At 54.3% G+C, this 128,525-nt stretch overlaps 4 protein-coding genes and 1 long non-coding RNA gene across 10 annotated transcripts; 2 read left to right on the plus strand and 3 right to left on the minus strand.

Annotated features, from left to right (window-relative positions):
• The first annotated feature begins 1,074 nt into the window (after positions 1 to 1,074).
• On the plus strand, positions 1,075 to 4,011 carry Hes3 (hes family bHLH transcription factor 3). Its single transcript, XM_040735004.1, has 4 exons — positions 1,075 to 2,011; positions 2,130 to 2,225; positions 2,305 to 2,386; positions 2,785 to 4,011. Exons 1-4 carry the CDS (start codon positions 1,952 to 1,954, stop codon positions 3,150 to 3,152), a joined length of 606 nt encoding a protein of 201 aa, XP_040590938.1. The 5' UTR covers positions 1,075 to 1,951; the 3' UTR covers positions 3,153 to 4,011.
• Positions 4,012 to 4,571: 560 nt separating this feature from the next.
• On the minus strand, positions 4,572 to 15,645 carry Gpr153 (G protein-coupled receptor 153). 3 transcript variants are annotated; one of them, XM_040735003.1, is made up of 6 exons: positions 15,492 to 15,645; positions 10,883 to 11,362; positions 10,389 to 10,569; positions 8,008 to 8,200; positions 7,430 to 7,614; positions 4,572 to 7,030 (listed from the first exon to the last, which is right to left on the minus strand). In XM_040735003.1, the coding sequence occupies exons 2-6, from the start codon at positions 11,236 to 11,238 to the stop codon at positions 6,299 to 6,301; spliced, it is 1,647 nt and encodes a 548-aa protein (XP_040590937.1). In that variant the 5' UTR covers positions 11,239 to 11,362; positions 15,492 to 15,645; the 3' UTR covers positions 4,572 to 6,298. The 3 variants fall into 3 exon arrangements, with proteins under 3 accessions (XP_040590937.1, XP_005079329.1, XP_012975535.1); XM_005079272.4 differs by having other exon boundaries at positions 4,572 to 6,961; positions 10,140 to 10,569; positions 15,492 to 15,644; XM_013120081.3 differs by having other exon boundaries at positions 10,140 to 10,569; positions 15,492 to 15,644.
• A 2,360-nt stretch (positions 15,646 to 18,005) lies between these two features.
• On the minus strand, positions 18,006 to 104,655 carry Acot7 (acyl-CoA thioesterase 7). 4 transcript variants are annotated; one of them, XM_040734899.1, is made up of 9 exons: positions 104,333 to 104,655; positions 77,766 to 77,883; positions 65,811 to 65,967; positions 61,764 to 61,855; positions 55,206 to 55,320; positions 47,271 to 47,357; positions 34,695 to 34,811; positions 28,235 to 28,419; positions 18,006 to 18,402 (listed from the first exon to the last, which is right to left on the minus strand). In XM_040734899.1, the coding sequence occupies exons 1-9, from the start codon at positions 104,491 to 104,493 to the stop codon at positions 18,304 to 18,306; spliced, it is 1,131 nt and encodes a 376-aa protein (XP_040590833.1). In that variant the 5' UTR covers positions 104,494 to 104,655; the 3' UTR covers positions 18,006 to 18,303. The 4 variants fall into 4 exon arrangements, with proteins under 4 accessions (XP_040590833.1, XP_040590834.1, XP_040590835.1 ...); XM_040734900.1 differs by lacking the exon at positions 104,333 to 104,655 and adding an exon at positions 103,785 to 103,893; XM_040734901.1 differs by lacking the exon at positions 104,333 to 104,655 and adding an exon at positions 103,173 to 103,311.
• Positions 104,656 to 109,394: 4,739 nt separating this feature from the next.
• LOC121135814 lies at positions 109,395 to 111,954 on the plus strand. The gene is made up of 4 exons (XR_005872935.1): positions 109,395 to 109,904; positions 110,037 to 110,167; positions 110,444 to 110,671; positions 110,775 to 111,954. It is a non-coding gene; the product is annotated as an uncharacterized LOC121135814 (long non-coding RNA).
• A 10,628-nt stretch (positions 111,955 to 122,582) lies between these two features.
• Positions 122,583 to 125,469, minus strand: Hes2 (hes family bHLH transcription factor 2). The gene is made up of 4 exons (XM_005079273.3): positions 124,698 to 125,469; positions 124,500 to 124,595; positions 124,167 to 124,266; positions 122,583 to 124,079 (listed from the first exon to the last, which is right to left on the minus strand). The coding sequence occupies exons 1-4, from the start codon at positions 124,740 to 124,742 to the stop codon at positions 123,847 to 123,849; spliced, it is 474 nt and encodes a 157-aa protein (XP_005079330.1). The 5' UTR covers positions 124,743 to 125,469; the 3' UTR covers positions 122,583 to 123,846.
• Between the last annotated feature and the right edge of the window lie 3,056 nt (positions 125,470 to 128,525).

The raw sequence follows: 128,525 nt of genomic DNA on the forward strand, positions 1-128,525 counted from the left end.
TGCGCCGCGGGGAGCCGGGAATTTGGCCCCCGAGAAGGCGGGCGCGGGCGCCGCTTTGTGCAACCGGCACAATGCCCTTAACACTCGGCTGCCCCCTTTGTGCCGAGCCTCCCGCCCGCCTGCCCCGCGGCGCCTTTGTACCGGGCCGCCACCTCCCCAAAGCCGTAGCTAGGCGCACGGAGGCAGTCCCGGCCGGGTTGGCCCTGGCGCTTTAAAGCTACCCGGCGCGTGGCAGCGCTGGCCACTGGACTTCAGCCCCGTCATCAACCCAGGGTACAAACCCACCCGGATCTGGGCCACCCGTCCTAAGCCGGGGGTGTGGGGGCAAGAGAACGTTCCAGAGTTCTGGTCGCCTTTGCCCAGGCCTGAAAGGGGGAGGGCGGGGCTCGATTCTCCACGCTGCTTGGCGCTTGGGAGCGCACCGACACGGCCGGTCAATGGCCAGAGCGGGGGTGGGGGGCGGTAGGAGAAGTGGGGAGGGAGAAGAGGGGCCAGAAAGATGCCCGGTTTGGGGGCATCTTGACCCAACAATATCCTCTTGAGGTCATTTCTGTAGGATTTGTGCGCCTTCCTACGGCCTCATAGGCATTGTCAGGAATGCCACTTTTCAGTATCCTGGCTCCCAAACTGAGACCAGGAGAGTGCAAGAAAAGGAGCTATAGAGGTCTGAAAACAAGAATTTCCCTGGAGTCAGCCTTGTCAATCACAGTCCATTGGGGGTGGAGTGAGTGCTTTACAGCCCTGTCCCATAGCAAGCAGGAGGTTCCAGAGCCTCCTGTGCCCTCACATTACGGAAAATGGAAGGTGTACAGGGACATTCAATGCAGTCTGGACTTTCCTCCAAGCTGCCAGTGGTCCTCATCCCAACGCCCTACTCTCTGAACTTAAGGCCCACAGGAACTGAACCCCAGTTGCTAGCGTGCTCTCTCTCTCTCTCTCTCTCTCTCTCTCTCTCTCTCTCTCTCTCTCTCTCTCTCTCTCCTTCCCTCCCTCCCTCCTTCCTCCTAGACGGGTTTCTCTGTGTAGCCCTGGCAGTCCTGGAACTCACTCGGTAGACCAGGCTGGCCTCGAACTCAGAGATCCGCCTGCCTCTGCCTCCTGAGTGCTGGGATTAAAGGCGTGCACTGCCACACCCGGCTCAGGTGATTTTCTCTTAAAGACTGGGCCTTCACCATACTTACAAGCCTGGGACCCCAGGGCTGGGGGTGGGGTGGCCTGCCTCCTAACTGCAAGTCTCCGCATTGGGTCCTATCAGTTAATACCCCAGTGACTGGGTCCTTGGAAGGAGGAGGCCCATCGTGGCCCTGCGGGCTGCATGCTTTAATGGGACACATGTTGCTGCACGGCCTCCGCAGGCCCTGCTTGGGACAGGCTTTGAGCAGCCACAGGCAGAAAATTGCTACATTGTCCTGACATTAGGGCGAGCAAATCAGCATCACAGCGTGGCAGGGCGTGAAAGGCGTCGCTGGCCAGCACTCCTCAGTGTCTTCATCAGACCTCATGACACCCGGGGCTCCATCCTCATCATCTAGGGTGGCATGCGGAGCACAAAGCTCCCTGTGACACTGGAGGGCCACCAGAAGAACATGAGGAGATAAGCTGCAGCCAGGACTTGACAAGTAGAGACAGTGGTGAGGTTCAGACCTACAGTAGCTGGCTCAACAACGTCTGGAGAGGATGGGCTTGGGAAAAGTCTTCAGTGGTGAGTCAAGGAATAGAAGAGAAAAAATACAGGAAAGGAGTGCTCAGGGAAACAGGAAGCATCTTGAAACCCAGAGGCAGCCTGGGTTATTGGCAAGGAACCCATAGAGGGACATAGGGACAGCTCCCCTGCATCCCTTTTCTGTCCCCTCCCCCTCTGGGTTTTGCCAGCTTCAAGAGCCTCATTGACATGTAAACGAGGTACCCCTATAAAGGCAATGCAGTCTACTGTTTCCGCAGACACCACAAGATGGGCACTGAGCCCACGCCGAGGGGCAGCCCCAGTGGTTCAGCCAGCGGCTTCCGAAAGGTCTGGTGTCCTGAAGGGTATGGGGTGAGAAACCCTGGGGTGGGAACCCCTGGGCCGGGGGGAGTGGAGGCCTGGAAAGCTAAAGCCTTTCCTCTAAAAGCTACGGGCTGGCCCACAGATCTCCAAGCCTCTGATGGAGAAGAAGCGCCGTGCACGCATCAACGTGTCCCTAGAACAGCTCAAGTCTCTTCTGGAGAGACACTACTCGCATCAGGTAAGACAGGAGAGGAAGGGAGCGATTGGCCCAGCCCTTCCCCAGTCTACCTGTTAAAAAGCATCTTATGGCTTGGCAGATACGGAAACGGAAGTTGGAAAAGGCTGACATCCTGGAGCTGAGTGTCAAGTACATGAAAAGCCTTCAGAATTCCTTGCAAGGTAGTTGAAGATCTACAGCGCGACACTGGCGGGGGGGCGCGTATGAGAGCTAGCCATGAAGTCTTGGGGCTAGGCGTGGCGTGGTTTTCCAGTAAACCCAGCACGTGGCAAGCGGAGGCAAGAGGATGGAGAGTTGGAGAGCAGTCTGAGCTATCCCGTGGTGGCCTGGGAGTGGGATGGGTATAGGCAGAGAGGAGAGCTGAGGTGAACAGCTAAGTGAGGAGGGCCCACCACCTAGCTGGAGTGGAGTGGGGAAGGGCGGCTAAGCCCTGTCTGCCTGGCTGTAGCGTTGCAGCCTGAGTGTGAACATAGCTGTACCCCGCCCAGGAGACCATCTTCTCCCTTTTATCCTCCACACCTCTTCTCATCTGTTCTCTTCCCCCCCCTCCTCTCACCAGGACTCTGGCCAGTACCCAGTGGGGTCGACTACCCGTCTGGCTTCCAAGGCTGCTTGCCCGGCGTGAGCCAGCGGCTTCGGCGCGGAGGGGACAGCAGTGGCCTGCGCTGCCCCCTGGTGCTCGAGCGCAGGGCAGGCAGCACCATGGACAGCGCCAGCCCGCAGGCGGTCTCCGTTCTTAGCCCCTGCCTCCCCGCGGTCTGGGCTCCAGCTTCCGCGGCCGGAGGCTCCCAGTCCCCGCTGTCCCCACTCCCTCTCCCTAGGGGTCTCCCCGAGTCCTCTACCGGCGTTCCAGCACCACAACCAGCGCCAAACTGCCAAACCGAGGAAAGCTCCAGACCCGGCCTTGGGGTGTGGCGGCCCTGGTGAGGCCTAGGCGAAGATTCAGACGCAAGACCCTTCCCCCACTCCCATCAACCACCGTCTCGTCTTGGGACACAGAAACTATTTTGGGTGCACCCATGGTGACTGCGGGGACTCTTTTAATAGGTGGCCCCCTGTGGATGCGGTCTGCACGTCTAGGTGAATTGACCCACTCCAGCCCACCCACCAGCCAAACCAGCTCCCCTCCTCCCACCTCTAGTGGAGCTGGGAGGGGACATGTGGGCTGTGCCCCTTTCCCAGGGACCCAGGGCTGGCAGTCCGCCCCTGCCCCCCCTCCACAGTTGCGTCACGGTGGGAAGGTCGCGGTCGCCAGCGGCGCAGAGCGGACCCCTCGCAGCGAGGAGAATTGCTGCCCCGCCCTGGTGCATTCAACCAGCCTGGGGAGCTCTGTTCCCACGGGCACAAAGCGCGCCGGGCTCCGCCCCTGGAGCGATGGGCTCCCATCCCATCCCGCCCCCACCCAAGACCCTCGCAACCCATCCCCTCTGCACCGGGCCCACCCTGCGGGCGCGTTCTCCGAGACCCTCCCTTCGCAGAAGCCCACGGCTGTGGGGCGCTGGCGCGGAGCGTGGGCTCCGCCTCTAAGGTTCTTTGCGTGCTCGGACGCCGGCCGCGTCTCGTCGCAATCTAGAGTACCAGGCCCCACCCATCGCTGCGCAGCACTGCCAGCGCGAACCTCGGCACTTCGGCAAAGACCGGTACCCGAGACCACACAGTGCCTTCTGAGCCCTCGTAGGCTCCCGTCGTGGGCCAGCCTGGGGTGCAGTCGGAAGTGCCAGCACCTCCTAGCGCCAACATGCAATTCTGAATAAAGACTGGGTGCGAGCGCACCACGGATACCAAACACCTGAGGGTAATATCAAGTTTGGGGAGGCTCTTGCCCTGCGGATAAACACGCTCTGGTCTACTCCGGATTCTCAGCAACTTGACTCTCCCACACTAACCCACCCCCACACAGCGGGCTTTCTAGAGCCGGGACCAGTACAGAGTCCAGCGCGGGCCATCTCAGGCGGCCTCTGGTCCGCTAGTCGGGTGGGAGAAAAGCCAAGACTTTCCCCTCCTCTACCGCTGGGTGGCGGCCTCTCAACGAGGACCCGGAGGAGTGGTCCGTGAATTCCACTGAGGTCTCAAAGGACACACCCAGTCCTAGCTGTACGGAGTCAAGTTCACAGTGATAATCAAATAAATCCTGGCCCCAGGTTGTCACCCGTGACAGAGGACATTTTTCTCTGACCAGCGGGCTTCGGGGCCCGTCCACGACTTCCTGCTGTTGTGAGCCCAGGTCTGTCTCCCTGGCTAGCTGGGACTGCTTAGGCTTCAGGCTCTACACACAGAGAGGTTTGGGGAGTGGATGGTTAGCCCTGGTGAAAACAGGTTTCTGCAAACCAGCCTCAGAAGGCTGTGTGCAAACCACGAGGAAGTTTTTATTGGGTCCTGTACAGAAGAGAAATGCTGTTTTTCAAAAGTCTACAAACAAATCCCTGACTCTGGGCTGGGTGGGTTCATATGGGTAGCACTCTTACCAGTAAAGTCCTAACAGGCGTCAGCAAACAGGGAGAAAGAGCCCTGGGCGCCTAGGGTCCTCTGCTTGGGGTTTGCCCTCAAAGTTCTGTAAAAAGTAGGAGTGACTTAGAGGACTATGTGCCCATACAAGTATTGCCATTGGATACAAAACAGAGTGAAAACCCAAGGTGATAAAGTGACGGTTTGAGGCCAGTGAGGGAGACAGTGGCCCCTGCCCCCACATGACATCAGTCCCGGAAGGCACAGCAGCAGATAGCCAGGGATGGACGGACTGCAGTCCCTGCCCCAGTCACCTGGGGCAGCTCATCTTTCACGTAGCCCACAAACCAGGCACTACAGGGACCTCTGAGACCTGCAGGATAGAGCAGACACCCACCCCACGCCCAACTGGACTCGGAACTCCCTCTGGAGAGGGAGAGGAGAGGGAGAGGAGACGGGCCTGGCCGTTGGGCAAGGAGAACGGGGCACAGGCTGCTCTGTGCTGGCCTCGGGGCCATCTCCAGGTCCCAGCACAGAGGCTCTGCTGTGCCCTGGCAGTGCTACCCCACCCCCAGCCCGGGTATCTCCTGGGAAGAGCTATGTCCCCGGCGCAGCCCAAGCCCGGAGAGAGGTCTACTAGGCGGGAGAGAGCAAAGCCCTTCTTTGCGGAGGAGGAGGGGTACAGGACACCTCTGTGGGGCCTCTGTCTGTGTGGGTGAGAGGCAAAGCTGGAGATGGGCACCGAGACAGCGAGCCCGCTTCCATTTGCTTTAGCTCCCTGCACCAGGTACCCACAAGCCTCCGCGGCAGGATCACGGAAGGGGCGGATACAGTGGGAGACGGGCGGTGTGGTGGAGTCTCGAGCATGGGGACGCTAGTGGGGGGTCAAGGTGACTGTTATACCCATGGTGGTGTTGTGCTTTAGCTGAGGGGAGTCTCCAAGAGGGTAAGGGTCATCGAGACCTCAGATCTGGGGGCCATGCGCTGAAGGCTGACCCTCACAAACGGCCCTAGGCTACCTCTCACGCCTGGGCCATTCAAGGACGGTGGGTGGGTGGGGTGTCCAAACAGCCCTGAGAGATGTGTCATGGTCATCCACTCATCAGAGACAGGGAAACCGAGGCAGGTCTCAGGGACGCCTGCTCAGTTGACCTTGTCCCGGCTCTGAAGACCCCCTGTGCTTGCAGATGTCTTCCATGCCACACCCTTGAGATGAAGCGGGTGCAGCGCGAGTAAAGATGGATGCTGTCTAGGAGCTTCTGGCTTAAGCTTTTCCGAGAAGGGACTTCGTCCTTTCTCATGGCGGTTGGGTCGCAGGGTCCCCTATACACCCCAGCCTAGCCTCAGAGGGCTGCGGGAGGTGTGCTAAACGTGCAGGCGCCACTCACTACAAAGTCACAGCCTGTCCCTTCCTGGGAGATGACCCCAGAGCAGCTCAGTGTCCTGTGCAGCCGTTGCCCCTCCCCGCGATATCAGAAGGAAGGAACCGTAAAAGGGGCGCAGAGTCCACCATCCATCCACCCCTAGGGTGGGTGGCACTTGTCCACGCGCCTAACACATGCGGTGGCATCTTTGGTGCTGTGCCAACGCCGTCTACATGGCGTCTCCGGGCAGGACCAGGGAGGGCCCTAGGACGCAGAGCCCAGCGAGTCCGAGTGTAGCGTGACATAGCCCGAGGACTCGGAAGGCGAGCTCAGAAAGCTGCTGGTGCTGCCGCCGCCCGCCGCGTGCAAGCCTCCGGGCTCGCCCCACGAGGCGCTCAGGCCGGTCTGCAGGGGCCCCGCGTGTGCGCGCGCGGCCCGGCGTCCGTGGCTGCGTTGCGCACGGCCGCTAGGGGGCGTCGGGACCTCGCCAGGCTCCGTGCCGTCGTGGGCGGCGGGGAAGGGCCGCGCTGGGGCGGGCAGACGACGCAGGGCCTGCGGCTCGCGCTCGAAGGCGGTCAGCGCGAAGGCGTCCGGCAGCAGCGAGACCGAGGCGGAGCGGGTGCCGGGCCCCGGGCGGCGACGCGGGCTGCCGGGAGGCGAGTCGTGGGTGCCACGCGGGCCGCCGTCCAGGGACGAAGGCTGTAGGGACAGCAGGCTCTCTGCCGAGCGACGGCGCGGGCGGAATGGGGGCGCATCCTCGGCGAAAGCCAGCAGGCTCCCGCGCCGCCGGTCGGGCCCCGCGGGCAGCATTAGGTGTGCCAGGGCTGCCAGGTCCTCGCCAGAGCTCCAGCGCGGCAGGAAGGTGGGCAGCGGGATGGCCGCCCAGACGTCGGCGTCATCGTGGGAGAACCGCCGTGTGGGCGGCACCTGCGAGCACCCGGCCGGGCTGAAACGGGGCTGCCCTCCTGGAAACCCGCACTGATGCCTCCCCGCGCCCTGCAGAGCAGTGTGTGGGTCAGGGACTAGGGCCCCCTTGGATCGGAGCTTTGAGATTTGGGGCAAGTGACAACCTCTCTGAACCTCGGTGTTGCCTGAAGCTTGGGGTCAGTTGGGGGAGAAGTCTCATGGGAAGGGAAGGTTCACAGACACAGACACCAATGGATCCATTGTCCAGAGCACCGGGCTGGGCCCACCCACATAGACTGTGACCTCGAGGCAAGCTCGGGGCTGACAGCCACCCACTGCCACTGATCTGCGCGTTCATGCTGCATGCAAGCAACAGAGGGAGAGAGGAGGAGGAGAGGGGGAAAGAAGAGAGAGGAGAGAGAGAGGAGAGAGAGGAGAGAGAGAGAGAGAGAGGGACTTCCGAGGCCCCTCTGCTGTGCCTCAACCTACCTGCAGATACTGCATCCGATCCTCCTGCAGTGACCGCAGAGGGTAGAGCTGGGGTAAGCCTCCCTCCAGGGCAGAAAGCTCATACTTGGCCACCCTCTCCAGGGCCACGAAGTCACCTCCGTAGCTGTAGTCAAGGGAGCGCTCCAGTACCAGGTCGGGGGAGATACTGCCATCTAGGCTGGTCTCTGCCGGATAGGACAGAAGCAGAGCACCGTGGAAATGGGGGGCATCGGGAAGGTTTTAGGGGATTCCCCATAAGGAAGGGAGCAGTTTGCGGGAAGGGCAGGCAAGGGTTCCGAGTTCAAATCCCAGCACATGTTAATTGTGAGTCCGAAGGCTGACAGCGCTCCTTTGCTCCTCTGAGGCTTGGGGCGGGAACTCCCTGGGACTAAATACCCAGGCAGGCTGACAGCTCCTGGCACATAGCCGATGGCCATGGGACTACCTGGTGGCGGTGAGGGGGCCCACCTAAGTGCCATGTGGTGGGGGGGTTATACCAAATGACTATTTTGGTGACACCCGGTGATCTCACCCAGGCACTGCCTTCTCCCCAGAGGCCACGCGGAGGCCATCCTTACCGTTGTCAGAGTCCTCATCATTGGCCATAAGGGCCACGCACTTCTCCCAGACTGCCTTGAGGTCTGCCCGGTAGCGGTCACAGGTCCAGAGGAACACGGGCAGCAGCAGGGCCTGGCCCACAGAACACCACAGGACACAGAGGACCATCCAGGGTGCTGAGGCGTCAGCCCGCAGGCTACTGAAACTCACCACCTGTGGGCACACGGCTGGGCCTGACCTACAGAACCCCCCCCACACGACATCCCTCCAAGCCACACTACAGAACCGCCCCCCCACACACACAACACCCCTCCTAGCCACAGCTGCCCCACCTGTATGGCAGAGCCCATAACCCACCGTCCAGAGGAAGGCCTCAAAGGTGGCTGCAGAACGTTCCAGGTGAGGAAAAGAGAGTCCCACGGAGCGAATGAAGACAGTGGCCCATGTCCACCCTGAGCACAGCCCAGCTGTGTGAGTCGCCCGCCCCTCAGTGTGTTGGGCGTCAGTCTCACGGATGCCCGTGGGGTAACGTGACATGAGTTACTGCTGCCTGCTTCCAAAGGAAGAGGCCAGGAGAGTCAGGACCCGCGTCTACACTTTTCTTTCTGTCGCTGCCTTACCCCCCCAGGCCAATGGCCTCCTTAGCTCTGCTCCCACCCACAAGATCAGACTCGAGGGGACCCAGAAGTCAAAAGGGTCCCCTGGTCAGCTTGGAAAGGGTTTAGAAACATGCCACAACAGAGCAAAATTGGGCGCGCCTTGTCTGCTCTGTGATCTGTGTGATCCTTGGAAAGCGACTGAATTTCTCTGGGGCTCCGCTGCCTCGTCTGTGAAATGCGCTAAAAACACCCGCACTACAGAAGGCAAGGTAAGGATACTTTTTTTTAAAAAAAAGTTTTTTATAGTTTCACTTTTAAAAAAAGCACTTATTTTTTATGTGTTTTGACTGTATGTATGTATGTATGTATGTATGTGCACGGTGTGTGTGCCCACGCATGGTTGTGAGCCACCATGTGGATACCAGGAACCAAACTCAGGTCTAACCACTGAGCAATCCCTCCAGCCCTGAGGTAAGAACTGCCGATAATATTTATGGCAAGCAGCGGGCTCCATCAATGGCACCACTTCCCAGCTCTGAGAAAATGCCGGGGCGGGCCCCTACCCCGAAGGCCCTACTCTGTCTTTACAGGGTTTTTCGATGCTCAGGGTGGTGTCCTAACTCTTACCATTGGCATGAAGGACCAAGGGGTATCAGGCCCCACTGTAGATGAGCATCCCAGAGTGGGAGGGCTAGGGTGGCAGGGTGAGCCAGAGATACAGCACAACAGCCCTGACTGAAGCGGCCACTGATCTGGGCCTGTGTCCTGCAGAGACTCAAGGGACGTAACCCTTCTGGCTGTGTGGGCAGGCTGCCTCTGGTCTCTCCAGGAGCCCCAGTGAGACTCCTGGAGCTGTTTACCGAGTGTAGACTTCAGTCTTTTTAAAAAAAATATTTTATGTTTATATGTATGGACATTCTGCCTGAATGTGTATCAGTTTGTCATCTGTGTGCCTGGTGCCTGTGGAGGTCAGAAGAGGACACCAGAGCCCCTGGAACTGGAGTTAGACTCAGTTGTGAGACACCGTGTAGGTGCTGGGAACTGAATCTTGGTCGTCTGCAGTGGGCAGTGGGCCGCCTCTCCAGCCCCAGACTTCAGTCCTGAGCCAGCCTAGTCCAAGCTGCTCAGAGGACTTCAGACAGTCCCACGGGGTGAGAGGGGGCAAGGCCTTCGTCCAATGAGCCTTTAATTCGACCTCCTTCAGAAGACGGGCAACTTCAGAGGAGGCATGGGGAGCCTGTCCTATGCCTATCAGTGTCCCCTACCTACCTGCCACATCCTGGGACCTGGGCAGGGAGAGGCAGTGGCATTGCTTCTCAATGGAAAGGGCCAGGGGTGAGGGGAGGCAGTGCCTCCGCAGTGTGACAAAAAGATACCAGTCATCCGACAGGGGTTCGAGTCTCGTCACACCTACCCTGACTTTGGGCAAGTCATGTACCTCTCTGAACCCCGCTGAAGTCAGCTTTGAAGCTTCAGCCACCCGACGGTCAGTCCCTAGGCTGTCCCAGAAGCCACATCCATGACAGGCTCCCTAACCCAGCGACCTCACCCACCAGCACAGGGAAGCCCATGAGGCAGTCATAGATGACCACGATGGTGGCCACCAGGCCCGTGATCTGCAGCGAGGTTTTGGCAGGCTCGGAGCCGTCAATGGAGGAGCGACGCTTGCCCTGTGTGTCCTCAACCACGATGGTGGGCACAGTGAAGGCGGGGCGGTCAGCCCGGTGCCCTGCCTGCGTGGCCAGTGTCTGGAAGAGGGCAATGGCTGTGCAGACCACGCCCATGGCCACGCTGCCACCCACCAGCAGCAAGAAGCAGACGCCGAAGCCAAGGCCGATCTCAGCCACGATGAAGCGGCAGCCGTGGGCGTAGAAGCGCGCGCTGGTGTCGTGCCAGCCAACGGCAGGAAGGGCGGACAGGATGAAGGACACCATCCAGATGCCCATGACTGTGTGCACCGCCTGCTTCTTGGCATTGCTCAGCCTGGCACGAAGTAGGGCAGGACAGAGAACCCTGGCGTTACTCACCGGCCTCTAAGGGACCGCGGGGGGTCCTGACCACCCGTCCCCACTGACTGTCACCTCCCCACAGCCGGCACAGCGGGGTCCTCGCTCCCCTTCGCGCACCTGTCCCCCACGCCCGGCGCTTCCGTACCGTGACACCAGTGTTCAGCCATAGGCACCTCTCCATGCAGGCCCCAGCAGCCCTGGACTATCCCAGCCCCCTCGTCTTCACACCCATCCTGGGCAGGGCCCAACCACACACACAGACACCCCCAGGCCTGTCTTGTGCTCACCGGTAGTTGACGGGCCAGCGGACCATCCACATGCGGTGGTAGGAGATGGAGGTGACAGAGAAACAGGTGGCCAGGGTGAGGGTGTAGAAGGTGGACACGAAGACCTTGCAGAGACCCTCGTTCCACTCGTAGTCGGGGCGCTGCCTCCGCAGCTGCACCACAGCGTACGTGGCAATGGGCACCGCCACGTTGAGCATGTGCGTGGCCGCCAGCGTGCAAAGCAAGAACTCCAGAGGCTTCCACTTCCTCTGCTTGGCACCCACGCTGAGGATGCCCCAGGCGTTGGCCAGCAGCGACAGGCCTCCACATGCCAGCCAGCCTACCGCACTGCCAGGCAGCCGCCGCTCATCACTCATGGTGCAGACCGGAGCTGGTGAGTGGCTGTGGCATCCTCCCTCCTCCTCCTCCTCCTCCTCTTCCTCCTCGCAATGCAGCAGCCCTCACATGTGGGGGCTCGGTGGTGCCAGGGACCACAAGCAGCTGGGGAGGGGGCAATGGGCACCCAGTGAGACATCAGAGTCCCCCTGCGCCGCCGTTACCTGTGGGGCTCTGACTTACAACAGGCTGCTGTCTCAGAAGAGATCTCATTACTTCCTGGGCAGGAGGCCCAAGGGGCAGTATACAGGGGTGCCAAATGAGTGCATATTCCCTCATTTCCACTCACTCATCTGAGTTTCCTTTTCAAAGAGTTCTTTTTAAGATTTATGTACTCAGGCCGGGCGTTGGTGGCACACACCTTTAATCCCAGCACTCGGGAGGCAGAGGCAGGCGGATCTCTGTGAGTTCGAGGCCAGCCTGGTCTACAGAGCAAGTTCCAGGACAGCCTCCAAAACAATACAGAGAAACCCTGTCTCGAAAAACCAAAAAAAAAAAAAAAATAATTACCTACTTGTTTGTGCCTGAATGTTATGTGCACTATACGCATGCAGTACCTTCAGAGCCCAGGGGAGGGTATCAGATCCCCTGGAACTGGACTTTCAGGCAGTTGTAAGCTACTTGATGAGGGTGCTGGGAACTGAACCCAGGTCCTCTGGAAGAGCAGTAAGTGTTCTTAACCGCTGAGCCATCTCTCCAGCCCAGAATCTGAGTTTTCTTTTCTTTTCTTTTCTTTTTTTTTTTTTGGTTTTTCCGAGACAGGGTTTCTCTGTGGCTTTGGAGGCTGTCCTGGAACTCCCCTTGGTAGTCCAGGCTGGTCTCAAACTCACAGAGATCAGCCTGCCTCTGCCTCCCGAGTGCTGGGATTAAAGGCGTGCGCCACCAATGCCCGGCCCAGAATCTGAGTTTTCTTACAGGCCACCTGTTCACTTATAGCCTCAGGCCAGGCTGGGCCCAAAAGGACTACCATCTCTCTTTGGATTTATTTATTTTATAGCATACGTATGAGTGTTTTGCCTGTATACCATGTGTTCCTAGGCCAGGACAAGGTGTTGGGACCCCTGGAACTGGAGTGACAGATAGTTGTGAGCCACCATGTGGGTGCTGGGAATTGAACCTGGGTCCTCTGCAAGAGCAGATAGTGTTCTTAACCACCGAGTCGTGGTCTCTCTATTCTCAGTCTGGGTCTTTAAGGGACAGGGCCTCACTATGCAGCCCTGGCAAGCCTGGCACTTGCCCTGTAGACCAGGTATGGCCTAGGTTTGTCTCACAGCAAGCCCTCTTACCATGTGTACTGCAAATCCCCACACAGACAACCCAAGCACTCTGACTTTCTTTATCCTGCCCGCCCCGTACCTCCCTTTGCCTTCTCTGATCCCCCAGGTGACATGTGAGATAGAGAGAAGACAGCCACCACTCTCACGCCCACCCTGGGAGTGGGGAGACATTCTCTCCCCCTGGCCTCTACACAGGCCTTGGCACAATCAGACTGTGACCAAAACTGCGTCACTGCCTATGGGGCCACTGGCAGGGCCCCCACCCGAGGAGAGCTATGCTGCATCTGTGGGGAGGCTAATTGCACAGACAGCACACGTCTAAAGCCCAGGCGTCACACAGTGGGTGCTGTGAGGGGACAACAGCATCCTGGGCCTGGATCTCACCCAGAGGGTGCCATGGACTAGTGCTAGCTTGGAGTCACCCCAGAGCCTAGGCCTTAACTGCAAGGAACTGCCAGATGCCTTCAGATGGGGGAGTGTGTGTGTGTGTGTGTGTGTGTGTGTGTGTGCTAGCATGCGCGTGCACGGATTGACATAGGATCCTGGGCAGGAGGTTAAACATGTAGGGAGGGACCATACACTACTAGACGGCTGGCTGGCAAGTCCCTCCCACCCCTCCCTCTTCCAGCCTGCCGGCTTTCCCAGGCTCCCTGGGCGGAGCACTGCGTCTTGGAGCAGGCAGCCTGGGGACAGTCCCCATGCTAACTGAAGGCTACCTGAAGTCCCATCAGCTGCACTGCTCAGCCTACCACACATCCAGCCTCACCCGGCGACTCCCAGCTGGGGTGGACTGGCCAACGGCAGCCCTTAGCCAGGACTCACTCCTAGCTCTCAGGCAGGAAAAACCAAGCTGTCCTGGCCAACTGAGCAGACAGTCTCTGCTGGCTTGTCTACAATTTCTTTAAAAACTGTTTCTGAGACACGGTCACTCTGTGTAGCCTTGGCTGTACTGGATGGAGCTCACTGTAGACCAGGCTGGCCTTAAACGTCCAGAGATCCGCCTGCCTCTGCCTCCCCAGTGCTGGGATTAAAGGCGTGCACACCACACTCAGCCCTCGTCTCTATAGTTCTTTTCATTCATTTTGTGTGTCTGCCCCAGTCCTGCCCAGACACCGACTCAGGGGAGAGGTCTACTGTAACCGGCCGCAGGCAGGGTAATTTCTGCCCAAACATTAGGTCGATGCTTGCAGAAACTAGTGTGGGCGGCAGGGTGGCCCTATCCGGCTCTACCCTGCACCACAGTGCCTGGGTCTGGCTAAGCTTCTCAGCTGCATACTGGATGGCTACCTAGGTGGGGGAGAAAGAACCCCGGGGACTACTCAGGAAGCTAGAGTCCAGCCCCAGCTCCCCGTTCGCTACTGGATAGCTCTGCAGCCCAGCTTTCCAATCTAGAAATCAGACATGGCAGTGCCTTTCTTGAAAAGAGTTGGTGCACTCTGCCAGGAAAAGTGCTTGGGGCCAGAGGCACAGTGAGCAGCCAGGAAACACTTTGCCAAGCCAAAGCAGAGAGAACATCGAGGAGGCTAGCCAAGCCCAGGCTTCCACTCAGTGGTCTACAGGGCAGAGGGCTATCGGCGGGGGAGGGAGGGAGGCACACTTCTCTGGCATCTTTAATGGGTAGTGCTGCTGCCATCCCCATTACAGAGTCATCTTGATGGAGGCAGGGAGGGATGCGATCACCTGCCAACATCTTTATGAACCCGAGCCAGGATTCAAACTGCATTCATCAAACACGGAAGTCGTGGTCTCAAGCCCTTCTAAAAAGTCCCTAACAAGGCACTTCACCGCTCACAGAAGCAAGGTCTGTCTGAGATGCTCGTCCCTGCAGGATACATCCTAAATCTGGCAACTGAGGTAGTCTCCAAGCTGAGGGCAGCAGAGAGGAAGGGTCCAGGGCAGACCATATTTGACTCCGGGAATCCCAGAGGCTGTATTTTGGAAGGGAAGGTACGTCCTCGAGGGTTGAGGGGCGGATATCAGATCTCTTTAAGAGAAGAGGTGATGTGGTCATGCTGTTGATGCCCACAGGTCCTAGGGCAGCAGCCACTGGGGGACAGACCCCATTGGGCTCCATCGGGGTTTGGTTATTCTAGCCAGCAAGCTCATTCTGCCACGGATCCCAACCATCTCCAACATTTCCAGGCGGATGCTTCTTCCCACCACCGTATCAGGGACCTCACAGCTCGCCCTCCCTAAGGAAGGTGAGACAATCTAGAGACCCTCCCAGGCCTTGAAGCCTCCTCCCTCGGCAGGGTCTGCGGGTAGGGCCAGGTCGTGACGTCACGGTCCAGAGCCAATGAGGCCGCGCAGCCCCGGGGCTGTATTGCGCAACAAAGAGAACCTAGAACTTGAAAGGATTCCCCGGGTTCGGGCTGCGCCCACCCGTCTCCCAAAAGCCTAAGGCTTCGTGATTTCTCCTCCTAGCCCGCGTTGGTCTGCCAAAAGATCTCCAAAGGCCCAGCTGGACGGAGCGCAGCGTACGCCCCTTGACACCCCACTTATAGGTCTCGGTCTCTCGGGGCTCAGTTGGTTTCTTTACCCACCCCTAAAAGGCGCAGCCCTGCCGGCCTGAGCTCTTCCAGTTCCCAGTTTCGAGGGTGCGTCCAAGCGACGGCTGGGAAGCCAGCTTGCGGGGTGGGACTGTGCCTCAACCCGCACCCTCAGTTTACGCTGAGCATAGGGGCCTGGGACCCACAAAGCAGCCACGCCTGCCCGCTGCGAGCCGCCAAGGACTGCGCCGCCTGCCCTGGAGGCGGAGAGCCGAGGAGGAGGCTGGCTCGGAGAAGTTACCCTGAAGGTCCCCAAGTTGTTGTTGGTGGGGCGTTCTGGCCCTAAAGGCTGCCCACGGCCAGTCCGACGGACCCCGCCTCCCACCAGATGCTCGCTGCGCCTCCTGGTCCAGCCCTCCCGCCCAGATTTCCCCTTCGGTGCCCCTGGGCCGGGGCGGTGGCGCTCACCCAGCATTCGGGCGCCCGAGGCTCCAGCTCTCTGCTCCCGCCTCCGGCTCCGGCTGAGGTTCCCGCGCCTCTGCAGTGAGCGCCCGCCGCCAGGGGCTGCGGGGGTGGCTGGCGGCGGAGCGGCCCGCGGGCCGGGGCATCTTGGCGGCGGCTGCCGATAGCCTGATGGCAGCGCTGCGCTCGGCCCCGCCGCCCGCCCTCCCTGGGCGCCGCCTCCGCCACGGCCGCGCTCGGCTCCCGCCGCTCGGCTGGCTGCGCTCCGGCGGCCGGGGGCGGGGGGCGGTCCAGGGCGCATGCCTCTGCCGGGTCCTCCGCGCCGCCCCCTGGCCGCGCCCCGCCTTCCCGGCCGCGTCGCGCTGGCCCCCGACTCCCGGCAGCCACGTAGCCACGGCAGCCGCAGTGAAGCCCCTTAGAGCGCACGATGGGACCGGCCCACGCTGGGGCCTCTTGGGTCTGGGTCACTCGCGCAGCCGCCTCTAAGCCCGCCTGGCGTTGAGGGGCGGGGCTCGCTGGCCAGAGAAAGAGGAGCTTCGACGTGGAGGGGACCCAGGACAGGGTGTTTGGGGAGTCAGGGAGGAAGCCATGTCAGATGTTAGCTTTCCTGACGAGGGACAGGATTCGTGCGCCTGAGGACTAGCGGCTTCTAGGAATCAAGAGTAGCAGGAGGCATTGTTGGGCCAGCCAAAGGTTCCAATGTACTACTTGTGCCTTGGGCGCAGCCGGGAACAGGGCAGGGACCTCAGGGTTGCAGGGTTAACCTTGTCCCCTGAGGCTCTGACTGGTAGAACCTGGGACCTGATGCTTGACCCCTGGATCTTCCTCCTGTCCTGGAATCCACCTTCTGCTAACACTTCTAGTGGGCACAGGCTTGTCACCCTGCAGTCCCCGGCTCCTGCACAGAGGGAAACTTCCTGTTCTCCCTGGCTGCTCTTAAGACCTCTCCAAGTCAGAGTGGAGCTGATATCCTGGTCCTCAGTCCAGGAGACACAATGACACAAAGTCTTCTGGGCACGGTCTACTGGGCCAACTCAGGGTTGTGTGGGACAGGACCATCCTTTATCCTTCCTGGACCAGAGAGCTCTGTGCCCACGGGAAGATGGGTACCTAGGACCAGAGGATCAGACCCTCATTGACTGCAATTCAATAGCTGCCTGGTGTCCTGCAAGCTGTCCTTACTTGGTAACTTGTCTTCTGTACCCTGGGGTGCCAGGGTGCACCTTAAAGTCAGTTGTCTGAGACAGGTCAAGATTGTGTGTGTGTGTGTGTGTATGTATGTAGGAGTCATTAATATTCAGGGTGGGGATAGCTCCAGGTGTGTGCCCTCCAACACTTCCCAGGCTTTCTGGGAGTGGTCGGGGCTCTCAGCCCCTCTGTGGACCGACTGGCTCCTATGCAGGCAACCCCGGTTATAAATAGATTGCCAGCAGAGGGCACTTGTGGTCAAGTGTGACATTTTAATGCTGTGTCTATGAAGGACATGCCCCAGGGAGCCCAAGGCCCAGGTCCTGCTTAGGATGCCATGGCTGGTTCTGGGTTCAAGATCTTGGTGTCCGTGCTTCCTGCTGGCCTGAGTGTCCTCATTACTGAGTCAAGGGTATACTTGTGGCATCAGCTGGAGACCTCAGAGTTGTCTGGGACCCGAGGAACAGAGCTGATTGATGTGGCTACATGTGGGAGAGTTAGTCCCCTCCCCACTTCCAGGCGGGAAGTAACCCGTCTTCTGGGACCTAGGCTGAGACAGATTCTGAAGCTGAGGCTCTTGGTGGGTATTTCTGCATATCTGGAGCTGGGTTCTTCCTCCGGGGCCTCGGGAGCTGTGTGCTAGGCTGCAGCTGGCTTGGGCTGCAGGCACCACCTCTGGCTGTTTGGTGGGCAGGGGGTGGAGTCCTGGCCCCTGGAGAGGCCTTGGTGGCTATCTGTGCCCCCTTCCCCAAGGCAGCTAGGCCACAAGCACAGACATATATCCTAATGATGACACAGATAGCTCCTTAGCACACATCCACTGCTACATACAGCAACACAGATGCGTGTGCACAGACCCTCATGCCTCATGCATACAGCAAAACAGGCATGCACATGTACTCCACTACACACACACATACACCCTACCTGTAGCTACAGTCACCCCTGACCCCACTGACAAACTGCCTCCCAGACCCTCATTCCACACGAGCCTCTCCAAGTAGCCCCTGCCTGAGCAGCTGGGAGACTCCCAGCAGATGTGGTATCTGGACCAGGCAGTGCAGATTCTCTGCACCCGTCGCCTGCTTAGGCCTAAAGCAAGGAGAGGGACAAGGAGCCCTTGTTAAGGGAATGCGCACAAGGCTCAGGCAGTGGGGTCCCAGGAATCCACTCAGATGCAAGGCCCCAAGTGCACCTCTGAGTTTCCAGAGCTGGTGTTGGGAGGGGTGGGGCCTGGGAGGAAGGCCCTGAGCCTCCAGGAATGGAGGGCTGAGGCTGCACAAGGAGGCAGGAGCCCCCCACATACACCCCAGACAAATGACCACACAGGCGTTATGGATCCAGCCAGACAGCAGCTTTATTAGTGGTGCTGGTTTCTTCACAGACCATTCAGTGTGCTCTCTGTCCGTGGTGGCCTTTGGGACAACACTGGGGAGCAGTTTCTGGAGGGACATAAATAAGCTTTGGTGCACAGGTTTTGGGAACAGGGCAAAGGTAACACTGCCACACAAAACTTCATACAACACCAGCTCCCAATGGAAATTGGGGTTTTGGCCAAGGGGTTACTTCTAAGTGACTGCACATGGGGCTACCGCCACACCCGTGCCGACCCAGGGGCAGGAGGAGGCGCCTAGGGCTGAGGCTCTGTGTGGGCCTGTCGCTTCGCCTTCATCTGCAGGTAGCGGCCTTTGCCATCTTCAAAGCGCTTCTTCTCGTCCTCTGTCTCAGGCTGCGGCAATACACAAAAGAGAGCGTTAGAGCATCGGGCACCAGGACCCGCCCCACCTTCCACAGTGTGTGCGGACGCAGGCCCAGAGGCTCTGGCAGTGGACTGTGGTGTTAGAAAGTGTGAGTGGGCCAAGTGTCACGAGGAAAGGGACTGCCCCACTGTGAGGTCCTCAGGCAGTGGCACCTTGGGCTGGGGTCACAGCATCGGCAGGCAGGACCAACTGACCAGGGGGCTTAGCTGGGTTTTGCTGGGGGATGGTCCTGACATGTCTATCGTTCTGCTGCTAGGACTTCATTTTTAGGACTGGCCTGGCTTCACTATGAACCCCTGGGCAGATGTCATGGCAGCAGCAATTGGGTGGTCACTTTTGAGGTCCCATCTGGCACTGCCCTGGCCAAGGAGCTAGTTTTAACGAGCTGTGCTAATTCTGCCAGGATGCCATTTCATTGCGACATTATGAGGGTATCCGAAAGCCAAGGAAATGGAGCGGGTGCCCTTCATCCAGGATGACACCAAGTCCTGGCAGCTATTTTTAGGCCTACACAATTCATACACGTCGGTATATTGGCAAAGGAGAACCACCAGCCAGAGGACTTAATGTCAAGTCACACCAAACATTTCCTTCCTCCAGCCGCCCCCAAAATTGCTGTCTAAATGTCACCAGGTGTGCACTGCCTGGGCTGAGCCAGCCGGGAACCAATGTCACACTGTCCACAGGGACTCTGGTTCCTGTTTGCATTGTCTTCAGTGCACAAATAGTGTAGCCCTGCTGTCCTGGAACTCGCTCTGTAGACCAGGCTGGCCTCAAACTCACAGAGATCCACCCGCCTCTGCCTCCTGAGTGCTGGGATTAAAGATGTGAGCCACTGCCATACACAAGTAGAATTGGGGTCCCCCTCACGGAGAGTGCTCCTCCCAGAGGACAGAGTCCCAGATAAAGAGTGCAGACCACCTCTTGTGCTAAGTACTGCTTTTCTGACAGCTAGGGTCATGGGCACAGTGCCTAGACAGGAGCAGTCGTTCAACAGAAAACGCTGCACACTAAGATCTGAAGCCGTCTGCTTCAGCTGGTTAACCGAGCCCTTCCCAGTGCTAAGGGAAACCACTGTCCCAGCCTTACTCAGGGGCTGCTGGCACCGAGCTTTCTGCTCACCCACCTGCTCATGTGCTCTCTGTGGCCTCCACAGGCCAGGGCACACTGTGTTGTCATGAGCCGCCTGGCCTATGGTTTTGGCTATGGCTATGGGTGTTGTCACCTCTCCCCCTGGGGTCCAGCAGGCCAGGATCTCTCCTGACCCCGGCTCAAGGCAGCAGAGGAAGAGGTGGCCCCAGGGCCAAGAACTCTACAGCGGGAGGGGCACTGGTTCCCAGTGTGCACCTGACAGAGTGGGTCACAGCACATGGCCTAGGGCTTCTACACAGAAGCTGTGCGCTCCTCAGAAGACAAGTGGCTCTCAAGGCAGGACCTACCCTACCCTGCTCTCCTGGCAGGCTGATGCCCACAAAGAGAGAGAGGTGTCTTCAGTCAAGGGGCAGCTGGGAGGACAGAAGAGGCCCAGTTCAACCAGAGGCCTTGGGTTCCCTGTCTTACACACTCCTGCTGATAAACCCTGACCTAGCAGGAGCTACAGTGCGGGAGTCCGGGTGGACGCTGCGTCATCTGGGCCTCTCTCTTCCTACAGTGGTGCTGCCTCTGGCTTGTGAGGAGGCTGCTGCTCTTGCATTGGTTCCCAGCATGCACAGGGGCTCCAGGCAGCCTCCCCTCACTCATCTCTACTCCCAGTTACCAACACACGACCCTTGGTCCTCACAGGGTAAAAGCCGGTCAGGGTTTCATTCCGCGGGTGTCCAGGGGCCGAAAGGCACTGAGAGCTGGTGGAGTTACACTCGTGTTCCACGAGGCACTACAGTTGTCCCCAGCTCGAGACGTCAGGGGTGGTGACACTGCCCTCACCTGTGCGGGCCAGGCCACGTGCACATCTGCGACCTGGACCAGACGCTCAAGTACTGTCCTGAGTGCTTGCAGAGCATCTAATGGGAGAGGGCGTGTGGGGTCACTCCTGAGCTGTGGCCTGCCTGTGTCTGCCATCTGTGCCCTGCTGACCCACAGACAGAGCCCTCTTCAGGGCCCTCTGGTCATCTGCCTGTGGGACAGGAGCTGCTCTCCTAGATCTTAGGCTCCTCCCCTTGTAACTATGGTGGGGGTCACGACGGGACACACAACACGGGGCGGGCGGGCGGGGGAGGACGGCAGGACTCTAGTGCACAAAGCAGAGGTACCTAGGGCTGGCCAGCTGGGGCAGGAATGCTCTCCCTTTCCCTGTTGCCGTCCCTTCCTGCACTGGGAGCCTGTCTCTCACAGCTGAGAAACCTCTAGAGAGTGGTCTAGAACCCTTACAGAGTTCCTGGCCCCAGATCTAACTCTTCCTCACTTAGGCAGTCAGCATCCTCCTTGAGCCAGTCATGAGGGGCCCCAGGCTCCTTGAGCCAGAGATAGACGGAACGCCCATAGCCATCATACCCAATACAAGGGGCAACAGTGACCAGTAAGTAGGCCATGCATGGGAGCAGAACCAAGTTTACCTCAGGACTGAATACCAGGCCTTCCAGATCCCCAGAGTCAGCAACACGACATTACAACAGACCAGGAAAAGTGAGAACCTTACACTCTCTGAGTATGTGAGGAAACTTCCTTCCAGGCAATGAAGTTTGGGGGGGGGCAGCTTCATGTGGGAATCATTGCCTATGAAACAGTAAGCAGACACCACACTGGGTATCATGAACGTAGGGACAGGGAACCAACAAGTGCCCATGTCCAGCTGTGACAGACTGCCCAAGCCATGCTCTGCCACACCCTCACGCCTCAAAGGCGAGGATGTCTGTTTCCCTGGGACACTGACGGTAGGGCCTAAGGAGGGCATGGGCCAAAGTGTAGCGGCTGCAGCGGTCAGCTCAGGGCGAATGGCAAATCTGGGCCCTTGAGGCTACTCTGATGACTCTCCAATGCTTCACATTGGCAGTGACCTCATCACCAGGCTCTACCCTCAGCCAAAATGAATGCTGCCTGGTGATGGGTGTGCGGGAGGGTGGCCAGGGCTTTGCAGGAGCCTGAGGAAGGTGCCAACTGTCAGCCTCATTGCTCTGAGCTCTAGGGACTGTGGCTTGCACTCAGTATCCTGTGCTAAGAGATGGGAACTCAAGCAGGCCAAGGAGTCAAATTCTGCCTCACTACCATCCCGAGATGACAAAGACCTTCCATTTGCCAGCGAGAGGAGATGGCAGAGGCAGAGGCAGGCAGGCAGAGCTGGTCCCATGTGGAAACAAGGCCCCAGGCTCGGAGGGGCTGGTGGGCTTTCCTCCCCAGTGACTAACAGATCCGCCATGTCCCTGTTGGGTCTGGAGCTAACAGGAGACAGATGGCTCCCTGTGCACGTCCCTCACCACGACACAGCTGACACTTCCTGCAGCCCGACCCCTCCATGGGCAAAGCAAACAAGCACTCGGTGCTGGCTGTGCTGCTTCTCATAAGCTAGGGAGGTCGGGGAGAAGGTGAACGCTCTTCCACGAGGACCTAAGGCCGTCAGCGCGAAGAATGGGGCTGGTGACCACAGGGCCACGGGCAGCTCTTGGCTGCTAGAGTGCCCACCCGCAGCCCAGCAGGTCCCCAGTGCCACAGCAAAGGCAAAGTGAGACAAAGGGACCTGTGGGAGTGGCAGGCACCTGCTCAGCGGAAGGGTGGAGTCTGGGTCCATAGGCCTGGGTGGGAGGTCTCCCATGCATTGTTGCTAGGCTCCCTCACCATAAAGAACTCTGGGGGACACGCCAAGTATTCCCCATGGGGCCGAGCACAAGTGTCCCTCACATGTGTTCACATGTGTGAGCATCTGTGGAGTCACCTGCCTCCTGAAGCTACACACACTCCTGGGGCTTACGGAGGCAACCTCTGCTAGCTCGAGGCAGTGGCAGGGGAGCAGAGCCAGAAGGCTGGGGGTCATCCAAGGCAGCCGGGCCTGGAGGGCAGCTTGCAAGGCCAAGGGTGACAGATGTCCCACTTTGCCTTCTGGATGCTCAGGGCTCTGCCTGGCACCGAGCGTCAAGCCCTTCCCCCTGCCCGGCAGCGCCAGGCCACAGTCGGCATCTCTCCCTCCCTCCCTCCTCTGCACGTCTCCTGGGCTCGCTTCCACCCAAGGGAAGCCTGTGGCCTCCAGAGCCTCACGCTGCAAAACGAGTGCTCTCCATCCTGCATTCCCTCTGCCTCAGGGACACACCCACAACATAGCGGACGGTGAGCGGCTGATTCCTACCCTAACATCAATAGCTCGTCCTTTTTGTAATTAGTCAGTGTCTGGTCCAAAGGAGGCTTCCGGTGGTGACAAAACACCTTCCTGCTATCCTGCGGGCTACAAACCTTAATTAGGAAGCCACAGTCAGTGCACTCTCTCCCATGATCCACTGGGAGACCAGAGGGGTCTCGGGACCACAGCACGTGGAAGCCATCAGGCCAGACAGTGACACTCAGCACAGGGCTCACACTTCAGCTCTGCCCGAGACAGAACCTGACCACAGCAGGGCCGCGCCAGGCACCCGGAAGGTGGAATGTCAATTCTGGTCTCCTGCAGAAATCTCGTCAATACCCTCCTCGCCAGGACTTCCTCTTATCTTCAGGGATGGGCTGTCACCTAGCATACGCTGTTCCCATATGGCTGAGAAATGCTCTGTATAAAGGCCACCTGGAGGCTGCTGGCCGGGGATCAGCTGTGCAGAGGGGCGGAGTCAGCCCGTGTGGGCCTCTCGCATGGGCACAGGCTGGTGAGGCTCTGCAGTCATGTTCACAGCTCCCATATTAGATGTCTCCACAACAACAAAGATAATAAGGGTCTTTCTCGTCTTGGTGGAGGCAAGAGCTGCACCTGGACCCAGCAGGATGAATAACTGACCAAAGCGAGGGCTCTACCCCCGCCCTCCCCCAGCCCAGGCCGGCCTCGAACTCAGATCCACACCTGCCTCTGCCTCCGAGTGCTAGCATTAAAGGCGTGTGCCACCACTGCCCAGCTAGGAAGTCTTAATCTATACAGGTGTGTATGGCTTTCGTGTCCAGATTCAAAATGGACGGTTTGTAATAAACACTGGTATGACCTGTCAATCAACTCCAGCAGGCTTGGCAGAGCCAGCGATGACGCGGCTGGACTGGGTGTAGTCAGACTGCTGAAGAACTCAGCTGTCCTGCTGGCTGTGGTGTGTGTTACTGATTCCACATTGTGTACACACGCACACGAGTGGGGAGGGCCTCCCCGTGCCCTTCCCACTAGAGGCTCCCAGAACTTCTCTCTGAACCTTGCACAGAGCTCAGGAGTGTGTCTGGTTTGGGGGCCTTGGCCACAGTGCTCTAAGATGGAGTATTAACTGCTGCAGGCTCAAGACTGGGGTGAGGGTATCCTGCCCCAGAATACCTGAGGGGCCTGAGGCGGCCACCACAAAGCACATCTTAGTGGCCCAGGCCCCACCCCTTGCCTCCTGCCCTTAACACTTCATTTCTGTGGCAGTAGAGTGAGTGGGCCGTGACACACTGTCCTTCCCCGGCCTTCTGGAAACCTGAATGTTGGGCCTTCTCATATGGGTGCCCTCCTGGCCAGTGACAGTCCCCTGTTCCAATTTACTCCATTGGACTGGCCTGAGTGGACGCCCAAGGTGGGCAGCTGAGCCTCAGAGGTAACTCAGCAGAGTGTGTGTGGTAGCCTGGACCTGAGGGTCCTCAAGAGACACCTGCAGCCATGAGGGCAAGGAGCCAGCCTCCTGGCTCTGGGGACTACAGGTTCACAAGGCTCTATGTTCCCACAGTCAGCTTTGGGGTTCTGGCATTTTTTGATCATTAGAGTCATCTTGCATACCCAGAGGCAGAGAGATACTGAACAGAGAACACCCTGGATGTCCTCAACTGTGACTCACTCCCGAGAGCTGGCACGACGGGGGCTGCCTTGCTCCTGAGGCTGGGCAGTACCCACGCTTCTTACAACAGATGCACCAGGCTGCTGTGCTGCTGCTTCAGCCAAAGGCTCCTGAGAGACGCGCACTGGCTAAACAAGATGGAGGCAGATGCGTGGCCTTTGATAGCTCGGGACGGTATGGGAGTCTCAACCACAAAAGTGCTCAATGGTCCTGTGTGTGGCCCTACAATCCCCTCAGAGCCTGCAGAAGCCCATGGACTGAGGTGTTCATGACAGGGCAATAAGAGCATTCCCTGAGGACCTTCCTTCCTGTCTCCTGGAAGCAGGATATCTGTCCCTTCTGCAGTGCTGGCCAGGAACTGCAGCACGCCCCCCCCCCGGCCCCCCCTGCCCTGTGTGACTGGGATCAAACTTGGGGACCACGGAGACGGAGACAGGAGCTGACTGCCATGAAAACTCCTGGCCTGTCTCCTCCTTAGCACAAAGGCTTTCAAGTGAGTTGTTACTGAACGACACAGAGCGACCTCAGCGAGCAACCACATGGCTGGTAACAGCTCCAGTCAGGTACTAAGGTCCTAAGACAGAAGGGGCAGCCTCAGCCAAGGCTCCTTCCACCCACATCACCAACAGCAGCTTTGACACCACACTACAGATCCAGAGGCAGCTCTGCAGCTGTCAAAGGCTGGGACAGAAGGCTGACAGACCCTTGGTCACATGTCATACCTCCTGGCTAGCTGGGGTAGACTGTGTACCCACTGTGCAGATGTGTCCACTGAGGTTGGCAAGTAAGGCAGCAGAATGACCTGGGGCTGCATTCTGGAGTATTCTGTGTGTCTATGCTGAGCCCAGGAGACACAGACCAGAGAACCTGGGATTTAACCTCTGTGGAAAAATCAGAGGCCATGGGATTCAACATCTCCTCAGCTCAGTACCAGGTGACAGTGCGGCCACCTGGGAAAGGCGACGTACTACACGCCATGGTGGTTCTCAAGTCATCTGGAGTTGACACAAAGTTCCCTGCATGGAGCAGGCACAGCAGGTGTGAGCACCACGTTCTCGGCACACTGTAGGCTCCGGGGGCAGGCACCGTCCCCCGGCTGCAGACAGACACTGTCCCCCGGCTGCAGGCACCGTCCCAGAACTTGAGCTGAGGCCAACAGTCCCACGGTCAAATCAGCTGGTCTGATTCAAAGGAAGTACAGTGAGGTCTAGAAGCAGAGAGCCGCCCTGTCCTGACCTGACAGCTATGAAGTCTGGGAAGTCACTGTCCTGCCCCGCCTCAGGCCTTCCTGTTGGGATGAGGGTGACACCCAGACACACCACACGTGAGGAGTGCGGTCCTTGCGAGACTCCATGTTTCCGTGACCAGCACCAAGGACCCCGACCACCGTCCCCTCCCACCCCTCAGACCCCTCCAGGTTCACTTTCCCAGAGGTGGGCCACCCTCTTTCTATGCAGCACCCCTGCTGAGGACAACCCTGAAGACAGCACACAGTGAGCCCATGGCTTACTCAGAGGTCACGGGTCATGGGGTCACGGGGTACGCCCTTAGAAGGTCCCTTGCACTCTCTAGCTGCTGTGAGAGGAACAACAGGTCTGCTGTACCATGCTTTCCCTGTGCACGGTGCTCTGCCCTCCTGAGGCCACACTGACAGAGTCAAGGCACCATGGAAGGAACCATCTGAAGTCATAAGCCCCTGCCCAAAACAAAACAAAAATGAAAGGAGCTCTCTTTCCCCGGGTGCCCTGTCACAGCACTGGGAAGTTAACACCAGGGCTCATTGCCCCAGGGTCTGAGCTGCGCACAGGGTGAGGTGCTCTACAGCTGAGAAGACAGGAAAACCACACTTTTCTCTGACCTCCGGTTGAGCTCCCCTGGCTACGAGCAAGCCTCACTTTGACAGGAGACGAGAGCTGGCCACGGCCCCATTTCTTCACTGCCCCCATTTTAACCTGGAACTCGCGCCTTCATCACCTCAGGGCGGCTAAGGAGGGTGTGGCCCTGCCTGCCAGTGTGCATTCGTCAGGTAGGCACTGCCGGGCACGAGAGGCACCAGCACTGGCTGGGACATCCTGTGACGGAGGAGCCAGCTCTGGAGTCGGATCCAGATCTTCTGAGAACACGGGATTCAAAGCCGCTTTGTGCACCCCGCCTCCTCAGACCCCGGCTGGGCGTCACCTGGTTTACACAGTGTATCCTGTTAGGGGTCTGGGGGTGGCACTCTAACTGGGGCAAGTGCTGCCCCAACAAGGGGCCAGATGTCCTTGCCCACACCAACTCTGTGTTCTTACCTTCCCCAAATCACTTCCCTTACCTCGGCTAAAAGGAAAAAGAAATCACACAGTAGAGGCACCGGGTGCCCAGGGAGCGACAGGCCCTCAACCATCAGAGGCAGCTCCTCTACAATCCCTTCCCAATGGCCTCTATCCACAGTTCCAGTTGGAAGCCTGTGGCTCACCCCACCCCAAGGTCAGAGGGCACTGCCAAAGGGAGGGCGGGAGCGGAAGGTGTGGGCCACGCTTCCGGCACAGTCTTCTGAACATGAGAGCAGCTGCAGGCCCCTGGCGCACAAGCCCCCCCCACACACATCAGGAAACACCTCCACAGACGCAAAGGAGGCTGCACTCCATGTCAGCAGGGCCCTGGGGAGGGAGCTAAAAATAGACAAGAGCTTGAAGATGGCTGACAAGGGGGAGTGGGGGGGCAGACAGGAGGGGCAGTGTACACACTCGCGTAGTTGTGTGCAGTACACATGTGTACCCAGGCCTAGGACTGGTGCGGCTGGTTCCCAAGCACACCCAAGCCCGGAGAATCCGTCTCTAGAAGTCTTGGGTGCTTGCCGACTGCTCTCACCTCACTGGTGGGTCCCAGCGTGGCGCAGTGAAGATTGGAGGAGCAGAGTTAGCAGGCACAAAGTGACTGGACCCACAGGAGCGTCGTGAGCAGAAGCTCAAACTTGGGGACAGTCCTGCCACCTTCCCCCACCGTCTGCAGCCCTCCATGCCCCGCCTCTTCTCTTCCTGTCAGTGCCGCTCCCACGCTGTCGGGGTGCAGCCTTCCACTGGCTCAGTGAGGACACGGGCCTGTACCCTGGGGCTGGATTCAACAGAAGCAGCGCACATGGGACATATGACCCGCCCCCTCCAGAGCCCACCCCGGCGTCAGTGCTGGGCTTTCCGTCCTGGGAGTCAGAATGAAGGCACCGTGGTGTGCACTTGGCCGTGTAGCTGGGAAGGAAGACTCATGTTCCGCGCAGGGGGCTGTGACCACGTCCAGAGGGCCTTGTCTTGCAGACTGAGCCCTGTCACCCACCAGCACGGGCGCTGCCTCATCTTGTGACCATTTGAGCAGTCCTGAGGCCCCAACCGCTCAAGGTACAGAAAGACCTTGGTCCTAGCCTGTCTTCTGTTTTTATTAGCTCCTCGCTCTGCTCCTGTGTCCCTGTCCCTGAACAGCCTCCTGAGAGGTCTCCCTGCTTCCCGCCCCAGGCCTCTGGTCAAAGCCTTTCTTGTGAAGGAACTTAACCCTGTAGCTGCGGTCGGCACTCTGCAGTGTCCTCACTTCATACCCTCAGCATCCCCAGTCACCCGAGGACCACTCCCTCCTCCGCCAGGAAGAGGGCTCCAGAAAGGTGTGCCCAGTGGCGGGCCATCGAGGACAGGCTCAGGATCTTCCCCATCTCGTATGACACACATAGTACTCGTCACCACACACAGATGAGGGGACAGACGCACAGAAGGTCAGTGCTGAGGTCACACAGTTGGTCAGGGGGCTATCCCTGTCCTCATCTGATTGAGTCCCCAGGAGCCTAGAACTGAAGCCTCCAGGGTGCCTCTTCTCAAGCCTTCATTAGACCTAAGCACTGCTCATGGCTCAGAACACTCACCACAAGCTGAGGCACAGGCAGTGGCTTGCCCTCCTGGTTCAGGGACACGTAGGTGAAGAAGGCACTGGCGGCCCGGTATCGCTTCTGCGAGTTGTCCACCACGGGGTCGGCGTCCACCAGGACCTCAATCTCCATGGATTTATTGCTCGTGAAGGTCATGCGCCCAGAGATGGTGATGACGCAGCCTGCAGAGTACACGCAACCCCTGCGTTAGTGGAGGCCAGCCTGGTCTCTACCCGCGGGGCGGGTCAGTGAGAAAGAAACCCATGTTACTGAGGACAGTTAAGACACCGGGTTAGGCAACATAGGCAGCAGCAACTACGAGGACACTATGACAACAACCTGTTAGCGTGTGCCACTGTTAGTCGATGAGACTCATCTGTCTCCTGCGCAGACACTCAGTGCTGCCCCAGCAGCTGTGGCAACCACTGGGTCCAGCCCCGCTGACATAGGGCAGGACGGCAGGTGGTCAGCCAGGCTGTGGGTGAAGATCAAATTTGCCACCCTCCCTGTCCTCCAGGGCAGGGCGGTGTCTACTGGCCACACAGCTGCCCCGCTGTGACGTTCCGAGCACCAGAGAAGACTATCCCAGAGACTCACAATCTTTACGTTGGGTTGACACAAGCCATGGCGTCAGGCTTTTGGTGGGGTCATGTGTCTGTTTGTCTGTCTGTCTGTCTGTCTGTCTGTCTGTCTGTCTGTCTGTCTGTCAGGTTTGCTCAATTTTCACCCTCTGAGGTGTTGGACGTCGTGTCGGGATTGTGCCCAGGTTCACCTCAGCACCAACATGGTGTCAGGTGGTCACGACCTCAGTGCAGTCAGTGTCTCTGTAAACGCCCCGAGTGACGTCTAAGCCAACCACGCTACCGCACCCTCCGGCACACGGGGCTGCGGCCTGCTACCACCCACCCCTCCACACAGACCCCTCCACGGCCGGGCCTTGCCCCTTTCAACCCTTGGCGGTTTCTGGTCTCAGGGTGCTCGGTTCTGCTCTTGTAAATGGACACAGACCAGCGCCTAGTCTAGTGCCTGCCAAGGCTCACCATCCCCATCCGTGATGGGTTTGGCCTGTGGGGGCTGTGGCTGCCGCCACGTCTGACTGACGTATGACCAGAACCCTCCTTCCATCTCCAGTGCGGTCTTCTCCCGGGCCAGGCCATGTGGGTCACAGGGCCTGCTCAGCAGGCACCAGTGCTGGCTGTGGGCCCTACAACACATATCTAGCATCCTAGCTTCAAGACAGGCCCTGCAGCACACACTGAGACAGCCAGAGAGAGACAGCAAAGGCAGCGGGGCTTTCTGCTAAGAAGTACCAGAAAGCTCCACCCCACATTCACCTTCATACTTACAGAGGGCATCGGTGCAGACATGGCCATTTCTGGGAGGGAAGGAAGGAAGGAGCCAGGTGGTCAGCAACAGGCGGCCTGAGAGGAGCTGTACTGCTCAGTCACACACAAGCGTCTGGCAGGTGAACACACCTGCATCACATCCTGGGACTGTCACCAGCTCAGCGTCTAGACGCTTAGACTAGTCACCCCTCTCCTAAATGCCCACTGACAACTGGGCTGCAGGACGAGACTCGGGAATAAAGAAGCCAGCAAGATTTCCCCGACGTCCAAGGATCATGAGGACCCACTGTGGGAAGGGCCAGCTACGGCACACTGCTATGAGAGACAGATCCTGATCCCAAAGGACAAAGGGAAATGTGTGCCTCTGTGGTCAACCATGAAACCCATTTCCCGCCATGGACCACAGCAAGGCCATGACTGCTCATGGTTTAACGTCAGAGCTGGAAGTCCAGTTTCCAACTCCAAGTTTAAGTCCAGAGGACCAGCAGATGGGAAGGTCTGGGGAGCCATGCGGCACAGTGAGCACCCCAAACCCAGGAGAGCTGCATCACATGTTACACACAAGTCACAGGGGATCCCCACCATGGCTGCCACCTGACCGGGCCACTCCGAGAACAGGATCACACTAAAACCCATGTAAAAAACGCTCAGCCCAGTGACAGTCACAGAGCGTCACCCAGAGGTCCTGCAGGGTCAAGGTCTGCCTGGGGAACCAGATCCAATTAGGCAGGGAGAGGCAGCTAACAGGTGGTCTAAACCTTTAGATGTTCCTGCTCTGACCTCGACCTTCCATACCCCATGATGGCCTCCCCCCTCCCCACACACTTCTTCCTACAAAGGCAGCCTAGTTCACCCCTGGTGTCTCTTCCCCAGGGACGCTGCCGAGAACAGTCCACCTCCTCCTCCATTGCACTCCTAACTAGCCTTCATGTTAGATCTTCATTGCAGATCTGGCCAAAGCCTACATGTCTCCCAGTCTGGAATGCAAAGCAGGGGTCCCCATTATGTGGCGAGTAAACATGTAGATCCACAGGGCCATGGGGGGCTCTAAACATGGGCAGTGGACTACAGAGACCTAGCGTCCTACTCAGGGGAGCCCGAGACCTGGTTTACTGCAGAGGAGAAGACGCTGGCCAGGCCTGACCTGAGGCTGCAGAAGTGTGGCACTGCCCTCCACCAAAGCACTGCTGGCCAATGCTTCCTCGTCCTTCCACCTCAAAGGCCACGCTTTGAATGGCTGCCCTAGAATCTCCCCACCTCTTCCCCTCCTGCCTCTCCCTAGGCAGAAGCAGGGCCCTGCCCGCTCCGCCATTCCACAGACACCCAGAACGTCCAGGCACACTGAGATGACATAAACAGAGTGTCTAGGTCCACAGTGACCCCGTGGTTACGGAGATGTGCGGGCACACTTGCTGGCAAGGAGACTATGGGAAGATGGCACCGCATGGAAGAGTCTGACCCACCAGTGGACATCTTAAGCCGGTGGATAGGCGGGTCAGCCCCAGTGCCAGCAGCTCCTGCAGCTCTGTCCCTCTGCCCAGGGCGGTGGCCTGGTGGGTTAGCAAGCACCACAGCTAATGCCAGCACATGGCAGCTGGGCCACCCATGCTCAGGGTTACAGGTATCTGGAACCGAGAAGACTGGATAGAACGTGCTAGATAACGAGACCCTCTGCATCTGCACTGCCCTGGACCACAGCTGCACAGGGCTCTGGCACGTCAACGGCTGCCGGCATAGCTGAGAGGCTACACTTTTCATTCCGTCCTCCCTCCTTTAGACCAGGGTTCATGGCGTAGCCCGGCTGCCTCACAGTGACCCCGGACATGCACTCTTTCTGCCTTCCTGGAATGGCCTCACTGTGTTGGCCAGGCTACACTGGGACTATAAGCACATCCCACTATGCCCAGCTTTAATGTTCATTTTAATTATAGTCTGAACAGTCATGTGTGGACTGGGACTATTTTGTGAGCAGCACAGCAGTTAACAACAAAACTAAGAGACTGGAGAGATGGTTTGGTGTTTCAGAACACTTGTTGCCCTTGCAGAGAACCTGGATTCAAGTCTCAGTACACGGTGGCTCACCACCACCCAAACTCCAGTTCTAGTTCTCAAGCACCAGGCACACACGATGCACATACATACATGCAGGCACCACATGGATACATATTTTAAAAACTATAAAAAAGGCTTTTTGCAGCTTTGTTTTTAAGCAAAGCCAATAGAATGGAACGTAGGGAGCTGCTGGAGGCAGGAGACTCAACTGTCCATGAGACACTCTCCAAATTCAGCAAGAAAAGGACCCTGGCAAAGGTTGATGAGGGCACAAGAGACCAGTGTCTTTCTCTGCATGCAGCCTCAGAAGACCGAAGCCCCTACTCAAATGCGAGAAGAGAAGTCAGACGACATTCAAGGTCAACATCAAAGGCAGATGACCTTCTGGGGACAGTCCTGTGGCCACATAAAGCTGTTGCTAAAACTTCTGATGGACATTCTATTGGGTGCCAGAAAAATCTTCTGACAGACAAACCCAAAAGACGGCCTGTGACCAAGGACACAGGGAGCCAGGAGGCAGTATGGGTCCTCAGAGGGTATGTGGCTCAGATGACATCTCGGACTCAGACGTTAGCCTCCGAAGTCAGGAGAGAATTGGTTTCTGTCGTTTAAGTATCCCCATTTGTGGGCACCAGATACCGCAGGGAGATAACACTTCACAGACAGAGCCCACGGGTGCCAGGCCCAGCTTGCAGGCCAGGCTCCCAGGGCTCTCTCTAGCTGCTGCTTCATCCTGTACGCACGGATGCATGTCACACCTCTTCGAGGAGGTGGCAAAACTGTCCCCGGTGGGTCCTCCATGCCAAAGCCGAGGAGTGAGGCAAAGGAGAGACACAGGGACAGCAGGTCAAGAGGCGCCATGGCCTGGGGTCTGAGGTGACCTCAGCAGCCCCTCCCTCCTCACAGCGACTGACACAAACCCAGAGGCAGGAGGGAGTTGCTGACCCCGTGCTTCCGGTGAAGATCAGAACGCACTGCTCTAAAGAAGCAGGGCCTCTCTGCTGAGGAAGCAAAGACGGAATGTCACAACCGTATTTGTGATGAAGACAGCCTGTGCCAGCTAGAGAGCGACCCTCCTCCCTGGAAGCACTCCAGGATGGGGACATCTCGTTAAAAACAACAAGCAAGGCGACAGTGTGTAAAAGCCATAGGACACTGGCACAGAGGTGGGCCAGACTCACTACGGCCTCAGTCCCTTCAGGCCCCAAACAAGACATAATCTGCTGCTCCCTGGAAGGAGCCAAACGTCTCTCTCACAAGTCTCTAGGCCGAGGCTGTGCCAGTACAAGGACAAGGACAAGGCTGAGACAGATTCTGAGGGAGGCGCTCTAGGGAAGGGGCTCACATCACAGATTTTTAAAAAATTAAAGACAGGATCTCACTATGTAACCCTGTATACCCAGGAACTCAGTATGTAGATGAGGCTGGCCTTGAACTCCTGAGTGCTGGGATTAGAGATAGATGTGCACCACCACAAGATACAAAGACCAGGACAGCCCAGGAGGTTCTGTGCAATGTCCCCCCACCCCCGCACTCCCAGACCCACTGAGGAAGCCACGGCAGAGCAATGAGACAGAAGAGAAATCAGGGACCTTGGGAAATGCAGACCCTTTCTGTGCTGCAGCCAATGCACCTTCACAAGCCAGGATCCATCCTCAAAACCCACATCCTCTGGTGGCAGAGATGACCCCAGACAAGCTGCCCGACTCTTAGCTGATCCTCCCATCCAGAGCCACTGCCTCTGGAACAGCCCGTTCCCAGTGGCTCCTGGCCATGCAGGGGGCAAAGGGGAAGAATCTGGGGCCTTCCCCGGTGTCTTCATTCTGAGAACAGGGGGGAGTTCCTTTAAGGGCTCGCTGACTCAAGGCATGACTGGTATAGCTATTGCTGGGTAGACATGGAGGAAAAGCTGCTTTCAAGGACGCTTTGCTTAGTGTTCAGGGTCACGGAGGGATGGCTGAGCGGGACACCAGTTCTGTGGTGCGACAGCCTGCTCTCCACATTTAACGACAGAGTGCTAAACAGCCATGTCACCAGACTGAAACTTTAGGAAAAGGAAAGCATGGAATCTGACACTCAGGACTGTCCCTTCCCAAAGGCTCACAGAATGCGTTCCAAGGAGCACAGCACTCAGGGCTTCCAACACACAAGGTCTTGAGAAGCAAGCTAAAGCAGACAAGACCCCCTCGTCCTGGGCAACTGTTAAAATGATAGTGTTGTCTGTGTTTGTGGTAAACACCTGCCAATCAAGGCAGATTCTTGGACGCAGAGGGAGCCATGTCACTAGGACAGCCTATGTCCCCTTCAGGACAGCCTACTTACATTCAGTATGGCAATGGTGGTAGCCTAGCACCTGCCCAATCTCAGAGTGCTTCCGCTCACCAGAGCAGCCCCCTGCTGGGTGCTGGAGAGCACTCAGGGCCGAGAGGCAGTGAGGTGGCTTACTCTGGCTCCCGGCTCCTAGTCTTTAATCAGTCACATGAGGGCCTAGTCTAATCCATTGTCCCTCCCATGGTGAGCATCCCAGGGGCCAAGGCCAGCTTTGGACTCACCCTCTGCCTGCAACTCACAAGGCTGAGACACTGATGAACTTGCCCCCTGAGCTGCAACCACACAATTAGATTTCCATCATGTAAAAACTCGCAAGCAGCCCTCAAGCAAGGTGAGCGCTAGCTGAGGAGGGAGGGAGGGCCTGAGGCGCCTCAGCACTGTCCACCCTGCCCTGGGTCACCTCTTAATCCACAAGAAGGAAGCCTACAAGGTTTAATGGCAGCTGTTCAAGCGAGGGCATCACAGGGCTCTGTCTGTCTTAAGAGAACAGGATACTGCTGGGCTTGGGGACAAAAGCCTCCATCATTCCAGAGTTTCCAGCTGAAGTCAGATAAAAAACCACCAGTCTCATGGATGTGTGTAAAACGCAAGCGCATGGCTTTGTCTTCCTGCTTCTCGAGGCACGCAGGCAGACAGCAGGGGTGACAGAGTGAAACAGCATCAGGGACCCAGGGACCCCAGAACCTCCCCGCCCCCCCGCCCAGTTCTCATGTTAGGAGATCTCTTACCTTTCCGGATTTTGTCGTGGAAGTTGATGGCATCCACAGAGGCAGTGACTATGTTGGTCTTGCAGTGGCGGGCAGCCACAATGCCAGCCACCTCATCCATGAGCTTCATGGTGACACCTGCACAGGAGAGGGCACATGGCGGGTAAGACCTGGAGGAAACGAGGCCTCCCACCCGCACCAGCAAAGGCTTCAGTCAGCAGTAGGCTGGGGCGTGGCATGCTGTGACTCTCATTTTAGAGCTGAAAACAGCCTCAGGTGACATTCTAGGCAACTGACAAAGTTCTCCACAAACCTCACTGCCAGGAAAAATTGATACTAATGTCCCCTGGGTCAAAGCATCAGCTGGTTAGATACGGTGACACACATCTGCGACCCATATACTCAGGAAACTGAGGCAGGAGGATCTTGAGTTTGAGACCATCCCAGGCTACATAACACAAGACCCTGCCCTGTCTCAAGACAATACGGACAAAGTCAGATAACAGAAGACAAGTGCAGCTCACAACCACCAGACCCTCCTATTTATTTTGAGACAGGGTTTCTCTGTGTAGCCCTGGCTGCCCTGGAACTCGCTCTGTAGACCAGGCCAGTCTTGAACTCAGAGATCCAACTGCCTCTGCCTCCCAAGAGCTGGATTAAAGGTGTGCGCCACCACTGCCCGGCATCATTAGTCCTTCCTAAAGGAAACTGAGATGGAGCAATTTCTGGAAAACATCTGGAATTTGTAGAAAGAAACAGTGTGCTTCAACTGTGCCATGCCCAGGGGCAGAGACGGGGCAGAGAAACAGCCCGCAAATGCAAATTCAGTGGCACTGTCACTCATCAGCTGTCGAGGGACAACACAAACGCCCACCCACACGAACACGGGTGAACCTACAACAGGCGCAGAGTGAAGCGAGCCAGACACCGAGACACACATTCAGTAAGGCCTCCTGTGCTGTGGGAGGGAGACTCAAGGGTTCTTAGAGACGGCAGACCAGAGGGTAATGGGAGTGACTGCCAGGCGGAATTAAATGTTTCCCAATCAAAGTCTGAAACCCGAAATGCCCCAGGAGCCAAACGCCTTGAGCACCGGTGTGATGTCATAAGCAGCAATGGCATGCTGTGAAACTGTTAACACACAGAATTATTAAAACACGTACAGGGAAACATAAAACTGGTAGACCCGCTATGGAAAATAGTAGAGAGGGTCCCCAAAACCCTGAAAATAAACCACCCCACAATCCAGCTTCCTCGGTGGAGAGCCAAAAGGAACAACAGCAGCACACTGTCGGCCCAGTTATTATTACGCTTTATTTAAGCGTGTGCGCGCGCGTGTGCACGTGTGTGCGCTGTATGTACCACAGCACACACGTGGCACTCAGAGGATGATCTTGTGGGGTTGCTTCTCTCCTTCCACCTTTATGTGGCTGTGCACTGGGCTTGCATGGCAAGGACTTTCCTCCCTAAGCCATTTTGTCGGTACCCCATCTGCTTGTTTTAAGGTCTTGCTGATGCAACCCAGACTGGTCTTGAACTCAAGATTCTCCTGTCTCGGTGTCTCAAGCACTGGGATTATAACCCACAAAAGCACTGACACACTACTGTGCCCCTGAACACCCAGCAGACACCAGGAGTGTCAGGAAGGGAGGCGGTCACTATTCTCAGACACGCTGGCTTCCAAAGATGCAGAGTGGGGAGCAGAACTGGGAAGCACCCCCCCCACGAGGCCCAGGCTCTAGTGCAGTCACTCGCCTGATGTGCTGGCAGGTGACGTCACTGGCTGCTCAGCTCCCGCCAACCACCCTTGAGGCTACAAAGGCCTTGGCTGGATTCTAACTGTACAATGGGTTAATTTAAGTTATAAGAGCTGGTTAATAATAAGCCTGAGCTAACAGGCCAAACAGTTTGTAATTCATATTAAGTCTCTGAATGGTGATTCCGGAACTGGCAGGCGGGAGCGAAACATCTGGATACAGAGGTAAGTGATTAACAGGAATGACCAGGCGCTGATGGTCACAGACACTAGGGGGTGGATGGCCTGGGTTCAACATATATTCTTTTCGTAGAGTTTAGTGCTCTTGGCTTCAGAAAAACAGTTCTATGATTATTTTTTTGGGAAGGGGACAGGTTCTGTCAATCATGGAGAGGAGGGTGGGAAGGAAACAGGGAGGGCTGCAGGCACCATCTCCCTGTACTCAGCCTATAGGGAGGTCAGGAGCCCTCTGCTCAAAACCACAGGGAGAGTCACAGAGCCCAGCTCTAAGCATAGGACAAATGAAACTCCACTGCACCAGCTCCCTCCCTCCTGTGTAGTCAGGGGAGGGGCTGCAGCTCTGCACTCCCGGTCTGGGGGTCTGGGAGGGGTCACACTGGGCTTGGTGTTTGCAAAAAGGAAGAGCCATTGCAGACACATTTACAGTCCTGCCTGAACCCACTGTGGGATCCTTAGTCCTTCTCTCCTGAGCCAGGGCCCTTGTGGAGGTGAGGCAAGGCTCAGCAGGGGAGGGGCCTGTAAGGCAACGTCCCTAGCTTGGGACTTCCAAGAATTGCAAGCACTGTAGGCACCATCTGAGTCCTCTGAGTCCATGCTCACAGCCTTGGAAAGGCTGGGTTCTAAGCTAGATGAGCGCAGGAGCCCACCACAGTGGCTCAGGGCACAGAGCCTGGAGTTGGGTGGCCTGGGGGTACAATCCCATGCCTGATCCCTGGACGGCTCCAGCCCCCACAATCACCTTCCAAACCTTGTGCATGCAGGCGGATGACAAGAGAGTGGTGACTGGAGGCCTCAGGTGACACCTGCAATCTGTGCTGAGGAGGAGGTGCCAGCAGATACAGGGTGACTGAGGAGGGGCAAACATGAGTTGAGGGGTCAGGAGGCGCTGCAGCTGCCAGCATGGGAAACACCATGGGCTGCTGAACTCAATAGCAGCGTCTTTGCCGGCTTAGGACTGGTCATGAACACCCAAGGAAAGAGAACTAGTCTCTGGAGATTTGGCAGCACACACACACTCCGCTCAGGTGGGCACAGGAATCAGACAGCCAACCTTTGCTGGCGAGGTGCCACTCACACAGAGGCTCCCTGGGGCCGTGCCACCCTTCTGATTTGGCTGTGGCTTCGTGGCAAGTCTCAGAGTGTTACTTGGCACTTCTCAAAGGACTTTAGAGGACGAAGAGACAGTGCTCACAGTCTGCATTCTTCTAGACAGATTCTCTCCCACAGATTGTCCTCGCGCTATGAGCAACGTCCTTGGTGGCCATAGACACTCCCCTGTCTCAGATTAACGTCAACGGCACTTGCCACAGAACAAAGGCAGTGCCTGCTAAGGAAAGATGTGCCCAGAACTAGAGTGTAGTTTGACCACACCTATCAGTCAAGCACAGAACGGCTCAGAGTCAGGAGTCTAGGGACGGTGCCTGCTGGCCTTTCTGGGACAACACACTTTAGATGCTGGGTTCATGGCGCTGTGCCTTCAGAACAGCTGTCCTTTTTAGGAGACAGTCCGTCTGACAAAGACAAGCTGGCTGCTTCCAGAAGAAAGTAAAAAAGGAGCAGACGTCCAAGTCTGGCATTGGAGGCCAGGAGAAAAGGCAGGCACACACCTAGAGAGTTCACAAAGCTGCCTGGGACCTGGATGCCCAGGACCTGCTGGGAGATCAGCTCCAGGAAGGCCTCTGTCTCTCCACAGGAGCTCGTCCCCTGCAGATGGCCTCAGGAAACACAGAGGAGTGACACTGAGCTTCCCTGGAAAGCAGCCCCGGGGGACAAGAGCACTGCTGTCTGTCTCACAGACCAGAGCACAGACACAACCCGTAACACCTAGGCATGCACTCACGTGTGTGTGTGTGTGTGTACACATGTACATCTAGGCATGCACTCACGTGTGTGTGTGTACACATGTACATCTAGGCATGCACTCACGTGTGTGTGTGTGTGTACACATGTACATCTAGGCATGTACTCTAGCCACTGAACAACATCCCCACCTCTCCTCATCTTTCTCTTCCTCCCTCCCTCGCTCCCTCCCTCTTTCCCTCCCCTCCCCTCCCCCAGTCAGGGTTTCTCTGTATTGTTTTGGAGGCTGGTCTGGAACTCACAGAGATCCTCCTGCCTCTGCCTCTCGAGTGCTGGAATTAAAGGTATGCATCTCATTTCTCTTTTTAATTTTTGTCTTTGTCTTTGTCGTCGTCCTCCTCCTCACTCTCTCTCACCACTATAGAAACAAACAAGTCCCAACTCAAACCCCAGACAGCCCAGACAGTGCGACTGCTCCTCATAGGGAAGGGCATGGACTGGAGGTCTTGTTTTATTTCTAAGTTCTATTTTTTTAGTGTGTGCGTGTCAGAGAGAGAGAGCGTGTGTGTGTGTGTGTGTGTGTGTGTGTGTGTGTGTGACACAGAGAGAGACAGTGTGAGAGTGTGTGTGAGACAGAGTGTGTGTGTGAGACAGAGAGAGAGACAGACAGACAGACAGACCATGGAAGCCCTGAATTTGATCCCCAGCACCGCAGAGACCTGCCAAAGTGTCACAAGCCTGCAATCCCATCACTCAGGAAGGCAGGGACATCAGAAATTCAAGGCCGTCCTCAGCCACACAGCGAGTCTGAAGTCAGCACAGCTATACCAGGGCCCGTGTGAGAAGGGCTGGGCCAAGCGTTACACAGCAACTACTGAAAACTCGGTATGCCCTGCCAGCACAGTCTTCGAGGGCTCCGTCACAAAATATCACTGCTTATGACACACAAGGACGCCTCAGTGGAAAGGCTGTCCGCTAACCTGTGTCAAAACAGAGGAGCCCTCAGCCCAATTCCTAAGTGGCCTGGCTGTCAGCGCAGCCCAGTGGACACTTCTTCCAGGAGCCGAATCCCTTCTTCCCCTCTGGAAGTCACAGTGCACATCCCATTTCTCACTCCTTCAGACAACCATCAAGGGCCAAATTTTCTATAAAGCGCCTCTCAGGTGTCCACGGACCGCCTCCTCACTTGCTTCCCATTCAGACAGCTGGTAGCAACATCAAAAAAATGACTTTGGCAAATTATACAGTCCATCATGGGCCATCCCTGCTTCTCAAGATTGGTAATTTTAAAAACTGACAACAAAATTGTAGGATCTGCTGTTGTTAGAGACTACACTCACTCCAGGAACTACAGGAAGGAAAAGACCCAGGCTTGTTGGCCACTAGCATGGAGATAAACACCGGGTGGTGGAGAGATTTTTGCATCTTAACATTTAACTGCTTACAGATTCTTGTTTTGATTTTTCTTTAAGTATCGACAACATGCTGACTGGATTAAAAATAGAGGCTTAATTTTCTTTTCCAAGGCCTGCTGGCTGGCTGGGCCAAGCCTGCCTACAAACCCACAGCAGCAGCCAGCAGTACAAAGCTCTGTGGGTGGGATCTGAGATGCCCCCATTTCTAAATTTAATCCCAGCTGACGGAGCGTGGGTAAGAGCCTCCTATATTAAGCAAATGATAGTAACTTCATCTTATTTTATGCATCCTACCCTTTGGTGATGACAAGAGGTTATTATGGGATGCAGGTGAGTGAGTGCTCCCACATGGCCCCCGGCTCCTCTGGGTCCTATCACCCTGCAGCACCAGGAGTCTTAATTATGGCAGTTAATGCAGGTTATTTTTGGCAATGAGCGCACAGACAACCACAAATTTCTAAAGACAGTAGCGAAATGTCAAAAGTGGGAACTTTAGGAAACAGAGACAGACACTGTTCAGCATGTATAGTTTTTGCCACCAAGGCAGACTGCTGATGACAGGAAATAACCATTCTAGGAGTTGTCCTGTACAGCCAGCCTGGTTCAAGCCACAGCACACAAGAGATGCAACGGTCTTAAAAAGCAGACACTGTTGCAAAGTGCCAGGTTAATGACAGTGGCTGGAGCATCACACATCCGGGCCACAAGGGAAGCCACTCTGCCTCAGGAGACCTGGAAATAAATCTGGTGACTGCTGCTCAAAGGTCAGTGTAGCAGAGGCAAAGAAGAGGGACACTTGCTACTCAATACCATGGGGACTCGGTGAAGAGACAACAGCAGCATAAATCCACATCCAGACCCACGAGACACAGCCCGGAGGCCAATCTTAGCCTCCAGCTAGAGGCCATGAAAGGGCAGGTTCCTTCAAGACTGGAGCAGAGGTAGGCTACTATTTTAGACAAATGCATTGGTCACTTTGGACAGGACAATGTAGTTAGAGGCCACCTGCCCTAGTCACCCCAATGAATCCACAGCCAGAGAGAGAGAAAAGGCTGTTTCACGTGCCAAGAGAAGGACGCACAGCTGGATCGACAGGGAGTGGGGAGTCAGCTCTAGGGACAGCAAGGGGCAGAGGCGTGCTAGCGGCAGCACCTGTACTCTCCTGGGCCTGACACACCAGGAGGCTGAGCTCTGGAGAGGTGGCAGGCAGGCAGGCCAGTTGGCCACAGGACGGATGAACTCAGAGAGACAGAAAGGGCCAAGAAAAGAAACTTTTGCCGTCTGCCTGTCAGGTCCCAGGAGAGTGGCATGTGGAGAGTCGGGCAGTCAACAGAGGCCAGTGTAGTCAGGGGTCAGGGTTCGACCAGGAGGAAATACGGCCCACATGCCCAGGTTCTGACAAGATGAGACAGTGGAGCGAGGACAGGCCAAGAGGGGAGATGGGGGCTTTCTGGGATGGAGCTGAGTCAGGGACACCTGCAGGAATGCTGGCCAGACAGAGGACAGAGACTGCTGGGAAGGGCCATAGCTCCATGGCAGAGACCAGGGGAGAGGAAGGGCCTGCAGTCATGGACTCAGGAGCCGTGGGCCTGAGGCGAATGGGGGGGAGGGAGACAGAAGGCAGCACAGGAGCAGGGCTGAGGTCTGAGGCAGGTGACAGACATGAAGGAATAGCCTGGGAGGTTTGCAGGGGAGCACCAAGCCCTGCAGAAGCCACCGAGCGCTGTCTGTGGCAGCTCCAGAGAGGAGCAGGCCCAGAGTGCAGCACAAGGCTGACAGGGAGAGGCCCCCAAATGGCCACAGGGCCCTTTGCTAGGGTGAAGGCTGGCTCCACCGCTGTCTGTGGGGCCACATCTATCTAGACAGTTCACAGGTGCAGCACCTGCCACCCCTCACAAAGGCCTCCTCAGTTTGGCCCATTGCCTTTCCACAGGTAAGCTGACAGCGGAGTCAAGGGGACTCCCCTCTGCTTCCACAGACCATCAGGGCCAGACTTGAGACAGCACAGGATGGAAGCTGACCACGCCCTGGCCACTCCCTCTCCTGACCCTGGCTGGTGTCTACTCTGTGATCTGCGGTTGTAGTGCAGGTCAGGACGATGGTCTGATGGTCAAAGAACAACCAACCAAGTACGGAGCCCGAGGGTGCATTTTACACATCAGAGTAGCTCTCAGCAGAGCAGCCGCCCAGGATACTGCAGAGAGTCAGTCAGGCTCCTGAAGGGGGTCAGCCCTACAGAAGGGGTGGGGTCAGCCCTACAGAAGGGGTGGGTCATGCACTAACTACAATGGCCGGGTGGGGGAGGGAGGCACAGTACAGGACCCTGGAGAAGGGATGAACTTAGGGTCAGGCTTCTGTTAAAGAATGGGGCTCTAAGGAACACAGGGACCCAGAACCCCTCCCAAGCACCCCCTCCTCTTTTTCTATGGGCAGATTCCGTTTCTCTCCTCCACACCAACACTGCGGTATTTTTAATTTCCCTTTTTAAGTCCCACAGGCTCAGAGCCACCCACTTTTCCTGTGAGAGCATCTTTGGCCCTCTCCCTCACTGGGCAGCAGCTCCTTCCCTTGCTTTAGCACACCTGCCGTCTGTCCAGGCTTCACTCACCCAGGCCCAGCACTGTGCAAGGGCAGCTCGGTTCTAGGCAGCAGTTTTCTTGTCGAGGAGCCTGCTTGGGGCATTTGTAGTTAAAATGCTCTTTACAGTGAAAAGCTCAAAGGACCACACTGCATGAACGCCCTCTGAACACACAAAAGCTTCACTGACGATGCACCCTCTCCCTCTGCCCAAAGCCCCCGTCAAGTTCACAGTAAGGACTGACAGCGCAGATGAGCCTGGTAGACCACACTTGTTCCAACACCTCTGGAGGCTCAAGTAGGAGGATCACTTGAGCCCGGGAGTTCAAGGCCAGCTGAGCAGGACAGCACGGCCCATCTCAAAAGTAAGCAGGGCCAGCAAGATGACTCAGCAGGTAAGTACACTTGCTACCAAGACCGATGACCTGAGTTTAGTCCTCAGAACCCACACGGTAGAAGGAGAGCACCAACCCCCACGGACCGTCTTCTGACCTCCACGGGCACAGGGTGTTTCCTGCGTGTGTGTCACTCCCTCCTACCCAAAAGTAAGCAAGCAAATGGTGAGCCACAGACAGGGCTTCAGGATGGCTCAGCAGGTAAAGGCACTGGCTGTACAAGTTTGGCCCCTGAGCTCAACCCCCAGAAGAGAACCAACTCCACAAACTCGTCCTCTGAATGCCCCATGCCCCCTTCCCATCGGGTATGTGCAGACACACACACAAATAACAAATACACTTAACTTGAAGAAACTGAGGGAAAGGGGTATGAAGACAGCATCCCTGAACTGCTGAGACAAAGATGAACTCCAACTGAATTTCTCACACTTCTAAGTCATCAGAGCCAGCCAGGCTCTCCTTATGAAAACTGCAGGCCCCAGGCACCAGCTTACCCTTCTGGGAGGGGCCAGGAATTAGTTTTCCTTAAGGTCTCACTGTGTGGCCCATCAACCACCCTGGGCATGTGGTCTGTGACTCTGTATTGTTTTGGAGGCTGTCCTGGAACTCGCTCTGTAGACGACTCTGGCCTCGAACTCACAGATCTGCCTGTGTCTGCCTCCCAAGTGCTGGGATTAAGGGCATGCGCTGCCACTACCTGGTGAAGGTAAAACAGGTACAGGAAGGACTCCCAAACAGAAAAGGGAGGTCACACAAGCTGACCACAGACAGGATGCAATTCTTCTCATGAGGGTGCCAGGCAAGTCACAGCTGTAGAAATCTTGAGCCCCACAGGGAAGCAGGGACTGTCACTGGAGAGGCAGTCTCTCCAGGAGCCCCAGAGCAGTGGTGGGGGCCCACTCCTCATGGAGTCGGCCCCAGCCTTGCAGATGGCTGGCGAGGCCTGACACAGCTCTAACTCTGTACAACATGACTATGTACCAGGCAGCTGAATAGTGCCTGGGCCGATGGGGGAGTTGCATGTGGGTCAGAAGCATGGGCAGCAGTGAGGACCACATCAGCAGACAGCAGGGGTGGGGCCACAGTGTACAGGTGTCAGGGAACCCAGCCCTTGTACCTGCCGGCTAAAACCATGGAAGCTGGAGACGAGGGCAAAGCCCACTGGGTAGAAGGACTCCCCAAAAGTGCCACCCTTAGCCGGGTACGCAAAACTCAGAAAAATCCCCTCCAACTCCCCTCAGTAGAGACAGAAAATGAGATTTTCCTTGCCCATGTTGTGACAGGCATCATACCACCCAGAGGGCCATGACCCTGTGGGACTGTCCCCACTAAACTCTTACCAAGTTGTCACTCATGGCCACAACGTTCCTTGTGTAAGCTACTGCTGTTGAGGACATCCTAGTGCACAGGCTGCCTGCTGTGGGATGGAACCCACCAGAACCAGGCAAGGAAACCCCAGGGCCCAGGAGTCACACATCCAACCCAGAAGAGAGGCACCCTGGATGGTGGAGTCTTCAGGGAACAGCGATGGTTGGACCACAGACAGCCAGGCAATCATGAGTTCTGTGTTTACCTAGAAGGTAACTGCGCCCCTGGTGCCGCCTGACCTCATGTTAGGATGGCAGGCTGCCTCTGATGTTAGAGGGACAGAAGCAGTATCTAAAGTAGCCACAAGAGGAGGAAGGAGGAGGGGACAAGAGGTTGTGACACTTGGTTTGAAATAATGAACTTCAAGAATAAAGCACCAACATAACGGCTGGACACTTGGAAGCTGAGAACTGGCAACTCCTCTAGGATCCCCCTGAATGGCTGGCCCCTCAGAATCTCCCTCACTTGTACTCTGACCCCAACACTTGTCAATTACCCCCAGGAAGCTACAATGCGGGAGGGGGGCAGTAAAGGGACAGAAAGGGAAGGGTCCTTACAAACTGGCACTTCCATGAATCCAAGGGGCTGTGAGGTTTCATTTGGGGTTCAGAGAAGGCAGAAGCCAAAGTTAGGTATATTTTTCCAATGTGTCCCAACTCAGAACTCCCTACTGGAGAGGAAAATGACCATCTCCCACAGCCATTCTGATGGCTACCCCTCAGGCAGCAAGAGGAGGCTCTCTGTCCATGTGCTGGATGGGGAGGATGCTGGGAAGCCGGCTCCGGGGTTCCACTGTGTTCTCAACACAAAGGTCCCCTTTCCAATGCACCTTCCACAACCCGCCACATCAGGGCCAAGCCCAGACAACAACTGAGTGGCTCCGCAGCACCTTTCCAAAATGCCACAGCCCAGAGCCAGGGACTGCGGTCCAGGTTCACCCGTCCCTCACGAGACTGCATTGAGGCTTGGTTAAGACTGATTCAAGTGAGTTTAGCTGCCATGTTGTCAGTACTCTACTGGAAACACACTGGATAGTAGTTAGTATTCACCCACTTCTGGAGAACTGACAGGCACACAGGCAATGTTGGGGCATATTTAAAATTAGGAGGCATATTTTATAAATATGGCACATGGAGCGCCTTAGAAAATAGGCATTAAGTATCATAAAGCTACTGTAAACGCCTCCTACACACACATTAAAAACAGTGCCTAGACCAGAGGGGCTGCCTGCACTCTGTAAACAAGCATGGCTTCTCAACTGTTTTCCAAGAATCCTTCACTCCTCTCTTGCCGACACAAGGACCCACTTAAGATGTGACTTTCGCCAAGGAGGCAGAAGATGGAGCTGCTTGCCAGTCTTGGTGGAAAACTCTAACGTGCAAACAAAATTAGCTCCACGGCAGCATGGAGTTTCACAGCCTCACAGAACAGGGTTATGAGAAGCCAGAAAACAATTCTTGGAGAAGCCTGTGCTGGAAGTGGCTGTGTTAGGAGGAGGGAGGGCTGCCGTCTGCCTGGAACGAGGCCAGTGAGGCAGGGATGTGGGACACTGGCAAGGACACAGCTGCCCTCTCTCCAGGTGGACAGACAGACTGTCATGGTGGACAGACAGACCGTCACGGGCCTGGAAAGTAGCCCTGGTATAAAGTAGAATTTACATGGGGGGGGGGGCTATGCCAATCAAAAGAGCGGTGCAGACAGCATTTTGTGAAAACAGGCAAACAATCATGAAATTGCAAATAGAACCACATGAAAGGGGATTGGTTAAAAATAGAACAAGATGTAAAAAGCTCGCAAATCAGAGGCCACCCTGATTCTGGCCAGCCCAGGGCCCATCATCCTTCAACTCAAAAGCAAACCGTGCCTCTCTGCATCTCTGTGTGGGGCACTACTTCCCAGGAAAAGATAGAACCTGACCCGGTTCTTGAGGAGTCCCTGGTAGAAAAATCTATGTAAACCTACAGTGAGGCCATCTGAGCTGGGGCTAAAAAATAAAATCGGTGTCTTCTACCCAGAGAATGACTGGGGTTCAGTGTCCCAGGCACTGAGAAACAGGGCAGGAGGGACAGTGAGGTACAAAGCACCTCTTGTGCCAGAGGACTGAGGGCCAGATGTGCCCAAACCTCGACACCACGTACCTCCCGACTCTTGCTGTCACCCGTACCTGCCTGGCATTCCTCTTTCCCTCAGATCCATTTATGGCCGTTTGGATCCAGGGTCTGGCTGCTGCCATCTCAGCCTCTTCACACACTGGCAATCCCAGCTTGTCTGCCTCATGCCTGCAGAGCGAGCGCTCTCCCCTCGAGTCTCCCTTCTCTCCAAGCCTCAGCTCACTCTTACAGTTTACTCTCACCCAGAAGGGCAACATCCACTTGTGCAATTGATGTGTTCCTTATACTTGTCTTATATCAAAGAAATCACCATACAGTATTAAAAGATACACTGTCCTCCATGAGCCAAGGGCCAGGTTCTCTGTGTCACAGTCAGAGGAGCCTGTCTAGGACCTTTAAGGCCTGTGCCATTACAGGTAAGATTCCCAGCACCTCAGAACAGTAAAGGTTACTATCTGGAAGAACATTTTTAAACAGCAACTAACGGGTACAGGGCATTCTCCTGGACTCTGCAAGGCCAACCCCGACACCACACAGCTCTGAGGCCCTGGGTTCCATGTGACCCTCTGCTGGGCTCTGAGGCCCCCGGGTTCCGTGTGACCCTCTGCTGGGCTCTGAGGCCCCGGGTTCCGTGTGACCCTCTGCTGGGCTCTGAGGCCCTGGGTTCCGTGTGACCCTCTGCTGGGCTGTCTTCATCCAACTTTCATTTCCAGTTTTAAAAACAGACACCAATGGTATTTCAGTAATTCTTATGCAACCTCTTAAAAGTTTAAATTTATACTTCTCCAGACATGAAAGTCTAAACTAGGTCAGTAAGCAGCACGGCCTCCTGGGGGATGCTCGGGGAAGGCAGGGGAGGTGGGCAGGGGAACAGCCTCCTGGGGACACTGCCCTGGCAGGGGGTAGAGCAGTGGTCAGAGCAATTTCAGCCCTACCTCCGTGCACGAAGCCATGAAGGGTGCAGTCCGAGGGCCCCACCAGGTGGATCAAGCTGGATTGGCTGTAGCTCACTGTGTTCGGCTCTAGAAAAGCACAGGAGAGAGATGAGTTGTTGCACAGATGGGTCCCCACAGCCCCAGAGTGGCAAGGCCACCACTGCCCAGCATTCTGTGTCACCAGAAGTGTTTGCCTGCAGTCGCTTAGGCAGGTTTCTCTGAAAAGAGAGGCAGTACCGAGAAGCCTCTCTCTAACAGTGAGTCACAGTGCAGTGCACTCTGGGTATGGTGGTACCCACTAGACCCTGCCCCTGGCAGTCACTAACCCCTTGGCTAGAAGATTCCAGACTTAATCTCTGATTCTCCATAGGATGTCATCATCCAGCTAACTTTCCTTTCCAATAACACAAAAAAGCAAAGTATTGTGGAATATTATTTTAACTACGCAGATACCTTACATTTGTTTATGTTGCAGAATGTTACTTTACTGTGTAAAGGTGTGTTGCATTTGTTTCTGCTGCCTTTGTAAACAATGTAAATATGTGTTACATTTGTTTCCCCTTGCTTGCCTAAGGCACCTGATTGGTCTAATAAAAAGCTAAACAGCCAATATCTAGACAGGAGAGGAATAGGCAGGGCTAGCAGGCAGAGAAATCTGGGTTCAAGAAAAATGAGAAGGCTGGGCAGTGGTGGCGCACGCCTTTAATCCCAGCACTTGGGAGGCAGAGGCAAGCGGATCTCTATGAGTTTAAGGCCAACCTGTCTACAGAGTTCTAAGACAGACTCCAAAGCTACACAGAGAAACCCTGCCCCCAAACAAACAAACAAATAAGAATGAGAGGAAGAAGAAGAGAATGAGGGAGAAGAAGAGGGAGACATCAGGGGGCCAGGAGTCAGTCAGCCGCCATTCAGATGTGGAGACAGCAGTAAAGTAAGATGATAGATAGATAGATGGATGGATGGATGGACGGACGGACGGACAGAAAGCCAAAAAGTCTCAAGGCAAAATATAAAGAGAAAGAGAATGCTAGGCTAAGACTGAGCATTCATAACTAATAACAAGTCTCCACATCATGACTTGGGAGCTGGACAGGGTGTTTGTACTTCCTGAATCAGCTCTGACAGGAGACTAGGCTGACCTCCCACTGAGTAACCCCCCCCCATGTATGCTTCTGTCAGTACAAAGCTTCCACTTCCTAGAACAGGGGACTGCAGGAGAGCTCCAGTCACTCAATGCTGCTGCCACCTGTCTAGGAAAGGCTTCACTTAAAACAGGGCAAATTCTGCCCCTGGGGGCAGATCCATTCCTCCAGGCTCTCCTCAACAGGTGTAGTCAGAGCTGCAGGAGTGATCCAGCTCTGTTTGCACACACACCCTGCCTGCCAAAAGCCTTCAGTCATGGGGAAGCCCTCATCCACGCTGGGGTCAGCGAGAGGTTCCCATTCCTGTCCTGGCTGTTGAAGGAATTGCTTCTGGGTCAGGGCCAAACAACAGGCACGTGTCACACCCCAGAGATTGTCCTCATCTGGCCTTAAAAAAGATTTCTCAGCAGCAAAACTGGTGACAAGAAGGATGCCCTGATCCAGAGACCTGGATCTCCTAAGTGACACTGGATGGCCCTTCCTGTCACCAGATGAACAATTCCTATGTTCTTACAACACGACACTATATAGAGTTGGACCTTTAAAGAGATAATTAAGTTAGAATGCAGTTATTACCGTGTAACTGATCAAACATCACCAGTATCCTTGTCAGGGAGTGTGAGAGGGGAGCTCAGAAGAGACAGGGAGACCAAAATCCACAAGCTGGACCACCACTGCTAACAGTGACTGGGGACCTCAGCCTGCTGTTTGCCCACTGTGGGGCTGGATGGGGTGCGTGTCACCTGCCCTTCACACTAAAGCCCAGTGCCTGGAGCTGCCAGTCAGCAAGAAAGCCAGAAAGCTGGGTCTCGGCTTAGACACTTACTCTACCTCAGAAGCTCAGAACGCCCAAGCTCTGACTCACACAGGGAGCACGGATCCTAGGGAGCACTGCAGGGGGAGCACTATGTCATTCGCAAGCAAGAGGTCCTTTTGGACACAAGACCCGCTCTGACTCTGGAAGGCAATCTTGGTTTTGGCATGTTATCTGATCATTTGACTCTCAAGACATCTGCAGTACTGGCCACTGTGTGGGACTGTCAGGTGACAAGCGAGGCCTCTTAACTCCTGCACTGGCTACCAACAAAGGCAAGGAGCCCCTGGATGTCCCCCGATGGCCAGTGGACTGCAGCCAGTGAGGTGACTGTGACTGTGCCCAACTGGAAGAGTCTCATCTCACGCCACCTCAGGAGTACCCAGATGGCTCTGGGCCTCGGGGCAGCTTCTTTACACCTCAAAAGGCATCTGGGACACTAACCAAGCTCGGTGAACACCAGGACCCTGTCTCTCCAGGGCTCCCCTGACCCCCATTTCTGCTTGGCTCTGTTGATTCTCCTCGGAAGTAGGAAGGTGAGCAGTGAAGCCCACACACCGGAGAGCCGGGCTAAGCAATGAGCACTCACACTGATTTTCTGTCCTGAGGACCCTGTCTACCAGGCCAGATGGAAAGCAAAGCCCGAAAGTCCCTCAGCACCTCAGAGGCCACCACAGCCCTGAAGGCTGCGTATCTCCTTAGCGTATCTGTCTCTTAGAGAGAGGCAGACCAAGACCAAGGGGCCAGGACACCAAGCGCTTTGCTCTGTTGACTTTGCTTGCCTTGTTTCCCTCAAAACGACATGAACGTGTGTACTCTGGAGCATGACTGGACACATCCACGGCCTCCAATCTGGCCCATCTCAGACCGGCTTTACCAGCTAAGAGACCTGCATGTGGTGAACACCAAAGAAATACTTTTAAACGTCAAAACCAATGCTGGGGTTGGGGTGTAGCCGGTGGTGATGTACGTGCCCAGCATGCACAAGTCTCAGATTGAATTCCCTAACACATACAAAAACAAATTCAATTGAAAATTGCATGCAAAAATCTTTTGCAACTGGGCAGTGGTGGCACACACCACCTTTAATTCCAGCACTTGGGAGGCAGAGGCAGGCAGATCTCTGAGTTTGAGGCCAGACTCTACCAAGCAAGTTCCAGAGCCCGTCAGAGAAACCCTGTCTTGAAAAACCAAAATCAAAACAAAACAAATCTTTCTCACATGACCAACTCAACAGGACAGCTCAGGGTGAAGGTCCTTGGACTCAGCTTCAACACTACCCAGTTCAATTCTTGGATCCACATGGTTGCAGGAAAAAACTGACTCCCACAAGTTGTACTCAAGATGGCATGCCTACCTACATGCACATGAGTGTATACACACACACACACACACACACACACACACACACACACACACACACACAAATATTCCTTTACAAAAATCCTTTTCACAATGATGCCCATGCCTCACTGCACACCCTGGCCAGGCTGGACCTCACCATGTGGACCCGCCACGCCCAGCTTGTTTTTATCCCTTTTGATGGAAGGGTCTTATGTGTTCCAGGCTGGTTTCCAACTCAGTGTGTATCTGTAATATGGGGCTCCTGCTTGTGTAACAGGTGGGAACCACCATGTCCCACCTATGTGGTACGGGGAGGGGGGGGGGAGACGACCTAGAACCTTATCTATGCTAAGCAGCCTCTCCACCCCTGAGCCGCTGCCTTGTCCCTTCTTTCTCACAGGGAGACTCTACTGTTGACAGAGCAATGGGAAGGGACTGCAGCTCCCAGGTCAGACTGACACCACACTGTGCTGTGTCCTGCTTGAGGACACTCGTTAGGCCGGTGCTCAGTGTTCTCAGGACTTGCACACAGGAGCTTCATGGGCAGAAACGCCAGCGCCTCTCTGGTGTCCTCCTCCGGCTGGCCATCAGCCAGGGCTCTGTGGGATGAGGTGACATCTCTTTTCCTTCTACTTGGTCCACGGCTCTTGGGGTGAGCGCTTCCTTCTCTGGGCAGTGAGTCCCATGTCCCCCACATTCTACATTTTAAGTGACACAGGAAGCACGTGAAAGGGGTTGTGACAAGCAGATCCATCCACAGAAACGGGACTGCCTTGAATACAGACGCCAGTGAGGTACTGCCCAAAGAGTCTCTGCAAGGTCCGGGGGCACCACCATCTTGCCAGCATGAAAGGCGAGGTCACACATGTCTAGACAGCATGCCCACTAAGTTAAGGCAGGACACACATGTCTAGATTGCATGCCCACTAAGATAAGGCAGGACACACATGTCTAGATTGCATGCCCACTAAGATAAGGCAGGACACACATGTCTAGACTGCATGCCCACTGAGTTATGGTGCTGAGGTAAATGGCTGACTAGAGCCGGGGTCACAGAGACCTTTGCTCTCAGGCAGGCAGACCAGGAAAGATACAACCTCCATAAAGAAGCAGCCTGTTGTAGGCAGAACCCAGAGTGAGGCGATTTCAGAGACTTGGGGCATCAAAGATCACATAAACCGGCCGGGTGGTGGTGGCGCACGCCTTTAATCCCAGCACTCGGGAGGCAGAGGCAGGTGGATCTCTGTGAGTTCGAGGCTAGGCTGGACTGACAGCCTCCAAAACAATACAGAGAAACCCTGTCTCGTAAAAGCCAAAAAAAAAAAAAAAAAAAAGATCACATAAACCTCCTTACTCCAGACCTGGGCTGAGGGGAACTTGAGAGCAAAGGCCCGTCGGGGCTAGCTCTCCATCAAGAGCCCTGTGACCGGTGTGGTTTTCGCACCCATATGTGCCCAGGGAGGAGTGTGGTGAGGAAGAAGAAAACGCATAGGGCCTGGGAAGAACTTTGGGTGTGGTCACTGTCCTAGGAACCGGTGAGAAGTGACCAGGTCCACAAGGGAGTAAAGAAGCTCTGACTGGTCACATCTTAGCCATTCTGAATCTCACGCTCAGACAAGAAGGTGGGTGGTGAGCCCATTTCCCTGTGTGCACTGGGAGTGCTGCCAGCGCCGGTAACGGACAAGGAAGAAACAGAATCCGGTTAAGGGCTGTCCCCATGGCCTCGGCCTGACACGGGAGGGTGTACCGGTGTGGCTCAGGTGTCTGCCGTTTGTCTTTTTGCTGTTCCCAGGCGTCTGCTCCCCAGTGCATCGGAGGCAGGATGGTGAGGTGTTGCGTGCAAACACCACGGAAAGGACTACACCCAAGGCTGGACAGGAGCTCATGGCTGCCCTTGAGACAAGGTTTCTTCATGTGCAGAGACACTGAGATGGAGATCACGGGACAAGCAGAGACAATCGACTGTCAGGTCAGGCCTGCTCTCTCCCTGTCCCACACACAGCAGACCATGCTTGCCTAGTTCCACTGTGGGGAAAGGGGGCAGGCCACACTCCTGAGTCTCAAAAGAGCTGTAGGCTGCTTCTAGACCTGACCTATCCAACATCTGGAATGTGAGCTCCCTGCAATGACCCTTCTCAGGGGGGGGGGGCGTCTTCAAAACCACTTGTTAGTGATGGTGGATGGTAACAGTCAATCAGCTTCCACAGTAGGGAGCCGGCCTTCTGTGTCTACGGAGCCAACCAACTTCCAATCAAAAATACTTGCAGCAGCTGGGTGGTGCACTCAGGAGGAAGAGGCAGGTGGATCTCCGGGTTTGAGGTCAGCCAATTTTCTGCACATGTTGTGATACACACCTGTGATCCCGGCACTCGGGAGGCTGAGACCAGGATTTCCTGAAAAGAACTGGGAGGAGGGGCGTGTGTGTGATGTACATTTAGAGAGGGTTCATTGTCGTTATTTCTTAAATAATACAGTCCAGTACCATTATTTAATATCATTTATATTATGTTAGGTATCACAAGTAATTAAGAGAATTAACATACGTGGGAGGCTTGTGTGTGTAGTCTCCGTGTGTTAGATACAGTGTGTGAGGTTACATGCAAACCCCACTGCGCTTCACACATGAGACTTGTGTGCCCTTGGATTCTGGACCGCATCCCCCACGGATGCCGAGGGAAGGCATCACCACACTCACAGTATTACATTGTATGTGATACACACACTCAGTTTATCAGACCGATGACAAAGGGGTCTGAGACGTGCACCCCACCTCCCCGTCTCCACCATTTGGAGGAACCACCCTCAGGGAAACCAAGTTTCAGGCCTAGGCAGGAGCTGCACCCCTAGCTATGCACTAACATGCTGCAGCAGTTACTATGACCCTGACCTTTAGACTTGAAGTTTCCACACCATGTGGGGACCCCTAGTCAAGCGCCCAGGGGGGCAACAGGCGAGGTTCATAGGCTCTACACACATTCAGAGCCCACCCACCTGCCAGGAGCTACATTCATGCTCCAAGTACATCCAGCGCCCCTTCATGCTACAAGTCTATATAGCTCAGTGGTTGCCTTGCCTGTTTCCACCAAGGAAAGTGAGGATTAGATGCCCAGAGAACCAGGACTGCAAACAAGCAAACTCCAGAACCTTCTTTCCTGTCCTCACATACCAAAGTCCCCAAAACTAGTGCTGAAGGAACCAGGACCATGGCCAAGCTGGACAGTCACGGATATCAGAGAGGCACTTCAGATACAGGACCGGGTCCAAAAGCTTGGCTGGCCAGCCCTTGCCCTCCAGGGGGTGGCTCTAGGCAGGTCTGCCAGGGCACTGCTGGCCCTGGAAGGCAGATCTCAAGCCAGGACCAGGAGCCTGCCAAGGCTCCCCACTGCTCTGCCTGAGGTAGACTGGGAAGTAAACACTATTTCAAGGACAAGTGAAGACACTTAGTCATGTCTAAAGTAATGCTGACTGTATCATAAACCCAACAGACCTGGAAACAGGGCCCTGTGGTCTGAGTCCCTCAGTGTTACAGCTGGGCAGCCAATGGCCATGAACCTGGCAGCTCAAAAGTAACTTTTCTCTTGTCAAACAGAGAAAACAACACAGAACACAGGCTTCTAAAGAATTACCAGACTCCCCAAGGACACCCACCTGACAGACAGGTGACCCAGAGGTTGCTAGGTAACATTGTCTGAGTCCAGGTTCTAGTTCACAGGTGGGCAGATAAATGCAGAGGGGGAGGGGAAGCTTGAATGCTACATTATGGAGCTCTGTCCCTAAGAATGACACGGCCGCTGCCATCTTACAGTAAAGCAGCCACCATCAGTCACATGAGACCCTCGCCCACAAAATTTCCTAGTGAAGGGAGACAGAATCCACAGGACATCTCAAGAGAGGAGGTGTGTTTGGTCCCTTCCCGCCAGGGTACTCAGCTGCTAGGAAAGAGGGTACAGCTGTTAACACTCCTGTCAGCCCCCAAACCATCACCTACACTCCTGGAAGTGGTTCCCGGGACAGAGCTGTGTCTCCAGTCAGCCAGCTGAGGGAGATGCACTTTTACAAGACAGAAAAACAAACCATTAAAACTCCATCAGACAGCCTTGAGTTCACACTGCCAGTCACTATCAGCGAGCCATGGACTGTGACGATAGCTAAGACTCAGACCCGTAGTCAGGGTTAGGCCATGGACAACTGTCTCAGGAATGGCAGCCCAGAGTGATTTCAGATGCCTCGATGGTCAGACAGTGTCAACACCCAGGAACTGGGGTCTTTCTGTGTAGTCCTGGCTAGCTGAACTCACTGCAATTCTGCCTCAGCCCTCCAAACACTGGGCTTACAGGCATATACCACCATGCCCAGTCTGTCTCTGTCTCTGCTTTCGAGACAGGGTTTCTCTGTGCACCTTTGGAGGCTGTCCTGGAACTCACGCTGTAGACCAGGCTGGCCTGGAACTCACAGAGATCACCCTGCCTCTGCCTCCCGAGTGCTGGGCAGGACAAAGGGCGAACCCTGGCTCCAGGAGGGAATTGAACACCTCGGAACCCAGAGGGCAGTGAAAACACACTGGTGAGCTTCTGTGGCCTGCGAGGCACCGGAGGAATGGTATCCACCCCTGGGTGTCCCTGCCCCGACTCCCACCTGGGCTCAGGACAGGCTGCACGATGTCCCCGTTCCTCCACTTGGTCTCCATGCGCTCCAGCTTCTGGGCTTCATAGCGCTTCCGGCCCTCTTCCTCCAGCTCCTGCCGCGTATACTGCGGAAAGGAAGCCAGACAGAGGGTCAAGTGTGGCAGCGACACAGCGTTCCTTCCTCCGCGCCCCGGATCCAGGCAACAGCCCCTCCCTTGTGGCATTTCGTGACAGGAATGGCCTTTCTTCTGATGGCACGACCACTACATGACAAGAATACAGGCCGATGGGAGTTCCACAGTGTACCTCACCAGAGACATCGAGGTTAGATCTCTGTACCTGTAGAGCTATAAAAAGTCCTATCACAGACATGAGGGCCGAAACAAGCCCGCTCCGTTATGTCACTGCCACACAGCTTACGTGGCTGCTGGTCATGTAGCAATGACACCATTCGGATGGTTCTTGGCCACATCCTCTCTCTTGGCACTCAACTCTGTCCTGAACACCTTATAAGCTGCGGAACCCCAGATCACAAGTTCAACTACCCCTCCTGTCATCTTTGCTGACCAGCAGGCAGTCAGCAGGCAGGAACCCTGAAAGAGCCCCCAAAGCACTCCTGATGAACCAGAGTTCTAGTCCAGGAAGTGTGACTATGAAGTCTATTATGTCGCATGCCTTTAATCCCAGCACTCGGGAGGCAGAGGCAGTCTGATCTGTGAATTTGAGGCCAGCCTGGTCTACAGAGTGAGTTCCAGGACAGGGACAGCTGTCTCAGGAGGAAAGAAAAAAAAGGCAAAATAAATAAATACAAATAAAATCTATTATACAAGCTGAGACCTCAGGGGCATAATAGGGATATGGGCTTTTAACTGCAACAGCAATGGGTCATTCAACACTTCCTGGCCCATGAAGGGGGGACACCCCACACCGCCTCACTTCTTCCCTGGGATCCTAGGAGTCCCGGGTGTTAGCCTTAGGTAAGTACTAGTCTCCTGTCTGCCCCTCAGAGGCCCCTGTCCTGAGCCACCGGAGACAGCCCATGCCCCCACCCCGCCCTGCATGCTGACCACACCCAGCCATTCTCCGCAGTCAGTCTCTCCGCTTCCTCACTCAGCCTGCATTTCTGGCCAAGGCCCCCGGCTCCACTCTACCTGTCACAGCCTCTCTGACCACAAATTCACAGTGAATGGCAGCTGCAGACCTTTCTAAAGACATACTCTTGTTCCAGGCTGAGCAACCAAGCCCCCTTCTGCGGATTAACTCTCCATCCCATTCAACTGGAGTGTGCTTCTTCAAAGTAGGCCAAGGAGGGAGCAGAGAGGTTTGCACAAAAGAAAAAAGCCAAGCCCCGCTGCAGGAGCATCTGACACTGCGGGAGCATCTGACATTGCGGGACATACCCAACCTTCCCCCTCTCTGCGAGCTGACTAGTTCCTGATGCTCGTGCCCAACGTGCAGAAGCAAGAGCAGCGTCTGCCTGTGTTTGGTTCATCACACAGAACTCATGTTCGGACTCCAGCATCCCAAGAAAGGCCCTCCAGAGGCCTTTGAGAGGATGTGCTGGAGCTCAGTGCACAGCTGCTGGGTTCCTCCACAACAAAGCCAAGCGCTGGCTGGAGCCGTGGCTCAGTGCTGAGGAGCACTGCTGCTCTTTAGAGGACCCAGATCCATCTGGAACTCCAGTCCCAGGGGATCCCCCTCCCTCTTCTGACCTCTACAGGGCCCTGCACATGGGGCACACAGAAATACAATCAGGGAAACACTCATACACACAAAATAAAAACAAAATATCAAAAAATAATGCTTTTAAGCCAAGCACAGATGTGTCACACCTGTAATCTAGGCTCACTAGACACGAGGACTGCTCCAAAGCCAGCCAGGGCTACAGAACATGATTTTACCCTAAAAAGCAAGAGAGTAGAGAATGGCTCGGCAGGTAAAGGCACCAGCTGCTAACCTTGATATAAAGACAGGGCTGGCTCCTGCAGCTTGTCCTCTGACCCCGCGTACATGTGATGGCATGCATACTTATGCCCACATACATACAAATGCACATAATTTAAAAAGTAAAAGAAACAAAAGCAAAAATAAGGAGGAAAAAAATTGCTGCTTAACAAGGAGCCACGTCCACCCCCACGCACACACACACACATACACTCACATGCACGCGTGCACATGCTCACACACACCTGCATCTCAAACCCTCATGGTGTCCAGCAGGCGTGTCTGAGCTCTGCAGCAATGCATGGAGCCTGAGGACCTAGTCCTGGACCCAAGCCGCACAGACACGTGGCAAACTGCTGGCATAGTCTAAAGCAAGGCTGGCCCCTCACCTCACCCCACAGGCCTGTCAAGCCCAGCTGACTGGAAGCAGCAGACAGTTCAAACCCTCAGAACTGGGCCTCCTGAAACAAACACTCCAGAAAAGCCAGTATGCTCAAGACCAGGGGCTTCCGGGCACAACAACCACAGTAAAAACGGCACTCTGTCAACAATCGCAGTGAAAACGTCACTCTGTCAGGCTGAGGGAGAGGTGGAACAAGGAGACAATCACACTCTAAAGTGACACAGTGAGCAAAGCTGGTAACCTCTGTGTGTGCGTGTGCGTGCGTGTGCATGCGTGTGTGTGTGTGTGTGTCTGTGTGCGCGTGTGTGCATGCGTGTGTACACTACACACAGCTACAGAGAGCCACACGCTTTTCTCGAACGACTGTTACTATCTGAGAAAGGTTGGAAGGAGGCTGATCACGACATCTGAAGTCTGAGATCAAGTTCCAAGTACATGTACTCCCTCCAACAAGGAAGGAAGCCATGACTTCCAGGATCAGGACTGTGCCTGCATTCCCAGGGAACTGATGGATTCCACTTTGCACACCCGGCATCTGTGGGAAGAATCTGGATTACTCCAGCAGCCGCCACAACTGGGGCTGGTGCTCTCCCTTCTCGGCCCCCTGTCCTCAGCTTGGTGACCCAGTTTCAGCACACTCCTCCATGAAGCCCAGCTAGTGTCTGTGTCATCAAGCCCAGCACACCAAGCAAACACCAGGCTGCATGCTCCGTCACCACATGGTGGCCCTCGCGAGTGCATACGGAACATGGGTTAAGAGTGGGCAGAGAGTTGGTCCCTGTGGTGAGGACTTTCCAGATCACACACGCAACTGGCTGTGTGATCACTGCCGCCACGTAAGCTCCAGCCTTTAGGACCCTGACGTGTGAAAAAGCAGCCATGTGCTGTCTAAGAAACTCTGGGAGCTGCAGCACAGAGTTCCACAGCAGCCACACGCGTGAGGGTGCTCCTGTGGGACCTGGCTGGGGCACCGCCTTCGATTCCAGGGACAAGGGGAGAGCGCACATGTGCTCGTGGCTGTCACCACGCATGCAACTGCCACTAGTGTGAACCCCATCAGCAGTCAAGCAGAGCCAGGCAGAGCACAAGGCCCCGGGGGGGGGTAAGTCAAGGGGAGGGGGTGCTGGACCCAGGGTTGAATAGGGTTTATCAAGAGAGAACTTTGGAACCTCAGAATGGGGACATTTCTGGAAATGGATTTCGCAAATGCAGCTGGAGTGGGGTTGCCCTAAGTCCTATAGCTGTTGTCTCTCTAGGACCATACAAAGGTACAGCCAATAAGGGAAGTGAGTAAGACAGGCAGAGAGACTGGGTGATGACACCCTAGGCCTGCATCCCAAGGACCTAGAACAGGACATGGGGACTTCCCCCTGAGCTCCATGGGGCATGCGATCCTCGCCATATACGAATTTGGGGCTTGAGATTCAGAACTGTGAAAAAATAGTCTTCTATAGTTTTAAATTTTTATCTTATTTTTCAGACAGGGCTTCTCTATGTAGCCCCAGTTATCCTAGAACTCTCTGTGTAGGGCAAACTGGCCTTGAACTCATAGAGATCCACTTGCCTCTGCCTCCCAAGAGCTGGGATTAAAAGTGTTTGCCACCATACCTGACCTTCTTTAGTTTCTGTTTTTATCCTTTGGGGGGGGCAGTTAGAGACAGGGTTTCTCTGTATAGCCCTAGCTGTCCTGGAACTTACTCTGTAGACCAAGCTGGCCTTGGACTCATAAATTTTGCCTGCTCTGCCTCCTGAGTGCTGGAATAAACGGCGTGCGCCACCAACGCCTGGCTCTCTAGTTTTTAAACTACCCAAAACTACATGACTTTGTCACAGCAGTATCGGGACAGCAACACAGCAGGACTGTGGACCCTGCTTCTGGTTTGCTCGCAGGGAGAGACTGGCTTAGCACAGCTGGCGACCAGCACCAGCACAGCCAGGCCAAGGCTGAGCTGCACTTTCTCAGAAGCAGAGAAGATTGCTCTTAAAAGTATCTAGACTCGGGGCTAGAGAGAGGGCTCAGAGGTTAAGAGCATTGGCCACTCCTCCAGAGGACCTGGATTCAATCCCCAGCACCTACATGGCAGTTTACAACTGTCTGTAACTCTGGTTCCAGGGGATCAAACACCCGCACACAGACATATGAAAGCACAACATCAATGCACATAAAAAATAAATAAATTATTCTTAAAAATACCTAGACTATTCAAATTGTGGTAGAACATGCCTGGGATCCTCATACTCAAGAAGCTGAGGCAGGAGGATGGCAAGCCTAGATTGCATGGAAAGTTATAGGCAATCATTTGCTACAGAGTGAGGCCCTGTCTCAAAAAACACCAACTAAAGCTGCACATGGCAGCACCCACCCTGGGCCACATAGCAGTTTCTATAGGTTCTCAAGCCTTCCAGTTCAAAGCACCCAACTAAATAAATGACAATACACAAACACATAATTGAGTATCTAAGGGTAGTGTGCATACCAGTATGCTAGCACATTGCGGGGTGGAGAGAGGCGCTGAGACAGGAGGATGGTGAGTTCAAAGCCAGCCTAGGCTACAGAACAGGGGAAAGGGTATGTCAAACCACAGATGTATCCAACCACACCTTGGCCTGCTACCCAAGCCCCGCTGAGCAATGATGGGAGAGAGGACAAAAAGCTTTGGGGGCAGCCCTAAGTGATGAGGAGGAGGAAGTCTCCATTGGCCCAAGTGACCCAGAGCCAGTGGAAAGATAACAGATGAGAGAACTGTCTCACCCACAGGAAGTCCCGTCACCCATGGGTCCTGGCTGTCTGGCCATCCCTCCGGCCGGCTGGCGGTCGCCCCCCCTTCCCCCAGCCCCTGTTAAGGCCAGTGAGGAAGAGAAGACACTGGAAAGGAACAAGGGCTCTGGGGGTCAGCCCCGCCCATCTCTGGTCAGTCTGCAAGCAGAGGGCAGGCTCATCCTAACCCTAACCCAGCTCCCAGCTCACCCTTCTTAAAGCCACATGGTACATAAATGCTCACCACAGCCCAAAGCCCCTAGATGTCAACACTCTTTCCTAGTACATGAAGGCAGCCAGCACGCTTGGGAAGAGCTGGTCACAGATACCTGAGTGGCTTGCCAGCTGTGAAACCATTTCCTGTGGCACTGAAACATGCCATCCTACAGGGAAGTCCTTTAAACAGGAAGTAAACAACCCCACATAGCTTCAGGAAGTCCCTGAAACTGACCAGATTCACTAGGCCCCTCCCTGCCAGAGAAGCAATAAACAATGAGCGTCCCCCTCAGAAGAGCAGAGCCAAGCTGCAAAGGCGACCCTGAGGGCAGGCCAGCTGCCCCAAAGAAGCAGAAAGCAGCAGAGCTGCTTGGAAGAGTTTACAGCAGCCCAGGCACTCGGGAGGACACACCCCACCCTGTTGAGAGTTATGAGCCTGCAGGCTGTGCCGTGCGCTCCAGGTCCCCAGCTTTGTGAGCTGCCACTCATGCTGAGGTGGGTTTTGGTGATACAGCCAGCTGTCTTTGAGTCGCTTCTGCCCCTGTAACCCAATAAAACCCATTGGTTTCCCATGCTGGTCTTTTGGAGTTATCCACACTTTGGTCTGTCGCGGGTCCCTATCTGGGGGGAGAAGACCTGTGTGTTGCACCTCCCCAAGCCAAAGTTTTGTTGCACAACACTGCCCTAGACTGCCTGCCTGCCTGTAGTGGTATCCCTCCCACAAACAGCGCAGGCTCTTCTCATCCTACCAAGTTACACGCTCATGCACTGAGAGACACTCAAAAGAGGCGGCAAGACGCCAGCAGAGGCAGCAGGAGGGAAAGCAAGACTCACGTAGGATCAAGGCCTCAGTGGGTGCCTCAGGCTAAGATGAGCTTCAGGGATGGCTTGCCCGGCCCAGTCAGCCTGCTCGCAGCAGGACCCAGCACCTCTCACAGACATTCCTATCATGGGCATTTTTTCTCACTGAGCAGGTGTGACACAGAGGGATGTCCTAGCATGGGATGAGGGCCTCTGAAAGACACATTGCAGGCGTTACGACACTGCAAGACCAGTACCTCCTCAGAGCATGAGCTCCATGTTTCTTCACCCATGCAGAGGGGTCCTGCCAGGCCCCCAAGGGGCCCTAGTGCTACAGTCTATCCCATGACCCTCTGGGCTGCTCCTATGGCTAAAAGGGCCTCCCACAACTCAGAGGGACCCAGCCTCTGCATTTGCCCCAAGAGACACGTGAAGAGTCACCTTACCACAATAGGAGGCACCTCGAGGACCTTGTCCACATTCTTCAGTGACAGGGGCACGTACCACAAGGTGGCCTTATTGGTCAGCTTTTTGGTACCTTAAGAGAAGAAAATCACATGAGTGATGCCTCAGTTTGGCTACACTGGGCGGGTGCTGCTACCAGCCCTCAGCGAGTCAGAGCTGCAACACTGTCACCTCTGACTCCCAGTCCCCAAGGTCCTGTCCAGCCTCTTGGCCTGAGGGCACCGCCATCGTGGATGCATGGGACCAGAGCTCCATGCAGTCCCAGGATCTGCATCTATGCTAGCTTTCCCCTCACAGAGGCTACTGGAAGGACTTCAGACTATAGGCTCTAAGGTAAGTCAGCGCCAGGGCTGGCTTCACAGAAAAGGGTGTGGCTATGGACCTGTCAAACGCAGAAGGCTGATGAACTTGGCCAAGCTGCTGGCTGGCCCATGCCCTCACCAGCAGACACTGCCATTGCCTGATGAGGACCTGACATCCCCCGTCCAGACTAGGACAGAACTTCCAGAAGACTCTATTCACCTGTCCAGGTGCTGCAAGAATTCTCACCAGCAGGAGGGGAGGGAAGAGAGAGGGGAGAGGAGGGAGAGGAGGCAGCCTGAAGGGTGCTTACAACTAACCCTGGCATATGGAGACTGCTCCAATCCAGAACTTCTGACGCAAGTGGGACAATTGGCTCAGACCCACTCGGGACACGAATCCAGTCATGGAACACAAGGAAGCTCCCAGAGCAGGAAAGCCCATCTAGGGTGAGAGCCACAGCTCATGGCCTTTTGGTGACCAAGGACTCTACAGTCCACGGCCCATAGCCCTGCTTACCGTAAGAAGCCAGAAGCCCAGAGAGGTCAAGAGCTTTAGCCAAGGTCAAATGGGAACTTTGTGACTTCCTAAGTACACACCCAGGGCTCTCCAGTCCCTCCAGAAAGTATGTCAGTGTGCCTTTGAAAAGTGGCTTTGACAGCACAAAAGACTCCTGGGTAGAGCAGGGGCAGCAAGAGTCGGGAGGCAAGGGAGGCAGGAGCAGCAGGGGTGGCCTCTGCCTCCTGGAGAAGACTGCTGCCTCCAGCTGCCTCGAAAGCACCTTCCCTAGGAGCCTGGGGTTTCCCTAAGGTCGCAGCACACTGCTCAGCCTCCCAGTCAAGCACCCCCATGAGGGGGGCGGGGTATTGGGACACAAGGCAGGTCTCACAGCCCATCACAGGCACCCCCAGAACAAGGCTGTGGGCTCCCATGTCTGGGAATCACAGACAGACACGAAGGGAAAATATTTTCCCCACGCTTTGACTGAATGAATCTGACAACCTGCTTCTGGGAATAAAGATCTCCTCTTGGACTCAGAGCCAGCATGAAGAGCTGGTTTCCATGGAAACACAAGTGGCCTGCTAAACCTAAACGAACAGCACTGAGCAAAATGAGGCAAACACGCTAATTGTGCAATCTCCACCCTTCAGGGGAGCCACGTTAGGACTGCTGCATTCCCAATGTCTCCAAACCTCACGGCCCTCTGCGACTCAGTAGAGAAGCCCGCAGCAATGCAGTGATGTCCTGATAGCCAGAGAGGAACGAAAGGTATTGCATGGGCTAAGATTGAAGACAGCGAGACAGGCTGTGCTCCGCAGAGGACTCTGGACTGCAGCTCAGCGTAACAAAAGGAAACATGGTGACTGGGTCCTTGCTTTAGCGGTGAGATCACGCTAATATCAGCAAGCTTGGCCTTCGCATGGGCTACAGCCCTGGGTGTGCACCCAGGCCCCCAGCCTCAGTGTTCAGCCGGAACATGTGGGCAGGGTGGTGTTGGATCAGATGTCGTTAAGCAGGCCACCACAGGCTCACCTGCCCGTGGATATATGGGCAGGGATCCCTGGAGGGCCAGAGTCCAGGCTACAACCATGGGCTCTGGGGAAGACACCTACGACATGGGAGGAAGACTGTTGCCATCCACAGTCCAGGAAGCAGGGACCAGGAGGACCTGAGGCGATGGCCAGACCCCACTGATGTCCCCCTGAGCACTAGGAGTAAACAGTGCCTGTCCATGTCCTTGTGTGGAAGGGGACTGACTCTACCGAAGGAAGGTCTGCATGGTAAGTGCAAAGGGTGGAGCTGGTGCTTTAGACTTTTCTAGAATTATTTTACTTGTGGTTTTAGAAGACACACATGTGTGAGCACTTTGTCTACATGCATGTCTGTACGCCACATGCATTGTGTGCTGGCCACTGGGCTCCTGAGGGCCGAGGCTTTGGTGGTTTCAGATAAGGCAGAAATTTGCTCTTCTTAAATTATTTCACGTGTGTGCTTTGCTGCGTGCATGTGTGTGCTCCATGTGTGTATCTGGTGCCTTTGGAGGTGACAACAGGGCATCAGAGTCCCTGAAACTGTTGTTACAGGCAGATTCGAGACAACATGTGGGCGCCGGGAATCAAACCTTCCTCCCCTCCCTGCACAAGACAGGGTTTCTCTGTGTAGCCCTGGCTGTCCTAGAAATTGCTCTGTAGACCAACCCGGCCTCGAACTCACAGAGATCTGCCTGACTCTGCCTCCCGAGTGCTGGGATTAAAGGTGTGCGCCACCACCGCCTGGTTTAGGAATCCATCAAGGCAGGCTCCACATAGTTTCTGAAGCTGAAGGTTCCTACAGCCAAAAGATCTACTGGCTGGTCACAAACAAGCACGAAGAACGAGGGGCTCCAAGAGCCTCTCTCCTACCGGGGGTGACCCTCACTGGGCAGGCAGAGGAAGCCACAGGGCCTGCCTTTCCCCAGTGGTGCACAGCTGTTCCTTCCTGGGCCACAGCCTGAGACCAGTATCCAAAGAACACTTAAAGCCAAGGAGCAAGAGCAGTCGCACAGACTCTCAGTGCACAGTGACTGAGGGGACACAGCTCACTCTGATCCATCCCTGCTGAGCTCGTCAGAATGTTCCAGATGGGCACCTGTGTTCTTAGCCCTTCCCTCCCAGGAAGGCCTGCGCTCCTTAATCAGCCCTCAGCCCTCACTCTGTGGGCTCACCACTGCCGGGGACCTGGGAAAGAGGAAAGGAATGAACCGGCCCGGCCTTGGAGGCGCACACGACCCAGGGTGGCGGGCAGCGGGCAGAGTGGGCCAAAGGCCTGTCTGGCCAGTCAGCAGCCAGGTTATAAAAGACACATGAGCACTTCATGAGCAGGAGCTCTGCTCTCCTGTGGTGCCAACGGGGAAGAGGAGAAGGGTTTCCATGGTTACCACAGCCAAGGAAAAGGTTCACATGAACCATACGCAAAGATTCACCAGATAGCTTCCACCTGAGCCTGCTTCCTAGATGGGCGGGGCAGATTTTCCCAGCAACCTCTGCATAGCCGTACAAGCCATGGTCTAGGAGAGCAGACAGATGCAGAGGCAGGGAGTGGTGGCCAAGGACTAGCTGGTCTCGAGAAGGAGGGGGAGCAGGCTGGGAACCCTGTTCTGACTAGAGAGGGGCTCAAGTGAACTTCGTAACCCACCAATGCTCCATCAGCAAACTGCAAAAACACGAGTAGAGAAAAACCTGTCTACAGCGTGGACAAAGGCTACAGAGGTCACACAGAGGCGTGGCCATCCCCGGGCATGGTCAACCCGAGGTCACACAGAGGTGTGGCCATCCCCGGGCATGGCCAACCCTCCACGTGGGCAAGCGGCATGTCAGTCAGCTTCAGCTGTCACCTTGACACAATCCTACAGTCACTTGGGAAGATGAAGCCTCAAGTAAAGGATTACCCAGATCAGACTGGCCTGTGACCATGTCTTGGAGCCATTTTTTAACTGCTAATTGATGTGGGCAGTGGGCCTGGGCACACCGTGAGAAAGGCGCTGAGCAAGCCAGAGACAGACAGGGAGCTGGTAAACAGCGCTGCTCCACCGTCTCTGCTCAGCCCTTACCCCAAGTGACCGCTCTGGCTCCGAAGCTGAACACAGGCTCTTCCCCAAGTTGGTTGAGGCTCATGAGTCGTCCCCATGACAAACAGAGCAGAGCAGCGGCGCTGAGTCAAGGTGGCCAGAGAGGCGCCTGGGGAGTTACCTGTGAGGATATTCTCCGACATCACGTGGACCTGGACTTCCACAGAGTGCTTGGAAGTGTAGGTGATCTCCGCACTGACGTGGGCCACCTCACCAATGCACATGGGAGACAGGAAATCAGTGCGCTCCACCCGGGCCAAGGCAGCCACGCAGCGCTCCTGCAAAACCAGACACAGCCGTCAGTCCAGGCCATAGCCCCTACCACAGAGGCTTCCTCAGAGCTGCCTGTTTGTTTCCTCACGGTGAAACAATGTGATTGAGTGACACTGCTGGTCTCAGTGTGGAGAAACGGCAGTGAATGCCTCAGAGCTGCCGCTGACTGAACTGCCGCCATACACTTCCCGAGGCATTCCTTCTTATTTTTCTACGACGACACATGCTGCTTCACAAGGAATATCACAAAGGCACAGAGGTGGACAGGGGCAGCATCGCTCCCTCCCCAAGAGAAGCAGCTACCATGTGGGACTTTCCCCTCCTTCCTCAGGACCGGGCTCAGCTGCCTCGTCTCTTCTGGTGCCTGCTTTAGGCTTCACCCCATGGCTGTGTACTTCTTGAACACACCTCCACATTCTGACCTTCCTCACTCAACAGGGAGCAATAACCTGTCTGTTGTCACTATGTTATCCATCTGCAGATGAGGGTACCAGAAGGACCAGCCCACAGGGTGCATGCGACAGGAAAGGTCACCTAGGAAAATGCTGTCCCCAGGGCACTAGACACTAATAGGCTGACACTGACACTCTCGCTCTCCCCTCCCCCTCTTCTCTCTCTCTCTCTCCCTCTCTCTCTCTCTCTCTCTCTCTCTCTCTCTCTCTCTCTCTCTCTCTCTCTCTCACACACACACACACACACACACACACACACACGTGCACGCGCATACATGCACACACAGACACATGCATGTACACGCACAGGCACACCTCATCCCCCACCGACCTCCACAATCCTTTACACAAAGAACCCAGTCTCATGATTCAGAATTTCTGAAGGAACATCTGGCACCAGGTGTGCTGCAGTCTCTTGTCCCTGAGTCACCTGGGAGCTCTGGATACACTCAGCTCAAGTCCGTGCGGAGGCCCAGATGCTGGATGCAAGCTTGCTGACTGACTGTCCTTCACCCCATAATACCATCCCTGGCAGTCTAATTTGGACAGTCCTACAGGCGGAGTCTTAGGTTGTTAGGGCTGCTGTACAGAAACAAGCTGGTGGGGTGGGCTATGAACAACAGAAAGTCATCTCTTCATTTCCCAGACTAAGTTCAAGATGAAGACACAAGTGTACTCGACCCTGATGAAGCCCTTCTCCCGGGCTCACGGAGAACGGAGAGGACACCGCTGTCTCCTAACGCGCGGCCACCGAGCGGGCTGCCGGTCACACCTCAGCACTGAGTGAGACCGGAGGGCTTGGCAGGAAGGGAAGGGTTGCAAGGCAAGTCTGGGCTACACAGTGAACTTGAGGTCTATTTAGGGTACAAAACAAGACCTGGTCTCAAAAAGGCTAACAAAGAGATGAGGCACTGGGCCTCCAGGAAAGCTGAAGACCCAGTGACCTGAAGGGCTCAGCCTTCTACAGCCTCGGCCTTCAGAACACCGAGACCACAGCAGTACTGGGAGGACTCTTCAGCCTGGCCCTAGGAGCCCACCGCACCCATCTTTTGTTGGACCTGGGCCAACTTCACCGTTGTGGACAACCTTCCGCATCCAGCCCTGTCTGCACTTCAGGGGTCAGTATCTTGATACACGCTCCCAAAGACCCTCCAGAAGGCTAGCAGTGGCCACATGGACACTGGCCCTCAGGAGGCCCCTACTCAACCAGTGTATCTTCCATCCTTGCTAATGCAATGGCAAGATGCTTTCGTCCCTCGCAGTGGCACCGTGGGCCATCACTTTCCATAGGAACACGTGGCACTTTGTGACCATCCACTGAACAAGCAGCTCTCTTGGCTGCCACTAGGCTGGCAAGGATATAAGCAGCTCTGTTGTCACTGACCAGGCAATCCTGACCATAGCCCTTGACAAGAGCCAAGATGGAGGAACAGCTGCCCACGGCTACACAGCAGAGAGGTGATGGGGACATCCTTCTGTGTGCTGTATGTGTTTGTCTTATTCGTCCATGAATAAATGCTGATTGGCCAGTAGTGAGGCAGGAAGTATAGGCAGGGCTACCAGACTAGGAGAATTCTGGGAAGAGTAACTGAGAGTGAGTCTCTAGAGAGACGCCATGTAGCCACCAAAGGAGTAACATGCCGGAGTGTTATGGGTCAACAACAGCCTCGTGGCAATACATAGTTTAACAGAAATAGGCTAATACTTAAGAGAGAGCTAGACAACAAGAAGCCTGAGCCATTGGCCAAACAACTTTACTTAATATAGCCTCTGTGTGTTTATTTGGGACTAAAGGGCTGCAGGACACAATCCTCCGTCTACAGGCAGGTGATAGTTCCAGCCCTTGTTGTATCCCTCCATGTGTGTATGATTTAATGCATGGGCTTACACATGTGCACACATGGGGAGGCCAGAGGAAGGCATCAGGAGTTCTCTGTCAGTCTCCATTGCAGGGAACACAGGAACCCCTGAACAACTAAAGCCCCGAGAGAGTATGTTATATTGTCATGAGTACAGCCACATCAAGGACTCCAATTCCTCAGCCCTACAGGAGTGGCAAAGCCAGCTGAGGCTCAGGAGGGACGGTAAAGCTTCCCTCCAGAGTTGAAGTGTGAGTGAGTGCAGTGTGTGCCAAGACTAACACCCACAGCTCCCTCCTCCTGAATGTTTATATTTGAGACCGCTCACCAACAGAGACCTCCTACTCACACTACCGAGCCCCTCCCCTTGTACCATACCTAATAAACACGCTGGGGGATGGGTAGGTGCTGGGGGTGGGTAGGCGCTGGGGGTGGGTAGGTGCTGGGAGGTAGGTAGGTGCTGGGGATGGGTAGGTGCTGGGGGTGGGTAGGTCCTGGGGGTGGGGGTGGGTAGATCCTGGGGGGTGGGTAGGTCCTGGGGGGTGGGTAGGCGCTGGGGGGTGGGTAGGCACTGGGGGTAGGGGTGGGTAGATCCTGGGGGGTGGGTAGGTCCTGGGGGGTGGGTAGGCGCTGGGGGGTGGGTAGGTGCCTTCTATCAGAGTAAGCGTGTCCCTACCTAACCGTAGCTTTCCTGTCCATGTGTCTGTGTGTCTGTCTTTCTTCATTCCCCTGGTGTCCCTAGTCAGGTTTCAGTAAGTCTGGGGTGCACCTCAAGACAGGATCTCACTGAACCGGGAACTCACTGGTTTTTAGTAGGCTGGTGGCCAGTCAGTCCCAGACCCCACTCTCTGTATCCCACAGCAGCACTAGGATGAGAGGCATATGAGGCCAGGCCCAGCTTTTATGTGGGAGCTGGGGATCCAACCTCTGTCCTCAATCCCACTGAGCCATTCCCCCAGCCCCTGAGCACAGACAGCTCTCCTACCTGCCCCAGAGCTCACCCCCTCCCTGGCAGAGGAGGAGAGGGTTAGGAGCATGTCTCACACTCCTAGAACCCCTCTCTTTGGAAACATGACCAAGAGCCTGCTCAGCGCTCTCCCAGGTAATTCTCATAAAAACAGGCTGGAGAGTGAGCTTCTGATCTTACAGACAATACAGATAATCTTAGCAAGGCGACTAAGATGGGCAGGAAATGGAAAGCAGTCTTAATGCTCCCACCCACTATACTGCAAAATGAAAAAGGATCAAGGGGAGGCTACGTTGCCCTCGAGTTCATTCCCATGACTATGGCGCCACCCAGCGGCGGAAGCTGGAAAGGCAAAGGCTAGGCAGAGCCAGGGCACAGGCGCCCCTCTTCTTGAGTGTGGCGATTCTACCTCGAGGAGCTCTCCACACACGGTCAGCAAACCAACAGATGAGCAGGGCTAGGCAACGCTATTGGAGAGTGAGGTTAAGTCAGATCCCGACACAGAAAGAACATGGGCACAAGGCCGCACACACGTCCATGTCTGGAAGGCAGGAGCCTCGCAACTGCCCCGCGGCTGACCTGGCAGGCCAGGGCCGCTCCTCACCTGGATCATGGAGGCCCGGCAGGCCCATCCTCAGGCACCTCCAGCGAGCGCCTGCCCGGGGCCCAGGGCCTAGCAGGGGAAGAGATAAGTGAGTGAAAGAGGCAGCACGTTCCCGTGGGGATGCAGCTCTCAGACGAGACCAGGTGAGGAGACACTGGATGGAAACCCAGACGACAAGCTGGGAGAAACACGGCCAGGAAGGACAGACCAGAGCATCAAGGAGGGCAGTCCTGAGGCAGACCTAAGGCCGAAGCAAAGTCAGGAGAGCCGGAGTCAAAGGCAGACCAAGGGAGGCGGGACACAAAGGCTGGGCCCTTTCATCTTCCCTCAAGAACTCCAAGCAAGGACAATCTCCTCTGTGGAGGAGATCCTAACTGACCTCCACCTGTGCTGTCCCCAGGATGGACCTCAGGAGTCCTCTGTTTCCTTCTGACCCAAAGAAAGCAGCGCCCAGCCTGCACCCCATGGTCCCTCTGATCCCAGCAGTCCTGTCCGCAGAGGAGGAACCCCGCAGTGTCTAGGGAAGGGAGCTCAGGCAGGGGGAACACAACAAAGGCACCACACAAGAAAGGGCCGCGGACACACGGGGCTGAGTGGGTGACACAGCAGGGACTGGGTGGGGACTCTAGAGCTGGAGCCTGCTGCCCTACTGTGTGGTGTGCCCAAGTCACATTTAGAGAGACCGACTTATTCTGGACACAGACACCATGGGAGCTGAGCAGTGACCAGAAACACTCAGTCAAGAGGTCACCCTCCCAGCATGCCAGGTGACACTGCCGACCAGCGCGCTCAGACCAGGCGACACTGCCGACCAGCGTGCTCAGACCAGGATTAACTTGTGACCATGTCTAAGGCGTGAGAAAAGAATACCCAAACAGAGCCCCCAGATTTGAGTCCAACGAAGCAGAAACCCAAGTTCTATGTGCCCACACCTCTACAGCTCATCCCCTCAGAGATAGCAGCAGTGATAACGTCTCATGAGCGAATAAAACACTCCCTAATGGATGGTGGTGCTTAGGTTACTCCTACAGTTTTTCTGGTTTTTGTTTTTGTTTGTTTTGTTTTTTGTATAGGGCATCAGCTGCCCTGGAACTCACAGAGATTCACCTGAGTGCTGGTAGTAAAGACATGTGCCACCATGCCCAGCCTGAGTGTCACAATTTCTGGGGGCATCACTTCCCACTCATCTTCCCAAGTCTCTTCCTTCATCCCCAAGCCCGGGAACTTCTCCTTCCCAAGTCCACTCTCTTGTCAAGCCATCCTGAGATGCACAATGCCTTTCTTGAAGCGTCTCTACAGAAAGGGTGATCCCTCCTACAGCCACCAGAGGGCAGCTTTGTACACCAAACTTTGAGGGCAGTGCCTTCCTACACAAGGAGGCCAGTTTCACAAGGAAGTCCACGTCACAGCCTCGCCAAGCACATCATGGCTGACATGGCTCATTCTGCGCACCCAAGTTCCTGCCTTTCCACGGTGAGACAGGCTGCTCCCTGGTCGGTCTGAATGTCAGTGAGCCCCAAGTTCGAGTGTGTAAACTCTACACAGCAGAGGACCTTTGGGCGGTGGTTGCGTCACGGGGCCTGAGAGCATGGCCCTCAGATGAGGTCAGTGCTCTTTAGACAGAGAGGTCTCACTTGGACTCAACCATGACACGGAACCAACTACGACCTAGAAAGCCCGCTGGTGTGGGAGCCATCCTGGGTTTATGTAGCCAATCAGAGACACAGCAGGTGCCAGGGCGACATAATAAAGCAAATACAGGCAAGTGACCCTCAGGGGTTCTGTGAGAAACTGCTCACACTGCAGTAGCCTCCCAAGAGCGTGACAGTACGCTGTCAGACACAGCTTTACTGCAGCGACACTTACACAGCAAGACCTGGTTCAAAAGTCTGGTACTGCCCTGAAATCTGTTAACCATTACCTAAGCCGTTAGCAAGTTCTAGCTTACCGGTGGCTCTTGCTTCTGTGTGGTGGTGGCTGGTCAGCCAGGATGGCAGGTACTGAAGACTGTCTCTCAGACTCTCTCTAAGCTTGCAGTAGACCTGCCCTTTTCTAATCAAATGGCACCCACAGTGCAGGTTTCAAGGCTGGGCCCCAACTCCCCAGAATTGTCACCGCACTGCCGAGTTTCTGTGACATCCCAAACCCACGGTGGTGCAGCCCTGTTCCCGGTGTCCGTGCCAGGAGAGTCCACTCATGGAGCCAGTCACTGGCTTAATGCATCCCCACAATCAACTCCTCAGCCTTAAAATGTGGCCCCTGAGGTGGCGGTGACAGTGGCATCCTCAGGCCTTACAAGTGGCTAAGATGGTAGGCCAGTGCTACTTCAAATCTGGGAGCAGCAGGTCTCAACAGAGAGCTTACAAGGTGTGTGCTCGCTCACCCAAGCTTCACCGCCTTCCCGGCACACAGGCAGTATGGACCTAGAATACTCACTCTTAGGGGCCCTGGGGTTCTGGAAAGGTCACCAGCTGCGCCAGCCCTCAAGGAGCGGCCACCCATGCTGTAACACTTTGAAGCCAAGCACTGGCTCCTCTCCAGCTGTCCAGGTCCCAAATGCCATCTTCCATTCAGTAAAGGCCATTTCATCTACACCAATGCCTGCTATCTGCCGGGCCACCTGCTATCAGAGGTCTCCAGACCGGCGGCTCTCAGCCTTCCTAACGTCATGGCCAGTGGCTCTCAGCATTCCTAATGCTGTGACCCTTTAATACAGTCCCTCATGGGTGGTGACCCTCAAACCCCAATTATTTTATTTTTTAAAATAAGCAAATTAGTCGGGCAGTAGTGGCACATGTCTTTGAACCCAGTACTCAGGAGGCAGAGGTAGATGGATCGGATCTCTGTGAGTTCAAGGCCAGCCTGGTCTACAGAGCAAGTTCCAGGACACTTAGAGTTACACAGAGAGAACGTGTCTTGAAAAACCAAAAAAACAAAACAAATTATTTTCATTGATACTTCATAATTGTAATTTTGCTACTGTTATCAATTATAGTGTAAATATCTGTGTTTTTTCCAACCCCTGTAAAAGGATAGTTCAAGCCCCAGAAGGGTGGGGACCTACAGGCTGAGAACCACTGCTCTACACTGTACATGGAGTTGCTTTCCTGCCTGGTCCCACAGCCATTTAGCCCCAAATAAACACACAGAGGTTTGTATTAACTATAAACTGTTTGGCCAATGGCTTAGGCTTCTTACTGGCTAGCTCTCTCTTAATTATTAACCCAAAACTATTAATTTATGTATTTCTGCATGGCCTTATGTTACCAGAGAATGCCCTGTGTCCCATCTTCCCGGTAACTAGATGGCATCTCTCTGGAGGCTCCTCTCTACCTTCCTCCTCCCAGAATTCTCCTCATCCTGTAGGCCTGCCTATACTTCCTACCTGGCTACTGGCCAATCAGCATTTATTCATCAACCATAAGAGAAACACATATTCAGAGAACACGGGGCGTGCCCATCACTAGACTCTCTGGGTGACTCCAGGAGGGCTCCACGGCGGCTCCGGTTGCTTCGCCTGCACGCCTACGTCACGGCAGCTTGTCCTTTCTAAACCCTCACAGCAGCCTCTGCCAGCTTCCAACTGCCCTTCTGCAGGTGCCTCAGCCTCAATGGAACTCAAGTCAGGGTCAGGCCTGGCTCTGGACGGCGCTGTGGCTGAAGGGAAGGCGGGCTGGTTTGATCTTATCTCCAGACCAGGGAACATCCTGGACATCACTCCTGTGTTCACTGAACATCGCTTCTGAAGCCTGCCAAGGCTTCTCCTTCCAGCTCACAGCCTGTTTGGCTGTCTTCAGTCGGCCTCAGCTGCACACGCTCCTTCCTCACAGCTTCACCATTTCCAATGTCCAACTTCAAATGACGCTTGTTGGAAGCCCGGCAGTGGTGGGCGCAGCTTTAATCCCAGCACTCAGAAGGCAGAGGAAGGCGATCTCCGTGAGTTTGAGGCCAGCCTGGTCTATACAACGAGTTCCAGGGCAGCAGGGCTACACAGAGAAACCCTGTCTTGAGAAAAACAATCAAAACAAAACAAAAACAGTCATTGGAGCTGGGAATGTAGGGAACTGGTAGGGTGTGTGCTTAGCATGCATGAGGCCCTGGGGTCAGTGCTCAGCACCACACACACCAGACTTGGTGGTTCACACCTACACCCCACTAACACACACCAGGCTTGGTGGTTCACACCTACACCCCACTAACACACACCAGACTTGGTGGTTCACACCTACACCCCACTAACACACACCAGGCATGGTGGTTCACACCTACACCCCACTAACACACACCAGACTTGGTGGTTCACACCTACACCCCACTAACACACACCAGGCTTGGTGGTTCACACCTACACCCCACTAACACACACCAGGCATCGTGGTTCACACCTATACCCCACTAACACACACCAGGCATGGTGGTTCACACCTACACCCAACTAGTGCCCTGTTGGCCAGAGAGGAGGAGACCACCTCATTAAAGAGAGTGAGTAGCTACACAGGACCCCGTAGGCTGATGTGAACTAGACACCGGTCCTGTTCAGGACAGGGACCCAGACAGACACCGTGTGTTCTGATCTGAAGTTAGGACTCGCCTGACTCCAGACTCCAGACCAGGGCCTGTGGGAGCCACAGCTCCTGAAGGATCCAGAGTGAAGGTGGTGAGAGGCCCCTCAGCCATCCAGCAGCTTTGTCTCTGCTGATTCCCACCCTCCACACTGAGGTCAAAGCCAAACCTTATTCCCTGGGACTCCAAGCAGGGCTGACAACGCCAGAGCCTCCAGATGCACACCCACAATTCCAACACTTAGAAGGTAGAGACAGGACGATCAGAAGTTCAAATTCAGTCCAGCAAGATGCCTTAGCTGGTAGAGACACTGGTTAACAAACCCAATGACCTAAGTTCATTTTCTGGAAACTACAGGGTAAAAAGAGAGAACACACTTCTGTGAGTTGTCCACATGCCCACAGCACATACTTCCTCTCCCAGCAAATACATAGACAGACAGGCAGACATTAGAAAATATTGAAAGTCCAAGTTCATCACCGGCTACATGGGGGTTCAAGGCCAGCTGAAGTTCTACATAAGACCCTATCTCAGCCAGGCGTTGGTGGCACACACCTTTAATCCCAGCACTCAGAGGCAGAGGCAGGTGGATCTCTGTGAGTTCGAAGCCAGCCTGGTCTACAGAGCCAGTTCCAGGACAGCCTCCAAAGTCACAGAGAAACCCTGTCTCGGAAAAAAAAAAAAAAAGAGACAGAGAGAGATCCTATCTCAAAAACCAAAACATTAATAAAGTGAATTCAGCTGAGTTCCTTCAGCAGGATACTGAGAGGTGACTATAAAATTAGGTTGGGGGGGGGAGTGGAAGCTGGGAAGAAGAGAGGGGGAGAAGAGGAAGAGAGAGTAGGTCACGGGGGAACAGGAAGGTTGAGTGGGGGGGTAGAATAGGGGAAGGAGGTAATCATAGGTTAGAAGACAGATCAGGCACCAGAGTGATCTCTAGTGATCTAATGGGATGATACCAACTGGCAAGCTAAGCAATAGTGGAGAGACCACCTTGAATGCCCATTCCTGATAATGAACTTGATGTCTATAACCATCCGGGAGCCTTCATCCAGTGACTGATGGAAGCAGAGGCAAACACACACAGTAAACACTGAACTGAACCCATGGAACCCAGTGACAGAGAGAGAGAAGCGAAGAGCAAATTGGCAAAGAATGGACTGGCAAAACCAGCAGAGACAGCTGATCTGAACAGGGGAGAGCTCTTGGACCCCAGACCGACAGCTGGGAGGCCAGCTTGGGACTGATCCAGACCCCCTGAGTGTGAGAGTCAGTGAGGAGGCCTGGGCAACCTATGGAGGTCTGGGCAGTAGATCAGTATTTATCCCGGGCATACAAATAGACTTCCTGTGTCCATAACACAAAGAGGGTTGCTCTCTCAGCTTGGACTCTTAGGGGAGAACCTGGACCCTGCCCTGAGTGAAATGACAGACTCTAAATATCCCCTATGTGGAAGGAAGTGGCGATAGGGTGGGAGGCTGGGGGAGGGATGGTGGGGAGGGTGCGGGAGGAGGGGAGGGAGAGGGAACTGGGATTGACATGTGAAGCAAGCTATTTAAAATTAAAAAAAAAAAAAAAGAATTAGGTTCAGTCGTGTTGTGTCTCGAGGAATGAAGAGACCCAAGGAGAAAGAAAGAGAAGCCTAGAACACACACACTGACATGGATGAGACCCTAAACAGTTACAACAGCAGTAACTGATTGGAACTGGAGTGTCACAAGACTTAGGAACAGGGCTGGAGGGATGGTGACCAGGACTCTGTTCCCAGCGCTCACGTTGGGCAGCTCACAGCTGCCTATGATTGAGCTCCAGGGCACCTGGCAATCTCTTCCAGCCCCCAGGGTACCCACACTCATGTATACATACAAAAGACACAGGCACACATATATCCTGCATGGTACTCGCACTCATGTATACATACAAAAGACACAGGCACACACATATCCTGCATGGTACTCGCACTCATGTATACATACAAAAGACACAGGCACACATATATCCTGCATGGTACTCGCACTCATGTATACATACAAAAGACACAGGCACACACATATACATATTTTTTAAATTTAAAAATCTTAAAAACAGCGACAAAATACCAGGGTTTCATCAGTACTAAGGTGCTTCAGGGTGGGGTGAGGGGAAGGAATGACTGCTTATAAATCCTCATAGCAGATACGGTTAGCAAAGAATGTGAACAATTGAAGAATTGTCAAAATGTGCCACAGACCATAGCAGATATGGTTAGCAAAGAATGTGAACAATTGAAGAATGATGAAAATGTGCCACGGTCCCAAGCCAGGACATTCCTGCTTAAATATCAATAGATTTGTTCAATGCAAGTTTGTCACAGACCGTGATTTGAAGAGAGGACAACATACGTGACGTACAATAAACAATGAGCAGCAGGAGGCTCTGTCCTTGTTATGGCAGGCTGCGGAGCCAGGCCAGCATGTCCCTTGTCCAGCTGCCCAGCTTGACCACCTCAAAACACATGGTGCCTCTCTGGGTTCCGTGTCCTGAACAGAGCCGGTGTTCCCATCAGCCCACAGGGCTCCCGTGTACTGACCACTCTCGAGAGGTGAGTCTCCTCCTCTCTGGAGGACAGGGCACTAGCTGAGAGCCAGAGCCCACAGGTAATACACTGCAGACTCCCTGCAGGCCACCCCTGCACCACCGCAGCAAGCAGCTGTCAAGGCAGACTCTCTCTCCCGAAAAAATGCCAGGTCCGTCTGGCTGTCATCTCATGGCAGCCTACAGAGACCCTGAAGTTCTAAACCCCGACAGCCTGTCCGACAGGCCCCAAAATAGCTGCCGGTCACCTCCCGCTGCACAGCTCCTGTGCAGAAAAAACACTGGCCCCAGGGACATGCAGGGCCAGCGATACTCAGACCACAGCTGAAGCACAAAACGCCAAAGCACTTGCCTACAACGACCGGAGCTCAGTCAGGGACAGAAGTGAGACTCAGGCAGCCTGCCACCCACACTTCAGCTCTTAAACATGACAGCAGATCCGCACAGGCATGGAATATTTCTGACCACAACCAAGGAGCTACCAGGGCTCCAACCGGGGCCTATGGGAGCCACAGCTCCTGAAGGATCCAGAGTGAAGGTGGTGAGAGGCCCCTCAGCCGTCCAGCAGCTTTGTCTCTGCTGATTCCCACCCTCCACACTGAGGTCAAAGCCAAACCTTATTCCCTGGGACTCCAAGCAGGGATGACAACGCCAGAGCCTCCAGAGACCCAGACCCAGCAGGCAAGGCAAGTGAGCTACTGTCCAGACCCCATGCTGTTAGGGCTGTGGGGTCCAGACCCGTATGGGTAATCCCAGCGCTTATGAACAAGGGCCCAGGCCTTACCCCATTCTGGCTATTACAGTGCCGGGTGCTGATGATGACTCCAGCCTCCTCAATCATCTTCAGAATGGTCCCTCCATGAACATTGCCAGCCACGTTGGCATCATCTGGCCGCATGATCCTACAGTGGGTAGGAGAAATGAGATGAGCCTCTTCCAGAGGACACTACTATGACCCCTGGGGAGAGAAGCAAGTGTACCAGAGGGCTGGCTGCCTCCCACAGGCAGGACAAGAACTTTTCACACATCTGGGCTTTCCCTCAATATAGTGAGCCCATCAAGGCTAATCTGACAGGCACAGAAGGGTTTCACAGTCCTCCTCACAGACGACAGGAGGCGAGCAGAGGACCTTCCCTTCCTGAGGCCACAGGTGTCTGTAGGGAAAAGCCCACCTGGCCTGGAAGGAATGACAGCAATAGTTTTCCCGAGACCACCAGACAAGGAGGCGGCTCAGTGCTGAAGCCCCTAAGAGAGCACGGGCCAGGCTCGCTCACCACGGGCCAGATCTCTGATCCCAGGTGAGCTGAGTAAGCACAAGACTCAGACTGAGTCCCAGGAGCAAACCCCAGAGCAGAACTTATCAAGAGGCCCAGGGGACAGGGTAGTTACAGCTGTTCTGAAAATTGGCACAGGCCACAGCTTCAAGACCTCTAAACGCTCGTGGGCCCACTGCCTCTTGCTTGACCACAGCGTGGGGAGATCTTCATGGGAGTTAAGGGAGTGCCAAGGACCCAAGGTTGGGAGCCGGGAGCTCTCAGGGTCAGGGAGAATAGAAACATCAGCTCGTTCTTCCAGACAAGAGACTGTCACTTCCTGAGGGCAGCTAGCCACTCAGAGGCTGCATGAAACCTCGGGCTGTCAACAGCCAGTGTGGTGCTATCACAAGCTGTCCTGGCAGCGCCGGCAATGCCCCAGACATCTGTGTCCCTAACAACATGCACCTTCTGGGGTGACGGTACTGGGTGCATGCCTATGTGTCTAACACTGTCTGCGGCTCAGTCCTGCTGAGTGAGGTCCCAGACCATATGCTCAGGCCTATTGCTGCCTTCTTACAGCAGCTGACAGACTGAACAAGCAGCTGTCAAGATTCTAGGAGAACAGGCTCGGTCCCAGCTCCGAGCATCTAGGTATCCAGGACAAGCTGCCAATCAATTACTATCTGAATTCCTCATTCCTTCACCTCTTCACCTGTAAAATGGACAGATGTCACAGCAGTGACGCCTCAGCTGACTAGAGCGAGACAAAGCCTGGAAGGATCCAGGGCGCTGCGGCTCAGCCAGGTGACTACACAGTGACACCAGCCCATGCTAAGCTCCCTTCACTGCACACTTAGCTGGTTTGGTCAGAGGCTTCACGAAAGATCCAAAAGCAGATGGCAAACTCGCTTGATGCCACCCACACTCGGAGCCACTCCTTCGTCAAGTAAAACGATATAGAGCAACCAAACCTGCCTGCTCCCAGGGTGAGAAGCCTCCAGAGTGGCTGCACGCACACCATAATGGTAACTTGAGGTTTAGTACTACACAAAAAATACACAAGGGAGTCCTAAGCCATGACGGTAGCTTCTAGAGCCTTCACTTAAGTATTTTAAGAATTTGAGTTTTTTCCAGAAGTTCCCAAATAACTGAAGTACAGAAAAATTAGTATCTGGAGTACTCAGCCAAAATTGGGACAGCTGTATCCCAGCCCCTCTCGCGAACACTTGAGGAGCATCACAGAAGAGTCGGGGGAAAGGCTGTAAGACCCAGAGGGTTAGGAGGGCTCGGCAACCCCGTCTTCTGGACATGATGGGGCTCACAACGGCTTCAGGTGCCTGCCAGCCCTGCAGCACGAGAGCAAGCCGGCCAACACGGCTGCCAAGGGGAGATGGGAGGGGGTGACGATCCCCACCCCTAGCCGAGGGAGGTAGTGGTGGCTGGTGGGTCCTAGTGGAGTCGTCAGACCTATATCAAGCTTCCCTGCAAGTGACTGCACACACATAGCTGATGTCAAGCTCTCTATGCATGGCTGAGTACACACGGCACACACAATGATTGAAGGATGCGCTTGTGCTTATGTGTCTGTATGAGTGTGCCGCGTGTCCAGGCTCCTCTGAAGGCCAGAAGTGGGGTCAGATTCCCCACAGCTGATATTAACAGACGGTTGTGAGCCACCCAGTGTGAGTGCTGAGAACTCAACTCAGATCCTCTGAAAGACCAGCAAGGGCTCTCAACAGCTACGTCGTCATCGCTCCAGCCCAACAACAATTTTAAAGAAGAATGATGGGTACAAAACCAGACATAGCGGCTCACACCTGTAATCCCAGCACTCAGGAAGCTGAGGCAGGAGGATTAACATCAGCTCAAGGCTAGCCTTGGCAACACAGCAAAACCTCGTCTCAGAAAGAATGGGTGACAACAATGGGGACAATCTGAGTTGGAAGCATTCTGGAGACTGACCACCCAGAACCTTCTGTTGCCCGTGAAGAAGGGAATGTCAGCTAGACTAGGACTCAGTTTCGGGTTTAAACCATATCAGTCTAATAGTCCACACAGAGCATCCCTGGGCAGCCTCAGCCACTTCCTCCTCACTCGTGGACCGGCCAGGGCCCAGCCATCCCTAGAGCACCCTGCAGACGTATTCTCAGGGTGCAGCCCACCTTCCCTTCAGACACCCATGCAGTCCAGGGGGCAGACGTGAGGCAGGAGAATGCTGTTCTAAAGCAAAAAGCAGACATCAGAATTCGTGAGAAGGACCGTGATCGGGGTCATTTTTTGTTTTTTCCCCCAGGGGAAGGGAAGCCCTTTTTTTTTCTTAACGATGTATTTATTCTTATTTTATGTGCATTGGTGTTTTGCCTGCATGTATGTCTGTGTGAGAGTGTCATAAGACCCCTGGAACTGGAGTTACAGACAGTTGTGAGCTGCCGTGTGGGTACTGGGAATTGAACCTGGATCCTCTTGAAGAGCAGCCAGTGCTCTTAACCACTGAGCCACCTCTCCAACCAAGGGAGAGCCTTTTTTGGGGGGGAGTTCTTTTTTGGTTTTCTGAGACAGGGTTTCTCTGTGGCTTTGTTACCTGTCCTGGAACTCACTTTGTAGACCAGCCTGGCCTCGAACTCACAGAGATCCGCCTGCCTCTGCCTCCCGAGTGCTGGGATTAAAGGCATGCGCCACCAACACCCGGCTGGGGGAGCCATTCTTATCCACAGACTCACAGAAGGCATTCTGGCCACACCTGTCCTGACCACAACTGGCACAAACTCCTTGGGATCTTTCCACTGTAGAGTCGTGCATAACCTGGGTTGAACCCAGTTTATTTCTCTGCCAAGCCCCACCCAATAACTAGGAAAGTGGTTGTATCTGGAATTAGACCTGTGCAGAGTATTAATTAACCCATACTGCTCGTGGCCAGACAGCCTGACAAATATCTAAACCAATTTAAAAACCGGGCAGATGTATTTTGGCCTGTGGTTCCCAGAGGTTTGAGTCCAGGGGCAGCAGAGTCAAGGCTTACAGCCTGAGTTGAGGAGGAGGGCCATGGGGGTGGAGCGGACAGAGGTAGCTCATCTGTTACTGTGGGGATGAAACTTCCTCATAGGCCCATGCTTTAGACACCTGGTCCCCAACTGGGAGCACTAGTTTGGGGGATTCTGAGAATGGGGTACACAGCCCTGGCAGAAGCAGGGGTAGGCCTGGTCCCTGGGCCACCATGATATGCACAGCCTCCTCTGCATGCCCCGCCACTAACAATGAGTTGCTTTGCCTTCCCCACCACCATGACTGAAGGAAACCAAGAGCCAGACCCACTCTTCCGCCCATGTGTCAGGGGCTGTGGTCTGGAAACCAGAGACAAGAGAGGAAGAGATGAGGGAAAGACATAGCCTGCAAAGTCACACAGCCAGGGACCTGCTGCCCCAGATGTTCACACACACACACACACACACGCACACGCACACGCACGCATACACAACACAAACACCACACACACACACACACATATACACTCTTGCACGCATGCACGCACCATGCACGCACCTTCCATTCCAGTTCTGAGTCTATCCATGAACTACTCACTGATGAGGACAGAGCCCTCAGGACCCTGGCACTTCCCAAAAGGCCACCTCTTCATCGGGGACCAGGCTGTCAATACATGGTCTTGTAGGACTTGTGCCCAAGATGAGCTTGAAAGCCCTTACAGGAGCATGGAAATCCTGAGGCACAGAAAAGCCACTGCTCACAGAGTAAGAGACTAGAGTCCCTCAGCCACAGCCAGGGAGCACCAGAGATCCCTGGAAGCCTCTAGAGACTAAGAAGCAGGAAAGACTCTCCCACAGCCACTGTGAGCCCTGGATTTGATACTTCTGTCGTTTCTGCCATTCTAAGTCACTCCTCACAGCAGTGCCACGCCCCATACCCATCCTACTCCACCCACTCCTGCCGCCTCCCCTTCACCCCCCCGGGCACACCGACAGCGCGGGCACTAGAGAGCCACTTAGATTGTAGTGGCCTCAGGCCCAGCTGGCCCCACCACCAGTTTTGGCTGCAGCTTGGGAAGGGGGGTGACCTCTGTCTCCTCCTCCAGCCCACTGAGACTTCGGCCAGTATCTCTAATCCGCCCTGAAAATGTCAGTGCTAAAATTAAAACACTGCTGTGTGGAAACCATGGCAACGATGGGAGAGGTGTGCCTGGCTCCCTCCACGTCAGGGCTGAAAGGAGTCAAGCAGAAAGTCCCACCAGGCACGGTCAGGTCTGGGTGGCACCCAAAGACAGATGGGGAACCTTGAGCCTATTGCTGCCCCCCCAGGGGTGGGGGTGGGGCAGGGTTGAGCCACATTAGCTCCAGCACAGACGGCCAGAAGCTCCCTGGGTGTCAGCAGGTACCCAGAGAACAAGTAGAGGGGCTGTGTGTTCCCACATGGCTACAGCCAGAGACAACACTACACTCCGTAAGAGGGCAGGAAGAGGAGAAATGTGTATACCAAGAAAAAGTTCGAGGGAGAGGAGTCAGCAATCCTCTCCAAACACATAACCTAACACACTCCTGAGACAGGAAACTGACCAAAGACTCCACGTGTGGCCCCCGGACCAGCACCCACGATGTCAGAAACAGAGTCTGATTCAGGCCGATGGGAAACACAGCAGCCTCCAGCAAGGAAAGCAGGAGCATAGGTTCCTCCTCCAGTGGGTGTGGGTAAGAGAGGGAGCAGGGGTGTGCCTGGGATAGAGACCCAGGCACATGTCCAGAGGCTCCAAATGGAGAACACTCCAGACCAGGTCACTGGGGCTGCCTTCCTGAAGGGCTCCAGCTGGCCAGGGCAAGGCAGAAGCAGGCCGGAGCACCGCAAACATGTCACCGGCAGGGTTTCCTTTTACCCTTCTCCCCCTTCCTAAAGCCAAGGTCCAGTCCCTTATTTGGCCACTTCCTCCCCCAGAGGCTGACTACGAGGTTCCAGCTATCAAAGTATTCAAGTCCAACCATCAAAGGCCCCCTTTGACTACCTTAGTTAACACACCCAATCAAAATTAGCCACCTCATCCTCACACAGGGTTTCCCTTTTTACCCTTACAAACTGACATTTGTCTCTGGGTCATGTCCATCTCCTCTCTATCCAGAGTCAGTCCTTTGTCCCTCTAGAGCAAATATCTCCAAATTATCCCTTGTTCCTTTCCCTTCTCCCTCGTCCTCTACCTCTGTCTCTGTCTCTTAGTCACTGCCTCTGTCTCTTTGTGCTGACAACCTGGGTCTTGTGCTGACTTCCTATCTAGCTTTGGGTACCACCTCATGTCCAGGGTGAGCAGACACAGGACCAGGGTACTCCTGATGACCTCCCTGGCTACATGCCGCCTGCCGGGCCCCCAGGCACAGGTGGCCCCAAATATTCAACCAGGCACTGGATAGAGTTTTGCTGAACAGTGCCTGCTGGGCCAGGAAGCCATGAAACTAGGACTCTCCAGACTGGGACTCAGAAGGGGTCAAGAAAGCCCTCAAGGTGGCGCACACCTGTAGTCCCAGAATTCAGCAGGCAGAAGCGGGCAGAGCTCTGTGAATTTGAGACTCGCCTGATCTACAGAGTGAGCTCCAAGCCTGCCAGAGCTATAAAGTGAGACCCTGTCTCAGAAGCAAAAACAGGATGTGAAGGCAATCTGGCTGTGACATCTGGTGATGTGGCTGGGAGGTGGCGTCCTCTCCTCCCTCACTGCTTCACAGGCATCGCTCCCAAAGCTGCGCACTCAGTGCCCTGATGGAAGAGGACAACCTTCCCTGGAGAGAGGAGGACCTGACTTCAGTCAGGGGTATGTGAGTAGCTGCGCTCCTGCTACAACCTCCAAACAAGCTCAGAGAAGAGAAACAGCCGGGCGTTAGTGGCGCACACCTCTAATCCGAGCACGCAGGAGGGAGAGGCAGGCGGATCTCTGTGAGTTGGGGGCCAGCCTGGTCTACAGAGAGTTCCAGGAAGGTTACACCAAAACAAAACAAAACAAACTGCTTCAAAAACCAAAACAAGAAGAAGAAAGTAAGAGGAGGCGGAGGAGGAGGCAAGGATAACAGGAGCCGGAATCACTCAGTTCCCAGCTGGTCAAGGCCCTGCCTGGCCCAGCATCATCTCAACAAACCACTGACCAGACCAGGCTCCAGGAACCACCAGCTGGCTTCCTGAACTGCCTAATCTAAACAGGAAGAGGCTGTAGCAACCAAAGCCAGTTGTCATGGAAACTGCTGGGCAGCAGGGATGTCACCACTGAGCAGTATTCAGGGTGACATGGAGGCTCTGCCCTTCCCCGGCTTACTCAGACAAGATGAGCCGCAGTCACCTGGACCTGAAAGGCGATGGGAGAGCAGCCTGCCCGATCAAAGCCCGCATCCCAGGGAAGCTAAACTATGTCTCTAGCACCAGAGCCTGAGGGCAGCCGGAAGGGGACAGATGTGCGCGCGCGCGCGCACACACACACACACACACACACACACACACACACACACACACACACACACACACGGCTAGTACTCCCGCCTTCCCTCCACTGGGTGGAGAAGTCAAAAGCCACAGTGGCCAGGGACAAATGCGATGGCTGGTCCCTGGGGAGGGGACCAGAACTCATGACTTCCCAAACCACCCTCAGCAACGCTGCTTTCCCACAGAGCTGCACCAGAACAGAAATGGAAACTCCAGCTTCACGGTCAACAGGCCCAAGCAAGCAAGGCCGTGCCGAGAACGACGGACACACCCACCTGCAAGCTACTCAGTCAAGAATGAACATCTTGACTTGGCTCTGTTTTCACAGGGACCGGGGCCAGGGAGCCCAGCAGGAAAAGCAGACAGCCCCCCATCAAAGGACTGCTTCCAGATTCCAGTCCTGACAGACCCAGCACTGGAGGGCTTCCTAATTTGGTAGCTCTCTGATAAAAGCAGCCAAGGTAAATTATCACAGGTGCCACTGTGAGCCAGCCTCCCCGAAGGAGGGCAGTAACTATTCCCATGATTACCACAAGAACTAGGCCCCAGGGAGAGGGTACATAGCCCTGGCCTCCCTGAACCTGGGGACAGAGGTTCTAAACAAATCCCCCAATTACACCAAACATCTCCCCAGAGGGGACGCAGCCCTTAGAGCTGTCTGCTAGGGACCAGCTCTACAGAGCCCTCGGTGCCTTCCCCACCCCCACACGGCCAGCCAGGGACCCTCCCTGGGATTCAGAACCCTGGTCTTTGATTGCCCAGGGGCACTTTATCCTGAGGAGAAATGTCCTTGTTTGCAGAGAGCACCATGGTCAGGTCTGTAATGCCCCAGACCTGACTGCAGCCTACCCAGACAAAGTGCCACGAACCTGTCAGATCTGAGTGAGTCACACCCCAAGACAGGGCCAAGCAAGTCTCCCCCACCTAGCCCCATGCCTTGTACACTAGTCAAGATGGGGTTCCCTTGGGTCAGTCAAACTCTTGTGGCACCTGGCCAGCATGCAAGGATGGGCACTGCCACACTCCCACTCCCCTCTCCTGGGCCTAGAGGGACAGGCACTGCCTCCAAAGGATGTGTGGCCAGGAACCACGCCCACAATCAGCAGACACCCCAGACCCTAGAGCCTCACTGCTTCCAGTCCATGTCTTACCTTCAAGTCAGAGGAAAGGACCCCAAGGACCCAGGGCTGCCACCACAGCCCTGGCCACCCAGGATAAGGCAGGTCCCAACATACTTCTGCCCCTTGGGGAACCCCCAGTTCCTCCCAGTTCCTAACTCACAGTTTGACCTTCCCCCTGAGGCACGCCTCAGTGACGCCCTTTCTGCAGACTTGGAGAGACAAGGCTCGCTGCAGTACAATCATGCTCTTCGCCTCTGCTCCCTCCAGAAGCCGCACCCAAGCTGTAGCCTTTGGACTTGCCCCTCCTGCCCGGTAGGCATTGTTCCCTCCCTAAGCAACCCCAGTTCCCTCCATGTCTGGCCCCAGCCCCAGCTACATACATCAGGCACACTACTTACCCCAAGAGGTGAGACACCCATGAGGCCGCCACAGTAACCATGACAGAGGATGACTAGGCCCAGGGTTCAGCCACAAGAGTGAATAATTCCAAAAATAAGCAGTCAGAACTGATGCCTCCACCACTATGTGAATCAGAAGTCACCTAGGTGACAAAACCACATGTCTGGGACACTCAGAGCGGCACTACTCATGCACCAAAAGGTGAAAACAGCCTCATGTGCGTCACTCCCGCTGAGTCCACAAATGCAGCATCATTGACCATGAAGAGGATAGGCGGGAGATGGGAGACGTCTTGGAGGACCTGAGTCAGCTCCCCCAGCATCACATAAAAAGCCAGGCTCAGGGTTGCTGTAATCCCAGAGCTGGGAGGTGCAGGTGGAGACCCCCAGGCATTTGCAGAGCAAGCCAGTCTGGCCAAATCAGGACGTTCCTTCTGGGTCAGTGGAAGACCCTGTCCAATAAAACAGCAAACCAGGGGAGAATGAGGGGAAACACCTAACAGGCACTCTGGGCTCCACATATACGCACGGGCACACACACATGCATGCACCACACACTCACACACACCAAAATTAGTAAACAAGCTTCTGAAAAGGACTGAAGAGACTGCAGCTGGGCGTGGTGGTCCAGCCTGTACTATCAGGAAGTTGAGGCAGGAAGACTGTGAGTCTGAGGCTAATGGCTACCCTGTGGAAGCTTCTCAGAGAGGCAAAGGGCTGCATAAGTCAGTACTGAGCCCTCATCCTCATCCATAAGGCCCTGGCTGTATCACAATCCCATAAAGAACAACAGAGTCAAAGAAGCCAGACAGCAGACTGCTGGCTGCCAGGGCCTGGGCAGGGAATGGGGGCAGCTTATGGAGCACAGGTACATTCCTGCAGGCGATCAAAGAGCCAGGGAATGCAGGTTGCACAATATTTGGGTTGACATCTAGGGACAACATGTATAGCCTAAAGGGTAAACTTTAAGGTTTGCAAGTTTTACCTCAAAGAAGTCATAAACAACAAAACAGATATGGGAAGCCACATGGACATAGGCAGGCCTCCCCATTCTAGACTGGCTGTGTGAGCAATGCTCTGAGGTAACTCCCAGAAAGGCACTCCCAAGACTTAGCAGAAGCACACAGGCATGGTAGCATATGACTTTTATTCCAGCAGAGGAGGCAGAGGCAGGCAAATCTCTGTAAGTTCAAGGTCAGCCTGATCTACATAACAAGTTCCAAGGCAGCCAGGGCTACATGGAGAGGCCTTTTCATGAGCAATGGGGAGGGGGGACCAGACAGACAGACCCACCCAGCTGGTGTTGCTGACCCTACACTAACAGGCAAAGGAGAACCAGCTGGGCCCTAGAAGCAGGCCCACACCTCACTTTGTGTTTGGTGTTTGTGGTGGTCTGAAAGAAAACAGCCCCCAAAGGGAGTGAGACACAGCCTTGTTGGAAGAAGTGAGTCACTGTGGGGACAGGCTTTGAGGTCTCTTTTGCTCAAGTTTCCTTCAACGTGGCAGTCAATGGACTTCCTGCTGCCTTCTGGTCAAGATGTAGCCAGCTGCATGTCTGCTGAACGCAGCCATGTTCCCGCAACGATGACAATGGACTGAACCTCTCCAATGGCAAGCCCCCACCTCAATGAAATGTCTTCTTTGGAGAGTTGCCCTGGTCACAGTGTCCCTTCACAGTGATGACAGCTCTAACTAAGACGGTGTTTTTCCAGGGAATACAGACCTCCACCTTCTGCAACTTTCAACAGCGCGGAAAGGCATTCCTCCCACAGAGTAGGAGACCTCACCAAGCACCGAGGTCTAGAGTCACTGAGAAGTGGGCACTGAGCCAGCCAGACACCTGAACCTCAAAAGAACAACAAGCCAGCTTACAGAGGGCCTCGGCTGACTTTCAGGACAGGACACACCCACATTCCCTAGACAGAGGCCATGTTCCTCCCTCTACAGCCCAACCCCTTATGCCAGAGGAAGCTGGACAGGGCAGCAACTTGAATCAGACTCCACAAAAATATCTCAAAAACTGTGTGTGTGAAGTGTGTGTGTGTGTGTACATGCGCTCACATGCACACACACACAAAAAGTGAAAACAGAAGAACTACTTGTGGGAAGGAAGCGGAGAGCAGCAAAAGGGTGGAGGGGACGGGGAGACGACAGATAAAAATGCAACGATGCATGTGTATTAGAACACCACGACGACGGGCTGCAGTTGGCTCAGTGATGAAGCGCCTGTTGCTCTTCTGGAGGACCCAAGTTCGATTCCAGCATCTACATGTGTCATGTCCCAGGAGATATGACTCCATCTTCTGAACTCCATGGGCACCAGTCATGAACATGGTGAACAGACATACACATAGACAAAGTATTCATACACAAAATAATAAAATAAACCAAAAAGGGAAAGGAAAATTAATCATGGGACCTATTATTCTATGTCCTAATTATAAATAGGTAAAATAGTCTCTTAGAGCCTCAGGCTCCCTGGCCATGGTGGCATAACTCTTCTGCTCCATGCTCCTGGCAACAATGTGCTGATACCTCTGAAATTGTGTCCTTGAGCCTCCAAAGACCCTGTCTTTGCAAGAAAGAAGTGGAAAGAACTCCCCCTATACACACACACACACACACACACACACACACACACACACTTAAAACAGCAAGGAAGCCACACTTACCTTTAACATAGTCACCAGCCCCCTTACAAGCATGAGCAGTTTCCCAATACTGTTTCCCACCCAGGGGACAGTGGGCTAAGTTCCGAATCTGAGTTCCAAAAGGAACGTTAGCTGATGAGAGATCACCATACGGACACTACAGCTAATTACCAGACTCTGAAAGCGGAGTCCAAGGTGGCAGGAGGCCACAGACTCATAAGAACTCGAGAAGCTAACCCAGAAAGAAAATTCCAGCTACTGCTTGAAGGGCTAAGGAAGCCAGGGAGGAAACTGAAGACTCGGAAAGCAGAACAATCCTCTCTCTGCACTTCTTACAGCCGTCCGTCCGTAAGGGGAACACCGACGCCTGGGTTGGGATCTCCAGTCATCGCTGGCTCATCCCTAGCTACTTCTGTGGGACTTGAGCAAACAAGTCAAAACCGGCAGCATGTTATTTTCCGGTGTGTAACTTTTGTTTATGCTGCATTTGTTTAACTCTGTGGCACTGGGATTCTCTGCTTGACTAAAACACCTGGTGGTCTAGAAAAAGCTGAATGGCCGATATCGAGGCAGGAGAAAAGACAGGCAGGGTTGGCAGGCAGAGAATAAATAGAAGGAGAAACAAGGAAGAAGAGAAGGAATGAGAGAACAAGGGGAGGAGACGGCAGGGGCCGGAAAGTAAGATATGTAAAAATAAGAAAGTTAAAAGCCCAGAGGGAAAAGGTAGAAGTTAATTTAAGAAAGGAAAAGCTGCCTAGAAACAAGCCAAGCTAAGGCCGGGCATCCATAACTAAGAATAAGCCCCCATGTGTGATTTATTTGGGAACTGGGAGTAAATAAAACATCACACAACACTCAGCAGTGTGACTTGGAGAGGGAGAGAAGACTTGAAGCTTACAGAAGGAGTAAGTCAATGTGGGAAACAGTGCTGAACCTGGTATCTAAGATACCAGGCACCGTGCATTTAATTCTCTTCCTTGCAAAGACAACTGAATGCTATCATCTGCTCTACGCTTAGGGCCAGCAAGACTGTGGGAGCTGAGGAGGCCCGGAGTGGCTGCATAAGGAGCAGATGCCGTCCAGAGAGCGTGTATTACTCAAGGGCTGATGGAAACGCAACAGTCTCCATCCACCTGCCTAGCGCCTGTCCCTGCAATTACCCGTGGGCACAGTGAGGCTTGTGGTCAAGTATTCACAACCATTTTCCATACAACAACCAAAACCCCGTAAGAAGGCACTCGTCTGTCACTTGATGGCATCCACAGTGCAGTGCTGCCCAGCCACAGAGGACAGACACAAAACCACACAGATGAAGCTCAGACCCTGCACATGCTAGGGAGGGGTGTGTGTGCGTGCGTGCGAGTGTGCGCGCGCGCGTGCGCGCCTCATGTGTGCAGGTAAAGAGGGTATTGGATCCCCAGAGCTGGGACTGCAGGTGGTTGCCAGGTGTCCCATGTGGAATCTGGGGACCAAACCTGGATCCTCTGTAAAAGCATTAAGGGTTCTTAACTGCTGAACCCCATACCCTTGGTTTTTTGAGACAGTTCTCACTGGGTAGTCTGGACTAGTTTTTAATTTATGACGCTGCTACCTATGTCTCAAGTTACAGATAAACATCACCAAACTCATCACTCAAACTCCATTTTTATAAAGTTCTAGGAAAATGAAAACCACAACACAGAAAGCCAGCCAGCAGATGCCTGAGGGTGGGAAGGCAGGAAGGTAGTGTCTTAGACAGTCTTCTGTTCTGTGGAGAGATGCCATGACCACAGCAACTTTTCTAAAAGAAAGCATTTAGCTGGAGCTTGCTTAACAATCTCAGAGGCAGCCGGGCGTTGGTGGCGCACGCCTTTAATCCCAGCACTTGGGAGGCAGAGGCAGGCGGATCTCTGTGAGTTCGAGACCAGCCTGGTCTACAGAGCGAGTTCCAGGACAGCCTCCAAGACAATACAGAGAAACCCTGTCTCGAAAAACCAAAAAAAAAAAAAAAAAAAAAAAAATCTCAGAGGCTCAGACACAGGGCTGAAGACGCTGAGAGAGAGTTCTACTTCCGGAACCAAGGGCAGCAGGAAGAAAGGGAGGAGCCATTGGGCCTGCCTTGGACTTCTGAAACCCCCCAAAGCCCACCCCCAGTGACACACTTCCTCCAACAAGGCCACACCTTCCAATCCCTCTCAAGGAGTGCCACTACCCAATGACCAGGAAGTCAAACATATGAGCCTATGGGAATTATTCGTATTCAAACCACCACAGGAGAGGAGGAATAAAACTTTACAGGAAGAAACTCCCAGGGGTGATGGCCTGTTCCTTATCGTAAGCATGGCCTGGCCTTTGCGGGCCTGTTAGTATGCAGGTCAAAGTTAGGCAAATACGTTAAATGGGCGCAACTATATAAATTATACCTCAATAAAGAAGTTTAAACAAATAGAGTTCCACCCCCACTGTCCCTTCACAGAACCCTGTGTCTTTGGCAGGTGCCTTTGGTTTCAGATTGACATACTGACCCTGGGTGTGCTCCCAGAATTCATCCCATTTCAGGAAGTGCAATTATGTCACGCGGACTGAGACTTAGTACTTGGGCCAGAAGCAGAGTGTTCCAAGCCCTCTGGGTCCCATGACATCCAGGAAGGACAGCACTGAGAACACTGTAGCATTGCACTAACAGACACCACATTGGCACGCGGCCCCAGAACAGCTGGCGTAGTGGTACATACCTATGATCCCAGTAGCTGGGAAGCAGAGGCAGAGTGGTCGAAGCCGGGCTGGTCTATAAAACCAGGCAAAGCAGGGCTACCTAGGGAGAGCCGTCCTAGGTGTCAGATGTTTATATCCACAGCCATGTGGACAGGCAGGGATGGCCATGGGCAAAGCAGCAAGCTGGAGCATTTGCCAGAGCAGTCCCAAGAATGAGGCCTCTCCAGTCTCTCTCTAGAGAGACACACAGAGAGGTGGTCTGTGGAGACACTGACACCACAAACAGGTCTGTTGCCAAGAGCAAAGGGGTCCAGCAGCCGAGACCAGTGCTCTAATGGTAATACTACCACACCCTAAGTCATCGCTAAGCCCCGAGGGCCAAAGTATCTTCACCTGTCAGAGGTGAACGGCAGAGCTGATGGTCCCTGAAGAAGAGACTCCCAACACTGTGCTGGTTCCTCCACCTCGGAAGCACCAGCATGAGTTCCAAAGTTACCATTTGCTGAGGACAAGATAGCCAAGTCAAGATTCAAAAGGAAAAACTGAGTCTGGCCTTGGAACACTTAGCTTAGGAGGAGACTGGAATCCGGGCTTGGGGAGGCTCCACTGGTAAAGTGTTTGCCACGGAAGCACAAGGATCTGAGTTCAGACCCTGAGACCCATGTAAAGCCACACATGTACAATCCAGCAGACAGCAGGATCCCCAGAGGCTTGTGGGCTGGCTGGCCTGGTTACACAGTAGGGAATAAGGAACCCGTCTCAAATGAGGTGGAAGGTGAGAACCAACCCTGAGACTGTCCTCTGACCTCATGGGCAACACGGCACGCACACACATTCACACCCACATACACACCAACCCACACGTGCGTACACGCGTGCGCATGCATGCGCGCGCGCGCACACACACACACACACATACACCCACACACCATCTACAACAAAGACAACAAAAGTACTGGAGAGGAAAAAAATAGCCTTAAGCAGTGATAGGCAAATATGCCAAAGAGTAAAACTGTTCCTTACCTACAGAACATACAAAAAGTAATTCAGAATAGACCTTAGGCCTGTATGTTAAGACTCTGGGGAGAAAATGTAAGAACACTTTCTGACACTGGGTTTGTGAATAAAAAGGTAGACTTACAAAATTCAAATATTATCAACAGAATCTAGAGCCAGAGTATGAAGAGGGGAAGCTATCTGCCAATCACGTGCCTCATGAGGAATCAGTATCCAAAACAGAAAGCAGCTTTTTTCGGTTTAGGCAGGGTTTCTCTGTGTTGCACTTGCTGTCCTGGAACTCACTATGTAGACCTGGCTGGTTTCAAACATAACCTGCCTCTGCCTCCCAAGTGCTGGGATTAACAGTTAGAATACATCATCTTTCCAACTGGCAAATATGTGGCCATGGTGGACCACACCAGTGATCCCAGTACTTGGGACGTAGAGACAGGGGGATCTGGAGTCCAAGATCACCCTTGGCTGCATACTGAGTTCAAGGCCAACACAGTCCAGTCTTTAAAAAAAAAAGTAGGGGGCTGGAGAGATATCTCAGAGGTTAAGAGCACTGACTGCTCTTCCAGGAGTCCTGAGTTCAATTCTCAGCAACCACATGGTGGCTCACAACCATCTACAATTCAATCTGGTGTCCTCTTCTGGCATGTAGACAGAACACTGTATATGTAATGAATAAATAAATCTTTTTAAAAAAAAGTAGACTCCTCCAAAGCTTACACACAGCTTCCTCACGGGTGACCAACGAGTGTGCTATGGAGGGGGACGTGTGCAGCGCAGCAGGAGAGTGTGTACCTGGTGTGCACAAGGCCCTGGTGTTACCAGTAAGCAGTTAACGTCACAATAATGAACAATGTTTCCCTTTTTAAGTACACCAGAACACACACTAGTGGAAAGACAAGTCAAAAGTACAAGAGCCCAGCAGGATGGCGCACACCTGTAACCCCAGCTCTCGAGACGCTGAGGCAGGAGAATAAAGAACTCCAAGCTACACAGTAAGCTGGAGGCCAGTGAGATTTAAAGAAAGAAAAGAGCAGAAAAAGCAGGAGACGCAGCACCCCCATTCGGGTGTGAAATAAGCCATCCCTGCATTCACAAGGGATTGCAGCTGCCCGTGCCCTGTCTCGTGCTGCAGGGGAGGGTAACCAAAGCCTTTTCCCGGGGTTGGAAGGTCCGCCCTGTACTCCCCAAACGCTGCTGCTCCCAACACATCTTCCTTCCCACAGCCTCTTGTCATCCGGCTGCTGACACCAGGCCCACGGAGTGCCCCCCACCAGCCTGGGCAGTGTCCTCAGAGGTTATGGACAGGAGGCAGAAGCAAGGCTCTGCTCTGCCTTGAGGGTTTTATTCTGGCCTAGGTTTTCAAGCATCCCGTGAGCCCCAGTCATGTCCTGTGGAACATCCTTCCATGGCTGCTGAGAAGAGAGATCCCAGAACCTGTGTGGTAGAAGGCTACCTGACCCCTCTTCCTTGCCTCCCAGGTGTCTATGGACACCAGAGGGCCAGAGAGTAGACAGAAGGACCCCACACCGAGTGAAACGGAAGCCACTGCCCACTCAGAGTGTTACCAACAAGCTTTTTCACTCTGGCTAGCAACGGGCTCAGGCATGGGTGACTCCATTATCTAAAATCTTGACAGCAATACCACAGAGGCTGTGCCCCATCCCGAGTGCCTGGAATGACTACAGTGACAAGAACTTTTCTATGAATTTGTCGTTAACTTTTCTATCTCCCCAAGAACTGTGCAACAAACCTTACGAATAAAGATTACACAAATAAAGAAGCAAGCCAGGCATGGAGTACTTTTAAAGCCAACATTCACAAAGCAGAGGCGGCCTGTGCCGTGTGTGGTCTGAACACACAATGAACACTGCTTCAGGAGGAAAGAGAGAAAACAGGAACCAGAGGATCAGGTCGGTGACACGGCAGGACCACAGATGACCCCCTGAAAACAGCATAAAATCACACATGTGCTGGTGTGGGGCTGTAAGGGAGGTCTCCTCTCAGAGCGGGGAAGAGTCAGGGAGTGTGGCAAAATGCTTGCTGCTCTTCCAGAGGACCCAAGCTCAGTTCCCAGCACCCACATGGCATCACACCCTCCTGTAACTCCAGTTCCAAGAGGCCCAACACCCTATTCTGGCCTCTGAGGGCACCTACACATGTGACCTACACACGTGATCTGTACACATAACATACATAAATTTAACTTTATTTCATGTGCATTGGTCTGAACGTGTCTATCCCCTGGGACTAGAGTTACAGACAGTTGTGAGCTGCTAGGTGGTTGCTGGGAACTGAACCCAGCTCCTTTGGAAGAGCAGCCAGTGCTCTTAATCGCTGAGCCATCTCTCCAGCCCCTAAAAAAAATAATAAATTTTGAAGAAGGGGGAGGAGGAGAGGGAGAAGGAGGAGGAGGAGGAGGAGGAGGAGGAGGAGGAGGAGGAGGAGGAGGAGGAGGAGGAGAAGAAGAAGAAGAAGAAGAAGAAGAAGAAGAAGAAGAAGAAGAAGAAGAAGAAGAAGAAGAAGAAGTCGCCGCTGCCACTAGGTGTGGTAGCACACCGCTTTAATCCCAGCAATCTGTGACTTCGAGGCCAGCAACAGAGTGATCTGCAGGCCAGAGCCGTTACACAGAGAACCCTGTGCCGGAAAAAGAAAGAAAGGGGCATCTGAGAAATCAAGGAGTGCAGTCGGGACTGCGATGGGACAAAACCACACACCCACTATCAAGCAAGTGCTGGCAGCTGCAGGGACACTGAGTCCTCTATCCAGCACGCTGGAGACCTGATGCAGGGACACTGAGTCCTCCAGCCAGCACGCTCGAGACCTGATGCAGCCAGGTCCTGTGTAGCCACCCTGCACGCTTCAAAGGGTGGCTGGGAATTACCAGGCGATTCCCATTCTCTCCCAAATGAGCTGCTTCCGTGCACACCACCTCTGTTGACAAACATCAGGAGACATTCCCACCCCTTCAACTCAGGTCCTACAACTCCCTGCCATTCTGCTGCCAACCCCACAGCCCCCACAGCCCCCCCACTTGAGACCCAAGACACAAGTCCCACTCGTCACAGTCACTCATCTAAGTCAGTGTTCCCACAAACCCCCAATCTGCTAACTGGGGAGCTTACTGCAGGCACAGGGCACTCTGCTGGGTCCTGGTGCTGGGGAGACAGGTGCAGAAGACAGTCTGGAGACACCCTGAATTACACAGTAAGGCTCTATCCCCGCAAGAAAAAAAAATGGCTTCCTTTTTTTAAATGAAGGAAACAACAGGGACCAGCCAAATTGATGTAGCGGCTGCCGATGGGAAGCTGGAAGGTAAATGCTGACCTCGGCATCAAGAGCTTTTAAGGGGATCTCATGACTGATCAAGTCATTGGTCATGATGATTAACTCAAGCCAAGAGCCTCCGGTATCCCAGTAGCAAGTTAATGGGTGGAGCCAAAAGTTCAAACGCTCCAGTCCTTCCCGCAGGTCTTCCTGGGCCAGCCCCCAGTCACCTCATTAGCACACCAAGGCATTCCTGTCACCCCTCCCTTCCAAGAGTTTGAAGAGCTAGGAGAACAAACACCCCTATCATTGCTTGCAAAACTGATGGTGACATCTCAGGGAAGGTGCTAAAGCCACCAGGTTGTGAACTTTAGTGGATAAAATGTACACATGTGAATTACATGCCAACAAGGTTTCCTCGAAGCTCGGGGAAATAAAAGCCCATTCATCCCGGACCAAACAGGGCGTTAGCAGAAGCTGCTGCGTCTCTCGGCCACCGCCACCTGGAGCAGTGGCTTGGAAGAGTGCCTAGGCCAGCACAGCTGCTGGTCCTAGGACGTAGCCACACCCTAAGGAATTCATGACTAGGAAGGGCCAGCTTCCTACAGCCTGGAGCCCAGGAGCCTCCACTGGTACCCAAACAGAGAGCAGCAAGACCGGTTTCAATGGATAACTACCTACTGACAAGAGGCAGCTCACCACCCCCATTCCTAAGGATTTACAGCACAGACTCAGTGCTCCTAAGCCTAAGGTCTGGGGCAGAGTCCCTGAGGGAATAGATTATCATCAGTCGTCCTACCTTCCAGTAGTGATGAAGCAATGTCCAAACTTTTGGCGATCTGCTCTGGTTCTGACAGCCCTCGTGGAAGCCCAGCATCTGCCTTCCCTAAGCCCCAGACACCCCTGGCCTGTCACCAGGCTCCAGGAGGCTACCTGCCTCCTCACCTCCCAGAGGCGCAGAGTCCTGGCAAACAGCTTCATGCTGTGGAGTGGGACAAACTCGTCTACCCTCCCTCTCGGCGAAAGGCTTAGCTGCTGTGTCCACCAGCCAGCGCCCGGCTTAGCGATCGATCGGAGGGGCCTCCTCGAGGGAATCCAGCTGGCTCCTCTTTCCACCACTAGTAAGGAGGCAAATGAGGGACGAGGCAGGCTGGAGGGTCTGTGCCTGGAGCCAGTGAGGCAAGCAGCTCGTGAGGAGATATGAAGTCACTGAGCCTTGCCTTACCTCTCTGGGGGAGGAAAGGGGGCGGAGGAGCAAAGGCACCGCCTATCTGCAGGATGGACAGAGCTCCCTCTAGGACCCCCACCTCCCTTATGCCAAGCTGAAGCACAGGTCCCACCTGGGCCAAAAGCTCCTCAGCAAGGCTCGGCTGCCAAGTAGGGCAGAGGTGCTGGCGAGCAGGAAGGCAGAGGAAGTTCCGGAGGACAACAGAGCGCTCCTGGGGCCGGGACCACAGGGAAAAACACAGGGCTGGACTCCGTCCTCACATGCTCAAGCTGGAGGCTCCAGAGCTGGGGTTTTCTATTTTCCACTCTCTAGTGTGGAAAAAAACCAAAGGCTTAGAAGAGTCCCCTGTCCCCACTCTGTGTCACGTCAACTGCCTCCAGGCCACCTCTGGTTTCCTCCCTGCTCCCAGCACTCTCCAATGCCAGGCTATCTTGCAGCAAATCCCAGACAACACAGTCTGGCATCCTCGCTAAAACAGGCTCCCTCTCAGATCCACCACAGGCTAGGTGGGGCACATCTGTCCTCCCGTTTACCAGGGGCTTAGGAAGCAGAGGAAGAGCTCACTTGAGCCCAGAATTTCAGGACGGCCTGGGCAGCACAGTGAAGTCTCTCACACAGTTTCGATTTGTTTTGTCTTTATTCTTAATTTTTGGGTTTTTTTTTTTTGACAGGGTTTCTCTGTGTAGCCCTGGCTGTCCTGGAACTCTATGTAGACCAGGCTGACCTCGAACTCACAGAGATCTGCCTGCCTCTGCCTCCTGAGTGCTGGGATTAAAGGAGTGCACCACCATGCCCCCACTCCCATTCTGACTGTTTTGTTTTGTTCGGAGTGGGGATTGGATGTGATCTTTTTTTCCCTCTTCCTTTTTTTTTTATTTAAGTTAGAAACAAGCTTGTTTTGCATGTCAACCCCAGCTCTCTCTCCCTCCCCTCCTCCCCCCATCTTCCCCCCAAGCCCCCCAGTCCCCAACCCAATCTCCACTCCGATCCCCATGGTGGATCTCCAGAGTCTGTCATTTCATCCAGGCAGGGCCTAGGCCCTCCCACAAGAGTTCAGGCTGAGAGCATTCCTCATTGTGGGATGGGCACTCAAAGTCTATTTGTATGCCAGGGATAAATACTGCCCAAGACCCCATAGATTGCCTAGGCCTCCTTACTGACATTCACATTCAGGGGGTCTGGGTCAGTCCCATGCTTTCCACACAGCCATCAATCTGGGGTCCAAGAGCTCCCCCTTGTTCAGGTCAACTGTTTCTGTGGGTTAAACCAGCCCAGTCTTAACTCCTCTGCTCTTCTGTTCTCTCTTTCTGTCACTAGATTCCAGGAGTTCAGCTCAGTGTTTAGCTGTGGGTGTCTGCCTCTGTTCCATCAATCACTGGATGAAGGTTCTGTTTCCTAGACTCTCTGGCAGTGGGATTGTATGCTGGCACTCCCTTGATTCATGTCTAAAATCCATATATGAGTAAGTACATACCATGTTTCTCTTTTTGTGACTGGGTTACTTCACTCAGGATGGTTTCTTCTAGTGCCATCCATTTACCTGCAGATTTCAAGATTCAGCTGAGGGGCATCTAGGTTGCTTCCAGGTTCTGGCTATTACAAATAATGCTGCTATGAACATAGTGGAACAGATGTCTTTGTTGTATGAATGTGCATCTTTTGGGTATATGCCTAAGAGTGGAATTGCTGGGTCTTGTGGTAGGCTGATTCCCATTTTCCTGAGGAATCTCCATACTGATTTCCAAAGTGGCTGAACTTTTGAGTTGGCACTCCCACCAGCAGGGAAGGAGTGTTCCCCTTTCTCTGCATCCTCTCCAGCATAAACTGTCATTGGAGTTTTTAATTTTAGCCAGACAGGGTTTTACTAAGTCACCCTAGCTCACCTGGAACTCAACTATGTAAGCCAGTCTGGCCTCAAAATCACAGAGATTCCCCTGCCTTCCAAAAGCAGAACCAAGCACTACCAGGCCTGGCTTCCCATTTTTAAATACATAAACATATAAATAAGTAGATAAACCTACAACATATACTAAAAATCCCTTAACCTCATCAAACATCAAATGACTGCTCCCATGCCCTAGATTACATCCCAAAGCCTGTGAAATCTGCCTGGCACCATGTGTGTTCCAAAGATCACACTCAGATCGCTCATCAAGTTTAGCAGACAAGCACGCTGGTCTCTACCTACCATTTGATAGCATTAATTATCATACTTTGAAAGAAAAGGGGGGGTACCATCACACAGGTCAGTTGGCCTCTGCCTCTGCCTGCCACCTACTGGAACCCAGGTGTGTATTACCTCACACTAAGGTTTTTTTCTAATTTACTTTGATTTTTTTATTATGTGTATATGAGGGGTACACGTGAGCGGCAGTGCCTGAGTTAGAGATGGTTGTGAGCTGACGGACATGGATGCTGAGAATTGAACCAGAGGACCTGTAGAGGACCAGCAAGCATTCTTAACCACTAAGCTATCTCTCCGGTCCCAAGAGATTTTTTTTCCTTTCCTTTCTAAGACTCTCTCTGGCCTAAGAGGGGTTTTGTTTGTTTGTTTGTTTGTTTGTTTGTTGAGACCATCTATGCTTCCATGAACCTAGAAATTACTGTGTACCCCAGCCTGGCCTTGAACTCAATCCTCCTGCCTCATCCTCAATTGAGGGAATGGCTATGCCTGTGGGATTAAAGGCTACACTGCCCAGATTTCAAGGAACTATGCATAAATACTTAACACCTCTATTCTGTTGACTCTACTGAAGTGTTATCTTCTGGCATTGACATCTACAATAGTGACCAGCCTCCCCAGCTATTTGGAAACAGGTAGTTGGTGGGATGGACCACATACTAACCCCCTTCCCAGGCAGCCTCCAAGAGTGAAAAACAGCACCAAGAGGGGGGGGTCAAGCAAGACACCTGTAGGGTCAGCCCTGAGGAAAACCCACTTGAACAGGACCAAACCTTCACGTGGGCACATAGGTCCTCTTCAGGAGAAGACATCTGGGCTGGAGATGCGGCTCACTGGTTAAGGACACTGGCTGCTCTTCCAGAGGCCCTGAGATTTATTTCCCAGCAACCACATGGAGCTCACAACTGTCTGTAACTCCAGTCCCAGCGGAGCTGATGCCCTCTTCTGGCACTGGGCACACATGGTATAGGGACATGTGTGCAGGCAAAGCATCCATAACATCAGCATAAGTGAATAGAAGTTAAATAAGTAAGAGCAGGCACCTCTGGCCTGAATGACACCAGGGAGCTGGCCAGCTGCAGGGCTAAGTTGGAGTGACACCAGGCTACCCTGAGCACCTAACAGGACATGGGAGACTCAGGCATCTGCCATCACAGGCTCCCTGGGCTATCCAGAGTGCCTCTCCATCAGGGTCCTCACATCCTCGCAGGAACCGAGTCAGCACTGTGCTTTACGGAAGGTGCGGGACAGATTCTATGCTTTCGTTAATTCCACCTTCAAGCCAAAGACCAGGCTGCACAGGGGGGAAATTCACATCCACTGAGCTAATCTTGGCTGGGGTCCTGCAGAATCCAGGCAGCACTGCGGGTATTCACCGTCCTCGTCATACAAAGCATCCCGGCTCCCAGGAAAATGCTTGGCAAATCAGTATCTGAGAGCAGGACAAGCAAAGGGAGACAGACCCTACAGATGTCACACCCCTAACCCCAAACAGATTGCGAAGCCATGAAATCCCAGCACTCCTGATGCTGGGGCAGAATGCCAAGGGCAGAGCTAGCATGGGCTACAAAGTGAAACCCCACCTCAAAATAAATAAATAAATAAATAAATGCAAAGCAGGGGAGCCGGGTGGTGATGGTGCACATTTTTAATCCCAGCACTCAGGAGGCATAGACAGGCAGATCACTGAATTTGAAGCCAAGCCAGCCTGGTCTACAGAGGGAGTTCCAGGACAGGCTACACAGAGAAACCCTGCTTCAAAAACAAACAAACTCCCAAAAACCACTAAAAGATAGATGTCATAAATAAACTGTAAGAAAGAACTAGGATAGAGGGAAATTCAGAAAGATCCCCAATATGGACAACTTGCTTCCACACACACAGGCAAACATGTACCCACATAATAAACATGTACAAAAGGTTCCAAGCCTATGGGCCTGTTAGGCCATCTCGTACCAAGGCCCCCTCCACAGCACATTGCTTGAAAGCTGGCCATCTATTTGCAACCAATCAAAGGATAGGGGATAACAGTGGCCCGCTGTGTCCTGAGTGAGCACCCAAAGGCCTGGTTCTCAAAGGGATGGATCCCTTTGTAAGATCATGTTTTTCCTAGCAGGAAGTGGGGCAAAGGTATTGGTCCTCACAGTGACCTGAATATAGGCACTGTACCAGCTCCAGTTTACAGATAAGAAAATCAAGGTCAAGTGAGATTAAGCTGTGAGACCAGGGAAGTGATCTAAACCACACAGGCAACCTTCACGAGTAGAGCCCAGGCCAGCAGCGTCCTGAGCTGTCCCACTTTCCATGTAAAGAAAGCCCGTTGACTTGGGACCCATGCTAGCCTTCCTACCAGGTCTGGGCACATTCTCTCTCTCTCTCTCTCTCTCTCTCTCTCTCTCTCTCTCTCTCTCTCTCTCTCTCTCTCTCTTTCATTTGCTTCAGTTTTTTGAGATAAGGTATTTCTGGCTACACAGGAACTCTGTAGACCAGGCTGACCCTGAACTCAGAGACCCGCCTGCCTCTGCCTCCTGAGTGCTGGGGTTGCAGGCGTGGGCCACCACACCTGGCCTGACTCTTATTCAATACTCAAGAGAGCAGGACACCAGAAAGCTAAGCAGTGGCTTCCAGGCCCCTCAGTTACCCAGGGCGGAGCCTTCCTACCAGGCTATCACCACGTGCACACTTTCTGTCTTTGCAGCAGGGGCTGTGTGTGCAGGTGTGCCTGTGTCACGGGGTGAGCGTGGAGTCAGAGAACCACCGCAGGCGTCCCCACGAGTCACCTGAATTGAGGCAGGGTCTCACTTCAGTATCAGGCTTACCGCAGCATCTTTCCGGCTGGCTGCCCCCACCCCACCCCACCCCACCGCACCCCCCCCCCCCGGCTTCCACTTTGCATCTCCCTGTGGAGGCGCTGGAGTTCCAGGCACACACGACCCTGTCTGGTTTCACACGGGTTCTCAACTCAGGTCCCATCCCCTCAGCCCCTACACCTGTCTCTAAAGCTTCAGTCCTTAACAGCTTTGCAGCTAGCTGAAAGCAGAGGATGATGGGTACCCATTTAGACCACACTGCGTCTCTCTCAGATCAGGACTAAACTTTCCACTGCTCAGTGTCCTCCCCGGTGAGTGCTCCTCGGAGGTGTCTGGTGAAGTCTTGTTAAATTCATGGCTTGGATGCACCCGGCCAGGAGTCTCCTCTTTCAATGTGTTGGCTCACATATCCTTAAGGGGCCCCCCACCAACTCTGCTCGGTCCACTCTCCAGGGTCCCCGGGTTTCTCTGGGCCAAACCCACATGGCCACAGTCAACTTCACAGCCCCACCTCCCTTGGCCGGCATGCTTTGCAGCCGGAACATCTCAGCCAGGCTTCCTGGCCACAAACCCCTTCTGCCACTTAGGGAGGGTTGGGGGCGGGGGATATGCCACTGTGACACTGACCGCTAGAGGTGGCCCTGTGGGGTACAATAAGAAAAGCCACACACAAGACATCTGTGAACGTAGGAAAGCGACACAAAACCCCATCAGCTGTGAGAAGCTGGTGGAAAAGACGAGTCTCACCACCAACCACCCCGACACCACCAACCACCCCGCCGGTGTAGAGCAGCAGGCCACTCTCAACCTCCTGCCCAGCTGGGTGGCTTTTCTGAGTTACTCAATTCCCTCCTCCACACAGCAGGGTGAAGGGCGCTGCCATCCAGCCTCCCAGGCCAAGGTAAAGATGGGACACGAACAGGTTCTTTCCCAGCAATGAGGCCCAAGACCCCCCAACAATCAGCATGCCCCCAGAGACCCCCTAGAGTCTCCAAACGCGAGCAATGCGCACTCTTGGTCCCCAGAGAGTTCAAGTGCGCGAGCAGCAGCCACAAAGCGGATAAGGGAAGCAGGGCTCCCCTAAACATACGCTCTCCGGGAGGTCAACACTGACCTTGAAGTCTGGAAACGAAACGGCCTCTGCCAGGCCAGAACGCGGGGTTCAGAGCTATGATCCAGCTATCCAGCAGCAACACCCACCAAGAAAGGAGACGGCGGCCGCCGCTGGGTATGGCTTGGGCACACGGTCAGGTGTGGTGCCCGACGTCCAAACTGAAGAACCCACCCCCAAAAACTCTCACTCTTGGCAGTGTGGCAGACAGGGCAGGTGCCCCTTGCAGGCACAGTGCTCCCCACTCCTGCCCCTTCCTGGGCTGGTGTGTCGGATGCCAGCTTGCCTAGGCTTCCACCTCTGTGAACCAAACCGCAGGGTAACCTTGAGGCTGCCCTCCCTGCCTTCTGGGGGGGGGAGGCGGAGGGAAGGAGTTTGCTCATCAGCTCCCGCTTCCTGTGGGGACCCACATCTAAGCAGCACCCCCGATGGAGCAACACTGGCGAGGACGCGTGGTTCACCCTATTGTGTGAGATGACCCACTCGCTCCCTTTCCGGGACAATAAACCCGTTTGAAGGGATGAGTTCTTCCTCCTAACACCTGCTCTCCTCACAGCTGAGGCGGGGCTCTGGAGGAAGGGTAGGTCTGGGCCTGCTCTCCCGGGAGGCACCCACCCATACGTGCTGCCACCGCCGAGCATCCTCCCGAGTTATCCTTTCCGGACCGCGCAGGAGGCTGGGCTCGGGCAATAGAAGGCGCCGAGCCCCGGGTGGGGCAAGCACTGTAGGACGGCGGACAGACCCTTTCCCAGTCACCCCGTCCCACTGTCCCCGCCCGGCTTCCCAGACCGAGCCTCCTCAGGATTGCGGCCGCCGCCCTTGGGATGCAGCCAGAGGCCGGTGGGAGGAGCCGGCGAGGCGGCCGGGTTGCTGCAGCATGGCGTGGAGCATCCTTGAGAAGGGGACGCGGGGGGTCCATGGTTGGGGACAGGAAAAGGGATCCAGGACGGGTCCCTGGAGACAGTCCTGGGCCCGTGTCCAAAAGACAGGGGTCCAGGGCGGTTCCCAGGGCCGGGGTCCTGGGAGCGTGGAGCCGGGCAGGGCCGCCCAGGATGAAGGCGAGCCTAAGTACTAGCATCGCTTCAGCCGGCTCCGGCGCGAGCGAGCGGGGGAAGGATCCGCTCGGGGTAGCTCGGGGGGCCGGGGGGCCCGCTCCGTCTTACCGGCAGATCTGGATGGCGGACGGCGTGTCGGTGACGGGGCCTGACATCTTCTCTGCGACGGCGGACGGCGGCGGGAGCTCAGAACAGGTGTCTAGCAGGCCCGGCGCCGAATGAATGAGCCTGGGAGGCGCCATGGAGGGGGTGGAAGGGGGTGGGGCCATGGCGCCGGCGAGGCGGGGCCTGCGCGCAGGCGGCGAATCACGCGCGGCCGCCCCCTGGAGGCCCCGCCCATGCCCCGGCCCCTCCCCCCTCCCCTGCCCAGAGGCCTCCACGGCCGTAGGCGCCGGCGGGGGCGGCGGGCTCCGGCGGCGGCGGCGGGGGCGTCTGTCGGGCTCCACTTCCAGAAGGTTCGGTGGCGGTTGGGTGGCTGGCGCGCGCCCGCCCGCCCTCCCTGCGCACCCGCACGTGCCCGGACGCCGGCGCGGAGCAGGCGAGCGGCCGGCACCCGGCAGGGAGCCGGGGAAGAGCCGGAGGAGAGCCGAGCGAGCCGCGGAGCGTCCCCGGAGCGCGTGCGTAGCCGAGCCGGCGGCGGCGGCCGGGTGTCTGCGGGGCGTTCCTGTGCGCCCGCGCGGCGATTCGCTGCCCAGCCGGGCCGGCCACCCGATGAGGTCACCCGGGGGGAGGGGAACGGTGCCCGCGAGCCGCCGCGCTCCGACCCCTGCGCCCGGACTAGGCCTCGGGATAGGCGTTGGCTGGGGTTGCCAACCCGGAACTCACACGGGACACTGACGGCTGCAGACGCCGAGGACCGTCGACCCCCCCCTCCCCGCCCCGCATCCCTATCGTCCGTGGACCCTCCACCCACACTGCCCAGCTTGGTCTCCAAAAAGACACCCCCGGGAACCCCACCCGCGAGCTGGGTGCACCTGCTGCCCCCAGAGCTGCCTGCGATGTCTACAAGTCGAGTTCCATCCACGTTGCAAGCCACAGAAGCCGAAGAAGGGGAAGTGTGGACACCCCTGCCTACCGTTGTTGCAGGGAGCTTTTGCTAATTTGTTAATTTTCTACCAGGAAAATTAACCCCGACCCATTAGCAGAACTTTTACACTAAAAGCCCCATAGCCCTGAAAGAGCTGTCACCCGCATTACCAGGTGCCAGCAGGAGACGGAACTCAGTGTTACACACCCCAGCCTTCCCGGCGATTTCACAATTATTGTTCAAAAAATTCGGTTCTTAGGGCTGGGAGTAGAGGGTTAGTGGTAGCGGCTCCCACACCCCCACGCTCTCCCAGCATTTCAATGTGAATTGAGCAAGCCCTCCAGGGTTTAGGTACTATTAAAATATCACTGGGCTGTGGTGGCACACGCCCTTAGTCCCAGCACTAGGGAGGCAGAGTCAGGAGGATCTCTGTGAGTTCAAGGTCAGCCTGGTCTACAGAGCAAGTTCCAGGACAGGCTCCAAATCCACAGAGAACCCTGTCTTCAAAACAAAACACCACTTCCTCTTACTGGGTCCCGATCTGAGAAGAAGCTGTAGCTAAGCAGAGGAAAAGTTCCTTACTTGCAAACTAGGTCTGACAACACCCCCCCCCATACCTGTGACCTTGTAAATACACAGCGTCTGGAAAGATAATACAATGAAATTTTCTAGGCTTGAGAGATGCTGCCTCAGAACTTAACTGCGGTTCTTGTAAAGGACCTCGATTCAGCTCCAGCGCCCACATTTGTAACACTAGATCCAGGGGACTCAATGCCTCCTTTTGAGCTTTTCTGGCTCACACACACACACACACACACACACACACACACACACACACACACACACACACACATTTTAGGAATAAAATGTGAATACATTAGGGCGTTGTTGCCCGCAGTTATACAGTAGTGCCATTTAAGGTTCTAAAGCAAAGTTCTAAGCTATGGGGGAAATGGAATAGGGATTGCCAATGGGGAAGAAAAGACTGGAAAGAGGTGTGAGGGAGGTCTCTGGGGTGACGATAATCGTCCATGACTTTCTAGAGTGTGTTGGTCAGGGTTCCATAGAGTAACAACTTACAGAGTGAATCTGTGTGCATATAGAAAGGGGATTTTCTAGGGTGTTATACAGGCTATTGTCCCAACTAACCCAACAATGGCTGCCCGTGAAATGAAGGTCCAAGAATCAGTGAGGATGTCAGGATATCACCGAATCCCACGGAAGTCGGCTCTAATGCAAATGAGGGAATGGACTTGAGGGCAAAGGGCAAAAGCTTCCCCTTCCCATGTCCCCATATAAACTTCCTGCAGAAGGCCCCGCCCGGGTCAGAGGTATATCAGGACTCAAAGATGCAGACTAGAAGTGCGTCTCCCCACTGCAAGTTAAGGAAAACCCCTCACAGGTGTGCCTTTGGGGTTTCAGTTAATTCCAGGTGTAGTCGACAACCAAGACAACACAGGGTTTCAGGTAAAGTTTTCAAAGCTCACGGAATATGGAGCCGAGGTATATACACCATTAGAGCTGTGTGTGAAGTTCTCCAAAGAAATTGTCACATGTGCCAACACATAAAAATACTGTGAGCAGGGGCGCTGGAGAGATAGTTCAGTAGGTAAGAGCATTGACTGCTCTTCCAGAGGACCCGGGTTCAACTCCCAGTACTCACATGGCTGCTCACACCTGTCTGTAACTCAGGTCCAGGGGATCTGACACCCTCAAACCAATGTACATAAAATAAAATAAAATTATTTAAAAAATACTGTTCCTGCCCCTTAAATTCACTTTGAATGCATTAAAGAAATAAGAAAGGATTCCGTTTTGGGTATGGACATGGCATGCTGGTTACATTTTGTCAACCTGACACCAACTAGAGTCATCCGGGAAGAGGGAAGCTCATTTGAGGAACCGTCTCCATCACGGTGGTCTGTGGGCATGTCTGTGGGCAAGGACAGCTGCAGGGGCTCCATCCTTGGGCTGAAACTCCCTCTGTCGCTTAGCTACCGTGTGGTGGGTGTGCTGGGGTCTTTGCAGCCTCTCACTTTCCTCTTAGAGATGGTTTTCTGTTTTCACACTACTAGACCCTTCCTGTGCCTCGGTGTCAGCGACACTTCATGGAGTGCTACTTCCAGACACCGCCCCCAGCCTCCGGCCCTCCCAGTCTCCACTAGCTTTTCTGTTTACCACAACACCTCAACCCCTTCCCGTTCCCCTGTGTGAGGATGTGTTGCTGTGATTGGTGTAACGAAAAGCCAAACGGCCAATAGCTGCGAGGAGAGCACAGGCAGGGACTCTGGGCAGAGAACTCTGGGAAGAAGACCGGCAGGGTCTCCAGCCAGACTCAGAGCATGCAGGATGAGTAATACACAGGTGAGGTCATATGCATCATGGAAGAATGCTGACTAAAAAAATGTGGGTTAGCTTAAGTTATAAGAACTAGTTAGAAGCCGGCCTTTAATCCCAGCACTCGGGAGGCAGAGGCAGGCGGATCTCTGTGAGTTCCAGACCAGCCTGGTCTACAGATACAGAGTGAGTTCCAGGACAGCCTCCAAGGGCACTGAGAAACCCTGCCTCAAAAAAAAAAAAAAAAAAAAAACTAGTTAGAAACAAACCTAAGCTAAGGCCCACCTTTTTTTTTTTTTTTTTTTTTTGGTTTTAAGACACAGGGTTTCTCTGTATTGTTTTAAGAGGCTGCCGGTCCAGCCTGGCCTCGAACTCACAGAGATCCACCTGCCTCTGTCTCCCGAGTGCTGGGATTAAAGGCGTGCGCCACCAACGCCCGGCTCCACATTTTTTTTAAGCATTGAAACAATGTCAATATGCAATCCAGGCCAGCATCAAACTCTCTATCCTCCTGTGTCAGCTTTCCAGAGCTAAGGCACAGACCCAAACACAGTGTTGGGGCTGAGACATAGCTCAGCCACAGCCAGCACTTAGTGCTCCTCTTCCAAAGTTCCCAGGCCCCTGCTGGGCGGCTCACTACCATGTGTAACTCCAGTTCCAGGGGATCCGGTGCCCCCTCCTGCATTCGCTTACTGGGCTTATGTGCCAGAAAGACACCCACACACTTCAAACAATAACTTGTAAAGGGATTTGTTCAGGTGGCTTCTCGTGATGGGGTTGCCTGGACGGCCCATCAATGGCTGTTTGCGTGTTAGAGAGACAGACAACCGGGTAGCTGCCCAGTCCATAACACTGGGTCCCCCAGCAGTGCCAACGCAAAGCTGCTAGTCTTCCGTCCACAATGGAAGACTGAGAAGGTGGACCCCGAGGTCACCGGAGGGTGGCAGCAACAGAAACAGATGCCCTCCTCCCTCAGGAAGAGGATAGTCAGGCAACATTGATTTCCTTTTCCTTGAACTTTCTGGGCTGCCCTGTTGGAGTGTCCACAAAGACACAACTCAGAGGTGTGAATCACTCTGAGGTCACTCCTGAATCCTATCAAGTTGACAATTTTTTTTTTTGTTTTTTCGAGACAGGGTTTCTCTGTATTGTTTCGGAGACTGTCCTGGAACTCACTCTGTAGACCAGGCTGGCCTCGAACTCACAGAGATCCGCCTGCCTCTGCCTCCCGAGTGCTGGGATTAAAGGCAGCCGCCAATGCCAAGCTTCATTTGGTTGTTTCTATGGCAGAAAAAATGTGAATTCAAACGTCCACAAGGACCAGATCTTTACCCTACAATGGTATTTATGACATGGTGAATTTGAGCCCTATCACTAAATGTATAAACCCATGCGCATGCGTGCACACACATACACACACACACACACACACACACACACACACTCCCTGCTTAATGTAGTTAAGTATGTGTCAACTTGAAGGCCGGGCGTTGGTGGCACACGCCTTTAATCCCAGCACTCGGGAGGCAGAGGCAGGCGGATCTCTGTGAGTTCGAGACCAGCTTGGGCTACAGAGCAAGTTCCAGGACAGCCTCCAAAACAATACAGAGAAACCATGTCTCAAAAAACAAAAAAACAAAAAAAAAAGAAAGAAAGAAAGAAAAGAAAAAGAAACAACCAAATGAGCATGTTTCCCTGTGAATGTTCAATGTGACCACGTGACCTGTCCATCTACGTGGCAGCTACGCTCCAGGGCCCAAGAAGGGGTTCCGGAGATGTGTACAGAGCCCTCCATCTCAGCTTGCTTCCGTCTTTGCATGGAGCGCAGGACCTTGAGAGCCCAGAGCAGCATCCAGCCAGCCTGTGTGTCTCATTAAGGACGCCTGGGGAGCTGAACTAGTGGAAGACCTTCTGGGGCCCAGACAGCACCAGGGTCAGGGTAACACGGTACAGGACTAAGAGCAAATGAGCCCCACACCACGGTGTGTAGCCATGGGCGAGCTCTCAGCCAGCTGCACCTCCGTTCCCTCAGTGTGTGGAGAACACGGGGGACCTGCCCACGGAGTTGCGCTAAGGAGCAACCAAATGGACATTTTTAGGCGCTTGCAAAGGGATGTGTGAGCCTGCTGGTAAACCTGGCTACACCAAAGTCTGGAGCCACAGGAATGTGTGGATAAAGGGAGTCAAGGAGCCTACACCAGAAGAAGACCCTCCCTGATGCCACCCGATTCCAGCTGAGATTGAGAGGGGGAGAGGGAGCTGTAGGTGCCCACGAGAGGGGCCCTGACCTCCCTACCCACACCTGTCTTCCCCAGGGTATGTGAGCTGTACTCTTCTTTTTTTTTTTTTGGTTTTTCGAGACAGGGTTTCTCTGTGGCTTTGGAGGCTGTCCTGGAAGAGCTGTACTCTCTTCTGAGAGAGGGTTTGTTTTCTCCTCTCTCACCTCAGAGCAGTCACGTGTTGGGATGAAGTTGAGAATGAGGAGGAAATGAAAACACACAGGAACAAACATTTATTGAAACGACGTTTCACACACCTGCTTGAAGCCCCTGGTCAAAGCGCTGGTGTTAGCATCTGAGGTAAGCGTTCCGGGCACAGGGGGAACCTGGAGAGCCCTCCGCCCCACTTGTGTTTCCTTAAAAGTTCAACTGTTTGTGCAAACACCATGAAGAGCTTCCCTCCCCTTCCCTCCCCTCCCCTTCCCTCCCCTCCCCTTCCCTTCCCTCCCCTTCCTTCCCTCCCTCCCCTTCCTTCCCTCCCCTTCCCTTCCCTCCCCTTCCTTCCCTCCCCTTCCCTTCCCTTCCCTCCCCTCCCCTTCCTTCCCTCCCCTTCCTTCCCTCCCCTTCCCTCCCCAGGCGTGCCTTGTTGGGATCTGTGTGGCTTCTCCGGACATGTCTATTGTTGTTCTCGGATCACTCACTTGCTGGAGAGCCCTCGGGGTGTCATGAGTTTGAGGCAACAAGTCGACCCACACTTCCACCTTCCTTGGCCCAAGGTCCTTAGCCTCGCTGTGGAGAGCTCCACAACTCACCCTCAGGGCAGAGGCCTGCCTGCTGAGCACAGCCACCTCGCTGGCTCACACGGTGAGTGGGAGACTTGGTGCAACGACCAGACAAGACTGAACTCTAAGAGTCCGAGTGACTCATAGGCCCCTGAACCCCAGAGATCCCGTTGTGCCCTTTCTAGCTGGAAGACATGACACTTGGAGATTGGGCCTCCTGTACACAGTACTCACTGGGCAAGATCCCGCCAGTGCGCTGCCTGCGGGGAAGCTGCGAGACCACTGAGGACTTCCCACACTCACTGATGCTGGGAGCCAGGAAGCCGGCTCCTAACTTAACCTCGAGTCAAGTCCTCTGCCCCGAGAACAAACCACTTGAGAAACTTAAGACTCATGAAGGGCTCTTCGAAATAGGACTTGTTGTCCAAGAGGGAAAGAGTTATTACACGAGGAAAAACAGCCAGGAGTTTGGAATGGGACTGTACTCATTTCCCAAAAGAAGTGTTTACACATCACTTCTTAGGCCTGGAGAGCACTGGCTGCCCTTCCAGAGGAGCTGAGTCCAGTTCCCGGAACCCACGTGGCAGCTCACGGCCATCTGTACCTCCAGATCTGACGCCACCTTCCGGCCTCCGTAGGTTTACATGCATGCCTTACAACTACATTTATGCAGACAAAACACCCAGATGCATAAAGTAAAATGAGATAGAGACCAAACTTTAAATCTGGAGTTATTGCCACGTGTGGTGCCTGAAAATTGACCAAGTCAGTTTCAAGGTCCCTTTCTCTTGCTGTCCTTGGTTTAGACGCTGAAAGAAACAGGCCTCTGGGTTTGTGGCCTTGTGGCGCCACCTAGAGGCAGAGCAAATTTCTACACCATCTGGCAGCTCTCTGAGGTCCAGGGGCCACCTGCAAGCCATGTAGCAAGCAGAAGAAACATTTCCTAGTTCAAGAGACTTCTGTAGACTGGGAAGGTGGCTCCCTGCAGCTTTCTGTAGGGCTGGGGAGATGGCTCTGCGCAGCTGTTGCTCCTGCAGAGGACCCAGGTTCTATTCTCAGCACCCCATCTCTAACTGCAGTTCCAGGGGTCTGATGCTCTCCTCTGGCCCCTGAGACACTGTGTGCAAGTGGAATGCATCCTTATGTGCAGGCAAGACACGCCTGTACGTTCTAAAAGAAGTGAACAGGGACCCACAAAAAGAGACAGAGGAAGGGAGGGGGAACCATGGAAAAACGAGAACAGAGAGGCCCAGCCTAGGAGTCTGTTCTGGCGGCGGTGGCCCACGCCTTTAATCCCAGCACTCGGGAGGCAGAGGCAGGCGGATCTCTGTGAGTTCGAGGCCAGCCTGGTCTACAAGAGCAAATTCCAGAACAGGCTCTAATATTCACAGAGAAACCCTGTCTCGAAAAACCAAAACAAAACAAAAAAAGCCTTATTGGAAAATAAAACTTTAACCCCCAGAAACAGCTGAATGACAAGGGTTAGCTCTTGAATCCCAGACTGATAGCTAGGATTCCAGTATGGGACTAATCAAGACCCCCTGAACGTGGGTGTCAGTGAGGAGGCCTAGGAAATCTATTGAGCCTTGGGTAGTAGATCAGTATTTATCCCAGGTATACAAATGGACTTTGGGCACCCATCCAACAATGAGATGCACTTTCACCCTGGACTTTTGGGAGAGGGTCTAGGCCCTGCCCTGGATGAAATAACAGACTATGGACACCCCCATGGAGGGCCTCACCCTTCCTGGGGAAATGAGGGGATATTGGAGGGGTTGGTGGGAGGGCGTGGGAGAAGGGGAGGGAAAGGTAAAGGGACCTGGAATTGACATGTGAAACAACCTTGTTTCTAATTTAAATTTAAATTTTAAAAAATTTAAGGAAGAGAAAAGCCAGGCATAGGAGTGTACACCTTTAGTCCCAGCACTGGGGAGGCAGAGGCAGATGGATTTCTGTGAAATCCAGGGAAGTCAGGGCTACATAATGAGACTCTGTCTCAAAATTAACTAATTAATTAATTAATTAATTAATTAATTAATTAATTAATTGAGGCTGGAGAGATGGCTCAGCAGTAAGAAGCACACAGTCCTTGCAGTTCCCAGAACTCACATTGTACGGCTCACAACTGCCTCTCACTCCAGCTTCAGGGGACCTGATTTTCCCTGCGGCATCTATAGTCACACGCGCACACACCCGCACCCAGACAGATCCACGCAAAGCATTAAAAACAAAATAAGCCGGGGGCTGGAGAGATGGCTCAGTGGTTAAGAGCACTGACTATACATCCAGAGGTCTTGAGTTCAATTCCCAGCAACCACATGGTGGTTCTCAACCACCTGGAATGAGATCTGGTGCCCTCTGATGGCATGCAAGCACAAAAGTGTATACAAAATAAATAAAGGAATAATATATTAAAAAAAAAACAAAATAAGCCAAAATGAGGCCAGCCTGCTCTACAGAGCGAGTTCCAGGACAGCCAGGACTGCTACACAGAGAAACCCCGTCTGGGAAAAAATAAATAAATAAACAAATGAATAAATAAAATAATCCTGGGGCTTTGGGGGTGGAATTTGTTTTTGAGACAGGTTCTCTCTGTATAACTGTGGCTGTCCTGAAACTCACAGTATAGACCAGGCTGGCCTTGAACTCACAGATATCTGTCCACCTGCCTCCTGCCTCCCAAGTGCTGGGATTAAAGGCATGTGCCACCCTACAACCTGCTAAAATAAATCTGTTTTTAAAAAAATGCTTGTGCCGCATAACTTTGTCCAGTTTGGGGCTAGCGTTGGTGTTTTTTCTTTATTTTTAACACATTTAACATGGGCTGGGCTAAGTTCAAATTTAATACATGTCTGACTTGCTGTTGTCTCAAACTATTATGGGTCTACCAGGTTGTAACCCTCCCCCGCCTCCCACTGCCACCAGGGTGAGTGACGTCTGAAGGGTCCCAGGCAGGGGTCAGATGCCTGCAGCTGGAAGATGGGGCGGGGCGCGACTAGAGTTGTGACTGAGCAGGCATCCGCTTCAGCCCTGATACCTTGGTACCTCTCCCTGCTGTAGGAGACTGGCTGGGATGCTCGCCCGGCTGGGGCTGAGCAGTCAGACTCCCCGGGTGTGAGGGTGGGGGTCAGCCAGCGAGGGAAGCTAAGATTTGTGCTGGAGCCTGGATGCGGTCATCCTGGGGTTCAGCAGAGGTGACATCGCTGCCACCAGGTACTGTTGACCAAACACAGATCTAAACCAGGAAATTCACCCCTGCATCTGAGTTCCCCACTGTCCTCCCTGCACACTGTCGTAATCCCTCTGCTCGCTCCTCTCGGGTCCCTCGGGGCTAAGATTGCATTGTTGTAAGCGCTAAGATGTTCATTCAGGTCCCCAGGGCCTGTGTACACGGGGCTAACTTAACTTATGGATACCTTGGAGTTTTGCTCACCTTAGCTTCTAGACTTCTCTTTTTTTTTAAAGCTGTTCCCGTGTAGCCCAGGCTGGATGACAATGGCCTTTTGACCCTCCTGCCTCCACTTCTGAAGACGGGGATTTGCATACCACCGCTGCCAGTTCATTTCTTGCTGGAGATCAAACCATGGCTTGTGCTTCTGGGCAAGTACTCCCAGCCGAGCTCCAACCCCAGGCCACCCGGATTTAATTTATAACTGACTGCGGCTGTACTGTGACGGAGAAGCCAACTAGCCAGGCTGCTTACCTCTTTTTTTTTTTTTGGTTTTTCGAGACAGGGTTTCTCTGTGGCTTTGGAGGCTGTCCTGGAACTCGCTCTGTAGACCAGGCTGGCCTCGAACTCACAGAGATCCGCCTGCCTCTGCCTCCCGAGTGCTGGGCGTGCGCCACCAACGCCCAGCGGCTGCTTACCTCTTAATGGTCCTTAAGAGGCTTCCTGTTGACTCTGGTGGGTTTCCTCCCTCCCTCCCTCCCTCCCTCCCTCCCTCCCTCCCTCCCTCCCCTCTCCCTTCCTCCTTCCCCCTCCCTCTCTTCCCTCCTCCCTCCCTAAATCAGGATCTTACTAGGCAACCCTGGCTGACCTGGCACTCAATATGTAGATCCAAGCCAATCCTAAACTCAGAGAGACCCCCCCTCTGCACCCCAAGTGCTGGGATCAAGGGCGCGCACCACCACACCCTGCCCTTCTGTTGGCTTTTCAGGTGGGTAGCTAGCTACAGACAGCTCCTGTCACTTCTGCATGCTCTCCGTAATCTCTGTTTCCTTGTTAACAGAGTGGAGTAAGCCGTACCTGCTCGCCACCAGCCTTTCCACCCCTGAGCAGACGGAGTGCCTGTGTCTCCGTGACAGTCTGTTCCCCCCGGAGAGCTCAGATGTGTAACTTTCCAAAGGACTGCAAAACGCCTTTCACCCCGATGTGCTGGATTATCGATCACCACCTGGTGGTTTTCCAACCTTTGGCTTTTATGACAAAGCTGTCATAACCACTCCCGACCAGGCTTGTGTAAACACATTTCCTTTCTCATGAGTGTATACCCTGGAGCAGAATTGTTAGGTCACAGCTGGTCTGGTGATGGATGCCTGTAATCCTCGAACTTGGGATGCTGAGGCAGGAATATTTTACTTTTTTTTTTTTTTTGTTTTTCCAGACAGGGTTTCTCTGTGGCTTTGGAGTCTGTCCTAGAACTCACTTTGTAGACCAGGCTGGCGTCGAACTCACAGAGATCCGCCTGCCTCTGCCTCCCGAGTGCTGGAATTAAAGGCGTGCGCCACCACCGCCCAGCTTAGCTTCAGATTTTTTAAAGATCGGTTTTCCTTTATGTGTATGAGTGATTTGCCTGTGTGCATGTACATGAAAAAATGTATGTGTGCCAGAGGTCAAAAGAGGACACTGGAACCCCCGGAACCCGGGTTACAGATGGTTGTGAGCCACGTGGTTTTCTCTCGACCATCTGGGAGCTGAGAACTGAACTTGGGCCTCTCTGGAAGAGCAGCCAGCGCTCTTAACCAGGTGGCCCGAGCCATCTCTCTGGCTTCCAGATCTACTCCTTTTGCCGACTTAACCTGCTTACATACAAGTCTGAGAGGGAACTGAACCCAGCCCTGAGACTTGCATCCCCTCAAGTACCTCACCCCTGCTTAGCCTCGGGTCTCAAAAGTCTCTATCCCTCAGCATCTCCCTCTACTGTTGATTTTTAATTGAATTCCGTTGTGGCTGAAGGACATTATAATTTCATTTCCTTTAGAGTAACAGAGCCTTGTCTTACATCCCAGCAGATGGTCTCCTTGACAACCGTTCTACGACCTCTTGAGATGGTGTTTATTTTGCTGATGGCTGCAAGGACCAATTAAGTGTGTTAATAACCTCCCAGTCTTCTTCATCCTTACTGATTTTCTGTGTGTGTTTATCAATCACTTAGAGAGGGAGGTTTACATCTTCGACTATGATCATGCCTTTGACTGTTTTGTTTTTCAGTGAAATGTTTTCTATACTGGGGTTGAACTTAGGACTCACACATGCTACGCACATGCTCTACTACACACCTCAGCCCCCAGGTGTGTTTTTGCACCTTGGATTTTGAAGCCCGGGAACTGAGTACTTACTAAGTACCTACACATTTATAATTTTTGTCTTCTTAGCAATGTTTTGGGGTTTTTTGTTTTATGTTTGGGTTTTGTTTTTTGGAGACAGGGTTTCTCTGTGTATCCCTGGTTGTCCTGGAACTCATTCTGTAGACCAGGCTGGCTTCAAACCCGCAGAGATCTGCCTGCCTCTGTCTCCTGAGTGCTGGGATGAAAGGCGTGCACCACCACTGCCCAGCTCTTAGAAATGTTTTTATCTCTCCTAGTGTCCTAATCACCACTAAGAATCTATAACATTCTATAATGTGATTTGTTTGTTTCATTGGCTGGTTTTTGTTTAATCTAATAAATGAATTCCCATCTAAGGGATGGGGACACGGCTCAGCAGTTAATGGCCCTTTTGGGGGACTTGTATTAGATCCCAGTCCACATGGGACAGTTCACAACTACCTGGAACTTCAGTTCCAGGGGACACCCTCTTCTGACTCTTTGGGGGCATCTGAACTCATACACACATTCACACACACACACACACACACACACACACACACTTAAAAATTAAAATCATGGGACTGGAGAGATATCTCAGAGGTTAAGAGCACTGGCTGCTCTTCTAGAGGTCCTGAGTTGAATTTCCAGCAACCACATGGTGGCTCATAACCGTCTGTAATGAGATCTGATGTCTGGTGCCCTCTTCTGGAATAAAGGCACACATGCAGACAGACCACTAATGCATAAATCTTAAATTAAATAAAATCACTTCTGGGTGGTGTAGCACAGGCCTTTAATCCAGCACTCAAGAGGCAGAGGCAAGGGGAATCTCTGTGACTTCCAGGCCAGCCTGGGCTACACAATGAGGTCCGGTCTCGAATAAATAACAAGGTATTATTTGTTTCTTTATTGCTGTTGGGAGTTTTGGGGTTTTTTTGAGGAGGGTATCAGAGTTTCCCTGTGTGGCCGCCCTGGAACTCACTCTGTACACCAGGCTGGCCCCAGGTTCATAGAGATCCACCTGCCTCTGCCTCCCAAATTCTGGAATTAAAGGCATGTGCCACCATGCTCAGCATATATATATATATATTTTTAGTGTGGCCACAAGGTCTCACTATGTAGCCCAGGCTTCCTCAAACTATGTATTCTCCTGTCTCAGCTTCCACGTGCTGGAATGACAGGCACAATGTCCCTGGCTGGCTTTTGCTTTCTTCTTCTGGTGAATACTCTCTGCTGTGTCTTCTTCCCTGGCTGTACTCCAGCCTGTTTCCACACTTAAAGTGAGTTCCTTGACTGAGCATAGTGACACATGCCCATAATCCCACACTCTGGAGATGAAGACAGAGAAATCACATTTCAAGGCCAGCCTGAGGCTGCATGGTGTGACCCTGTCTACAAATTAAAGAATAGCAGAGTGTTGATGGGGGATGTCCTTTTGTATATAAGTTTCTTTTATTGGTTGACTGTCTGGCCAATTAGGCAGGAAAATAGGCAGGACTAGGATGAGGAGAATTCTGGGAAAGGCAAGCAGAGAGGGCCCACCAGTCAGTCGCCATGTAGGCTACCAAAGGAGTAACAGGTCTGGACCCGTCTCCGGTAAGATAAGACCACATGGAAATATTTAGATTAGTAGAAATTGGTTAATAATTAAGACAGTGCTAGCCAATAGGAAGCCCTAGTCAGTGACCGACAATTTTATACCTAATATAGCATCCGTTCATTTGGGGCTAAAGGGCGGCAGGACCAGCTGGGACAAAGAAGCTCTCGTTACAGAGTGCAGTCTCAGTAAAGATAAATGAATAAACAAGAGGAGATACAGAGAGATGGCTCAGAGGTCAGTCAAGCACACACCATGCTCATCACGAGGACCAGAGCTCAGATCCCAGAACCCAGATCTGGCAGCTCTCAAATACCTATCACTCCGGCTCCTAGGTGTCTAACAAACTCTTCTGTCCTCTCCTGGCATCTGTACTGGAGCACACACTCATGCACACACACACTCACACACACACACTCATGCACACACATACTCACACACACATACGTGTGGGCACACACACACAAATAAAAATGTAACCTTTTTTTCTTTATTTTGTTTTGTTTTGAGACAGAGTTTCTCAGTGTAGCTTTGGAGCCTGTCCTGGAACTCTTGATCCATAGACCAGACTGGCCTTGGACTCACAGAGATCCTCCTGCCTCTGCCTCTAAAGGCGTGCACCACCACGGCCCGACTTTTTGTTTTGCTTTTGAGTCAGGGTCTGGACTTGTAGCGCAAGCTGGCCCAGAACTCAATATGTAGTCCTGGCTGGCCTTGAACTCACAGTGATCCTCCTGCCTCAGCCTCCCAACTGCTGGGATTACAGGGGTGAGTCACTGTGACCAGATTTAGATCGTGTATTTCTAAGTATTTATTTATTTTAGTTTTTCAGACAGAGTTTCTCTGTGTAACACTGACCCTAAACTCACAGAGATCCACCTGCCTCTCTGCCTCCCAAGTGCTGGGATTAAAGGCATGCGCCATCACCTGCTAACTATTTATAACTACTTTTTTTTTTTTTTTTTTTTTGGTTTTTATGAGACAGGGTTTCTCTGTATTGTTTTGGAGGCTGTCGGTCCAGCCCGGCCTCTAACTCACAGAGATCCGCCTGCCTCTGCCTCCTGAGTGCTGGAATTAAAGGCGTGCGCCACCACAGCCCAGCTTTTTTTTGAGGGGGGCAACACTACGTTTTATGCGCTCATCAAATTTTATGCGCTCGTGTTTTCTAGATACTGGATGAGGGATGCTACCTAAATTATGCATGGATAAAATATCCATTCAAGCCGGGCGTTGGTAGCGCACGCCTTTAATCCCAGCACTCGGGAGGCAGAGGCAGGTGGATCTCTGTGAGCTCGAGGCCAGCCTGGTCTACAGAGCGAGTTCCAGGACAGCCTCCAAAGCCATAGAGAAACCCTGTCTCGAAAAACCAAAAAAAAAAAAAAAATCCATTCAAAACACAAGAAGTAGGGCTGGAGGGATGGCTCAGTCGTTAAGAACAGTTTCCGGCATCCATGTTGGGCAGCTCATAACCCTTCCACCTGTAACTCCAGCATCCCCTGGACTCTGAGGACACGCGCGCGCGCGCGCGCGCACACACACACACACACACACACACACACACTTTAATGTAAAAAACTATCTCAAAGCCAGGTGATGGTGGCACACACCTTTAATCCCAGCACTCGGGAGGCAGAGGCAGGCGGATCTCTGTGAGTTGGAGGCCAGCCTGGTCTACAGAGCCAGTTCCAGGACAACCTCCAAAACAATACAGAGAAACCCTGTCTCGAAAAACCAAAAAACTATCTCAAGACCCCAAGAAGACAGGATTCTGAACAAACCCTCTACAGCAGAAGCATCAGCAGTCACATACTCGGCTTGAAGTCTTCTCCCTCCACCCCTCCACCATCCTTACCCCTGTGCCAGAAAACACCAGATTCCTGCAGCCAGATCCTGAGACAATCCGCGGGCCTCTGCCCCTTGCTGCCCCCTAGTGGATGCTCCCTAGCAAGCCGCCCTGCGTATAGGGTGTGTCCCCCCAGCGCCTATCTCACGCTCCCAGAATCATTATGCATGCGTTATTGGAGCTGCATTAAGTGCACGAGGCTTTGCCCAACCAAGCCTCTGAAAAACACAAGTGAAACCAGGTACTCGCTGGGAAGCCTGAATGGGTGGCTTCATTCTCCCGGGTATCGCATGCCCGGGCAGCTCTGAGGCGGGTACAGCCCAGAGATGCGCAGGCAGAGAGTGCCACACGTGTGGGCAGCCCACATAGGAATTAAGGTTTGGGGAAATAAGGCCACCAGCAGGCTTAGCTGTCCTCTGCAACAATTCAGACCATGTGGCATGCTCTGAAAAGAAAATATGCAAAAGGTTAAAAAAAATAATCGGGCCTGGCGTTGGTGGCGCACGCCTTTAATCCCAGCACTGCGGAGTCAGAGGCAGGAGGATCTCTGTGAGTTCGAGACCAGCCTGGTCTACCAAGCGAGTTCCAGGACAGCCTCCAAAATCACAGAGAAACCCTGTCTCGTGCTGAGCCTGGGAGACAGAAAAGGCTTAAGCTTGGTGCCAGCCAGACAATTCCACACAGCTCTGACAACCCCAGACCACCTTGCCTAAGAGACAGGGACTGTGACAGATCCACATCTTGACCGGCTCTGCTTAACTCACACCCCTGTCTTCAGTTTAAACCCTCCCCTCATGGAAGGTGGACTGCTGGGAGTCACTGGATCGATTTCCTTCTCCCAGTGTGTGCACACTGCTCCACCCCACCCCTCCCCCATCTCTCTGTGTAGCCCTGGCTGTCCTGGAACTCACTCTGTAGACCAGGCTGGCCTCGAACTCACAGAGATTCGTCTGCCTCTGCCTCCTGAGTGCTGGGATTAAAGGTGTGAGCCTCTACCGCCTGGCAACCATTTGTCTCTTAGTATTATTATTGTTGTGGTGGTGGTGGTTATCATCACTATATGGGGGGCTCAGGCAGCCACGGCCTGCGTGCTGGGGTCAGAGGGCAACTTTGTGGAGGCTTAGCCGGGTTCTACGGGGCCACAGATTCTCTTCAAGGTGTTTCCTGCAAGTTGTGTTCATTCTGCTAGTCCCAAAGAGGCCAAAGGGGTCTCCCCTGCTCACAGGTGGGACAGAGCCACTGGAATACTGCGGGAGAGGCTTCATCCGCAGCAAACCGCCCTTTGCCCTCATGCTTACGGAAGGCAGACACCACCTCTTCTCACTTCTGGGGCCAGAAGGGGCAAGTGGGGCCCTGTCCAAGGCCTGGGTCTCCTCAGAAGTGTGCATCTCAACACCAGTGGGTTCCCAGGCGGCTCAGCACCCTGGCATCCCTGAGTCATGGTCAAATCTGCCACTGCGGCTATGAGAGACAATAGGAACCTCTTCTCCAGCTGGCTCGACGTCCGGTTAGATTCAACACGCGGCCCCCTCAGAACAGCCACCTGGAAAGCTCCTGGTGAGCTATGGACTTGTTGAGGGTCATAAAATGTCTGCTTGGCTGACATCCACGGCAGGTACTTAGAATCACAGCCAGCTGGAAGAGAGAGGAGGCGGCTCCCAGCAGCTTGCTAGTCCAGCCTGTTTGGAAAAGTTCCAGTAGGAGATCTCAGACAAAAGGTGAAGGCACCTGAGGAGTGACCCTCGACCTCCATGAGTGCTCACACTCACACGAGAGTGCCTCCCAGGGGCAGCCTCTATTGAACGACGCCACCGATGCCACCGCTAAACCACGCCCTGCACACCTGAGGCCATCACAGACAGGAGCGAAGGAGCTGCCAGGAAGAGGTGCTCACCGCAGCTTCTGAGGGAGGAGGACGCAGGATCCCTGTTTCGCCAGCCCAGCTGGGAACACCAGCCCAGCGCTTCCAGGTCTTCCAGCACATTCTACTGAGAAACTGGCTTCTCGCCTCAGGCAGAGAGCCTCACCCACCCGGGCTTGCCAGGGCCCCGTTCCGCAGGGCACCTGACCCTGTGAGTCACCGGTTTATCCGCACACACTCCGCTCCATACCTGCTTGCCTGATAACTTGAGGCCAGGTCAGCACACGTCATGGAACCAGAAACCAAGACGCTCAGGAGCAGGAAGCAGAGGGCATGGCTAAAAGGAGGCCTCGGGTCCATCAATTTCCATAGCGTTTAGACCAGCGTGGAGGACCAGGTGTGGCAGCGCATGCCTTTAATCCCAGCACAGGCAGGCAGATGACTGTGAATCTCCAGAACATAAAATACCAGTGTTGAGAGCGTTTTGTTTTTGTTTTTTTTGTTTTTGAGGCGGGTCATGCTATGATAGCCCTGGCCGGCCTTGAACTCAGTACTCTTATTTCCTCCCAGGGTTGGATTTATAGGTATATATACCACCGTGCTCACTTGTTTTAAGGTTCTTAGGGATTTTGTTTTGTTTCTTGGTGTTGTCCTTTCCCACAGGGAAAAATGGCCAGAAACGTGTGTGTAAACCAGTATTGAGAATTCTTGTATGTGGAGACAGACAGCTGTCCATTTAGATCCAAGGAGAAACCCAGAGACTATTGGAGCTTGGGGCCCGGGGCTGCTGTTCCTCTGCCTCTACCTGTCCACGAGGAACAAGAAGACAAGTCGCACTTGTGCCCTGATGGGACCAATATCTGGGTGACCCTAGAACAGTAGTTCTCAACCTGTGGGTCACAACCCTTTAGGGGGCTGAATGACCCTTCCACCGAGGTCACCGGGGAAGACCATCAGAAACCACAGATATCTACGATTCATAACAGCAGCAAATGTACAGATACGGAGAAGCAATGAAAATAATGTATGACTGGGGGTCACCACACAGCGCCAGGAGCTGTATTAAAGGGTCGCAGCAATTAGGGTGACAGCCACTGCAGTGGTCAAAGCAAAAGCCAGGCCGTCCAAGGTTCACCACAGTGTGAGTCAGTCACATCATACCCTTCAGTCCACCGAGTTTATTGAGCACCACTGGTGTGAGTGCTTCAGGTATACACAGATGCACCCGTCCAGCCCCGCCTGCCAGAATCACAGTCTGGGCCCAGCACAGACTTGCTGGGAGCCCCCTGCTGTCTTCACATTGATTTTCTTTTATTGAGGATGGCTCTATCTTCCCCACCCCCTGCCACCCAAATCAGTACCCAGATTCACCACAGATGGATGGCAGAGCAGCTAAGTGACCCTCCCTTCCCTGGTCATTCTGTCTCCTTGGCTTTTAGTGTCCTGGTCCCCAGCACAGGCAGAGGGAGAAGCAACAGTGCTAAAATGCTCAGCAAATCCCCGTGGACTCTGGGTGACCGTGGTTCACAAATCCTCCTGCTTCCTCTGCTACACTTACTCCTGGCCCTTCCCCGAGTCATCATAGGCTTCCAGGTTTCCGTTTGGGAGAAATAACTTCTCAACAAGTTGTTTCTGGGAGCCCAACTGCCTGGGTTCGGGGAGGGAGTGGTTCAGTCAGGCAAGCAGGCGAGGTTGGTTCGAGCTCCTGCACCAGCTGCGGCCTCCTGGGTCCCTGCCATTCCCAGGCTGGAGCCTGGGTCCCGTTCCTCCGAAGCCACCAGCCCCCCGTAAGGCCCCAGGGGAGCCTCACACTTGTCCCACACTTTCCTTACATCCGAAGCCCGCTGGGCCTGGTGAGTGGGAGAAAGAACGCTTGGAGGCTTAAATTAAGAAGCCCCCCCCCCTGCTGTAGAGATCACTCCCAGGGGGAGCCTAGGAGTGGAGGAGGTGGCTGCCGAGACCTAGGTGTCTCTTTGCCCTGCTCAGTGCTCTACAGAGCCTCGGGAGGAGTGGTCAAAGTCCCCCAAGCCATTGCTCTGTTTATGGAGAGGGTCACCAGCCCAGCTGAGCTGGGAGTATACCCGGGTGTGGCTGGGAATGTGGTGACCCATCAGAGCAGGTGAGCTCCAAGATCAGAGGTTGCTCTGCTTCCCACACGAGGGCAGGTGTGGCAGCTTCGGCTGGCCCAGTGCCAGAAGCGCGTCTACCAGCCCAAGTCTGGCCCTCGTCCTCCTCCTGCCCAGAAACTCTCTTTTCCCTCCAGCCCTTGAGGTCATCATCCAGATAGGTCACCGGCGTCCAATTCTTGGTAGGGTGTGTGTGTGTGTGCTACACTGTTCTTCTCAAAGTGAGGGAGATGCAGTCATCACTGAGAACTTCCTTAGTCAGCTGGCCCATCCAGGTCACTGGCCAGGAACATCCAGGAGCCTACCAGGGCCGCCAGAGGCCAGGGCTGCCCGGAGGAGGCGCCTGCGGAGAGGGCGCTGGAGCAGGGGCGGGTGGTGGCGTCTGGGAGGGTGGGCCACCACTGACAGTCCTCTGCCGCAGGTGCTGGAGCAGGCGCGCGCTCACGGCGGGCTCCAGGACGCTGCAGGCCGGCAGCACGCGCGCCAAGCGCGCCAGACAGGCTCTGTAACCCTCGAGGTAGCTATCCCAGGGTTCTGTGGACAGAGGGCAACGTGAGGCTCAGGTCCTGAGCACTGAGCAAACTGCCCGGCACGTGAGGAGCAGGGAGCACGGTCACTCACCCGGCGCTGCAATGGGGTAGGGGGACACAGGCTGCTCCTGAAGGAAGCGCACGGTCATTTCCAGGATGTCCGCCTTCTCCAGCTTCGAGTAGCGGGAAGTCTGTGCCAGGCCAGACAAGAGAGACACCCCATAACAAGCCGGGCCACTGGACACGACACCTCGCTCTTGCACCCAGGATGCTCGCCAGTCCCGCAGTGGTCTCTACCACTCCATCGTTCAGATCCCACCAGGAGGCCTTGGGCTCCCCACGGAGCCCCGGGACCACGCAAGCCCACCTGCACCATGGGTGCCCCAGGACTCTCCACATCGGTTTTCCTCTCCCAGACACTCACCTCCGCGCCCAGCAACGGCAATACCAGCCCCTTTAGCTGGCTCAGGCTCTCGTTGATGCGTGCGCGCCGGCGCTTCTCCAGCAGTGGTTTCAGGGTCTGCGGGGAGGTGCGGGAAGGCAGACGGGCTCAGAGGCCACGGTTAGGAGGATCAGGATCGTCCACTCCACGTTGCCACGAGTCCCTACCTCCCGTCCCTACCTTGCGCAGCTCCGCCGCGTCCCCTACTGTCCTAGGCAGTCTCATGCTCCAAGGGAAAGCGAAGAGCTCGCAGGGTCCGGTACCTCGGGGTGGAGGATCTTGCTGCAAGTCAGAGCAAAGAACGAAGCCGGAAACCGAGTTCAAAGCCTAGCCCAAACTCGCGCCAAAGAAGTGCGCGCCCAGCTAGCTGCAGGCCTTTAAGGGGGCTGTGTCCCCGCTCCGCCCCGCCCCACGGAGCCTGGCCAGCCGCCACTCCCACCGCCCGCCTTTGTCCCAGCACAGGGTGGGGCTGGAGAGGACGAGTCAGTGTCGTCCCCCTGAGATGTCACTCTGGCCTCAAAGTCCCATCTGTGGTGGGGTCGCGCGACGTGCGGGCGCTGAGCCCCTGGCCAGGAAGGATGGGTGGGGCCTGGCCTTGACTCCGGTGGCTTCATTCACGCCCACCGGGCAAGGCCTCTAGCGGCTGCAGAGCTCCGGAGCCGCGGAGTTCAGGGAGATCCAACAAGGGTTGAAAAGACAGAGTTGCTCCACCAACCGCCCCGAGCTGGACGTGGAGACGCAGTCCTAACCAAGGTCCAATCTTTTTCCGGCCTGGCCCAAAACCAGGACTGGGGTCTAAGCACTTCGTAGAATTTAGGGCACTGACTTAAAAGCCACCTGGTTCCCCGGCCCTAGGTTATGAAAAGGAGACCTGAGCCCCACTCCCCAGGAAGAGGCAACTCAGGGTCCCCAGAGTCCATTTTCAATTCAACGGGCTCTGGGATCTGGATTCCACCTTGGGACAGTCGGAGGTCACATGACAGGCGAGAAGGGGCGGTCCCGGGCGTGTGCCCCGGCTGCTCCACTCCGCCCCAGCGGGCCCCGACACGCCTCCACAACGCGTGGCCGTTGCTGCCGCAAACTGGCAGGCGTCCCCCGCCCATCTGCCGCGGGCTACCCTCCCTGGGTCCGCTGGGCTGTCGGGGCAACGGCCGCCTCCTCCGACCCTGTTGCTACTTTGGGGCAGTCTCAGGGCCCGAAAGCCAGGCCCGCACAACCAGAGCCAATAGGAGGCGCTCGTGGGGCGGAGCCAGGGTAGACTCTGTCCAAGGTACTGGAAGGACCCCTCGTTCCTGCCTTTGAACCCCATTCCCTTCTATTTCTGTCTATGGCATACAAGGACCCACGACCACCACCAAGAAGTTACTCTGTGCAAGCTCCTAGGTTAAGAACACCGCCTACTCTTCCAGAGGTCCTGAGTTCAATTCCCAGCAACCACATGGTGGCTCCCAGCCATCTGTAATGAGATCTGGTGCCCTCTTCAGGCCTGCAGGCACACCTGCAGACAGAACACTGTATACATAATAAATAAATGTTTTTAAAAATTATTCTTTAAAAGCTCAAAGAGGGCTGGAGAGATGGCTCAGAGGTTAAGAGTACTGACTGCTCTTCCTGGGGTCCTGAGTTCAATTCCCAGCAACCACATGGTGACTCACAACCATCTATTCAGTCTGGTGCCCTCTTCTGGCATGTAGGTAGAACACTGTATGCATAATAAATAAATACATCTTTTAAAAAAAAAGCTCAAAGAGGGCCAGGCAGTGGTGGCAGGCGGCTCTCTGTGAGTTCGAAGCCAGCCCGGTATACAGAGTGAGCTCCAGGATGGCCAAGACTACAATTTGGCTCCCAGCACCCACGATAGATGGCTCACATACTACCTGTAACTCCAGTTCTGGGGGGATCTGATGCCCTCTTCTGGACGTCTCAGACATAGCAGTCATATGCATAAATCTGCACATAGACACATATGTAGATATAGATAGATGGTAGACAGATTGGTGATAGATAGATTTGAAAATAAAAGTAAAACCTCTTTTTGAAAAAAGACTTTATGACAGGGCAGTGGTGGTGCACACCTTTAATCCCAGAACTCTGGAGGCAGAGGCAGGCAGATCTTTGTGAGTTCGAGGCCAGCCTAGCCTACAAGAGCTAGTTCCTGGACACCCTCCAAAGCCACAGAGAAACCCTGTCTCAAACAAACAAAAGCAAACCCTGTGAAATGACTCCATGGGTAAGGGCACCAACCTGATGACCTAGCTTGATCCCCAGGGTGTACACGGTGAAAGGGGAGAACCAGTTCCTGCAAATAGTCCTTTGACTGCCACACACACTCCACGTACATTGACACTAAACACGCGCGCGTGCACACACACACACACACAAAAATAAATACAAACCCCATGCCTGTTTCCACAGCTATAAAATGAGACTTGACTCCCTCTCTGAGCCACTTGTGGAGGCTCTCATGCCTGTAATCCTGCAACATAAAGAGGAGATAAGACTCAGGAGGAGTTCAAAGCCAGCCTCCAAAACAAACAAACAACAACAACAAAAATAAGGTCAATAAATAAATAAATAAATTTTAAAAAACTCTCCTGTGAGGATTAGGAATTTGAATGGAGAGCTTGGCACCACTGATGGGACTCTTTAAAACTGCTGGGGACAGCCAGGCGTTGGTGGCACACGCCTTTAATCCCAGCACTCAGGAGGCAGAGGCAGAGGCAGGCGGATCTCTGAATTCGAGGCCAGCCTGGTCTACAGAGCAAGTGCCAGGACAGCCTCTGAAACAATACAGGGAACCCTGTCTTAAAAAAAAAAAAAAAGAGCCCAGATAGGATAGACAGACAGGCAGGCGGGCACAGCTGAAAGTGCCTGGCTCCCAGTCTGTGTTCGAGCTGTGTCCTCAAGGAACCTGAGGAGTCAGTTAGTCAACAGGGCTGTGTACTGACACCTGGCTTCATGTCAAGTGTCACTGCCTGAGTTGGGAATGAGTCAGGAGCACTGGACAGGAGCAATGCATGACAAAACCTTGTGAGGTGTCCAGGGTCAAGGCAGCAACCTTACAGGCTTGAAGAACTGCAGGAGTTTTGTCACGAAGGAGCCACAGGGGAGTGGAAGTCAAGTCCAGCCATCTTAGTTTGGATACTCCTGCCACCACTTACTGGCCGTTGGGAACTCCTTCCTGTCTGGATATGCCGATGTGTGTAGCTTCTGGAAGTACCAAGAAGGCACAGCGCTATGTCACAGTGAGGAATTCGGAAACCTCTAGAAAGAGGTTACAGATCCCAGTAACAGCAGGTCCTATGGTGGAATGAGACGTCACCAGCTAGGTACAAGTGGTTGGAAACTCTCAGCAAAGTTTGAGCTCACCTGGCAGCTCCGACCAGCGTGCGTGGCGCCACCATGTGGTGAAAACAGAAATGGTAGCTGAGATGGCCCAGGAGACCAACTTTAGGAGTAGGCGTTCTGCAAACAACATCCAGCTACATTTCCAGCATCTCCCTGGCTGGTAGGAGTTAGGCACTGATTGAAACATCGGCCGGCCGGGAATGGGCTGGGTTCTGACAGACCTCTGCTGTGCGTGGGGGAAGAGGACGAAGAGCGCAAGCTGTTTCAAGGTTGCCCGATATGCCTGCTGCGCTCCCACAGCTAGCACACCCCGTCCTGGGAGCTTTTCTCCAGTCAGCAGACTTTGCCTCCTCCAGTTCCCATGACCCGTTTCCAGCCATGGCCCATAGGGTGGTTTGTACTTACCTGCCTGGACCCTCAGGCGTTTCCCAGGGTCCTTGTTCACATGGTGATGCGGTCTCTTTGGACAAAGGTCCTGGAGCATCTGCGCACCATGCCCCATCCCTCACATCCTTCAATGTTGGTTTGGCATGCCCAGGCATTCAAGCACATGGTCCACTCTCCCATCCCACACCACTCTGGGGGATCAGAATCTTCAGCGCCCTGTCCTAAAGCAGTTCCACCACGACACACCTGTCCTTCCTTTCACTTAAATAGATC

Source organism: Mesocricetus auratus, unplaced genomic scaffold (assembly GCF_017639785.1).
Source record: "Mesocricetus auratus isolate SY011 unplaced genomic scaffold, BCM_Maur_2.0 Super-Scaffold_100042, whole genome shotgun sequence".
NCBI classification, from domain to species: Eukaryota; Metazoa; Chordata; class Mammalia; order Rodentia; family Cricetidae; genus Mesocricetus; species Mesocricetus auratus.

Bases quoted from the DNA above. Each gene is read 5' to 3' on its own strand.
- Hes3 (XM_040735004.1), top strand. From the start codon at position 1,952: ATGGGCACTGAGCCCACGCCGAGGGGCAGCCCCAGTGGTTCAGCCAGC. The intron at 2,226-2,304 runs GTAAGACAGGAG...ATGGCTTGGCAG, and splicing joins AGAGACACTACTCGCATCAG to ATACGGAAACGGAAGTTGGA. The intron at 2,387-2,784 runs GTAGTTGAAGAT...TCCTCTCACCAG, and splicing joins CCTTCAGAATTCCTTGCAAG to GACTCTGGCCAGTACCCAGT.
- Gpr153 (XM_013120081.3), bottom strand. From the start codon at position 11,238: ATGAGTGATGAGCGGCGGCTGCCTGGCAGTGCGGTAGGCTGGCTGGCA. The intron at 7,615-8,007 runs GTAAGGATGGCC...CCTATCCGGCAG, and splicing joins TGATGAGGACTCTGACAACG to AGACCAGCCTAGATGGCAGT. The intron at 7,031-7,429 runs GTAGGTTGAGGC...ACTGCTCTGCAG, and splicing joins ATCGGATGCAGTATCTGCAG to GGCGCGGGGAGGCATCAGTG.
- Acot7 (XM_040734898.1), bottom strand. From the start codon at position 96,819: ATGAAGCTGTTTGCCAGGACTCTGCGCCTCTGGGAGGTGAGGAGGCAG. The intron at 61,856-65,810 runs GTAACTCCCCAG...TCTTCTCTTAAG, and splicing joins GTCGGAGAATATCCTCACAG to GTACCAAAAAGCTGACCAAT. The intron at 18,403-28,234 runs GTGAGTGTTCTG...GTATTGCCGCAG, and splicing joins TGCCTGTGCCTCAGCTTGTG to CCTGAGACAGAGGACGAGAA.
- Hes2 (XM_005079273.3), bottom strand. From the start codon at position 124,742: ATGAGACTGCCTAGGACAGTAGGGGACGCGGCGGAGCTGCGCAAG. The intron at 124,596-124,697 runs GTAGGGACGGGA...ACCTCCCCGCAG, and splicing joins ACGCGGCGGAGCTGCGCAAG to ACCCTGAAACCACTGCTGGA. The intron at 124,080-124,166 runs GTGAGTGACCGT...CTCTGTCCACAG, and splicing joins CTACCCCATTGCAGCGCCGG to AACCCTGGGATAGCTACCTC.